Here is a 135937-nt window from a genome sequence, read left to right as displayed (position 1 = left end):
GGGCCGCCTGTGGAGCTGGTTGACAGTTGTCTTCTGTAAAACACCTCTTTCAATCTGACAGAAATGTATTTCAGATTGGAACAGTGGGAAACTTTAAGTGCATCAAGGATCCAATAGCTTCCTCGGCCTATGAAGAACTCCAGATATGTAGCCTCTGCTACCTTTGTCTCGTTTATTCTAGATTTAAAGTTCAGATTCTAAAGATATGAGGAAACAACAGGAAATTGCTCAGCAAAATCTGTCTTATTAAATCCTAAGAAACTAAATGCTCACCCAAAAAACTTAAATTTACTTTTAGATATATAAAGGTAACATTGACTTTAATAGATAACTAAAATACTAATTACACTATTAATCACCATTAAATAATTAAATATGTCATTAGATGTAAAGGCACCTCAAACTAAAATGATAGTTTAAAGAATTAAAATGTAATTACATTATTTATAAAATCTTTACTTTATTGATAAACACTGAGCTACAGGTGCTGGTCATAAAATTAGAATATCATGAAAAAGTAGATTGATTTCAGTAAGTCCATTTAAAAAGTGAAACTTGTATATTATATTCATACATTACATACAAACTCATATATTTCAGATGTTTATTTTGTTTAATTTTGATGATTACAAATGACAACAAATGAAAATCTCAAATTCATCATATCAGAAAATTAGAATATTACTGAAGACCAATAAAAACAAAGGATTTATAGAAATGTTGGCCAACTGAAAAGTATGAACATGAAAAGTATGAGCATGTACAGCACTCAGTATTTAGTTGGGCCTCCTTTGGCCTGTATTACTGCAGCAATGCGGCGTGGCATGGAGTCGATCAGTCTGTGGCACTGCTCAGGTGTTATGATAGCCCAGGTTGCTCTAATAGTGGCTTTTAGCTCTTCTGAATTGTTGGGTCTGGTGTATTGCATCTTCTTCTTCACAATACCCCATAGATTTTCTATGGGGTTAAGGTCAGGAGAGTTTGCTGGCCAATTAAGAACAGGGATACCATGGTCCTTCAACCAGGTACTGGTAGCTTTGGCACTGTGTGCAGGTGCCAAGTCCTGTTGGAAAATGAAATCTGCATCTCCAAAAAGTTGGTCAGCTGCAGGAAGCATGAAGTGCTCTAAAACTTCCTGGTATGTGGCTGCGTTGACCCTGGACCTCAGAAAACACAATGGACCAACACCAGCAGATGACATGGCACCCCAAACCATCACTGACTGTGGAAACTTTACACTGGACTTCAAGCAACGTGGATGAAGTGCCTCTCTTCTTTTCCTCCAGACTCTGGGACCTTGATTTCCAAAGGAAATGCAAAATTTACTTTCATCAGAGAACATGACTTTGGACCACTCACCAGCAGTCCAGTCCTGTTTCTCTTTAGCCCAGGCAAGACGCTTCTGACGCTGTCTGTGGTTCAAGAGTGGCTTGACACAAGGAATGCGACAGCAGAAACCCATGTCTTTCATACGTCTGTGTGTGGTGGTTCTTGAAGCACTCACTCCAGCTGCAGTCCACTCTTTGTGAATCTCCCCCACATTTTTGAATGGGTTTTGTTTCACAATCCTCTCCAGGGTGCGGTTATCTCTCTTGCTTGTACACTTTTTTCGACCACATCTTTTCCTTCCCTTCGCCTCTCTATTAATGTGCTTGGACACTGAGCTCTGTGAACAGCCAGCCTCTTTAGCGATGACCTTTTGTGTCTTGCCCTCCTTGTGCAAGGTGTCGATGGTCGTCTTTTGGACAACTGTCAAGTCAGCAGTCTTCCCCATGATTGTATAGCCTATAGAACTAGACTGAAAGACCATTTAAAGGCTTTTGCAGGTGGTTTGAGTTAATTAGCTGATTAGAGTGTGGCACCAGGGGCCATCAATTTTGAACCTTTTCACAATATTCTAATTTTCTGATATGATGAATTTGAGATTTTCATTTGTTGTCATTTGTAATCATCAAAATTAAACAAAATAAACATCTGAAATATATGAGTTTGTATGTAATGTATGAATATAATATACAAGTTTCACTTTTTAAATGGAATTACTGAAATCAATCTACTTTTTCATGATATTCTAATTTTATGACCAGCACCTGTAATTAGTTATGTGTATTTTAGGAGGTTGCCAGTCTGATCTAAAGTTACTTTAGGAGTCACAGAATGAAATGTTTTGGGTCCCTAGAGCGTAGCCGCCTCTGGCAAGGGCTGCCTGTCACAATTCCAGTCCGTGCGTGGATGAAGTGATACACGTGCCGCTTTGTTTTTTAAAGATATAAATATAAAAAATATAACCGCGGATGTCTGGGGGACAGTGATGCGCCTAGATGTTCTGAATGCTGGCGTACCATAAAGAATAAATGATGAACAGTTTAGTTTGTGCCTTCAAGTCGTTGCCCGTAGGAAGATGTTACTGGATATAACCTGACGGAAAATCTTCAGAACAGCTCCAAATGAGACAAAACTCATATGGGTGAGTAGAACATGATGAAAACAAAACGGCGTTCCCCTTTAAATTCGCAAATCAATCTGAACGGATTGTCACAGTTCTGGTGTTGTTGTTGTTCAGTTTTGCTTTGCTCAATGCTTTCTAGTTTTAGTGGTTTTATTCTTATTTTGTTGTGTTTTCTTGTTATTTTCAGGTTTTTATTTGTTGCCCTCTGCTTCAGGTACTAACACAGGAAAAAAGAAGAACTAGCATCCTTAGAAACTAGACCAGGCAGAAAATGTGAAACAAGAAGATAAGCTGGATTGTAGCATGTTGTACTCTTACTCGTCCTCTTCCACTTCATCCAGGACCGGGTCATGGGGGCAGCAGTCTCAGCAGAGACTCCCAGACTTGACTTTCCCTAGACTCCTACTCCAGCTCTGCTGGGGGAAGCCAAGGCTCTCCCAGATCTAGTTAGTGACATAGTCCTTCCATGGTGTTCTTGGACGTTACTCGACCTCCTTCCAGTGGGACCTTACTGGAACTCCCACTAAGGGAGGCTTCCAGGGGGCATCCCAAAAGATGTCTGAGCCACCTTGGCTGACTCCTTTCGATCTGGAGGAGAAACGGCTCTTCTCACGCTATTTTTAACCTACCAGGAAAAAAATTGTTTGAAAAGTAATTGATAACACGACATGATTTACATCTAAACAACGTCTACATTTGGTTGAAAAGTGAAAAGTGAAAAGCCTTAATTTTCAGATTGTTGTGTTTTCTGGTTATTTTCAGTTTTCAGGTTTTTATTTGTTTCCCTCTGCTGCCCTCTGGTGTTCTCCTTTTTCCCTAGCTCCTTTCCTGTTCTGCTCTGTTCACACCTGCTCCCAATCTGCTCGTTAGCCCTCTCTTTGTTTCAGTCTCCCATAAATACACTCTCTGTGCAGTTCCTTGGTACTGGTTCCTCGTCTAACTTCCTCTAACTCTGTCTTCCTCCTTGTGATAGTTTTCCCCCCTGATGTCTCCATGGTTTATGTTTGGTTTGGACTTTTTTCATGTTAGACTTTTGGATTCCTGCCTCAGTTGTTTGTTTAATCTTTATTAAATCATCAAGAAACTCCCCTCTGCATTTGGGTCCTCAAACCTCAACCAAATCCTGACACTGATATGCATTTCATTATTTTATCCTGGAATCATGTTTGATCTGAAACTTTATTTTTTCCGTAGCAGGAGACATCTGGACAATAAAATGTTTTATAGTTAAACAGATACTCTATGTTTTGGGTCAATCATTAAAGATAGACCTCAAAACTAAACTTTAACTGTGTGTTACATAATGAAGTAGAAATCTCTTCCATTCAGTTTATTCATACTGTTAGAATTATTGTTGTTACTAATGTGCTTGATAAACCCTTCCCTACATGTTCTCTATAGTAGACGTATTAAATAGTTTGTCACCCATAGATGATCATCCTTAATAGAGGAAGTTCAGTAATGTGGATTTGATTGTCCTTTATCTTAGAACGTCGTGTTATCTCAATATAGCTGGAGCCAGTGATGTCTCATTACTTACAGATCTGTTTATGATGGAATTATGTGATCATTTGGCAGGGTGTGACTCTGCATATCTATAAAATGTTATCTGTTATCCAGGGTTATAAAAGGAAGGAGAGCTGAGAGGCCAAAGATCAAGCAGGCATGTAGAGGGTTGGGATTTAGTGATGAGGTCTGAGTTTTCTGAGGAATTTGGAAGTTAGAAACTGGAAAATATCTGATAAAAGTGGGAAATAAGAGAAGGTGCAGAAAGAGGCCGGGACAGAAACATTTTAAGATCATAGAGTTCCAGGTATCAGTTAAATACAGATGTGAAGAAAATATTTTTGGTGGAAATATTTTGAGCCAAAATGAACCACAAAATATCTTTAATTCATGACACTTTATTTACAAAACAGCTTACACAATGTACAGACCACTCTTCCAATCAATGTGAGATTTGTTCAATTCTTGCTCTTTATCTTTGGGTTCAGTATGAGATCCTCATGAACTTGTGAGGTATTGGCTTCTCCACTGCGACAGTAATGAGATTGTGATCAGTGTAATCAATTTTTGTAGAGCTTATATTGTAGCACAACTTTGGTATATTGGTGTAGATGTGATCCATGCAAGTGCTGTGTTGCTCTCTAGTTGTTAGCTCTATAATCTGAAACAATTCACATTTTCTTAATTCTGACTCAATTTTTCTTTTCATAGGAGTGTTTTTTGACCAGTTAATGTTAAAATCCCCCATCAACAAAATATGTTTCCCTTTCTTAGATTCTTGTTGCATCTTTACAAAGATTTGACTCAGATCAACCTTGTCATATTGCCTTGGTCTGTAACAGCAGCCCACTAATAGTGGTTTAGTATGAGGCAAATACATCTGAACCCAAACAACTTCTTGGTCAGGATTCATCAGATCAATCCTTTTTTTCGTTTTAATGTGGTCTGGGACATAGAGAGCGACTCCACCTCCCCGACGATTTCGGTCTCTCCTGTAAAGCTTGTAACCATCGACAGAAAGGTCTTTATCTTTAACCTTTCCATTTAATTTAGTTTCACACAGAGCTAAAATTGTATGTTTTTTAAGCACATTTTTAACATATTTATATTTCTTTTTAAGGCTATTGATGTTTAGGAGAGCTACAGATAAATTATCCACATCGACTGTGGGTTTTGACATAAACATGATTAAGTTAAAACAAGCTGAAACAGGTCCTTGTCTTTTTAATCAGGTACACCTAACCCTTTACTGAAAACACACACAGAAAAAAGTTAGATAATTAAATTTCAGTCCAACTAACAGGATATGCAAAACCAAGATCAACAACCTGTTTAATTCAACAAAATAGTTTTACAATATTTTCGTTAAACATTAACAAAAATCAGGAGGTCTAATCATTAACAATAAAAAGCCATTCTGAATAGAATTACTTCTCACTTAATGACACTCTTCTAGTGAACCAATACATTTGTTATTTAAAAAAAACAACTTTAAATCTGAATACAGAACTCCATAGATTTACATACATACAACATACAGATTCTACAACAGGTCACTGGTCTGAAATTATCCCAGCTAGTTTTCCTTCCTTCAAAATGTTTATTAATTTACCTGTTAAACTCCTCCACTAGATCCAGTCTAAACTAAACTAAGCTGTAAAAGCAAATGACAGAAACTTGCTAAACTCCCTTTTTTATAACTGAAACACCCCCCCGCTTATCTAATAAGTTACCAATGTAGAGATTGCAAACATGATGATTCATCCTGTAGATAAACACAACATAACAGAGTTTTCAAAACTCATATAACCCTTTGCTCTGCTATTTTCCACCTGGGGGGGCCTAGAGGCTGAAGGAACCAATAGGTTTTATCTGAGGACAACTGAAAAAACAGAACTCATTAAAGACCAAAACATCTGTGGGTTTTAACACCATATCTAAAGCAATTGGATATTTACTGGTAAAAACCCAGTTGTGGTGGGAAATTGCATTATCTGCTTGTGTGCGCTAAAGAATTTGAAAGGTGGTGGTGGGGGGGCACATTGGCTAGTGGAGGAGGGCTGGAGTTTATCAGGTAGATAAAACGCAGGCACTGAAGGACGGACAGCAGGCTGCTCTGATACCCCACACCTGATCAGGTGAGATGGAAAACATCATCTTCCAGCTTGCATGCAGCTGGCGCCATCTGTTGGAAAAAAACTAAATGCTGGAAACAAAACAGGAAATTAAGTCCTCCAGACTCCAACGTTTGGAACTGTTATTGTCTGTAGGCCACAGTCTGCCTGCTTCAGGGCTGGTCTAAGATCGTTTTGACTTCCAACTCCTAAAAGGGGGGGCTCAGAAAAGCTCTTTGTTAACCCAGTAATTGGAGCCCCTGGTTTTGTTTTAAGGTTCTGCATTCTTTACCTCTGAGTCTACCTCTGGCTTTGCATCAGCTTGTTCCTCTAAATACACATACAACACACAGACATCAGTTACTATCACAGAAAAAAGAAGAACTAGCATTCTTAGAAACTACAATAGACAGAAAATGTGAAGACAGGGTGTCTGCCTCACAGACTAAAACTGGTAGTTGGTTCCACAGGAGAGGAGCCTGATAACTAAAAGATCTGCCTCCCATTCTACTTTTAGAAATTCTAGGATTCGTTTTGGCTATTACCTATTATCAAGTCATAGCATCACTGTCTATGTTATTGTTTATTTTATTTCAAGAAAATATATTCTTGAAAATATTGTATTCCGTGGAAATAAACATGGAGTAACAATGCAACTCTTTTAGCCTGCTTCACTGAATTCTGAATTAATAAAAGCATTAAAAAATAACAGATCACAACACTATATAATCATAAAACATGGCCTTTTTATCCTTTAACCCTCCTCAGCCTCTGCCTATTGTTACTGTAGAACACTGTTTAAAATCTAACCCTTTGGGTGACAAGAGTCAGAGAAATCTATAAAATTTCTAATCTACAAATATAGAGCTTGGAATCCTCAGGTTGTCAATTCAAAACCGACTGCCACTCTGGCTCTCTGAGCTAGACACTTAACCCCTGATTGCTCTGTGCAGCCCACTGCTCCCAAAGGGGATCAGTTAAATGCAGGGTACATTTCTCTAATGTGAGAGCATCCATATATCCATCCATTTTCCGTCACTTTTTTCCCAGCTGGGGTCGGGACGGGCACTGGTGGCTTATCTTCAGCTGTCTAAGGGGGTGAGGCGGGGTCCACCCTGGACAGGTCTCCAGTCTATCACAGGGCAACACAGAGACAAACAAGGACAAAGACAACCAACCATTCATGCACACAGTCACACCGAAGGAGAATTTAGAGAAGCCAATTAACCTAACAGTCATATTTTTGGACTGTGGGAGGAAGCTGGAGTACCTGGAGAGAACCCACGCATGCTCAGGGAGAAAATGCAAGCTCCATGCAGAAAGACCCCAAGCCGGGAATTAAACCCAGAACCTTCTTCCTGCAAGGCAGCAGTTGCAGCACTATTGTGACACTAAGCAGCCAATGTGAGATCAATAAAGTTCAATTAAATCAATTAAAAGCAAACATTTTTAACTTTAAGGTCTGTTGTAACCACACTCACTACTTTTTAAATCCAGCTTTAATCCCAAACATACATTTTCTGCTTAACTGAATCACAATACTTACGTTTTTAAAGGATTTGCAGTCAACAATCACATTTAAGTGTTTTTCAAACCTTGACCACAAGATGGCGTCCAAGATCCTTCCTAAGAAAATGTTCAGGCCCTATTCCCTATGTGACAACTTCACTGTAAAAAGAATCAGACAAAACCTTTTTATACAACAGAGAGGATGACTGATGGACCTCAGATTTGCTTTTAGGACGATTAAATATCTACACGGTCGAGACAAAAACCAAGGTTTCAGGGCAACGTCTAGAACAGGAGGTCATACTGTCTACGGATTCAGCCAGGAGGCATTCCTAACCACAGATATATAAAACAGTTTCTAAGTGCATGCTAACAATGTGAGCCTCAGTATGTGGGTGAAATACGTAATCAGTTCTATGCCACGTTCCTAGAATACTGAGGCAAACACCCCTGTGGTTAAACACTTCATTGAACATGACAGGAAATCAGTGAGAGCCACAGTTGATGAATGGAAGCCCAGGTGGACCATAGCTCAGAGTCCAACGTATCGGAATGAACAGACTTAATACTCTAAAATTCAGGGCTTCAGTGAGCGGGAATAATCAACACTCTGGGATCTGTCAGGTTTTTGGTCCATGCAGAAAAACTCCATCACCTGCCATTCTTCAACCTTTGCCCTGCTTTTACCATCGCTGCTCTGAAGCACCGGGTGAAAGTCTGTCTGCAGAGATGATATTTGCTCTTTTTCTGCCCTCCATCAAATTTACACCACGCCTGGCTCCACTGCATTCTGCTGAGAGCTTCTCTATCCTCGTGATTGCACCGTGTTCACTCTGCTACCATGCAGAGTCATCAGATGGTGCAGAAAAAAAACAGCAATTAATGCAGAACTCAGACCAAAACACATCTGTTCTTCAATGGGTGCTCAGCTTATATTCATTAGTTATTTATTTAGGTGCATTCAATGTAGAGGTGGGTCACAATTCGATTCGAATCACGATTCACAGGCCACGATGCGATTTTATCACGATGCATCACGATACTTGAATTATTGCGATGCATTGCAATATTTTCTCCTCCATGTTTTGTTTTTGAATGACTCGGCGCAGTATCCCGCGGCCGGAAATGCTTGTGACACAAGGCAGCGTGCGTCAACACATCCGCAGCGACATCTACTGGACTGGAAGTTGTATTACACTTGTTTTTGGCTGATGTTCGCCAACCATTCATGCAATTTTATTTATTCATTTTTGAAAATTAATAATCGATACTTGGAGTCAAGAATCGATGCAGTAGATCACGAAAATTAGAATCACGATGCATCGTCATGACACAACCCTAATTCAATGTTGATAAGTAATGTCTTTAACACAAGTTGACATATGTAGCCCAGAAATTACTCTGTTTTTCGCTGCTGATTCACACAAAGATATTCTTTTATATTTAAAAAAATAAAACACATAAAAGAATGTTGCTTTTAAATATCTGGTCCATCTTTAACATATTTTTTTTAACATACAGAGGCTTTGATGGTTCAGTTTCAAAGCCCCTTTTCCATTTCCTCCTAAGAAAAAAGGTAAGATCTCTGGAAATGCACAGCTGTGATGTCACTCGGTCGGTCATTACCCGTTTATTATCTTAAGCAAGAAGTCATTTTAAGCTGGGCATACACTGCGATTTTTTTTGCACCTATCGGGACGACTTTCCAATCGTGCGAGAATTTTCCAATCGGTCCGACTTTAAGCTTGATTGTGCGTCGTGTAGTGAACAGGGAGTACACTACAACACGACAACCTCCCAATCAGGAATCGTAAGGTTGGGAGAAAATCAAACATGTTTGTAGAACTAATCTGTTCTGTTTTCCCCTGTTTCCAAAAAACGAATTAAATATGCAGGAAACTTTTCTGGTGTCAAGGTTACGTCTTTGCATTTGGATAAAAATTGACTAAATCTGAGAGATATTGGATGTAAAGCAGATAAAGAAAAACTTTCCGCATTTGTTTCAATGGGCCGTTATTATATTAAGACTTTTTATAATTTGTTAGTATATTTAATTTACTTTAAAGACACAACGTGTAACCTTTGTCATATTTACCGTGTCCTGAATTCCTCGTTTTCCAGCAACTTTTGTTTAAATTCTGCCTCAAACTTCTTTTGCAAACATACAGCTTTACGATCAACCGAATCGCTTTTTAAATAAAACATTTTAAATTCCACAATAATCACATTTATTCAATTTTAATGCCAGTTAAGGCCTTAGTTTAAAAAATATTAATTTAATGATTTTTTTAAAGACCTGTGGAAACCCTGTTCTATACTAAACATTAAAAATAATAACAAAGATCTACGACTCTGTACCAGGAGCAAAGTGTTTCAGGCTGCTTCAACCAGCAAACTGCTTTCTAAGATCAACTCTTGTTTTTCCTCGATCCCTTTATGTTTTCTTTTTTAAGCCTCTTCAGAAGATTTAATCTTTTTCCTTGCCTCAGTCATGCAGAGGCATTCCGATCAGGAATCGTAAAGTCGGGAGAAAATCAAACATGTTTGTTTGACCGAGTCAGATTAAAGAAATATGCAAGTGGCTGGAAGTTGGAGGGGATTTTGCTGGGAGTTGGAGGGAAGTGGGCTGCCATTTTGCCGTTTGACTGGGAAGGGCCATTTTGAATGGCTGCTACTGCAGTCAGTTTGTCAAACCTAGTCTAGATTTAAATCTGTGTCCCTGCTGTCTCAGCCGGGATCATTACCAGATTATTTTAGCTCTAAACATCGTTTTAAGACTTTTTTTTAGGCAAAATGGTGCTCCTCAAAACTTCATCTTTGCAGTCAGTTCATCAAGATTATCATTGTGTTTTTAAACATGCTTTTTGAGTGGCGAAGTCCCGTTGATAGACCAGTCTGGCTGCTAGCCTAGTTAAGCTAACCGCGTGACAGTAGTAGGAGTCATCAAACCGGCTAGGAGCAATGGGGATTTCCGTCTGCCTGATATTCGTTTGCAATGACCAAAGCGTTCATGAGGTGTGTAGTAAGAACTGCTAGCGCAGAATATAAAATGTTATAAGCTGGTGAAGATTCTCAGACATCCAGGTCAGAGTCATTCCAATAAAGTTATAAAACAACCACTGGACTTTGTTTCCAAGTTTGAAGACGACCTCAGGGATAGCTATTTTATTTTGAATTGAAAAATCTTCCTGGATGGGAAGAGAAACATCTTCCAACTTTGAAACAAAGTCCAGTGGATTGATTTTTTACTTTTTTTGAAGTGTAATAAGTTTCACTGGAATGTTTCAACGTTTTAAGTTACTATAGGTAGTAATTATAAATTGTTTCATCATACTTAAAGCACATTCAGTTTAATTTTTGCAGAAGATAATAGGTGACAAGGTCTGCAACAGAGGGCCCAGACAGGGTCGATACCGCGGACTCGTGTAAAAAATCAGCCTTTTGGATGACCAGTCAGACAAAGGACAGGGGATCAGGACACATGTGTAACAAAATCTCGACTAAATGCTTTACACATAAATAGAAGGAAGCATCATCATCTCTAACGCTTTTTTACGACACACAGTATAGTGCCCCAGACATATTTATTGGTTATTAGACACAAACTTTGAAATAAAACAAGTAGTTTTAGCAAACTTATCAGCAGCCTGATATTCAGAGAATCTCTGAATATTGAGGAATGCAGACGTCTTCCTTTCTCTGCCTTCTTTCTGCACTCTGGCCGATGTGCTTAAACTCTGCTATCATAAAGCCATGTCTCTGTGAGCACTTTGCAGCATTTAGAGCTAAAAGCAGCAGTGTCAATATTTAGATGTCTTCATCCAGGTGGGGCTGGAGCATCGGAAAGCTTAAAATATGTGAAAGCAACCAAGAAATGGGATGTTTAAAGGTTAATAAGACTTTTTTAAATAATTTAGAGAATAAAAAGGAAGAAGCTTAAGCTTTTTGGGAAAATCACTCTGGGAAACAGAGAAATCACTTTGGTATTTACTGGTTTCTGCTCAGAGTGAAAATGTTTAATTTGTTTAGCTGAACTTGTTTAGCTGGACTCTTTAGTTTAACTTCTTACAGGTGGCCTGGAGTTTTATTGGATGGATTTCCAATAAAAATGAAAAACGTCCAAAGCACAAAATGACAAGAATAAGTGCAGATGTATGCAGCCAGTGTTGTCGAGTACAAATACTTCATTACCTTAAGTAGAAATGTTGGCTATCTTTACTTTACTGCCGTAATTATTTTTAAACGTTTCCCTTCTATTCCTCAGATTTTAAAATTTGACTTGTTAGTTTTGTTTCATTTAAGCTCATTTTCATTATTTGCTTTAATTTCTTTGTGGTTGGACTCGGTGCTGCCCCAACTTATTGCTCACCACATACAACATTAAATCGTTTTTAAAGATGATGCCAAGTTAAATTTGTCACTGTTACCATTAGTTATAAAACTAAGAAAATTAAGTCCAAGGAAGTTATCATCCAGAATTGTAGAAATTTGTTCCTTAATAGTGTAGAGCAGTAAGGATTCTGGCCTCAACAGTGTTTTCTGCATTACTTTTACTTCTATGCTTTAAGTAGTTTTAAAAATGGTACTTTTACACTTTTACTGAAGTAAAAAGCTGAAGTTGATCCTCTAACTTCTACAAAAACGGTTTTTAACCCTATAATGCCAAATGTATCATATTTGATACATACGGTTTCTGAAATGTTTTGCGTCTGACACCTTTTGCATAATTTAATGGTAAAAACTTTACTCAAAATCCTATTTTACACAATCAGATACATCTGATAACAGAGGGCAGAAGACTACACAAAAAATAATCTTGACTTATCGCATAGTAATAAATTATTAATATCAAAAATGTATTTCTGTTTTTTCTTTTTACATATTTTGTTAAAAGGCCAAATAAGGACTTCAAACCCAAAAAAGTAATTTCCTGTTTTGTTTTATTCTTGGATCGGGCTTTAAAGGGTTAAACAGTAGGATTTGTACTGGAGCAATAAACATGAATAATTTGACACCTCTGTATGCAGCAGCTCAGCTGCTCCGTGAAACAGAAGCAGACAAACAGCAGCAGTTCGTTCATTCATCAACCTGAAACTGACAACAGGAACCAGTTCAAACACCGAAAGCTTTCAAGCGGAGAGATGAGCAGATGTTCAGACATGGAGATAATTTATCATCCATCAGAGGATCTGGAACTGGCAGGACTCAGGTGAGTGTGTTTGAGTTGGGGGGAGGGGGCTCCTTTAGGTTGAACTAATCTGTTCTGTTTTTCCCTGTTTCCAAAAAACGAATAAAATACGCAGCAAACTTCTCTGGTGTCAAGGTTACATCTTTGCATCTGGATAAAAATTGAATAAATCAGACGGTTATTGGATCTAAAGCAGATAAAGAAAAACTCTCCTCATTGGTTTCAACGGGCCGTTATTATATTAAGACTTTTTATAATTTGTTAGTATATTTCATTTACTTTAAAGACGCAACGTGTAACCTTTGGCCACTAGGAGGCGGTAGATCTGTAACTGCCCATATTTAGCTTCTACAGGGTTTATACAGGAATGAGTAACTCTAATTTAATGCTTTTCATTGCGTTTTTAGTGCTCTTAGAAATCATTTTAATGCCATCAAAAAGTACCCACTCTCTTATATATATAAAACACGGAAAATTCATTGTCATCTTCCTCGTTTTGTTCTCTAGCTTTTTCAATTCAATTCTATTCAGTTTATTTCTATAGCGCCAACTCACATCATGTCATCTCAGGTCACTTTCCAGTTCACCAGATCATCCAGTCAGTTTGATTCAAAGTTTTCTATCTAAGGAAAACTAGCTGATTGCATCGACTCATTGACTCTTCAGCAATCCCTCACACTAAGCATGCTTGTAGCGACAGTGGAGAGGAAAAACTCCCTTTGAACAGGAAGAAACCTCCAGCAGAACCAGGCTCAGTGTGAGCGGCCATCTGCTGAGGCCCACTGGGGTTCAAGGAGACAGAAGCAGACATAGAAAAAGAAGCATAGATACAAAAGGCAAGTCTCTGAGTCTCTCCTTCAAGCTTCTATTGCAAACATACAGCTTTACGATCAACCAGATCGCTTTCAAAATGAAGCATTTAAAATGGAACGATAATCACATTTAATAAATTGTAATGACTTAATTTAAAAAATAATAATTTAATGATTTTAATGACCCGTGAAAACCCTGTTCTACTAAACATTAAAAATAATAACAAAGATCTATGACTGTATACTAGGAGCAAAGAGTTAACTTTCCTGTCTAATGATAAAGTTGAGAAAACAGAATCAGTTTTACGTTTTGCTTCTTGTTTCAGGCTGCACCAACCAACAAACTGCTTTCCAAGATCGACTCTTGTTCTTACCTTTTCTTTTTTAAGCCTCCTCAGAAGATTTAATCTTTTTCTTTGCCTCAGTCATGCAGAGGCGTAGCTAGAACATTTTATGCAGGTAATAACCAACGTACAGATAGGGGGGGCTGAAAGCAGATAGGCACCAGAACCTCAGGGTCAGTTTATAGTGGTACAAAAGGAAAATTAACGAGCAAAACATATTTTCTAAATAAGGACAAACTGTCCTTTCCTACAGCTTTTGCAAACAAATATAAATTTATAACATATATTCAAACATCCGTGCTTTCTAAATAAAAGGTATATAAGATAAAACTCTTTCAGTTTTGAGTTCTGGGGCGTAAATCTTTTCCATTGTCTTTACTCACCTACTTGTGTCAAACACTCAGCATAAATACAAGCACATATATCTACATAAATTGATTATTTGATAATTAAAATTGTTATTTATGATTTCACTGAAGATTCCTAGATGACCTGCAGAGACACATCATTTTCTCTTTATCCCAATTAAAACATAATCTAGTTCTGGAAAGACCATTAATTCTGTACCTATCATCTTTAATGTTAATATACTGATGTGTATAATTAACAGGAAAAATAAAAAAGTTTTGAATATTCCACTTGAGAGAATTACTGCTGTCACTGTCTGTGTTAGGGGGAAAAATGCAAGGGGTGGCCAATGATTGGTTAAGGGTGGCCATGGCCACCACTGGACCCCCGATCTAGCTCCACCCCTGCAGCCATGCCCAGTATGATGATATAAGAGTCTGTGGCCATAAAAACGACACCTTCTTCCAGGTCACATGACCTGATCAATCACGATGCGTCTTCTCCCAACTGACATAGCCTGTATTTTTAGAGGGGCGGCCGCTCGTAGCATTGATGGCGTGAAGCTCTGAATATTGGCCTGAGGAATTATTTAATGGCCGCCCACTGCTCCCCAATGGGATCGGTGAAATGCAGAGTTAATTTCAATGCTTTGTACTGGTGACAGTGGAATGACAATAAAAGCTGGGAAAAACTGATTAGATTTAATTATCTGAAACTGATTTAGTTAACCAATCAGTGATGTCTGGGTTACATTGCTGAGTCAAAGGGTATGAAGGCGTGAACAGACCAGTCAACTCAGAATGTCTTGTACTGGTCCCAGTTTCATAAATAACGTCTCCTTCCACACTGACCGCTAAAGTCCTGTTACTGCTTCAGTCCTACTTTAGGGGCTTCTTCATCCAACTGTGGAAGTTAATGGTTGGCAGGAGGAATCCGCTGTAGTGGTCTGTTTTACAGCTGGCTCTGAGAAGCTCCTGACTGAAGACACAGATGTTGATCAGTCTGGTTTAAGGGAGAAGGATTCTGAAATGGTCGTAGGTTTACAGACTTCAGGTGTTTAAATCAAGCACCCCAAGTTCAAAATAAATCATTTTAAACAGAGGTTACGGTGAAAATAGTTTGGTTTGTATTGGAAAAAAGACCTTTGAACCTATAGGCCTCTTTAAAATATATTAAATCAAAATAAATACATGGATTGAGATTCTCTACTTCGGTGCACGCAACCAGTGTCTGTAACACAAAGACCTCATTCATCACATTAATCATGAATCCCTTTTCAGGCGAATATATGCTTTATTAATTATAATTTATGGTGTTAAATGAGGAGCTTATGTTCCCTAAAAAGGCAGTTGTGCCTCGGGGCTTCTCCACCGGTTCTTTTCCTGGGAGCAAGTTACTTACTACTCTAAACTTAAACTGGGAAAAACAATATAAAAAAGGACTATAAAAACAGGAGTAAAAAATAACAGAGTTTATTCCAGATCAGGTCGCTACAGGACAGAGAAACTGCTTAGAGCTTGCACAGCTGTGGGCTCAAAAATCACGTCCGCGAGCGTCCGGCAAAGATTGAGCCCCGAACAAGGTCATCACCTGCTTCTTATAGCTCATGAGTCTATGTGTTGCATCACGTTGATGTTTAGCTGTCATCCGCCATCCATGCCCTGTCCTTCATGCATCTTGCTTCTATGCCCAAGAATTACAGATAGCTCCTATTTATCAGTCCGGCTCCAAGATGAGCCCATATCCTGTGTATCTTTAAAAGACAAGAAGGCTGTCCTATTTAGATGACCTCCGTACACACAGTGACATCCACAATGTGAAGGAAGGCCATCTACTCTGTCTAATCTGGCTAACAGAATAACAATTCACATGATGTATAAAGAATAAACCTAACAACAGTAAACAAAATTCCGTGGCTTTACCGCAATTTGAAAAGCCAGGGTTAGCGAAGGGTTTGTCTTTATTAAATTTGCCTCTAGGTTTGACTTTTTTTCTGAATGCTTTCAGATAAACGAAACACAAAATCTGATCAGTCTCTTCCACATAATGCGGCCGCTGCAAACCAAGCCGGTGCCACAGAACCTGAGAACCTTTCATTACCACAACGCCGTGTAGGATATTTGGACCTGGATGTTGGCTGGAAGGGTTTGACTAATGCAATCATGTTAGGTTGGGTTGCAGGTGCTGGGGCTGGGCCTGCCGGTATAACTACCATCAGAGGCGGCAGACAGTCTCCTCACTCCGGCTGCTCCTGCGTTGTCGTGGTCGCAGTACCGGTGTTCGTGTTCATTGGTGGTGGTTTTCCAAAAAAACACGAAAATGCGTTTCTGGGCCATATTTCCTCCTCGTTTCTGTCATCAGACCATGGAAATGTACTAGTCTGCTGCTGCTGCGAGCGGCATACCTGTTTACTCGGCGGCCACTAACTTGCTTGACATCGCCATGACGACATAACTTCTGTGAACTTGTGTTGATCCTGCCTCAAAATAATTACATTAAACTCCAAAAACATGTAAAAGTAAAACAAAGTCAAAATCATTTCCAGAAATATTCATAAGAAATGTATACATCGTGCAAAGTATTTTTAATACTTTTTTTTAACTCTCCCTCTCTCCACTAGTGGGTGCTGCAGCACCCCTGGCCCACCTACTTTGTTCACGCCCCCATCAAAGACGAGGTTTTAATGAACGTGTTTAAAGGTTGCTGCTAGCTTAGCTTAGCCTGTCAATCACAGCTTGAGCTCAGATAGACAGTAAATGAAGGTTTGCAGACGAACATTCTGTCACATTCAGTCTCACAGACTGGAAATATTCAGTTTTCTTCTTTTAATCTTGATTTTATTCTGATTTCATTGCCTGATTTTATTAACCTGACTCCGCCAGATGGATTTGCTCCATCTGGAAACCTTCCGTTGAAGTAATTTTGGGAAGGGGCAAAAATACTGGTTAGCTGATTGGCCTATGTTGGTGATAGACGGGCCAAATAAACCAATCAGATCAACGAAGCATATGACGTACTAACAGAGCGACGACGAAGAGGAGCCAATTGATCGATCAAACTCTTGCGGAAACCAGTCGGGAGAAGAGCAAAAACATCTTTTCCTCTGAGAAAAGCCTCCAGAGCAGTGTTTTGCTCTTCTTTCAGTGAAGAAATACTCTGTAATTCCGATAAAACTTGCTCGATAGCCACGCTAACGCTAGTTTCATTGGCTGAAGCCGCCATGTTCTTTAGACTGAACTGTCGCGCTTCTCGTTGCGTCACACCTCAACCCGCCTCAAAGCCAACGCTGATTGGACGTTCGTTTGGTGAACGGCTCCAAATTTTCTTCAACGGAGAGTCTCCAGACTGATCTGCGAGTGAAACCTTGAAAGCTAACAAGATCAGGATGGTCTCACGAGGCTATGATTTTATGTCCACCCTTTTTTGTATTGAGTGATCTTACCTATTGCGATTCTTTATTCGCTAATTGGAGACTTTTACTAACAACTGTTTTTATCCACTGTGTATTTTTTGGACATTAACTAGAGGATGAAGGACACCAGCCTGTTGAGTTTAACCCGGATCGACCAATCGGCTGTTAGACAGACCGGCCAGGAAACCAGCGTTTTACCATCCCAGCAGCGTAAATAAAGTGATGACATCAGGCGGCGGCGTGGGGGAGGCCGCTGAGGCATGCTGGGCTTGGCGAGCCGGATATGGATGACATCATCATCCTCATCATCCCAGAACAAAATGCTCGTTGATTTTGTTGTAGAAAATCCAAAAAACGTCTCTTAAAGTAACTCATCCCAGGTTTTATGAAATTTAACGAGTCCTTCATGGTCTCTATTTATAGTTTTTGTCTCATTTCAGTTCATTCTGCTGGGAATAAAGTCCTGTCAGTGTTTTCTGTCTCCTGGGTTCTGATCCGTTTGCTCCTCTTTGTTTGTCAAACCCCGCAGTGTGCAGCTGTCAGACGTTTTCACATCATCTGCTTGACTGAAAGTATAAATACCTGCGTAGAGAAAAACTGATAAAAGTAGAAGTACTGCTAGACTCCTTTACTAAAGTAAAAAAGTACAGGTTCTGTATTGTGCTTTACTGAAAAAAAGATTTTTGTTTTTAAACATTTAATTAAAAAAAACAGCTCTTTGGACACAAAATATACGAATACTGACTCAGTCTGGTTTTGTTCTAAATTAAACTTTCAGGCGGAATAATATAGAGCAGTTGTACTTTTTTTTTTTTATTTGCCTTCTCAAGATAACAACGTAATTATCTTGTTATCATGGTTAAACCATTAATCGTTTTCTCAAGATAACAAGATAATTATCCTGAGAAGTCAGTTATTGATTTCTTGAGATAACGAGATGATTAACGTGTCTGAGTAATGAATGAGGCTGACCAACAGCCCTGGATTCCCAGACCATCCATGCCTGCGGGGCCCGTACACTGGAAAAACAATCTAGAAATGAGATTTCTTAAATAAAGTGTATTTACCCTTAAATGTTTTCTAAACAGTTTATTTTTTTGAAACACAGCTTTCAGTTTTTAACCTTTTCTTTAAGTTTTCTTTAGGAAAACTTAATAAATTTGATTTAATTCAGTTTATTTCTATAGCTCCAATTCACATGATGTCATCTCAAGTCACTTTCCAGTTCACCAGATCATCCAGTCAGATTGATACAAAGTTTTCTATCTAAGGAAAACCAGCTGATTGCATCGACTCATTGACTCTTCAGCAATCCCTCACACTAAGCATGCTTGTAGCGACAGTGGAGAGGAAAAACTCCCTTTGAACAGAAAGAAACCTCCAGCAGAACCAGGCTCAGTGTGAGCGGCCATCTGCTGAGGCCCACTGGGGTTCAAGGAGACAGAAGCAGACGTAGAAAAAGAAGCATAGATACGAAAGGCAACTGTCAACCAGCTCCACAGGCGGCCCCGTCCAGGAAACACACAGCCAGGCAGACGAGCTCCGAGCCAGCTCCCATGTCAGAGGATGAAGAGAGCACATCCAGTTAGTCACAGTCAGAGAAACAGGACTACACTGGAAAACAGGCCAATCTCCAACATCTAGAAACAAAGGTGTTGATGGCAGCAGCACAGCTGATATTTCTCTCCAGGATGGAGTCACAGCCAAACAGGAACAGACCAGATGAAGCTACTATGAGAAAAAGCAGAGAGAGCAGAACGTTAGAGATTGAACTAACAGATTCTGCAGAATAGGAGAATAGAGATAGAATGAAGCAGAATATAAAATATAGAAGAATTAAAAACTTTACATATTTCCAGTCTAGATGTGTTTCAATATAAACTGGTAATTGTCTGGGATGAGAAAACAAAGTGGATGAAATGGAAAATACATCCATCTCTGATAATGTTTGTATTTCAGAGCTTTATAAATAAGTAAAACCATAAAACTTATGGAGGAAAGTTAAGATCTGTGGTTCGTTAATGTCTGGAATCTCATATCCATCAATGTAATTTAAAAACATCTCTGTGTCACGGTAATGAGCTGCAGCATCATCATCCTTCTCTGCTGAATCCATCAGAGGCTGCAGACCGATTCATCCAACTGTCGCCCATCATCTAAACATTTCAGACATTTGTTCTGCTTTAGATTCTAGGGTTTGGTTAAATACATTTTAATACAGAAAACCTGAGTAGATAAAAATAAGCAGTTTTTTATTTTATTTTATAAGCAAAACAAACCTTATTCAAACCAACCTGGTCCCTGTGGGGAAAGAAGCCGTTTTAGGATTTGACAAGAAGAAACATCATAGGTGACGACTCTGCTTTAAAGCAACACTTTAGATCATAAGAGGGAAATCAAATATGAAAGCCGAGAATCAGAAAGATAAAAGACTCAGATTGCTTTCTTAAAAGTGTCTGCCTTTAAAAGCTCTTCAAGGTGCCAGACTGAGAGTTTGTCCTTCATGTGGAGTGATCAATGAGACGACGACAAAAGGAATAAAACTGGGATCAATGAGGGGGAAAAAACCAGTGGACTGACAGTGACTGATTGGAGGGAAGTTGATGGGACCTGAACTCCCATCGCTGCAAAAGTTGAACTATGTGTTGAATATTTTAAAATGCAGCAGGGAGATCAGGAAGTAATGAAAATTTTGCCTCTTGGGTGGATGATGTAGAGTCTGACAGAAATTAGATCAAACTAAGCAGTAAGAGGAGAAAATGAAAGTCCTCACGGCTCCACTTTGCTCCCGCTGCCTTATTAGGCGACGCCCACAGCGGGTCAACCCTCAAAGCAAATTGGTTCAGATAAATTAAACTGAACTTCAAGATAACCCGACATACTGGGATAAATTAAAGGCTGATGAAATTTTACCAGCAGAGCTGCAGCTGCTCAAAGTAAAAGAACATTAAAGACGGAAAAGCTTGTTGGAAAAGTCCACAAACTTCCTAGGAGCCAAGCAGCATCGACAGTAACTCTAAAAACGCTGCAGCGATGCTAAGTAGTGACGATTTTTCGCCCTGGTGTTTCTCCATCTACACCAGGAAAAAATAGGAAAAAATAGGAAAAAAACAGATCTATTATCTAAAATCTATTTGATATCAGCATATGAAAATATATTTGAGTTTATTATTTTTCAAAGTGTCAGAAATGGATAACAAAACTGCTATTTTCAATGACTACTTATTTTTGTCCAGCTTTGTGGTGGATGATCCTCCCACCACCACATTGTGTTAGTATTTTCTTTTCTTGCTTTATATTATATTACAATTTATGTTTAAGTTGGTTATTTTAGACAGGTATTTTCTAATGGGTGCACACTTTAGTTAATGTCTGTCTGAATGTTTATTTACACTTGTTCTTTTGTTTGAGGTGCTGCTGATACAAACCAGCTGGAGAAGGAAATGTGGAGCGTACCATCTTTGAAAGACTGATGGGGGAGACTTGTTTCAAGAAGTTTTCAATTAGTTTGTCACTTAAATACTCATTTATTGTTTCTGTTAAGTAAGTTAGTTTGCTTTATTTGTTTCATAGACTGGTAAATTTTGTATTTATTGGTTCTTTTGTTATGTTGTGCCTCCCTCATTTTGTTGACTTGGGTTACTCCATCCCTTTTTAAGCAGCCTTTAGTTCTTTGTTTGAGTTGGATCCTCAGTTGACCTCAGTTAAGTTGGGCCCAGATTCTGTATTTAAGTTGTTTTGTATTGCTTTTGAGCCTTTGTTAACCCTTTTCACACAATTAAATGGAAGAAACTTTTCAAATTTTGAACACCTTTTGTCCTTATTTAAGTTTGGTCCCTCACAGTTGGTGTCAGAAGTGGGATCCAATCAGTTAAGGACATTGGTGTATTTTTTTCTTCTTCCCCTTACCTCTATACATTTTTGAATTGACAAATTTTTGTTGTTTTTTTTCTCTCTGTCCATCTTCTCTGAGAGGAACAGTTGCCAGAAATGCCTGGAAGGGGAAGAGGAAGAACAAGAGGACAAAGTTCTGAGCCAGATGAAAAAGAGACTGCTGAGGAAAATGGAGCTGTTGGTGGAGTATGTGACATAGAAGAGGGGAGTGAACCAACATTAACCGACTTGGCTAATCTTCTCAGAGCCCATATTGGACAACAAAAAGCCAAGGAGGACTACTGGATCAGAGAAGCTGCAAAACAAGACCAGAAATTTGAGGAACTGGAAAAACAGTTCAGCTTGCTTAAAAGGGAGACTCAACAACAGACCCCTCCCCCACTGTGGCCTACACAGCAACCAGACCCTGGAATAGCAGCTTCACAGCAACATGGTGTATCAGGTGAACTTCTCTATGCACATTCTCAGGTTTCTAAGACACCTAAATTACAAAAACTTAGTGAAGATGATGACATTGAACATTTTCTCATCACTTTTGAAAGAATGGCTTCTGCCTGCCAATGGCCAAGAACTGACTGGGCCTTTCACTTAATACCTCTGCTAACAGGCAAAGCTAGAAGTGCTTTTGTACATATGGATGTTGATTCATCAATGAATTATGACCAAGTCAAACTAGCTATTTTACAGAAGTATGATGCCAACAGTGAAACAGAGTACCTGGGATTTGTCATTGGAGGAGGACTGGTGAAGCCACAAGTTAAAAAAATTGAAGCCATTCTGTCCTGTCCCATTCCACAGACAAGGAAACAACTTAAATCCTTTTTAGGTATGTGTGGTTGGTACCACAAATTTATTCCCAATTACTCTGCCAGAGCTGCTCTTCTCACAGATATGACCAGTCTTCGGGGCCCGAATGTACTATTATGGTCCGAAGAGGCTAAGGCAGCATTCAGAGATATTCAGCAGGCGCTGAGCAAAGATCCTGTGCTCCATTGTCCCGATTTTCAGCAAGAGTTTGTTTTACAAACCGATGCTTCAGATAAAGGTCTTGGTGCTGTACTGCTCCAGGGACCACCAAATGATCGCCATCCAATTGCCTTCATCAGCCGAAAATTGTTTCCCAGAGAAACACGGTATTCAACTATAGAGAAGGAATGCCTGGCTATAAAGTGGGCACTGGACTCACTTCGCTATTATCTTCTGGGAAGACATTTTGTTCTGGAAACTGACCACAAAGCTTTAAAATGGCTGGAGAAGATGAAGGACACAAATAGCCGAATAATTCGGTGGTACCTTGCCATGCAGCCCTACAAGTTTGAGGTGCATCACATCCCTGGCAGACAGAACATTACTGCTGACTACTTGTCCCGCTGTGCCAGCGAGCCTTCAGAGGAGGGGGAGTGTATGGTGGATGATCCTCCCACCACCACATTGTGTTAGTATTTTCTTTTCTTGCTATATATTATATTACAATTTATGTTTAAGTTGGTTATTTTAGACAGGTATTTTCTAATGGGTGCACACTTTAGTTAAGGCTGTCTGAATGTTTATTTACACTTGTTCTTTTGTTTGAGGTGCTGCTGATACAAACCAGCTGGAGAAGGAAATGTGGAGCGTACCATCATTGAAAGACTGATGGGGGAGACTTGTTTCAAGAAGTTTTCAATTAGTTCGTCACTTAAATACTCATTTATTGTTTCTGTTAAGTAAGTTAGTTTGCTTTATCTGTTTCATAGACTGGTTAATTTTGTATTTATTGGTTCTTTTGTTATGTTGTGCCTCCCTCATTTTGTTGACTTGGGTTACTCCATCCCTTTTTAAGCAGCCTTTAGTTCTTTGTTTGAGTTGGATCCTCAGTTGACCTCAGTTAAGTTGGGCCCAGATTCTGTATTTAAGTTGTTTTGTATTACTTTTGAGCCTTTGTTAACCCTTTTCACACAATGAAATGGAAGAACCTTTTCAAATTTTGAACACCTTTTGTCCTTATTTAAGTTTGGTCCCTCACAAGCTTTAACATCGGTATCGATATTGGTTATCGGCTACATGAGTTTTAAAATATCGGCATATCGGCCAAAATCCCAATATCCTGCATCCCTAATAAAACCAAATGACTACATATTTAGAAATGCTGCCTTACAGTTTAGCAACATGAGTCCAGATTCACTTATTCTGATGTAATTGAAACAATGTAGTTTCACTTTTAGCACTAATTTAAAGTTGTCATGATTTTGGCACCACAGGCAGAGTTTTACTCTTTTATGCTCGTTATCGGTCATCAGATAAACCTGTTCCTGCCTCCAGTTCCCTGCCATCGGTGCCGGATTATTCCAGCTTCAAGCGAGACTAACACATTCTTCCTGAATGTGTTTAGTTCTTCCTGTTTCTGCCCACGGACTTCTGAGTTTTGGCTGCGTCTGTTTGCTCTGTTTGCCTGTCCTGTCTTCCCGGGATGTTACCTGGATTCTGCCTGTTGTCCACCTTGGACCTGTCTTCTGATTATCCTCCTGGATCCTTCGGTTCCTCTGGCTGCTGAAGGACGCAGCTCCTCTTCTCTCCTGGATCTCTGGTACCGCTAGGGTGTCCAGATGTCCGGCTTTAGTGCGGACAGTCCGGATTTTCATTGCACTGTCCGGCGTCTCATCCAGCCGGACGCCGGTTTTTTTCCTTCTTTATGAGGCACTAGGCTTGTGGAGCAGATTTTTATTTCTTCTATAGAGGAATATTTCTCCAGCTAGAGATTAATAAAGTTCTATTATTATTATCTTATATATTATTGTATAATAAATATATAATAAAATTATATAAACTAATAATATATATAATAAAAAGCTGTCATATGTGGACGCACTGCATATACTATGTATGTATTCCAGGCACCTTTATCTTCCTTTGGCTCATTCTTCTTCTCCTTTGACTATTTGAGCTGAAGAAGAGAGTAAATTCCTCTACTTTGAGATCAATAAAGTCAATAAAGCGAATCAATCAATCAATCAAAATGGCCTCTAGTCAAGCACACATACTTCCCATAATCAGGACTAAAGTAGTGTTGGTCAAAGACAAATGTTTGCTGCTTCCACCTCAAAATGTGGGATATAGTCTACATTTAATAATGTGTGTTACACCAAGGTGTACATCCTATGAAATATATCTAGCTAAAAGCCTGATGGCTGTTAGGCTGAAAAATCTACAGCAGCTTCATTGATCCCGTGTCAGTCTGGCCCAAAACCTCGGAGGAATGGTACCGATACCTTACTGGATCTAGCCTCGTGAGACCATCCTGATCTCGCGATCTTTCAAGGTTTCACTTGCAGATCAGTCTGGAGACTCTCCGTTAAAGAAAATTTAGAGCCGTTCACCAAACGAACGTCCAATCAGCGTTGGCTTTGAGGCGGGTTGAGGTGTGACGCAACGAGAAGCGCGACAGTTCAGTCTAAAGAACATGGCGGCTTCAGCCGATGAAACTAGCGTTAGCGTGGCTATGGAGCAAGTTTTATGGGAATTACAGAGTATTTCTTCACTGAAAGAAGAGCAAAACACTGCTCTGGAGGCTTTTCTCAGAGGAAAAGATGTTTTTGCTCTTCTCCCGACTGGTTTCAGCAAGAGTTTGATCTATCAATTGGCTCCTCTTCATCGTCGCTCTGTTAGTACGTCATATGCTTCGTTGATATGACGTACTGGAGTAAGGTTATACTGGATCTGCGTCAAAGGAAAAAGGCCGTTCTGAGGGCAGGAAAAGTCCGGCCACGTTGGTACCGATGAATTAAAAAAATAATTTCTTCACCTTTAATATCCTAACAGAGTCAGACTTTCAGGTTCTTTCAGTCAGGCAGGAATCTTCCTGAAGAAAATAAGACTTTTCTACTGATTAGGTTGTTTCAGCTCCTTTAATCAGTGGATAAGCCTCAGGTGCCGAGATAAATAAAAACAGCTGGAATCGCCTCATTCAATCAAACATCTGCCAGCATGGCTCACTTTAGGAAATTGGGTCCAGTGATAAGTTTCTAAGGAAGCTTTTAAACAAACAAACATGAACCTCAGCTGCTGTAATCAGAGCAGCAGCCTTACACCCCGCTGCTGAAAAGTTCCCCCCCCTTATCACTGGAGCTCCTGACTGATGAATGTCATTAATAAGCAGCAGACAGTGGCTGCTTCTGATGCTGGCGATGAGGATGAAAGATGCTGCCTGTCAAATTAGAGGGAATTAGAGAGAAAGTCCTCAATTTATCAGGGAGGATGGATTCACTAATCTTTATCACACTTTCTGCTAGATGGAGCAAATCTGACAATAACGTTTTTAAGGTTAAACTATTTATTTCCCACAGTAAAGATTGATAAGTTAAAGTTCTCCAAATGACTTTAAGCCAATCATCATCACAAATACCAAAAATCTATTAAAACTGAAGGAAGAATTATATCATTAGTTGTATAAATTGATTTTTATCAAAGATTTAAAATGAGGAATCCATTAATTTAGGACTGATTGGATCATAATAACCAAGCCTTAGAAATTAAATAGGCAAATGAAAACATCTATTTATTCTTAATCAAACTAAAATCGACTTAATGGTGTCATTAAAAATTAAAATGAAAACCTGGATACTGATTTATGCTAATTCTATAAATATCCAATGAAACTTCACTGTGATCCAATAGAACCAGCTTGACTTTATTTTTAAGTGATTCATGTTCTCCTGTCTTTCTGTTAGGTTAACTTTAACAGAGAAAATAATCTATTTTATCTATTCAGACCATATATTCCTGGTTCCATGCACACCATGCCTCACTTACCACCAGGAGCCCCAAAAAGGAGGGCTACGATTGACAGAGGCCTAGAGAGGCCCTAATCGGGGCCGTTTCTCAATTCACAACAACGCAATTATGGAGCCGTGTTATCGCCAGGTACGTCCCAGAAAAGTCTGACAGGAGCAGGTAGAATAAATCTGGGTCAATTAGAAAAGCAGCGTACTGATGACATCACCACATTCAAAGCTGGAGCTGCTTTTCACCTCCTGTTAATAATAGAATATAAAGAATAATAAATTATGACTTTTTTCATTTTTGGGGGGAATAATAATGAACAAATAAAACTAAAATATCGCCATCAGAGCCAGCGGTCCTTCACACACGGCTATGCAGAGAGAGGGCTGCTGCAGATGGGCTAACGTTAGCCCTGGCTGCTGCAGATGGGCTAACGTTAGCCCTGGCTACAGTTAGCCACGGAGGTCAGCTGGTTGCCGCTGTCGTTTCAACATCGTCACATTTTCTTACACTAACCAGGGTTCCTACAGCATGAGGCAAGTTAAATTCAAGACTTTTTAATGCCACTTAAAATAAAATCTTAAGACCAAATTCAAAAGAAACACAAGAAAAACCTGCTTGCGACAACTTAACCCAAAGGTTTATTTTACCATAAACCACTGCACTAATGTTTCAAATGTTGAAAAGCTTCCCATACAGGAAGAAAGCTAAAAACACACAAATGACAGATATATTTTAACAATTATTTAACTGAATTCACAAACTTTGTTTTAGCAGGTAACAAAACAAATCAGTTTTAAAGCCCCAACATAACCAGTGCTAAGTCTTTTTTGCAGCTATTTTTCTTTGTATGGTTTTCTTAGTATGTTTGATTTGGTGATAAGTGGAGGCGTTGCAGAGACAAGGGTGGAACTAAACTGAGAAATACCGGCTGTTTCTCTGTAACTCCATTTTGACACTTTGTGTTTCGTGCTTCGCATGTGCGACTCCACTGCCTTAATTCCCATCGTTCTGAGCTTGAATCGCTTCTGCAGCTCTGGGTCTCTGAGCATTATTAGCCAAAGCTATCAAAGGAAAGGTGTGTCTGTTAGTGGTCAATGATAGAGAAAGTTCTGGTACAATAACCTGCTGTCTGTCTAATAAGCTTATCTCCCCACATCCGCTCATATTTCCATAGAATAGTCTGGATTTATATTTTTCACTGTTGTTACAGACGACCATTTAGCTAGCGGCTCAAAAATCATTTCTAAATTGTGTAGAAGCAGTTCCAGACGGTGGATGTTTTTCCTTTTTGCTCAGCAATGAGTCCAAGATCGTAAACTTTTTGATCAAACGGAATCCAAATGTGTGGATAACTAAACTTGGTTGCCTTTTTTCAAGAAAGGGGATTTTTTGTGTGGTTCCTTTGGCAAGATTTGGTTTCCATAGCTTTGTTTGAATTAAGAAATCTCTTAGTGGGAAACTTCTCCTGAAGTTTGGTCCCTTTGCATTCCAGCATGACGGTGTCCCAAAGATCGAAGCAAGATCAAGATATGGAGGAGTAAATGTGGTCTGCAGGGTTGGAGATACAGGATTTATATAGGATTTAATAAAAGTTAAAGCTGAAAGGCTTAGACAAAACACTTGGATTAACACTTATTAAAACGTTTCTGTTTTAGAAAAACAGGAATCTTTGCAGGGAAGACCCGACTGTCCAGCTGGAGCGTTTAGACATCAGCTAAGAAAAGGCTTTGTGTCCAAAAGACAAATAAAGCTGCAGATTAATGAAGAAGAGAAGAGGGTTTCAGGAGGAGTTCCAGAACCATTCTCACCAGATAATGGACCAGAAATCACCAGGAAAGGTTTTAGATGATGAGTTTGATCAGCAGGCCACCAAATAACAGCCAATATGGCCGAGAGGAAAACACTGTTACACAGCTAGAAACGCCAAAAAGAATGGTTCATTTAGCGCTCTATGGAGCGCTTCACATCCATCAGCCTGACAGAGCCTGGAGAATTAGACGGACCCGATGATCTGACAGGACCTCGTTAGGTAGAGGAACCATTGACAGAACCTTCCCAGTACATGATGACAGGAAGGCCTGGCAGCTCCTGCTGGGGTTAGACAGAGGTCACTCACAGCTGATGGATTAACCAGGAATCCACCAATGAAACAAGAATATGTTCTTTCCCCCAAAAATAGCCACGGTCAAAGGCTTTGATCAGTTCTTTTTTCACATTTCTTTGTTCACGTGTATCCATCCCTCCATCCTCTTGGGTTTCAGCTAAAAAAATCATGTTAGCTGTGAGTATTTTGCAGGTTATATAGATCTTTAATTTTAGGAAATTCTATATTTCCCTTAAAAATTAGGGACCTAATAAAAAGGAACGATCAAGAAACCTTAATGCTGAACTCATCAACAGCTCAGCGGTAGAGCTGGTCAGCAGCACCAAGTTCCTGGGGCTGAACATCACCACCACCTCACTGGTCCAAAGGGCCCAGGAGCGCTTGGACTTCCTGCGGAGGATGAGGAGAGCACACCTCAATCTGGTACCATTTCCAGTTCAAGGATAAAAAAAACTTAAAAGGGAACACCGTTTTTTTTGTTTTTTTTTTTACATTGGGCCCTTGATTTTACGTTATCACATCATGTTCTACTCACCCATATGAGTTTTGTGTCATGATGATGGAGGCTGTTAGCAGGGAGGAGTGGGCCAATATCCCTGCCGACATGTGCACAAACCTTTTCATCAGCTATAAAAACCGTTTCTGTTTGTCCAGGGGGTCAAATATTTGTTTTTCCTCATCAGATGGTTATAATTTTTATAAATTCATATGATGTGAATTTCTGGAATTTTCTTTGGGATTCTGTCTCTCACTCTTAGAATGTACATAAGATTAAAATTGTAGATTGTTGCATTCTTTGTAATTCAATTCAATTCAGTTTATTTATATAGCGCCAAATTCACAACACATGTCATCTCAAGGCACTTTACAGTTCAACCAGATCAAATTGATACAAAGTTTTCTATCTAAGGAAAACCAGTTGATTGCATTGACTCATTGACTCAAATACAATCCCCCACACTAAGCATGCTTGTAGCGACAGTGGAGAGGAAAAACTCCCTTTTAACAGGAAGAAACCTCCAGCAGAACCAGGCTCAGTGTGAGCGGCCATCTGCCGAGGCCGACTGGGGTTCAAGGAGACAGAAGCAGAGATACAAAAAGCAGCTGTAAAAGGCGGCCCCGTCCAGGAAACACACAGCCAGGCAGACGAGCTCCAAGGCAGCTCCCATGCCAGAGGACGAAGAAAGCACATCCACTCAGTCACGGTCAGAGAAACAGGACCACACTGGAAAACAGGCCGATCTCCAACATCTATAAACAAGGGTGTTGATAGAAGCAGCACAGCTGATGTTTCTTTCCAGGATGACGTCACAGCCAAACAGGAACAGACGAGGCAAAGCTACTCTGAGGAAAAGCAGAGAGAGCAGAAGGTTAGAGATTGAACTAACAGATTCTGCAGAATAGGAGAACAGAGAGAGAATGAAGCAGAATGATGAAATGGGGGGTCCCTATGTCCTCCAAAAGTCTAAGCCTATAGCAGCATAACTATAGAGATAGCTCAGGATAACCTGAGCCACTCTAACTATAAGCTTTATCAAAAAGGAAAGTTTTAAGCCTAGCCTTAAAAGTAGACAGGGTGTCTGCCTCACGGACTAAAACTGGTAGTTGGTTCCACAGGAGAGGAGCCTGATAACTAAAAGATCTGCCTCCCATTCTACTTTTAGAAATTCTAGGAACCACTAGTAAACCTGCAGATTGAGAGCGAAGTGCTCTGTTAGGAACATAAGGAACAATCAGATCTCTGATATAAGATGGAGCTTGGCCATTTAAGGCTTTATATGTGAGAAGGAGGATTTTAAATTCTATTCTTGATTTAACAGGAAGCCAATGAAGAGAAGCCAGGACAGGCGAGATATGATCTCTCTTTTTAATTTTCATTAGAACTCTGGCTGCAGCATTTTGGATCAGCTGAAGGCTTTTAACTACAGTTTGTGGACTTCCTGATAGTAAAGAATTACAATAGTCCAGCCTTGAAGTAACAAATGCATGGACTAGTTTCTCAGCATCACCCCTGGACAGGATATTTCTAATTTTTGCAATGTTCCTCAGATGAAAGAAGGAAATTCTAGAAACCTCTTTGATGTGGGATTTAAATGACAGGTCCTGATCAAAAACAACACCAAGATTTTTTACTTTATTATCTGAAATCAGTTTAATCCCATCCAAATGAAGTGACTGGCTAATCAGTTTCTTTTTCAGAGACTCTGGTCCAAAGACTATAACTTCTGTTTTGTCTGCATTCAGAAGCAGAAAGTTAAGAGTCATCCAGGTTTTTATGTCTTCAAGACATGCCTGTAATCTATGTAATGGGTTAGCTTCATCTGGATTTATAGACAGATATAGCTGGGTATCATCAGCATAACAGTGGAAATTAATCCCATGCTGTCTAATAATTCTACCAATTGGGAGCATGTATAAAGTAAAGAGAATTGGTCCTAGCACTGATCCCTGTGGTACTCCACAGGTAACCTTTGAGCGTGTTGAAGATCTATCATTAACATGAACAAACTGAATTCGATCAGATAGATAAGATTTAAACCAGTCTAGTGCTGTTCCTTTAATTCCAACAAAATATTCAAGTCTTTCTAAAAGAATATTATGGTCAACTGTATCAAATGCAGCACTAAGATCCAACAGGACGAGCACAGATACAAGTCCATTATCTGAGGCCATGAGAATATCATTAGTGACTTTCACCAGAGCTGTTTCAGTGCTATGATGAGCTCTAAAGCCAGACTGAAACTCTTCAAAAAGTTCATTATGGTGGAAGTGATCGCAAACTTGTTTGGCAACTACTTTCTCAAGAATTTTGGATAAGAAAGGAAGATTGGATATAGGTCTATAATTGACCAAGTCATCTGGGTCAAGAGACGGTTTCTTAAGCAGAGGTTTAATTACAGCAACCTTAAAAGCTTTAGGTACATATCCCTGTAACAGAGATAGATTAATCACATCTAAAATGGAGGAGGAGATCAAAGGGAATACCTCCTTAAATAACCTGGTTGGAACTGGATCTAACATACAAGTTGAAGGCTTAGATGAAGACAATAATTTTGCTAATTCAGAGAGTTCAACTGGATCAAAGCAGTCTAAACCCAGTTCAGATTCCATGACTACCTCAGGTACAATCGCGGATAGAGGAGTGCTTATGATCTTATTTTTAATAAGATCAATCTTATTTATAAAGAATCCCATAAAGTCATTGCTGCTAAGAGCAGGTGGAATGGACGGTTCAACAGAGCTATGGCTCTGGGTGAGTTTGGCAACTGTATTAAAAAGAAATCTAGGATTATTCTTATTCTCCTCTATTAATGAGGAGAAGTATGCTGCTCTTGCTTTACAAAGGGTCCTCTTATACAGCAGTAAACCATTTTTCCAGACTAGGAAGGACTCTCGCAGGCCTGTGGAGCGATATTTTCTCTCCAGTTTCCTAGCATTTTGCTTCAAAGTACGCAGCTCTGCATTAAACCAAGGAGCAAGCTTTCTATTTTTAACGGTTTTCATTTTCAAAGGAGCTGCGTTGTCTAAGGCAATACGCAGAGAACTAGCAACCCCATCAACAAAATCATCAACCTGTGAAGGGGAATAAGCTAAACTTTTGCACTCTGCAGCACTGCTCAGTGACACAGAGGAGAGAGAAAGTGAAGCAGATTCTTTAAAATTTATAACTGCACTATCTGATAAAGATCTACTAAAATTGAACCTTCTTTTGGGGGAGGAGAACTCTGTTAAAGTAATCCTGAAGGTTATTAGAAAGTGGTCAGAGAGGACAGGGTTGTGAGGAAATACTGTTATTTCTTCACATTCTATGCCGTATGTCAGCACAAGATCCAAAGTATGAAGATGAGAATGCGTGGGACTATTCACATTTTGAACAAAGCCAATAGTGTCTAAGATAGCATTAAAGGCTGCTCTTAAGCTATCGCCTTCAATGTCAGCATGGATGTTAAAATCTCCCACTATGATGACCCTGTCAGTATTTAATACCAAATCAGAAAGGAACTCTGAAAACTCATCTAAAAATTCAGAGTAAGGACCTGGTGGACGATACAAAGTTACAAAAAGAAGAGGTTTTCTTGCCTTGAAATTTGGATCAGGGAAATTAAGGGTTAAATGTTCAAAAGAGTTGTAGGTATTAACTGTTTTGGGAGTAATCAGTAAGTCAGACTGGAAGATTGTTGCTACTCCTCCTCCTCGCCCAGAACTTCTGGGGATGTGAAAATTTAAATAGCTTGAAGGAGTTGCCTCATTTATGCTCACATAATCCTCTTGCTGCAGCCAGGTTTCTGTAAGGCAAAACAAGTCAATGTGATTATCACAAATCAAGTCATTAACTAGTAGACTTTTAGAGGAAAGCGATCTTATGTTAAACAGACCGCATTTAATTGTTTTAACTTTTTCCCCAATTTGAGTTATTTTGATTTTAATTAGATTATCATGATTTACTCCTTTGGGAATCTTTGCTAATTTATTAGATTTTGGTCGTGGGCAAGACACTGTCTGGATGGAGTAAAGAGTGGGTAACAGTAGAGAAGCTGCAGAGATGTGTGTTAAACTACAACTCTGCTTCCTGGTCTGCACCCTGGGTGGTCAGGGTTTTGGAGGACTAATAAATGTGGCCAGATTCCTAGAAAGAAGAGCTGCACCATCCAAAGTGGGATGGATGCCGTCTCTCCGAATCAGACCAGGCTTTCCCCAAAAGGATTGCCAATTATTAATGTAGCCCACGTTGTTTTCAGGGCACCACCTAGACAACCAGCGGTTGAATGACGACATGCGGCTAAACATGTCATCACTGGTCAGATCAGGGAGGGGACCAGAGAAAATTACGGAGTCCGACATTTTTTTGGCAAACTTACACACCGAAGCAACACTAATTTTAGTGACCTCCGATCGGCGTAACCGGGTGTCATTACCACCAGCGTGAATAACAATCTTACTGTATTTAACCTTATCCTTAGCCAGTAGTTTCAGGTAGGATTTGATGTCGCCCGTTCTGGCCCCCGGCAAACATTTGACTATGGTCCCTGGTGTCTCTAATGCCACGTTTCTGACTATGGAGCTGCCAATCACCAGAGTGGGCTTCTCAGTGGGTGTGTCACTGAGTGGGGAAAACCGGTTAGAAACGTGAACGGGTTGGTGGTGACCAGTGGGCAGAGATCCACGACTACGCTTTCTGCGTACAGTTACCCAATCGCCTGGCTGCTCAGGCACTTTTGGAGGACAGCTACGTGGGGGGCCTACTTCAACAGCCTGAAGCCTGGATTCTAACTCTGACACCCTCGCCTCCAAAGCTACAAAAATACTACACTTATTACACATCCCATTATCACTAAAGGAGGCAGAGGAATAACTGAACATCTGACACAGAGAGCAGGAGAGAGGAGAGGAAGAAGGAAGAGTTGGAAAAGAGTCAAGGGAGGGAGAGAGAGAAGCCATAGCAATGCTAAGCTAGCGCTAGCCTAGGCTAGCTACTCCTTGCTATCAGAAATAAAACCGTGTGAAACTGACAAGTGCTCAGTAGAAAAGTGCAGCAGAAGGTGCTATGTTTTAAAGTAGTCAGTTAGAGTTACTTAGATACAGAGATATCACAGAGAAAATAACTTAACTTCAGATGGAGATCCTCTGAACAGCTGCACACTCAGTTAATCCAAACAGGAAGTGAACCTTGTAAGTGGACAAACCTGCAAAATCAGCAAGGGGTGTAATACTTATTTTCCCCACTGTATGTTTATCCCATTGATTACCAATCGCCTTGCTTAATTAGGACTAAGAAGTATGCATTTAGTTTTGGTCTAAGCAGCGCGATCCAACGTCCTTTTTAGAGCGCTGAGATGATCTGCTGCATCATATAGAGCAGAATCGTCTGCATACATCGCAGTAGAGGTGAAACATGTCAGAATGTTGGTCTGTTCTGGGAAAAATCAATCACCGTCTGCTTTCTGTCACTGCTGTTGATATGATCTAAATGATCCGTTCTGACTGCTGCTGCTGTCGGCGAGCTGGTCTCCAAACAGGAATGAGGATTTTTCTGAGGATCCAATCTGCTGCACTAATTGCTCTGTGGTAATAAAATCATTAACCGCCGTTCCGTTTCGTTTCTGAATCATCAGTCATATGATTCTGCAGAATGAGCGTCTCTTTTCCATTAGCTCCCGAATCCGTCAAGGTAAAAAAAACATCAGGCCTCATATTCATCTCCTCACAAGAGAAAAGCCTTAAAATTCAGCTCCAGAAATATAATAGAAGCTCTAATCCACTTCAACTAAGAGGCTTTATTTGGTTCATTTCTCATCAATAAAAAATAAAACATCAAGAAACAACTGCTACCTCGAGCTCTATGCAAATGTAGCATTTTTTTCTTGAATGCAAAGTTATTGTTTTATTTCTAACAGGAGACGTTTTAAAGTAAATCCAGTGATTTTAGAGTAAAATGTGAATCTGCAGCAGCTGAAGCTTGGTCCAAACTGGGTCATAAACAATAAAAAAGCAGCAAATGAACAGGAACAGCTTGGAGTAAAGGTGCTGAAATGGTCTAGTCAAAGTCGCCTGATTGAAAAGCTATTTGTTGAATTTCAGAGACCTCAATGAACGGATGATTGACAGACAGATGGAACAGCTGGAGGACCATGGAGGTCAGAAGATCAGGAGGATGAAGCTGTTCAGCATCTCTGAGGAAACATCATAAATGAGTTTAAATTGTTTTTTATTTGCTCTAAATGTTTTTTTCTTTGTTTTATATGCCTTTTATGTGTTCTATATGTTATATGCTAACCTGGTTAAATAAACGCCAAACAGAACCAATAAAAAAATTGGTTCTCCATGCGCTACTGAAGGACACCCATCTTCTTGAGCTTTACAGTTCTGCTGCTATAGGCTTAGACTGCTGGAGGACATAGGGACCCCTTTTTCATCATTCTGCTTCATTCTATCTCTATTCTCCCACTCTGCAGAATCTGTTAGTTCAATCTCTAACGTTCTGCTCTCTCTGCTTTTTCTCATAGTAGCTTCATCTGGTCTGTTCCTGTTTGGCTGTGACTCCATCCTGGAGAGAAATATCAGCTGTGCTGCTGCCATCAACACCTTTGTTTCTAGATGTTGGAGCTTGGCCTGTTTTCCAGTGTGGTCCTGTTTCTCTGACTGTGACTAACTGGATGTGCTCTCTTCATCCTCTGACATGGGAGCTGGCTCAGACACCTTCTTCAAATCTAACAAAATTAGTGTTAAACGTTTGTGCAGCAAAAATTTTCGTTTGTGCATTAATTATTTTAAAGAAATAAAGGGATGTTTCTAGAGGTCATCAAAGGTCAACCAGCCCCCCCCCCTTCTTCAAATGAGGCAAAGTGGGTGTCAATTAACTCGGCTCCATTTATGCTGGTTTGCAGCTAAAACAGATGTTAACTGACCTTTGATGACCTCTAAAAAATATTACATCATTGAAATGATAGCAGTACAAAATGAAAAATTTTGCCATACAAAAATATACAATTTTAGAATTAACTTTAAATATAAAATATTTCAAATAAATATATTGGAAAAATTTAAAAATGCATATTTTAAAATATATTCATTTTTTGTACTGCTATCATTTTAATAATTGTTTGTAGAGGTCATCAAAGGTCAGTGAACATTTGTTCATTCTGAAACTCTGAATTTCATATAAATTATACATTTAATAAATAACCTATGATTATATCATTTTAAGCTGTAAAAAAATTATAGCGGCACAAGCAAAAGTTTTTGCTGCACAAACTTTTGACACCAATTTTGTCTAATTTGAAGAATGTGGGGGGGCTGGTTGACCTTTTGACCTTTACATTTTCATTAATGTCTTCAAAGCCAAAGCAGCACAAAACGAAAAAATTTTTGCTGCACAAACGGAGCTGAGTTAATTAACCCCCATTTCGTCTGATTTGAAGAAGGTGGGGGGGCTGGTTGACCTCTGATGACCTCTAGAAACATCTCTTTATATCTTTAAAATGGTAGCGGCACAAAAAAAAAAAAATGTTTGCTGCACAAAGGTTTGACACTAATTTTGCCTGATTTGAAGAAGGTCGGGGGGCCAACTTTACTCAGCTGGCTCGGAGCTCGTCTGCCTGGCTGTGTGTTTCCTGGACGGGGCCGCCTGTGGAGCTGGTTGACAGTTGCCTTTTGTATCTATGCTTCTTTTTCTATGTCTGCTTCTGTCTCCTTGAACCCCAGTGGGCCTCAGCAGATGGCCGCTCACACTGAGCCTGGTTCTGCTGGAGGTTTCTTCCTGTTCAAAGGGAGTTTTTCCTCTCCACTGTCGCTACAAGCATGCTTAGTGTGAGGGATTGCTGAAGAGTCAATGAGTCGATGCAATCAGCTGGTTTTCCTTAGATAGAAAACTTTGAATCAATCTGACTGGATGATCTGGTGAACTGGAAAGATGACATGATGTGAATTGGAGCTATAGAAATAAACTGAATAGAATCAATGATGTCAGAAAGTTCAGGAGCTTTTTTTGTGTCCAGGTTCATCTGATTTCCCATTGATCTCAATTTCCAGAAGTCTAAGAAATATTTATATGACAGCAATCTTCTTGTTTTCATTCCAGATAAAACTTAAATATAAATAAACAAAAACAAGATAATAAAAAAGTTCAGAGGAGCCAGCAGGTCAATTTATCAAACCACTTAGACGATGGAGAACTTCTAATATTCCTAATTTGAACAAGAGACGATAAACTAAATGTTTTATGATGTTAGCTGTTTCTCTTGTTACACCAATTAAATATCAGCTTTCCTGTTCATCCGTTTCTGTATTTCTACAATAAGCAACACCTGAAACAGAATCCTAGCATTCAGCATCTTTTCAAGTGAGCAAAACTAGAGGAGTTCCTCTTTCATGATTACTGCAGACCGTGCAATTTAAAGGTTCTATCATTTCTGTGCTTGGACCTCATACCATGGAAATGGGAGCCAAGCAAACAGATGATTTAAGCGTTCATCTTTGACTCGAGAGTCAGACCCAGGAAATAAAAAGGTGAATCCCCAGCAAGGATGCAGGCAGAGGTTTTTAAAGGGTCACCAAGTCCGTTTCCTCCAGCTTGAAGCTGCGTTCATGTCAAATGATTTTAAGTTTGAAAAATCATCCAATGTCTGAACTTCAACAATTTTGCATTATGATGTCAGACGCTCTGTTCTATTTGCTTTGATAAGTTGGGAAAAAATTGTTTGGAAATGTTTTTGAGTGAGGAAGTCCACTGCAAAACGTGATCTCTGCAGTCAGTTATAGCATAGTATATTCTAGTGGATCAGCTTCTCTTATAAGTTTCTTATTAGCCGCATGTCGAGTTGCAAAGGGATGTATTGGTGCTCAGACACGATGCTGCTGACCCTGTTCACCAGAGACTGGATGCAAATCCACCCAGAAGGTTGTCAGAGTTTTGATTTGTGTAAGATAAGAAGAATCTGAAAAAGAAAAGTCTGATACGAAAAGCGATAGAATCTCTAAGGGATATTCAATACAAATTAGAAGGATGCTAACATCAACTTCTTATCAGCTGTAGGTCAATGTAAAGGAGTTTATATGCAAATGCTTCAGTTTGTGTTTCTGGCAAAATTAACTCGTCTTTGTCATTTGCTCAAATAATAGTGATACACTTAATGCAAGATATGATATAAAAATGATGAGGTATACCTGTATGTTATAGTTTTACTCTACTTGGGTTGCTAGGTGAGATGCTGGGTTGCTAGGTGAGGGGTTATGTTGCTACGTTAGGGGTTAGCTTGCTAGGTTAGGGATTAGGATGCTAGGTGAGGAGCTGGGTTGCTAGGTTAGAGGTTAGATTGCTAGGTGAAGGATTAGTTTGCTAGGTTAGGGGTTACGTTTCTAGGTGAGGGATTAGGTTGCTAGGTAAGGGGCTGGGTTGCTAGGTTAGGGGCTAGATTGCTAGGTTAGGGGTTAAGTTGCTAGGTGAGGGATTAGGTTGCTAGGTTAGGTTGCTAGGTGCGGGGACGAGTTGCTAGGTTAGAGGTTAAGTTGCTAGGTGAGGGGCTGGGTTGCTAGGTTAGGGGTTAGGTTGCTAGGTGAGGGATTAGGTTGCTAGGTTAGGTTGCTAGGTGCGGGGACGGGTTGCTAGGTTAGGGGTTAAGTTGCTAGGTGAGGGGCTGGGTTGCTAGGTTAGGGGTTAGGTTGCTAGGTGAGGGATTAGGTTGCTAGGTGAGGGGCTGGGTTGCTAGGTTAGGGTCTGGGTTGCTAGGTTAGGGGTTAAGTTGCTAGGTGAGGGGCTGGGTTGCTAGGTTAGGGTCTGGGTTGCTAGGTTAGGGGTTAAGTTGCTAGGTGAGGGGCTGGGTTGCTAGGTTAGGGGTTAGGTTGCTAGGTGAGGGATTAGGTTGCTAGGTGAGGGTCTGGGTTGCTAGGTTAGGGTCTGGGTTGCTAGGTGAGGGGCTGGGTTATTAGGTTAGGTTGCCTTGTGAGGGATTAGGTTGCTAGGTTAGGGGTTACGTTTCTAGGTGAGGGATTAGGTTGCTAGGTGATGAGTAGGTCCTGCCAATTTTATTGTGAAAATCTGCAGGGTCTTTCAATGGTTTGTTGTCCAAACTAAAAGAAACTATCTACAGCCTAAAACAAAAAGATATCTCATTTTGTTATTGCTAAGAATGTTTAAAGAAGTAGGTCAAACAAAATATGCCGAAAGGGATCTTTCGCCTTTTATCTGTTCCTCTTAGTTGAACATTTGTTTTCTAGTTTCACTGCCATTCCTGTATCAGTTCAGCTTTTTAAAAACTGCAGCTGTCTTTGTCTCCATGAGCCAAAACCATTTTCCCCATAAAACATAAATGTTTTATCATGCAAAAGATTGATCCTACTCATCGAATTTCCACTGTAAGACATTTGCAGGAAGCTGTTTGAAACATCTACATGTTCAAGCATGGAGGAATGAAGATGATGGAGATAAGGAAACCATGAATGAAATGCGGTTCCAGAGTTGAGCTGTTAGGGCGACTTTTTCTGAACAATCTGACATGTTGGTGATTTAATCTGCAATTCTTTCTGATTAAAAAAAAGCCCACCTGTAAAAGTGAGTTCTTCTAACCGCAGCCGGAGAGATTCTGAGTTCTGTTCCTAATCAGATCAAGAGTCACACCTTCAGATTAGTTAACAACCTGCTGTGGCAGCTGAGCCGCCGTTAATCACCCAGTCCTGATGGAGCGGCGTTGAAGTGCCTTAGAAATAACATCGCTCACAGGCTGCCCACAGTAGCTGCAGAGCTCTGGAAACCCAGCCGCAGTTCAGCTTCACTGATTTATGATCTCCTATTTTTTTAAGCTTTGTAGGATTTAGATTAATGCAGCAGTATTTCACCATCAAGCTGTGCTGCAGGGAACCTTCAGCTCTGCTGAAATCTAGAGATGGAGCAAAGTTTAGTCTGATGCCGATGAAAGCAGCTGTTGCTCCGCCCCTCCTGTCTGGGCGTGGTTCTACAGCAGCTCTGTGAAGAGAAATGTTGATTTAGTTTTTTTCTTTTATAAGGAGGATGTAGGTGTTAGAGCTGAGTGTCTTTGATTGGAGTTTTCTAATGTGATTTAAAGTTGCTGTAGGAGATCTTGGAGAAATGGTTCCAGCAAGCTATATTTTTGAACATACACATCCCTTTTCCTTTCAGACCATACCTTGAAATGACACTTTCAAAACACATGAACACGCCTGCTGTCTGTCGAGGTGTTTGGATGTTTCCGAGATCGAGAGCGAAACAAGCCGAGGTGCTCATGACACGAGGTAACAACATAGCAGTGGCTAAAGCAATACATTGACAGCATGGGCTTTGATGGTCAAAGCCATGTTTACTGAAACAGATAATGTGACTGAGTTCACAAGTATGGGGTTCCATTAGTGCCAAAAATATGTTTACCGTAAATTCTCTAATATTGGCCTGTATTCCATTAGCGGCCGGGACTCTAACATTGGCCGGTCTCGCTGTCAGAGGAGGTAAATAATGGCCGGTCTCTAATACAGGCCGGGGCTATAAACGTTTTTTCTGTTCATACCTCAACATTATACTTGTGGTAGTAACATACAAGTACCCCAGCCCTGCGCAGCTGGACGACAGGCCCTGAGTGCTGCCCGTCTGCGCGAGGAAGAGAACAGACACGCAGCAGAACAGGAGGAGCGCGAGTGATGAGGAGATTAAAGGGAGAGATGAAGAGGAGGAGGAAACTGAGGAGGAGGATTAAACAGAATTGGAGGATTTTTTTTTTTTTTACTTTAAACCAAGCGAGACATGGTAACTGTACTTTTTCAATAAATGAACCTAGTGTTTTATAGGTTCAAATAGACACAAAATCTCATTTTTATTCATTCCACTGGTAGTCTGTTTTGCTCAAATAGCAATAGAGGCCTGTCTCTAATACTGGCCTCTATCCAATAAAGGCCTGGACCGCGATGCACTTGAGTGAAATAAAGGCCCGGGCCTATATTAGAGGATTTACGGTATGTGTCTTCTGGTGTGTCCATGTATCGTGCTTATGTAATGGAAGCTGTATATGTAGTATGTAACCGGAAGTGTGTACGTTATTTTATTTTATCATGACCGCATTGGTCAGTAAGTGAAAAACTAAGGCGTTTACCAGAGCTAATATGTGTGAACAGTCAGATTTGAAGGGAGTTATTACTGTTGTGACATTAAAGATTAAAACAATATAGATAAAATAGCCAACCACTCGCAAATGGAACCAGGTAACGGCACAAGACGGCAGCAGCAACCCACCATTGGTAAAGCAGTGCAACGCCCCGTTAACGGGGACAATGACAAGTATGACGGAGACAAGTTGTAACGACACAACAGAGACAGGGGAGAACGACAGGCTGTAACAGCAGAGGAGACGACAGCAAAACGAGATCACATGCTGACGGGTTCAACAACATGGTTAAACAACATAAAGTGAAGAATAATGCAATGCACGTTATGCCTCATGTAGACACGATACATATGCTCACAGCATATAGACAACATATGAATCTGACATATAGACTTTAAACCACTACATATACAGCTTCCATTACATAAGCACAATACATGGACACACCAGAAGACACATAAACATATTTTTGGCACTAATGGAACCCCATACACATGAAGTCACTGGTTCTTGCACCTGCATGGACATTGGAGGGTCGATTCATTCATGTGTCACCATTAAAACAACTATTTTCATTCATTTCAGACGGAAATATTCTCATACTTGTATTATATTAAACTTAGCTTCCAATATTCGCCACTGTTCGGCGCCATTTCCCTTTTTCCTCTGGCAGGGTTCCAACAGCGTAAGGCAAATTAAATTGAAGACTTTTTAAGACTTTTTAATGCCACTTAAAATAAAAATTTAAGACCAAATGCACAAGAAACAAAATAAAAACCTGCTTGCGACAATTTAACCCAAAGGTTTATTTTAACATAAACCACTGCACTAATGATTCAAATGTTGAAAAGCTTCCCATACAGGAAGAAAACTAAAAACACACAAATGACAGATATATTTGAACAATTATTTAACTGAATTCACAAACTTTGTTTTAGCAGGGAACAAAACTAATCAGTTTTAAAGCCCCAACATAACCAGTGCTAAGTCTTTTTTGCAGCTATTTTTCTTTGTATGGTTTTCTTAGTATGTTTGATTTGGTGATAAGTGGAGGCGTTGCAGAGACAAGGGTGGAACTAAACTGAGAAATACCGGCTGTTTCTCTCTAACTCCATTTTGACGCTTTGTGTTTCGCGCTTCGCATGTGCGACTCCACTGCCTTAATTCCCATCGTTCTGAGCTTGAATGACTTCTTGCATAAATCCACTGAGCCTCATGTATGTTCCCTGGTTTTAGCCATGGAGAAAACTCTTGGCTGGAGACAATCTTGGTTACATTTACACTTGCTCATATTTACCAGACAAAAAGTAAATGGTGCATCTCCCAAATGTCCCGGCCGCAACAACGCTTTATTGGTTCCGCTATCGGGACGGAACAAATAATGGCGAGCTGTTATTTTTTTTAATAAAAAAAAAAAAAATGATTTCAATTAATGTTTTATTTAGATTACAAAAATAAATCGTAATCAAAATAATCCTATTTATGATGTTTTAAAAATTAAGACCTATGAAAGATTGATTTAAGACATTTTAATACCAATTAAGGCCTTAGTTTTATTTTGAAGAATTCAATGCCTTTTAAGACTTTTTAAGGACCTGCAGGAACCCTGTCAATGCCGATCAGTACCGCCCCATACCTTCACGTCATAACCTCTTCCTCTTTGCGTTTTTTTTAATCCATTTTTTTCTTTAAATGCTCCTTTAAGAACGGCTTTGAGGACAGAGGTCATGGTGCCAGTTTCTGCCCGTCTCTGTGTCGCCATTTGCTGCATAGTCAGAACCTTTTTACCCAACCTGCCTTGTTTTTCACATAAAAAAAGAAACAGCCCGTTAAGTTTCTTTTTTTTTTTGGTTTAAATTTCCAGTCAGTGACTCACTTTTCACAGCAGCAACGGTAGACAGTGAAAAAAAAGTCATTTCTATGGTAGACAATGATACAAAAAGTCTTGGTAACAACTAACTCATTTTTATGGCCTCTGGGAAGACGGGGATTGTTTTTGCAGCTAGAAGCTGTTAAACTGACTGGTGTAAAACTGGGAGGTGGTGGTGGGGGGGTGTGGTTGTCACATTTGCCAATATAGCACATAGAATTGATGTTCCAGTCCTGGATAATAGCCCAACTGATTTGCTTTCACATTCATTGCTGGCATAAGGGTCCTCTTGGTAATCATTGATTAAACTTTATTAGAAGTGGCTTTGAGAATAAAATCATGTGCAAAGAACACAGAGACAAAGAGGAGCGTGAGGGAGGAAGAGGACGTCACTGAGGTAAGACATAGAAGACAATACAGAATAATTACTACAAGTCTGCTTTAACATCTGCAAGAAATGGGAGGAAAAGAAAAATCAACACAAACACCATAGAAAGAGAAATACTCCCATGGAAATGCAGTAAATACATTTATTCCAAAATAAAAACTATACAAAGTTAAACAGAGGTTTATATAGTTTAAGCTTCAGTTAAGCATAAGGGCATGAAAACCTGCATGCATGACTGATAAAGCTAGAAATGGGCAAACTAGAAGCCCTGGGCGGGACCAGAGGCTACGCTGCTGAGTCCATGGCCTCCGCCAGCAGGCAGTCACACCTGACTGCTACAAAATGAGGGGTTCCTTGGAGCTCCATTATTCAGATCATCAAACTGGTGCAGAGGCTGATCCCTTCACTGCTGGAGAAAAGCTTTAGATTTGAAGAAAGAGACTGTGAGAAAGTTCACTGTCTAAAGCTGTATACGTGTGTGTGGGATATAAAGAATATATATATATATACACATATTAGGGGTGGAACGGTTCACAAAATCCACGGTTCGGTTCGGTTCACGGTTTTCGGTTCGGTCTATGTTGATTGTTTCACCGAAATCACATAAAAATTTATGAAATTAATGAAAAATCCCCAAAAAAATAATGGATTGTAATTATTTTTAATGATCCGCGGAAACCCTGGATCATTTCCGCATGTTTTGCTGCTTTGAATTTAATCATCTGGCGCATGCTCTCTACGATCTCCAAGGAACTCAGAGGGGAGCGGACGGGAGCCACAGTGGAGGCTGTTAGCATAAATGACACGTGTTGCACAATGCTTGCACACTGTTGCACTTTTATCCACAGCTTTCTTTCCGCCCTCATCGTAGGTCACTCTAAATGCAAAGTGGTCCCATACAGCAGACCTATAAAGTGCTGCTGGCGCGTCTTCCAACTCCTGTTCTTTCCCACTCGCCATACCCACACAATTCTCCACAACAACTGATTTTTTTCTGCTACTAATCTGCTTCGCTTCTTCTTCTTGTTTACTACTGGTGGTTGGCTTTGGTCGCAGTACCGCCACCTTCTGCTCTGGAGTGTAAACGCTTCGCCTATGAGAAAAAGGAGCAGCGCATGAACCGAACGCAACACACGCGAACCGAACCGAGACAGTCGAACCGAACGGTTCAGACGGTTTTCATAAACCGTTCCATATACGCATAAATATATACCGTAAATCCTCTAATATTGGCCTGTATTCCATTAGCAGCCGGGTCTCTAATAATGGCCGGTTTTACTGTCGGCGGGGGTAAATAATGGCTGGACGCTAATACAGGCCGGGGCTATAATTGGAACCAACGATGTTCCTGTGCAGTCCTCAGCAACCTCTGATAGGTACCACAGGGGGGCAGTGTTTGCTAACCAATCCAAGCCGTTAGCATGGTAAGCCCCATCCTTAGCGCAGACAGGAGGCCGGATTGTTTGGTTTTTATGACCGGCTGTGATGGCAGAACAGATTCCATTAATTTATTGTTTTTTTTAACTTTGTTTGGCCAAGAATCCATTCTGTGTCTTTTTTTTTGTATTGCTGTGCAGAAAAATAGCAGCTGCTGGAAGATGTCTGAATAATGTTCTGTAAACCATTATGGTAACTGCACTTTTTCAATAAATGAACCTGGTATTTTATCGGTTTAAAGAGACACAAAATCTGGTTCTTATTCCTTCCACTGGTCGTCTGTTTTGATCAAATAGAAATAGAGGCCTGCCTCTAATTCTGGCCTCCTTCCAATTATGGCCTGGACCAAGATGCACCTGAGTGAAATAAAGGCCCCGGCCTATATTAGAGGATTTACGGTATACATATTTTTAAGTTTTTACAGCACTAGTGGCTTGTTTTTTGGACAGTAGGCTGACAGGAAAGGGGGTAAGGTAGAGGGAGAGATATATACGCACACACACACACACACACACACCCATATACACATATATATATATATATATATATATATATACACACACACACATACATACATATATACACACACTGCAAAAACGATCTAGAAATAAGTAAAAAATTCTTAAATTAAGTGTATTCACCCTTAATTTGAGTTGGTAAATGAGATAGTTTGCCAATGGAATGAGTAATTTTACTCTTAAAATAGGATAATTAGATAATATGCACTTGAAATAAGACAATGCAGCTGTGTTTTCTTATTTTAACTGTAAATTGTCTTGTTTCATTGGCAAAATGTCTCTTTTACCTCCTCAATTCAAGAACAAATGCACTTATTTTAAGAAAAAATTACTTATCTAGATTTAGATTTTTTGCAGTGCACATACAATATACACATTTACATATCTATATCTCTTTATCAATATCTGTCTTTATCTATATATATATGTATCTATCTATATACAGTACAGACCAAATAGCTGAAAATATGTCTTATATTCTAGGTTCTTCAAAATAGCCACCTTTTCCTTTGATTATATATATATATATATACACACACTGTATGCGGATGCGCCTTGGTGGCGCAGTGGTGAGCGCACAGGACCCACGTACACAGCCTTAGTCCTCGATGCGGCCCATGCATGGCCTTAAACCAGATCTTTCCTGGCTGGATTGCTCTAAGGTCCACCTGCGTTCTGCATCCTGCTAACTCCGGGACGGATCGGTCATCCAGTCACCTTGCAGGTCCTTGATCAGAGGGAACCACACCAGAATGGCCTTGCTAAACGCACTCTTTATTGCTAAATAAGGGTTTTACCCTGAGTCACGTATTCTTCAAGGAACAATAGCATTTTATGTGGCAAACTGGGGACATCACAGAGGAAAGATGAAGTCTTTCATTATAGAGCCCTGCCCTGCCCCCCCCCCCACAGACGGGCCTTTCTTTGTTTGGCCTACGCAAGCCATTGAGGCGGACTGGCAGGAACTCTTTCTGCAGCAGACTCGTGGGCACAAACATGTCCGACTCCTTTGAGACACTGAAATCCAAAGGATTTGTTTCGGTCTGAGTTGAACTTTTATCATTATTTTCCAGAATGTGATCTGAACACTGCAAGAACGATCTAGAAATAAATAAAAATTTACCCTTAATTTGAGTAGGTAAATATGAGGATTTGCCAATGAAATTAGTATCTTTACTCTTAAAATAAGATAATTAGATAATATGAACTTGAAATAAGATAATGCGATTGTTTTTTCTTATTTTAAATGTAAATTGTCTTGTTCCATTGGCAAAGTCTCTCACTTTCGTCCTCAATTGGAGAAAAAATGCACTTACTTTAAGAAAAAAATACTTACTTAGATTTCCTTTTTTTGCAGTGAACTGCTACTTGGAGCAGAGGCTTTGCAAATAAGGACTAAATGTGGATTTAATAAATACTCTTGATGCTCTTCACAAAGAGGGAAGCTGGTTAGAGATGAACGAAACACAGATGAGCTAAATCCAGGTCAATCCTGGAAAAAAAAAACTTTCATAGGCTGAGGACGACCTGGACGGGGAGTAGATTCACCTTCCAGCAGAACCACCATTAACACCCTGCCACAGATAGAAAAGATGGACTAGATGTGTCTCTAATCAAGCTCAGATAAATCAAACATTTGCATTCTCTCCTAATTAGCAACAAAGAACTCCAGAGCTCTTCTCTCCCACTGAATATGTGTCAGGTTTAAAGAGACAAAAAATAAACTTTAAACTTGAAAGACAGTGGGGTCTGAGAACCCTGGTTCGGTATGGCCTAGTTAAAGTAAAGTAAAGTAAATGATAAAAGTATCATTAAATTAAATCAAAGATTTTCTCCAACTAATTAAAAGTTTTTTCTTAAAGGAATAAGGAGAGAACTTAAGGTAGAAGAACAAATGAGGCGAGGAAATTCCCTGCAGACCTGCAGGTAGAGGTGGTTCTAAAAAGCAATCACTTCAAGGGATTGAATGCTAATGCTCCAAACTTTCTTAAATATGATTGATTTTATTAAAGTATTTAATTTCACAGCTCTAGTCTGTTTTTGGGTTTTTTTTAGCAGATCTTTATAAAATCAGTTGATGTTTGTGAAACGCTGAAACTACAAGGCGTGTGAATAAACTACATCAATTAAAACGTCAATCTTCTCTATGGCAACAAACCGAGAGGCACTCGGCACGGTTCTCTGACGGCTTAAAGGAGAATATTTCAGCTGTCAATCCCAAATATGATGAGACAGAGCTCTCCACTGAGGTGCATTAAACACCAGCTCACGTACCGAGCAGCCCAGTTCTGTTCTTCGATCCGCGCTCTGCCCCCCAACAGGATATGAAAGATCAGGAGATGGCAGGCGCCCAACCGCAGACTGATGTGATGCTAATCGGCTTTGCTGCCACACATCAGCCACCGGTCATTCCAGATGTCAGAGGAGACTTATTTATTTAAATATTTAGAATGACCAACAGAGATGAGAGACTCGCTGCTGATGGAGCCTCTTGGTTTGTGAATGAAACGTAGAAATGTCTGGAAAGAACTGCCACCACCTTTATAGTCTGCTTACAACAGGAACGTTTATTTTTGCTTCCTTCGTTTCATGAGAGATCCTGAGAGGTTTTAATGTTTGGTCCTCAGGGGAAGAAAAAAAAAAACAGATGTTTGCATCTCAGCTGAAAATCATTGAAGTCAAGATATTGTCCAAAACAGGGGGTGGTTATAAAAAATGTATGTTAGCCTGATAACAAATACGATTTAGTAAATAAACCACACATGGATTTAGGGACATTTTAAAATGGCTTTTAAGCTAGGTTAGCATAAAAAAATTAATTAATTAAACTAATTAATTAGTTTTGGTAGAAAGTATTTTACGGAGGAGAATTAGGGCCACTGAAAAAAAAAAAAGTTAACCGATTTTTAAATTTTATTTCAGTTTAACATGAGAAAAAATTTTATTCTGACTTTTTAATGTTAGAATTCAGTCAGAAGTCTGAGATTAAAGTCATAATTCTGACTTTTTTCTCAGAATTCTGACTTTAATCTCAGAATTCTGACTTTTTTCTCAGAATTCTGACTTTAATCTCAGAATTCTGACTTTAATCTCAGAATTCTGACTTTTTTCTCAGAATTCTGACTTTTTTCTCAGAATTCTGACTTTAATCTCCGAATTCTGACTGAATTCTAACAATAAAAAAGTCAGAATTCTGAGATTAAAGTCAGAATTCTGAGATTAAAGTCAGAATTCTGACTTTTTTCCGATGTTAAACTGAAATAAGATTTAAAAATCAGTTAACTTTTTTTTTTCAGTGGCCCTAATCCTCTTCCGTAGTCTTTAGTCTGGGAGGCAAACAGAAAGCTGGAGGAAGTCAGTAATTGCTTGTTAGCAATTGTTCTCGTTAGCCTTACAAACCTGCTGAGGCTTCATAATGACCTTGATCCTCATTAGAGATTTTAACAGGTTGCTAAAGATGCTTGTTTTATAACATGTTAGAGCTCTAAAGCTAATGCCCTACAGGTTAATGACTATAGATATAGGACGGCTAGAGACTTAAGGGGTAGAATGGGTAGTGACTAGTGAGGTAGGATATGTCAGGGATCGATGTTAACCATTGCCCGATCTCCCGGGGCAAGTAGTTTTTATTGTCGGGAGAGTACAAATTTCAATGCGTTTTATTTAGATTTTTAACATTACAATTTACATTTAAAATAATAAAAAAACAGTTGCATTGTCTTATTTCAAGTGCATATTATCTAATTATCTTATACCAAGAGTTAAAATTCTCATTCCATTGGCAAACTATCTCATTTACCTACTCAAATTAAAGGTAAATACTAGGGATGCACGATATAATCGGCCCCCTATCGATATCGGCTTTAAAACTGAATATCGGACATCGGCCCCCCCACCGATATTTAACCCGATATTTGATCAGCTTCTGAGTTTCTAAAGTCTAAAAAAAAAAATAATAATAAATACTACTTCTTCTTCTTCCTCAAAAACGTCTTTTTTACAGACTTAAAAACTTCTAAAGACGAGGGAAAAAATATTGATCCATTAAAATATCCCAATATCTTCATATGCTGATATATTGCCATTTAAAAACACCATATCAATCTCTTTTACTAATGAAATATTGCTATATGTCATCGTTATGCTACGAAATCCCCCGAAAATTCACCAAATGTTGCCATATTTTTATATGTTGATATATTGACGCGGTATCGATCTATTTTACTAACACAAGAATTTGCAAAATATCACGAGAGTTTCTAACAGAACGATGAAATTTCACCAGATTTTGAAAGTAAAATAGATCGATACCGCGTTTTTAAAAATCTATTTGATATCAGCATATGAAAATATATTTGAGTTTATTATTTTTCAAAGTGTCAGAAATGGATAACAAAACTGCTATTTTCAATGACTACTTATTTTTGTCCAGCTTTAACATCGGTATCGATATCGGTTATCGGCTACATGAGTTTTAAAATATCGGATATCGGCCAAAATCCCAATATCGTGCATCCCTAATAAATACACTTATTTTAAGAAATTTTTGCTTATTTTCAGAACTACCTCAGCCTGGAATAAACCATTGCTGCTGCTTTTATTGCTTTTATTCTAATGTCTATACTCTATATCTATCTTATCTTCTTTTACATGTTCAATGTTAAATATTGAATGTTAAATGTCATTATGTTCTTTGTATTATATTTATTATTGACCACTTGTTGTTACCAGTCCACCGCACTTTATGTCAGTCTGTAAATGTCTTGTCCTGGCATGGTATAGAGAGAAAACGTAATTTCATTTCCCTGGTGCATATGAAGAAAGTGACAATAAAGCTGACTTGACTAGTTAGGTCGATGAATAGTGGTTTAGTGACTAATAAAGTAGAATGATCAGTGACTAGTCAGGGAAGATGGGTTTTAGTTGTTTGTATTTTAATAATTGCTAGAAGCGTTTATTTCCTGCTTTCCTGCCGTGTGACACAAAGTTTGGGGATCTTTGTTTTATAGAAATTTAAGCCATTTGTGTTCTAGAGCAGATCTACAGATCTGTAAGAACCTAAATGTTCTGGTTATAAATGTATAATTTAAAAACATCAGGGCCTCTTTATTTTAACCAGAGTCTGGCGTTGATAGAATCTTCCGGCTGAATAATGAACGTCCCCAGATGATGGACACTTGATGATGAATCATTGTTTCATTTCTCGTCTCCAGCAGGAATATCCGCTCTGGTTGTTGGGCTTCTTGTTGTCATGCCAACCATCCGGATCCCACTACAAACAATGGAAGTGTGTGGTTGCTAAGCGACGGCAGCATCTTTACAAGAAACTGTGGATATCGTTGCTGCAGGGGTGAAGGTAGCAGTGAGGAAAATATAAATACATAATCGAGTGTCAGAGATCAGCGGATGGACCGACGCACCGGAGGAAAGCCGATATTCATTAACCTTCCTTTAAAAGGCTTTTCAGCTCTTAATTTGCACATAAGGATATTTTTACCTTTGTCCGACTTTTGGTCGTTGGTTAAAAAATGAATCCTTTGTAATCAAGAGAGGCTTCATATATCTGATTTTAAAAAAAGTTGCTGCAACAATGCAAGAGAAGCAGAGATCTTAGTTCCTTTTGGAATAAAATAAGTGATTTTATAATAAATGCAATTTGTAGTTCATCTTTTTTTTTACTGTAGCTCAGGTTTACAGGATGAATCTGCACTTATCTTCTGACAAACCTAGTTTAAAGTTTTAGCAGACCAGCTCTCTGGACCGACATGTTAAAGTCAGCAGATTCCCGATCGTCCACATGTAGAGGGAAAACAGTGGAAACTCGTCCGACAACAGGAAGAGACGATTCTCCAAGAAACGTAGGAAGACCTTCTTCTCTGGCTCCACCTCCGCCTTCCACCAAGCTACCTCTGAATCCTCCAAGAGTTTCTGCAGAGTCCAAAACAGGTGGAAGGAGTTCTGGTACTGATCCACTGGAAACTGTCTGAGCATGGAGGCGTCCGTGTTTCCGTCTTTCTGCACCTGCACAAAAAGAAAATGCAAATGGTGATGAGAAAAATGAGAAATCTCCTTTCCAGGATTGATGCTGAGAAACTAGTCCATCCATTTGTTACTTCAAGGCTGGACTATTGTAATTCTTTACTATCAGCTGATCCAAAATGCTGCAGCCAGAGTTCTGATGAAAATGAAAAAGAGAGATCATATCTCTCCTATCCTGGCTTCTCTTCATTGGCTTCCTGTTAAATCCAGAATAGAATTTAAAATCCTCCTTCTCACATATAAAGCCTTAAATGGCCAAGCTCCATCTGATATCAGAGATCTGATTGTTCCTTATGTTCCTAACAGAGCACTTCGCTCTCAATCTGCAGGTTTACTAGTGGTTCCTAGAATTTCTAACAGTAGAATGGGAGGCAGATCTTTTAGTTCTCAGGCTCCTCTCCTGTGGAACCAACTACCAGTTTTAGTCCGTGAGGCAGACACCCTGTCTACTTTTAAGGCTAGGCTTAAAACTTTCCTTTTTGATAAAGCTTCTAGTTAGAGTGGCTCAGGTTATCCTGAGCTATCTCTATAGTTCTGCTGCTATAGGCTTAGACTGCTGGAGGACATAGGGACCCCTTTTTCATCATTCTGCTTCATTCTATCTCTATTCTCCCACTCTGCAGAATCTGTTAGTTCAATCTCTAACGTTCTGCTCTCTCTGCTTTTTCTCATAGTAGCTTCATCTGGTCTGTTCCTGTTTGGCTGTGACTCCGTCCTGGAGAGAAATATCAGCTGTGCTGCTGCCATCAACACCTTTGTTTCTAGATGTTGGAGCTTGGCCTGTTTTCCAGTGTAGTCCTGTTTCTCTGACTGTGACTAACTGGATGTGCTCTCTTCATCCTCTGACATGGGAGCTGGCTCGGAGCTCGTCTGCCTGGCTGTGTGTTTCCTGGACGGGGCCGCCTGTGGAGCTGGTTGACAGTTGCCTTTTGTATCTATGCTTCTTTTTCTATGTCTGCTTCTGTCTCCTTGAACCCCAGTGGGCCTCAGCAGATGGCCGCTCACACTGAGCCTGGTTCTGCTGGAGGTTTCTTCCTGTTCAAAGGGAGCTTTTCCTCTCCACTGTCGTTACAAGCATGCTTAGTGTGAGGGATTGCTGAAGAGTCAATGAGTCGATGCAATCAGCTGGTTTTCCTTAGATAGAAAACTTTTAATCAATCTGACTGGATGATCTAGATCTATAAAGTGACCTGAGATGACATGATGTGAATTGGAGCCATAGAAATAAACTGAATAGAACTGAAATAAATATCAATAACTTTAACCTACAATAAAGACCCATAAGCTGTCCATCTAATTATGATAATTGCTGAATAGAACAAAACAGATGCCTTTAAACCGTGATGATTAATCTCTATGTCACTAAGCACTGAAATATTAACAGCTCTACACAAAATAACACCTAAAACTGGATGATAAACATCTGGAGTTAAACCTTTAACTTGTTAAAGCGACGACATTAATAACTGTTATGTTGATACAATGCAGCAGGACAGTTAAAGCAGATAACAGATCACACACATCAACACTGAAAGCCGGTATGCAAATCTTTCCAGCATCAAAGCTCATCCAAACCCGTTCACTCAACCATTTAGCATGATTATAATATCAGAGACATGCATCAGTAATGGAAACCACTTTCAATACATGATGAACATGAAGGTAAAATGATGCTTTTATTGAGGAGATGCTTGAATGGATAATAATTGATTTTTTCATGGGAAAAATCAAACTTGTAGAACTTACAGTGAGCTAATTAAATGGGCGCAGAGGATGTTAGCATGTAAACAATGAAGTGAGGATTCCTGGATTGGTCTGAGGACCTGGATTTCTCAAATGCATCGAGCCAAACTACTCTCCTTTAGGCTTCATTAACTTATATTTAATTTCCGGTCGGTGGCTGCAGCTAATTATAGCTGATAAATGGATGCTACGGTTGGTTGTAAGCAAAGGAGAGAGACGGCAGTAAGCAAAAAGTTTTTAAGATGTAAACAGTTAGTAAACAGTTTACCTTTTTGTTTTTACACTAAAGACAGGAAGTCATTTTATTTCAATAAAACTGTAAATAAACATAACTAGTTTTTATTAAAACAAACTGGGATGTCTTTTGCTTCACTGACTTTGTGTTGATTTCTTCCAGTGAAATCCATGACTGCCGGTTGGTGGAGACTCGTGGACACAACACTCACAAAGCGAAACTTCTGTTATTTAAATTCTGTTGAATAACAGAAGTTTATCTAAAGTCGTAGGGAAGACATATTTAATGTCAAATCATTCTGGCTTAAATGTGTATATAAATGTTCTCTTTATCAGAGGATATTGTCCCAAAATTTCTGTCTGCCAATCAAATGTTTTCGGTCATAGCATCTTGATTCATATGTCCCAGCTAATATACGCAACGGTTGAAATCAGAATCCTTTCCTTTCCCATTGAGTTGCGTCCCAGTGTTCACGGGGATGGACGTCTGTGTCTTCGGCAGGCGTAGAGCTAACAGAACTGGCAGCGTTGCGAGGCAAGGGCTCAAACATGTACGGCTGGAAGCCTTCTACACCAAACCAAGCTTCTGCCGCCCTGGCGTCCTCTTCCACAACATCTTCGTCCCCGCTTTCCTCCTCTAAATAAAAAATGGATGACGGAGGAGACTCATCCACGACCTCCGACACTAAACTCTCCTCCTCTTGCATGTTTCCTCTGTCCATAGCGTTCCTTGACAGCGTCGTTTCTAAGTCACCAATTTAGTGCTACTTGGTCGCAATGGAATTTCCCATTGGGAACCTGCTAGCACTAAGTTGCTAACTGGTTAGCAAGATGCTTCCTAAAAACCGGCCACAACTAAATATGCTTGTGAACCTTCCGCCACAACAATCCCGCCCCCTTGATAATCGACCAATCACATTCACTTTATTCACTCGTGTAAAGTCGGGAACCACTTGGGAGAATTCGGAAATGCAACGGTTGGAACAGCCGCTTCCCTACCACTTTAACTGTCAAACCCCCACATGCTTTTTTTTTTTTTTTTTTTTTTAGCATGTCCTCCCTGTCCATGAAGTTGTAGGAACCAGTAGCATTATAAAATATTGAAATTTTTTGTATTTTTCTAGACCAAAACGTAAATACTAATGATGTTATGAGATGAGCCAAAGCTTCGATGGAGGCTTGCTTCATTTGGGGGAGGAGCCAAAATAGATGACGTCCGAAGCCTCTCTACCCCACCGTACCATGTGACCGCTTCGGGAAGTGGTTCAGCTCGCCCCCGAACTTCGGCAGGCATTTAAACAGCCTCAGTATTCAGTCAAGATGTGGGACTTTGGAGGAGAGTTGGATAGATTCTAAGAATAGATTGGTTGGGAAAAACAACCAATCTAGTTGGTTAAATCTAGTTTGGTTAGAGTAAACAACGTAATGATGAAACTCTGAGCAAGCCACTGGTGACTGATGTGTCACCTTAATAGTGGCATCAGCTGTAAGACATGGACTTCTACTCCTGAGGTTGTTGGTTCAAATCCCAATTCTGACTATTGAAAGTTGCGATAATACACACAAAGTATTTTTGGTTAAGCGGGGCGAACATTGTACGACTGTTTGCCTTTTTCTGGCCGATTCTCCAGTCGTCCGAGAATTGTTCAATCGGGCCGACTTTCAGCCTGATCGTGCGTTTTGTAGTGTACAGGGGGTAACGAGGGGGCGATCAGCCACTCCATTAACCTCCCCATCAGGAATCGTAAGGTCGGGAGAAAATCAAACATGTTTGAAATTCAGTCGGCCGTCGTAAGGAGGTAGTGGGCGAATCGCGCAGTGGGCAAACAAGGATTCTTCTTCCTCTCAGGTGAAAACACAGAAACATGGCGGAGGTGCAAATGGAGTTCTTTCTGTAAAATTTAAAGACCATTGTAGCCACGTTTGCTCAGCCATGTCTTTGTGCATCAGTTATCGCCTTTTCTCTTCTGGATAAACGAGTCCGAGTAGCGCCATCTCAATGCGGAGCTGAGTCTGACATACAGTCTGAGCAGGTAGATCGCATCAGAGCGCCAGGCCTCATAGTTCGGTCAGCAAGGAATAATCAGTGGATCATTAGCTATACCTAAAGCTAATATGTTCGTGGTGATTTAATAGATTTAGCTTTAATCGGTAAAAAAATAATAATTTCCATCACGATCTCTGAGTCTGGGAGCGGCCATTTTTGCCCAAATATAGTAGCCCCTCCCTCCTGCCATCTTCCAGCAGTGACGTCACGGTGCGGTAAGCCTAGCGCCATTCTCCCCGCTTTACAAGCTAAATCAATGGGAACTACTAGACACATCTGCAATCAACAACAATTATTGAAGATTTCCAGAGGACTTCACCATTGAAATTCACCAGAGCTATAGTGAAACTGACAATGCCCACGTGCATGGCAGCTGGATGCTGGAATACATCGGGTAAAAGTGGAAAAAAAAGAGTTATTCCACCTTTCTGATTCCTGATCCTCCACGGACGGGTTGGTCGTTGGATCGCCAACTTGAAGAGGGAGGATTTGCCATCGAACTTCTGGCCAGAGAAAAAACCCGTAATATGTAGCCAACATTTGGAAGAAGAATGTTTTCAAGATGACTTGGATAATAGCGCGTTGTGACAAACACCAGATACAGCACTGGGACTTGATCAACAGCCGATACCGCACGTCACTAACCAGTAGGTGGCAGTAGTGTTCTTTGACAAACATGGATGCCTCCAGTAAAGCTCATTCACATGAAAATTACTCTGAATTAAAAGCACCTTTTTATTGAATAATATGTAATAATTGCATAATTAAGGACCTTTCAGAAGTTTGTATTCTGAATATGAGCGACTTTTCCTTTAAACAAATACAGAAGAAGGGCTTAAAAACACATCCAGTATGAGGAATAATCAGTCAAAGCTGCAATGTCAGAACAAGAAGTGGTCAAATTTATGGGACTTGATCTTTTATGATATTTAGAGGCCCATCTGGATCAGAGGAGGGACGGAGCAGAACCTTTGGAGCGCCACAGAAACTGCTGGAAAATGACTCCAGTAAAACCAGAAGATGTAATCCCGCCACTGCAGCCTCATTACTCCTCCGACCGCTCCCCTTCATGCCGTTCTTCTCAGATCAATGCACAACAATCAGCTTTTAGAAGATTCATTTTCTCTGACCATCATCTATCCCAATAAAAGGAGAAAACTTTACATTTTAACGGCAGCTTATAACAGTCTGTGTCCCGTTATGACCTGCGGGAGCGGCTGGGCTGAGGGAAGGAAATCCAGGATATTCCAGAAGCTGTCAGCAGCCCACATGCCGGTGATATTTATGAAGCCATGAGGCCAGCATCAACGCGCGGCACGGATCAATAGGTAAAGCTCCCTGGAGATAAAAACCTGAGCTGATTTTCTCTGATCCAAACTGAATGAAGAAACATCCGAGCTGAGAGGAACACAGAAAGAACTTCATCACTCTGACTCGTAGAAGATGTTTCACAAAAAGAGCCGTTTTCCTGCAGGAGCACCATTTACTCTCATCTTATTTCCAGGACGGTGTCAGAGATGGATGAAGTTAGCGCCGATCCAGAGCCGCAGCAGCTATAAAGCTGAAGGCTCTGAAGCCTGTCGAGTCTCGGCTGACGGATGGAGTGAGGAGAGGAGGAGGAGGTGGATCTGCTCGGCTTCAGAGAAGAGATGAGGAATGTGTTTGAACAGCCTAACTGAAAGAACTTCAGATTATCCTCACTGAAGCAGAGGTCAGCGGCTAAGGCGACTGAAGCTAGGACAAGATGTTGGACCTTTACCTGAATCGGCAGTTCCTCAATCGAAGCCTAAAAACAATCGTTATCTGCTGGGAATACAGTCGTGTTAGAAGGTCAAAGGTCAGAGCACTAGAATGGGTCATCAAGTTAAAGTTCCCAACTCTATCCAGTTTATTTCTATAGCTCCAATTCACATCATGTCATCTCAGGTCACTTTCCACTTCACCAGATCATCCAGTCAGATTGATTCAAAGTTTTCTATCTAAGGAAAACCAACTGATTGCATCGACTCATTGACTCTTCAGGAAACTCTAACACCAACCATGCTTGCAGCGACAGTGGAGAGGAAAAACTCTCTTTTAACAGAAAGAAACCTCCAGCAGAACCAGGCTCACAGGGTTCCTACAGCATACGGCAAGTTAAATTCAAGACTTTTTAAGACTTTTTAAAAGTTTTTTAAAGTTGTCGCAACCCTAACCCTTGCGACAACTTAACCCAAAGGTTTATTTTAACATAAACCACTGCACTAATGTTTCAAATGTTGAAAAGCTTCCCATACAGGAAGAAAGCTAAAAACACACAAATGACAGATATATTTTAACAACTATTTAACTGAATTCACAAACTTTGTTTTAGCAGGGAACAAAACAAATCAGTTTTAAAGCCCCAACATAACCAGTGCTAAGTCTTTTTTGCAGCTATTTTTCTTTGTATGGTTTTCTTAGTATGTTTGATTTGGTGATAAGTGGAGGCGTTGCAGAGACAAGGGTGGAACTAAACTGAGAAATACCGGCTGTTTCTCTGTAACTCCATTTTGACGCTTTGTGTTTCGTGCTTCGCATGTGCGACTCCACTGCCTTAATTCCCATCGTTCTAAGCTTGAATGACTTCTTGCACTAAATCCACTGAGCCTCATGCATGTTCCCTGGTTTTAGCCACGGAGAAAACTGTTGGCTGGAGACAATTTTGGTTACATTAATGCTACGTTCACATCGGACACAGCGGGCGCGGCAGAAGCAGCGAGTTTACATGCAAAGTCAATGGTTGACGCGCGTCAAGGCACAGCAAAAGGTCCCGCAGCGCGTTTTGAGCAGCAGGCGCAGCGCGCCGGGCGCGTTTAAGCATCTGACGCGGGTGACGCGCCGCAAACGCGCTGCTGCTCAAGATGGAAAAATTTAACTTTTGCTGCTCGACGCACCGCATCAACCAATCAGAGGAGCTGATCTGGGAGCTGGCCGTAAAACAGACACATCGCTGATGATGCAGAGCGCTGTGATCACTCCTCTGAAACAGTTTAGTGACGCATAAATTAACTTAAAATGCAGAAACCTGCCGACAGAATTTGTTCACATTTATTATCCTCGTGCCCGCAGTTTAGATTATTTAGATGAAAAACACCTACCAGCTGCCGCGGTGAACCGCGAAGAGGCGACACGGCCATCTAAATAATCCCTGCAAGCTCCCAGATCAGCTCCTGATTGGTTGACGCGGCCCGTCCAGCAGCAAAAGTTACATTTTTCCATCTCGAGCGCGTTTGCGCTGCGCCTGCTGCTCAAAACGCCCTGCGGGACCTTTTGCTGCGCCTTGACACGTGTCAACCATTGACTTCGCATGTAAACTCGCTGCTTCTGCCGCGCCCGCTGCATCCGGTGTGAACGTAGCATTACATTGCTCATTGCTCATATTTTCCAGACAAAAAAGTTAATGGTGCATCTCCCAAATGTCCCGGCCGCAACCACGCTTTTATTGGTTCCGCTATCGGGACGGAACCAATAATGGTGAGTTTTTTTTTTTTTGTTTTTTATTAAAAAACAATGTCAATTTTAATATTTTTTTATTTAGATTAAAAAAATAAATCGGAATAACAAAAATAATCCTATTTATGATGTTTTAAAAATTATGACCTACGAAAGACTAATTTCAGACATTTTAATACCAATTAAGGCCTTAGTTTAGAATTCAATGCCTTTTAAGAATTTTTAAGGACCCGCGGGAAGCCTGGCTCAGTGTGAGCAGCTATCTGCTGAGGCCGACTGGGGTTCAAGGAGACAGAAGCAGAGACACAAAAGGCAACTGTCAACCAGCTCTACAAGTGGAAACAGACCAGATGAAGCTAAGAGAGCAAAATAGCAAAATATTAGAGGTTGAACTAACAAATACAGCAGAATAAGAGAACAGAGATAGAATGAAGCAGAATAATGAAAAGGGGTCCTATGTCCTCTGGCAGTCTAAGCCTATAGCAGCACAAATCCAGATAATAGCTCAGGATAACCTATTTTGAATGAGGGATAAGAAAGTGAGAGCCACAGTGGACTGAAGGTTAGAGACTGAAGGCACTGAAGTGAGTTATGAGCAAAGCCTGAGTTCATTGTCCTGGGGGTTTAGCTCCTAAACTCTCCAGCTCTGAAGGAACTGCTTCAAACAATCAGAACACCAAAGGGAACCGACCGTCTGCAGAGAAACGACAGAGACAGATTCCTAATGATGAGATAAATGGATCTGTTCATAAAGCTAAGGTCAAGCAAAGTTCAGAATGAACTTCTAAATCGTCCCTGATCCAAACCACCAACCTGAAAATGGACGTGATTCTGATGTCAATGGTAAAACGATTGTCGCATCAACTTTCCCAATGAGACCCATCATGACTTTAAGTCTTAGCATGAGTAGAAACAGCCTTAAAGGTTGAGTTAGTCACGTTTTGGCCTGAACAGAGGTTTACTGCTGATCCTGGTACAGCAATCTCCCAACATACAGGGTTCAGTACCTCACTTATTAACCAGTAAGCAGGTAGTAAAAGAAGAAATGCCTCACACATCAAAAATAGCATTAAAAACAATCACAAACATTATTCCTTATTGTTGAAAATTGCTATATTATGGTTTAATATTCGTTTAATAAATGTTTCACCACTAGAGGGCGCATGTGCCTCATGTTATGGCTAAGTTGGTGTTTTCTTGCACCTTATATGGCGAAGAAGAAAGCTTTAAAAGTCAGTAAATGCAACATGGTGTGCATATCTTTCCCCACGATGCAGCAGTTTGAAGTCGTGTTAACTCAATTTTAATTTACTGGAATTTTTCTCAATTTAAGGTGGATGTTTCTAACCTGACTCCGCCAGATGGATTTGCTCCGCATATCCATCTGGAAACCTTCCATTGAAGCAATTTTGGGAAGGGGCGAAAATACTGGTTAGCTGATTGGCCTATGTTGGTGATAGACGGGCCAAATAAACCAATCAGATCAACGAAGCATATGACGTACTAACAGAGCGACGACGAAGAGGAGCCAATTGATAGATCAACCTCTTGCCGAAACCAGTCAGGAGAAGAGCAAAAACATCTTTTCCTCTGAGAAAAGCCTCCAGAGCAGTGTTTTGCTCTTCTTTCAGTGAAGAAATACTCGGTAATTCCCATAAAACTTGCTCGATAGCCACGCTAACGCTAGTTTCATCGGCTGAAGCCGCCATGTTCTTTAGCCTGAACTGTGGCGCTTCTCGTTGCGTCACACCTCAACCCGCCTCAAAGCCAACGCTGATTGGACGTTCGTTTGGTGAACGGCTCCAAATTTTCTTTAACGGAGAGTCTCCAGACTGATCTGCGAGTGAAACCTTGAAAGCTCGCGAGATCAGGATGGTCTCACCAGGCTAGGATGTTTCAGCTAAATCATTAACTTCCTTCTGTTCCTCTCATAGCTTTACATTCAACAGACTAAACATAAGAAAATTCGTATTATGTCATAGACGTTAACCGTCACACTATAGTCTTGCACTGGTTAAATAGCATTGCTCAGACACTTAAAATACACTTTAAACTACCTGGACGGGCCTGTATCCCAACAGCCGATACCGCACCGTGACGTCACTAACCAGTAGGTGGCAGTAGTGTTCTTTGACAAACATGGATGCCTCCAGTAAAGAACATTCACATGGAAATTACTCTGAATTAAAAACACTGATCATTTATTGAACAGGATGGAATCATTTCATATTTAAAGCTACAGTGTGTAACTTTTAGCGACATCTAGCGGTCAGACTGCAGACTGCAGCAACATGAACATCTCCCCCCCAACAGTACGGCGAGCGTTACGGGACAAAATGTCTTCTACGACGTCCGCATCACCTACCTTCTCAAGTGATGAGGTTTGTTTACATAGATAATTTTACAGATAGTATTTCATTAGTCTGTGTAGGGTATAGATTTCATGTAGACTTAAGATAATAAATATACCCGTTATTTTTTCTACATCGTTGTGACGTTTTGGCGATCTCGCAATCGCTAGTTTGTTGGCTCTGCGCTGCCGTAGCGCAAAGATGTCTGCCTCCATGGCTGCGAGACCCGCTCCTATGTAATTATAAATAACGAATTCTAAGGCAACGCAAATATTAAGGTTAAGAGGCTGAGCTCGTAGATGATGATAAATAACATAGTTATGTATAATATATTACATTTCTGACTGTATATCCCTGTAATTATTACACACTGTAGCTTTAAAGAACTTTCAGAAGTTTGGATTCTGAATATGAGCGGACGTTTCCCTTAAAATAAGCTTCAATGTGTCTCTTCTGTGACTTTTGCATTAAAGTTCATAATGTCCCGGATTAGTGTCCTAAATAAACTATGAATATTTCTTATGAAGTTTTTACAAACATCTGTGCTTCATAACCAGAGTAAAAGTGCTTCAAGTTTGACTTCAATCCTAACTTTTCTGTTCATCAGTGGGACTGATGCTGTAAGACAAAGAAAACATCCAAGAGGACTGAGAGACGTTCAAAGACCAGCTTCTCTTCAGATTAGTCAGGATACCTGCAGGAGAACCTCTATCCTCAGCTGAACCTCCTTACAGGTGAAGGAGGAGCACGTCTCCTCCAGGATCATAAAACATGACTCCTCATCTGTAAAGATCATCTACCAGGAAAAGAACAATCCCTGAAGATGTTCTGTGATAAAGCTTCTTCATAAACATCCTAACAGCGTTTCGCAGCACAGGTGCTGCCTCAATCTCCACATAAATAAAAGAAAAACCTCCTAATTCAGCAGCGCCACCTTAAAACCGACAAACAGCAGAGCTGATAAACGGTTGTTTAGTTCTCACCTTTAAGGGACGAGTTTTATAATTCATCTTGCGAACTATAACTCCATGAGATGAAGAGGAACATAAAGAAAACATGGAGGTAAACAGTGACTGAAAAGAGCTAAAGGCTTTAATTTATGCAGAAATGAAAAAGGCAATAAGCAGAGTAAAGGGTAGGAATCAGTGACAGAGTGACTAACAAAGACTGAAAGTGGGAAGAGTGAAGGCAGCGCTGACAAAGAGCTCATAATGAAGCTGTGTGCAGCTCACAGGGTGAAGGGCGCTAATTTACCCATCAAGGACAGAGACGGATCTGTCATCAGGAGCCTGCAGCAGCGCTGGAAACAAGCACCGCCCACTCGCCACAACAATACGCTGAAGGCACGAGCATCTGGCTCCTAAATCCTGACTTAGAAACGATCCATCAACGACGTACCGCTGCTTTCAGGAGAACTCAAAACCCACAACACTGCAAAAACCACCAAGAAAGAAAAAATAAGATAAGATAATTAGATAATATGCACCTTAAATAAGACAATGCAATTATATTTTTCTGATTTTAAGAAAAATTTACTTCTTTAGATTTCAGTGTTTTGCAGAGAAACATCTGGATGATTTATGAGGTGAAGTTTGTTTAAAGAGCAGGATTCTGGTTCTGATCCTTCATTAGTTCAGTGATCCGATAACAGGAAGGCAATATTCCAAAATTATTCAACCACAACACATCATCATTATTTCCTAAAGCAGTTTGACACATTTTCAGGCCTAAAGCTGGAAATGAATCATAATCAGTCCACTGGGAGGCAATAATCAGACTCCTCTGCCCCCCCCCCAACTTGCACCAATATATTAAGAAAAATAACAAAAGTGCTTCTAGAAGAAATTCATGAAAAACACTCAGAGTGAAAGTTTGGTGCAACAAAACCTTAGAGGCATTAATACGGAAGAGGATTTGGGCCACTGGAAAAAAAAAAGTAAACTGATTTTTAAATTTTATTGCAGTTTAATATTCTGTAAAAAAAAGTCAGAATTCTGAGAAAAAAGTCAGAATTCTGAGATTAAAGTCGGAATTCTGAGAAAAAAGTCAGAATTCTGAGAAAAAAGTCGGAATTCTGAGATTAAAGTCGGAATTCTGAGAAAAAAGTCAGAATTCTGAGATTAAAGTCGGAATTCTGAGAAAAAAGTCAGAATTCTGAGAAAAAAGTCGGAATTCTGAGATTAAAGTCGGAATTCTGAGATCAAAGTCAGAATTCTGAGAAAAAAGTCGGAATTCTGAGATTAAAGTCAGAATTCTGAGAAAAAAGTCGGAATTCTGAGATCAAAGTCGGAATTCTGAGAAAAAGGTCAGAATTCTGACTTTTCTCAGAATTCTTACTGAATTCCGACAATAAAAAAGTCAGAATTCTGAGATTAAAGTCAGAATTCTGAGAAAAAAGTCAGAATTCTGAGAAAAAAGTCAGAATTCTGAGATTAAAGTCAGAATTCTGAGAAAAAAGTCGGAATTCTGAGATTAAAGTCAGAATTCTGAGAAAAGTCAGAATTCTGAGATTAAAGTCGGAATTCTGAGATCAAAGTCAGAATTCTGAGAAAAAAGTCAGAATTCTGACTTTTCTCAGAATTCTTACTGAATTCCGACAATAAAAAAGTCGGAATTCTGAGATTAAAGTCGGAATTCTGAGATCAAAGTCAGAATTCTGAGAAAAAAGTCGGAATTCTGAGATTAAAGTCAGAATTCTGAGAAAAGTCAGAATTCTGAGATTAAAGTCGGAATTCTGAGATCAAAGTCAGAATTCTGAGAAAAAAGTCAGAATTCTGAGATTAAAGCCAGAATTCTGAGAAAAGTCAGAATTCTGAGAAAAAAGTCGGAATTCTGAGATCAAAGTCAGAATTCTGAGAAAAAAGTCAGAATTCTGACTTTTCTCAGAATTCTTACTGAATTCCGACAATAAAAAAGTCAGAATTCTGAGATTAAAGTCGGAATTCTGAGAAAAAAGTCAGAATTCTGAGATTAAAGCCAGAATTCTGAGAAAAGTCAGAATTCTGAGAAAAAAGTCGGAATTCTGAGATCAAAGTCAGAATTCTGAGAAAAAAGTCAGAATTCTGACTTTTCTCAGAATTCTTACTGAATTCCGACAATAAAAAAGTCAGAATTCTGAGATTAAAGTCGGAATTCTGAGAAAAAAGTCAGAATTCTGAGAAAAAAGTCGGAATTCTGAGATTAAAGTCGGAATTCTGAGAAAAAAGTCAGAATTCTGAGATTAAAGTCGGAATTCTGAGAAAAAAGTCAGAATTCTGAGAAAAAAGTCGGAATTCTGAGATTAAAGTCGGAATTCTGAGATCAAAGTCAGAATTCTGAGAAAAAAGTCGGAATTCTGAGATTAAAGTCAGAATTCTGAGAAAAAAGTCGGAATTCTGAGAAAAGTCAGAATTCTGAGAAAAAAGTCGGAATTCTGAGATCAAAGTCAGAATTCTGAGAAAAAAGTCAGAATTCTGACTTTTCTCAGAATTCTTACTGAATTCCGACAATAAAAAAGTCAGAATTCTGAGATTAAAGTCGGAATTCTGAGAAAAAAGTCAGAATTCTGAGAAAAAAGTCGGAATTCTGAGATTAAAGTCGGAATTCTGAGAAAAAAGTCAGAATTCTGAGAAAAAAGTCAGAATTCTGAGATTAAAGTCAGAATTCTGAGAAAAGTCAGAATTCTGAGATTAAAGTCGGAATTCTGAGATCAAAGTCAGAATTCTGAGAAAAAAGTCGGAATTCTGAGATTAAAGTCAGAATTCTGAGAAAAGTCGGAATTCTGAGATCAAAGTCAGAATTCTGAGAAAAAAGTCGGAATTCTGAGATTAAAGTCAGAATTCTGAAAAAAGTCAGAATTCTGAGATTAAAGTCGGAATTCTGAGATCAAAGTCAGAATTCTGAGAAAAAAGTCAGAATTCTGACTTTTCTCAGAATTCTTACTGAATTCCGACAATAAAAAAGTCAGAATTCTGAGATTAAAGTCTGAATTCTGAGAAAAAAGTCAGAATTCTGAGATTAAAGTCGGAATTCTGAGAAAAAAGTCAGAATTCTGAGAAAAAAGTCGGAATTCTGAGATTAAAGTCAGAATTCTGAGAAAAGTCAGAATTCTGAGATTAAAGTCGGAATTCTGAGATCAAAGTCAGAATTCGGAGAAAAAAGTCGGAATTCTGAGATTAAAGTCAGAATTCTGAGAAAAGTCAGAATTCTGAGATTAAAGTCAGAATTCTGAGAAAAGTCAGAATTCTGAGATTAAAGTCGGAATTCTGAGATCAAAGTCAGAATTCTGAGAAAAAAGTCGGAATTCTGAGATTAAAGTCAGAATTCTGAGAAAAGTCGGAATTCTGAGATCAAAGTCAGAATTCTGAGAAAAAAGTCGGAATTCTGAGATTAAAGTCAGAATTCTGAAAAAAGTCAGAATTCTGAGATTAAAGTCGGAATTCTGAGATCAAAGTCAGAATTCTGAGAAAAAAGTCAGAATTCTGACTTTTCTCAGAATTCTTACTGAATTCCGACAATAAAAAAGTCAGAATTCTGAGATTAAAGTCTGAATTCTGAGAAAAAAGTCAGAATTCTGAGATTAAAGTCGGAATTCTGAGAAAAAAGTCAGAATTCTGAGAAAAAAGTCGGAATTCTGAGATTAAAGTCAGAATTCTGAGAAAAGTCAGAATTCTGAGATTAAAGTCGGAATTCTGAGATCAAAGTCAGAATTCGGAGAAAAAAGTCGGAATTCTGAGATTAAAGTCAGAATTCTGAGAAAAGTCAGAATTCTGAGATTAAAGTCGGAATTCTGAGATCAAAGTCAGAATTCTGAGAAAAAAGTCGGAATTCTGACTTTTCTCAGAATTCTTACTGAATTCCGACAATAAAAAAGTCAGAATTCTGAGATTAAAGTCTGAATTCTGAGAAAAAAGTCAGAATTCTGAGTTTAAAGTCAGGAATTCTGAGAAAAAAGTCAGAATTCTGAGAAAAAAGTCGGAATTCTGAGATTAAAGTCAGAATTCTGAGAAAAGTCAGAATTCTGAGATTAAAGTCGGAATTCTGAGATCAAAGTCAGAATTCTGAGAAAAAAGTCGGAATTCTGAGATTAAAGTCAGAATTCTGAGAAAAGTCAGAATTCTGAGATTAAAGCCCACTCGCCACAACAATACGCTGAAGGCACGAGCATCTGGCTCCTAAATCCTGACTTAGAAACGATCCATCAACGACGTACCGCTGCTTTCAGGAGAACTCAAAACCCACAACACTGCAAAAACCACCAAGAAAGAAAAAATAAGATAAGATAATTAGATAATATGCACCTTAAATAAGACAATGCAATTATATTTTTCTGATTTTAAGAAAAATTTACTTCTTTAGATTTCAGTGTTTTGCAGAGAAACATCTGGATGATTTATGAGGTGAAGTTTGTTTAAAGAGCAGGATTCTGGTTCTGATCCTTCATTAGTTCAGTGATCCGATAACAGGAAGGCAATATTCCAAAATTATTCAACCACAACACATCATCATTATTTCCTAAAGCAGTTTGACACATTTTCAGGCCTAAAGCTGGAAATGAATCATAATCAGTCCACTGGGAGGCAATAATCAGACTCCTCTGCCCCCCCCCCAACTTGCACCAATATATTAAGAAAAATAACAAAAGTGCTTCTAGAAGAAATTCATGAAAAACACTCAGAGTGAAAGTTTGGTGCAACAAAACCTTAGAGGCATTAATACGGAAGAGGATTTGGGCCACTGGAAAAAAAAAAGTAAACTGATTTTTAAATTTTATTGCAGTTTAATATTCTGTAAAAAAAAGTCAGAATTCTGAGAAAAAAGTCAGAATTCTGAGAACAAAAGTCAGAATTCTGAGAACAAAAGTCAGAATTCTGAGAAAAAAGTCGGAATTCTGAGAAAAAAGTCGGAATTCTGAGAAAAAAGTCAGAATTCTGAGATTAAAGTCAGAATTCTGAGAAAAGTCAGAATTCTGAGAAAAAAGTCGGAATTCTGAGATCAAAGTCAGAATTCTGAGAAAAAAGTCAGAATTCTGACTTTTCTCAGAATTCTTACTGAATTCCGACAATAAAAAAGTCAGAATTCTGAGATTAAAGTCGGAATTCTGAGAAAAAAGTCAGAATTCTGAGAAAAAAGTCGGAATTCTGAGATTAAAGTCGGAATTCTGAGAAAAAAGTCAGAATTCTGAGATTAAAGTCGGAATTCTGAGATTAAAGTCGGAATTCTGAGATTAAAGTCGGAATTCTGAGATCAAAGTCAGAATTCTGAGATTAAAGTCAGAATTCTGAGATTAAAGTCAGAATTCTGAGAAAAAAGTCGGAATTCTGAGATCAAAGTCGGAATTCTGAGAAAAAAGTCAGAATTCTGACTTTTCTCAGAATTCTTACTGAATTCCGACAATAAAAAAGTCAGAATTCTGAGATTAAAGTCAGAATTCTGAGAAAAAAGTCAGAATTCTGAGAAAAAAGTCAGAATTCTGAGATTAAAGTCAGAATTCTGAGAAAAGTCAGAATTCTGAGATTAAAGTCGGAATTCTGAGATCAAAGTCAGAATTCTGAGAAAAAAGTCGGAATTCTGAGATTAAAGTCAGAATTCTGAGAAAAGTCAGAATTCTGAGATTAAAGTCGGAATTCTGAGATCAAAGTCAGAATTCTGAGAAAAAAAGTCAGAATTCTGACTTTTCTCAGAATTCTTACTGAATTCCGACAATAAAAAAGTCAGAATTCTGAGATTAAAGTCGGAATTCTGAGAAAAAAGTCAGAATTCTGAGATTAAAGCCAGAATTCTGAGAAAAGTCAGAATTCTGAGAAAAAAGTCGGAATTCTGAGATCAAAGTCAGAATTCTGAGAAAAAAGTCAGAATTCTGACTTTTCTCAGAATTCTTACTGAATTCCGACAATAAAAAAGTCAGAATTCTGAGATTAAAGTCGGAATTCTGAGAAAAAAGTCAGAATTCTGAGAAAAAAGTCGGAATTCTGAGATTAAAGTCGGAATTCTGAGAAAAAAGTCAGAATTCTGAGATTAAAGTCGGAATTCTGAGAAAAAAGTCAGAATTCTGAGAAAAAAGTCGGAATTCTGAGATTAAAGTCGGAATTCTGAGATTAAAGTCGGAATTCTGAGATTAAAGTCGGAATTCTGAGATTAAAGTCGGAATTCTGAGATCAAAGTCAGAATTCTGAGATTAAAGTCAGAATTCTGAGATTAAAGTCAGAATTCTGAGAAAAAAGTCGGAATTCTGAGATCAAAGTCGGAATTCTGAGAAAAAAGTCAGAATTCTGACTTTTCTCAGAATTCTTACTGAATTCCGACAATAAAAAAGTCAGAATTCTGAGATTAAAGTCAGAATTCTGAGAAAAAAGTCAGAATTCTGAGAAAAAAGTCAGAATTCTGAGATTAAAGTCAGAATTCTGAGAAAAGTCAGAATTCTGAGATTAAAGTCGGAATTCTGAGATCAAAGTCAGAATTCTGAGAAAAAAGTCGGAATTCTGAGATTAAAGTCAGAATTCTGAGAAAAGTCAGAATTCTGAGATTAAAGTCGGAATTCTGAGATCAAAGTCAGAATTCTGAGAAAAAAGTCAGAATTCTGACTTTTCTCAGAATTCTTACTGAATTCCGACAATAAAAAAGTCAGAATTCTGAGATTAAAGTCTGAATTCTGAGAAAAAAGTCAGAATTCTGAGATTAAAGTCGGAATTCTGAGAAAAAAGTCAGAATTCTGAGAAAAAAGTCGGAATTCTGAGATTAAAGTCAGAATTCTGAGAAAAGTCAGAATTCTGAGATTAAAGTCGGAATTCTGAGATCAAAGTCAGAATTCTGAGAAAAAAGTCGGAATTCTGAGATTAAAGTCAGAATTCTGAGAAAAGTCAGAATTCTGAGATTAAAGTCGGAATTCTGAGATCAAAGTCAGAATTCTGAGAAAAAAGTCAGAATTCTGACTTTTCTCAGAATTCTTACTGAATTCCGACAATAAAAAAGTCAGAATTCTGAGATTAAAGTCGGAATTCTGAGAAAAAAGTCAGAATTCTGAGATTAAAGTCGGAATTCTGAGATCAAAGTCAGAATTCTGAGAAAAAAGTCGGAATTCTGAGATTAAAGTCAGAATTCTGAAAAAAGTCAGAATTCTGAGATTAAAGTCGGAATTCTGAGATCAAAGTCAGAATTCTGAGAAAAAAGTCAGAATTCTGACTTTTCTCAGAATTCTTACTGAATTCCGACAATAAAAAAGTCAGAATTCTGAGATTAAAGTCTGAATTCTGAGAAAAAAGTCAGAATTCTGAGATTAAAGTCGGAATTCTGAGAAAAAAGTCAGAATTCTGAGAAAAAAGTCGGAATTCTGAGATTAAAGTCAGAATTCTGAGAAAAGTCAGAATTCTGAGATTAAAGTCGGAATTCTGAGATCAAAGTCAGAATTCGGAGAAAAAAGTCGGAATTCTGAGATTAAAGTCAGAATTCTGAGAAAAGTCAGAATTCTGAGATTAAAGTCGGAATTCTGAGATCAAAGTCAGAATTCTGAGAAAAAAGTCGGAATTCTGACTTTTCTCAGAATTCTTACTGAATTCCGACAATAAAAAAGTCAGAATTCTGAGATTAAAGTCTGAATTCTGAGAAAAAAGTCAGAATTCTGAGTTTAAAGTCAGGAATTCTGAGAAAAAAGTCAGAATTCTGAGAAAAAAGTCGGAATTCTGAGATTAAAGTCAGAATTCTGAGAAAAGTCAGGAATTCTGAGAAAAAAGTCAGAATTCTGAGAAAAAAGTCGGAATTCTGAGATTAAAGTCAGAATTCTGAGAAAAGTCAGAATTCTGAGATTAAAGTCGGAATTCTGAGATCAAAGTCAGAATTCTGAGAAAAAAGTCGGAATTCTGAGATTAAAGTCAGAATTCTGAGAAAAGTCAGAATTCTGAGATTAAAGTCGGAATTCTGAGATCAAAGTCAGAATTCTGAGAAAAAAGTCAGAATTCTGACTTTTCTCAGAATTCTTACTGAATTCCGACAATAAAAAAGTCAGAATTCTGAGATTAAAGTCGGAATTCTGAGATCAAAGTCAGAATTCTGAGAAAAAAGTCGGAATTCTGAGATTAAAGTCAGAATTCTGAGAAAAGTCAGAATTCTGAGATTAAAGTCGGAATTCTGAGATCAAAGTCAGAATTCTGAGAAAAAAGTCAGAATTCTGACTTTTCTCAGAATTCTTACTGAATTCCGACAATAAAAAAGTCAGAATTCTGAGATTAAAGTCTGAATTCTGAGAAAAAAGTCAGAATTCTGAGATTAAAGTCAGAATTCTGAGATTAAAGTCGGAATTCTGAGAAAAAAGTCAGAATTCTGAGAAAAAAGTCGGAATTCTGAGATTAAAGTCAGAATTCTGAGAAAAGTCAGAATTCTGAGATTAAAGTCGGAATTCTGAGATCAAAGTCAGAATTCGGAGAAAAAAGTCGGAATTCTGAGATTAAAGTCAGAATTCTGAGAAAAGTCAGAATTCTGAGATTAAAGTCGGAATTCTGAGATCAAAGTCAGAATTCTGAGAAAAGTCAGAATTCTGAGATTAAAGTCGGAATTCTGAGATCAAAGTCAGAATTCGGAGAAAAAAGTCGGAATTCTGAGATTAAAGTCAGAATTCTGAGAAAAGTCAGAATTCTGAGATTAAAGTCGGAATTCTGAGATCAAAGTCAGAATTCTGAGAAAAAAGTCGGAATTCTGAGATTAAAGTCAGAATTCTGAGAAAAGTCAGAATTCTGAGAAAAAAGTCAGAATTCTGAGTTTAAAGTCAGGAATTCTGAGAAAAAAGTCAGAATTCTGAGAAAAAAGTCGGAATTCTGAGATTAAAGTCAGAATTCTGAGAAAAAAGTCAGAATTCTGAGTTTAAAGTCAGGAATTCTGAGAAAAAAGTCAGAATTCTGAGAAAAAAGTCGGAATTCTGAGATTAAAGTCAGAATTCTGAGATCAAAGTCAGAATTCTGAGAAAAAAGTCGGAATTCTGAGATTAAAGTCAGAATTCTGAGAAAAGTCAGAATTCTGAGATTAAAGTCGGAATTCTGAGATCAAAGTCAGAATTCTGAGAAAAAAGTCAGAATTCTGACTTTTCTCAGAATTCTTACTGAATTCCGACAATAAAAAAGTCAGAATTCTGAGATTAAAGTCTGAATTCTGAGAAAAAAGTCAGAATTCTGAGTTTAAAGTCAGGAATTCTGAGAAAAAAGTCAGAATTCTGAGAAAAAAGTCGGAATTCTGAGATTAAAGTCAGAATTCTGAGAAAAGTCAGAATTCTGAGATTAAAGTCGGAATTCTGAGATCAAAGTCAGAATTCTGAGAAAAAAGTCGGAATTCTGAGATTAAAGTCAGAATTCTGAGAAAAGTCAGAATTCTGAGATTAAAGTCGGAATTCTGAGATCAAAGTCAGAATTCTGAGAAAAAAGTCAGAATTCTGACTTTTCTCAGAATTCTTACTGAATTCCGACAATAAAAAAGTCAGAATTCTGAGATTAAAGTCGGAATTCTGAGATCAAAGTCAGAATTCTGAGAAAAAAGTCGGAATTCTGAGATTAAAGTCAGAATTCTGAGAAAAGTCAGAATTCTGAGATTAAAGTCGGAATTCTGAGATCAAAGTCAGAATTCTGAGAAAAAAGTCAGAATTCTGACTTTTCTCAGAATTCTTACTGAATTCCGACAATAAAAAAGTCAGAATTCTGAGATTAAAGTCTGAATTCTGAGAAAAAAGTCAGAATTCTGAGAAAAGTCAGAATTCTGAGATTAAAGTCGGAATTCTGAGATCAAAGTCAGAATTCGGAGAAAAAAGTCGGAATTCTGAGATTAAAGTCAGAATTCTGAGAAAAGTCAGAATTCTGAGATTAAAGTCGGAATTCTGAGATCAAAGTCAGAATTCTGAGAAAAAAGTCGGAATTCTGACTTTTCTCAGAATTCTTACTGAATTCCGACAATAAAAAAGTCAGAATTCTGAGATTAAAGTCTGAATTCTGAGAAAAAAGTCAGAATTCTGAGTTTAAAGTCAGAATTCTGAGAGTAATCTCAGAATTCTGACTTTTTTCCCATACTATACTGAAATAAAATTTAAAAAAAAATCAGTTCACTCTTTTTTTTTCAGTGGCCCTAATCCTCTTCCGTACACATCTCACAAGTTTGCCAACCACCAAAAAACCTCATAAGAAGAAGAAGAATGGTCGAAAAATCGGGAAAAAATCGCGGCTTATAGTCTGAAAATTACAGTATATAGTTTTACTATCAGGTCTTTTTGTTATCAATAAAATAAGCTTTTCCATCTTGATCACATCCCTATTATTCTGAAGACGTCTGGGTTTAAACACCCTTAAATAGCAGCTTTTATTATTATTTAAAAGTCTTACACCAAGCGGAGCTTCGTTCATCTTTAAAATGCTTCATTCTGGGAATCATCTTCAGCTTTTTAACATGTTTTTGCCCCGAATTTAAAATAAGCAACATAATTGAGAAAAAAACAACTATATTGGCTTAGATTAATTAATAAAATAACCATGTCATTGAAAGTAATCAATAGCTGCAGCTCAGTTTACAGCACAGGGATAAATGGGAAGAAAGAAAACTACATATCAGATGATATAAAAGTCAAAAGCAGAATTTTATATGAGTAATTCCTTCAAGCTGTGCTAGCTTGTATCTGTCAGGTCTATCAGTGTGGAGCCCATAAATGATTCAGGTGGCTTTAGGTGTACATACAACATTATCACAAGTTAGCCCTGAGCACACAGCTACTCTGAGGAATTGATTTTTTCCCCTGCAAGGTGGAACCTTTGTATTTTCCTGCCATAGTCCAGCAGAAGTGTCCTTTAGTACTCTGTTATCTCTCTCCAGGCAGTCCGCTGACAATGTACCGACTCCACTGACACAAAATCGATGGAATCCCATCCAAGGCTGCACTTTCTGAAGAGGCGTGTTGTTACCTGGACTGCAGGTGTGCAGAGGCACACGGCCTTTTCTACTTTACTCAGAGAAAGCATTATTGTCTTGTTTGCTCGGTGTCTCATGATCTGCTTCCTTAGGGGATTTTTTCAGTTAAATAGTCTCATGCGGATACAGAGAGGAAGTCAAGTGTTGGCTGGAAGAGACAGACCAGACAGCGGAGCCTCCAGAGCAGAAAACATCCAGGAAAAACCTGATTAGGTCGATGCTGCAGGGGAAGGAGATTTAAAGAGGAAAACGTGGTGCTAAATATTTGTAACTGATTGTTACACATTTTTGGAATTGTTTTTGAAACCCTAAGTTTGTTGGAAAACTCACAGACGATGTCAAATATAAACTTGCAAAAAGAATTGCAGTTGTTGGGAAGTTGAAGCTCCTCTTGAATTATAAATCTCCGTCCAAACTTTACTTCTAACAGGTGCTGCTCTCCATCTATGACCTGATTTGGGGTCAAATCAAATGAAAGTAATCCACAGCCTTTATTTACTGTTCAGAAAAAAGCCAACAGAATAACAAATACATGTATAGAAGTAAAGAATTTCAAATCAAATGCATCATGTTTATGGATTTCATCAACTATAAAAGCATGGAATAAGACAGTTGCTGTATTATCGATTCACTAAAACGTGAGTACAGACTCGTGTTCTCGCCGAGTACGCGCTTGAGAGGAACCCAGGAAAGTCTGGACTCAGGGAGAACGGGAACACGCAGCATGGAACAGAAGCGTACTGATGACGGCGCCACACGCTTGGCTCGTCTGGAGCTGCATTTCACCTCCTGTTATCAATACTCGCTAGATAAGAATATTCAGTGGAGGAATAATAATGAACAAAGACGTGCTAACGTTAAACCTGGGTGCTGCAGACGGGCTAACGTTAGCCCTGGCCGCTGCAGACGGGCTAACGTTAAACCTGGCTGTTGCAGACGTGCTAACGTTAAACCTGGCTGTTGCAGACGTGCTAACGTTAAACCTGGCTGTTGCAGACGTGCTAACGTTAAACCTGGCTGTTGCAGACGTGCTAACGTTAAACCTGGCTGTTGCAGACGTGCTAACGTTAAGCCTGGCTGTTGCAGACGGGCTAACGTTAAACCTGGCTGTTGCAGACGTGCTAACGTTAAACCTGGCTGTTGCAGACGTGCTAACATTAAACCTGGCTGTTGCAGACGTGCTAACGTTAAACCTGGCTGTTGCAGACGTGCTAACGTTAAACCTGGCTGTTGCAGACGTGCTAACATTAAACCTGGCTGTTGCAGACGTGCTAACGTTAAACCTGGCTGTTGCAGACGTGCTAACGTTAAACCTGGCTGTTGCAGACGGGCTAACGTTAGCCCTGGGTGCTGCACACGTGCTAACGTTAGCCCTGGGTGCTGCAGACGGGCCAACGTTAGCCCTGGCTGCTGCAGACGGGCTAACGTTAGCCCTGGCTGCTGCAGACGTGCTAACGTTAGACCTGGCTGCTGCAGACGTCCTAAAGTTAGCCCTGGCTCCTGCAGACGTGCTAACGTTAGACCTGGCTGTTGCAGACGGGCTAACGTTAGCCCTGGCTGTTGCAGACGGGCTAACGTTAGACCTGGCTGTTGCAGACGGGCTAACGTTAGCCCTGGCTGCTGCAGACGGGCTAACATTAGCCCTGGCTGCTGCAGACGGGCTAACGTTAGACCTGGCTGTTGCAGACGTGCTAACGTTAAACCTGGCTGTTGCAGACGTGCTAACGTTAAACCTGGCTGTTGCAGACGGGCTAACGTTAGCCCTGGGTGCTGCACACGTGCTAACGTTAGCCCTGGGTGCTGCACACGTGCTAACGTTAGCCCTGGGTGCTGCAGACGGGCCAACGTTAGCCCTGGCTGCTGCAGACGGGCTAACGTTAGCCCTGGCTGCTGCAGACGTGCTAACGTTAGACCTGGCTGCTGCAGACGTCCTAAAGTTAGCCCTGGCTGCTGCAGACGTGCTAACGTTAGACCTGGCTGTTGCAGACGGGCTAACGTTAGCCCTGGGTGCTGCACACGTGCTAACGTTAGCCCTGGGTGCTGCAGACGGGCCAACGTTAGCCCTGGCTGCTGCAGACGGGCTAACGTTAGCCCTGGCTGCTGCAGACGTGCTAACGTTAGCCCTGGCTGTTGCAGACGGGCTAACGTTAGACCTGGCTGTTGCAGACAGGCTAACGTTAGCCCTGGGTGCTGCACACGTGCTAACGTTAGCCCTGGGTGCTGCAGACGTCCTAAAGTTAGCCCTGGCTGCTGCAGACGTGCTAACGTTAGACCTGGCTGTTGCAGACGGGCTAACGTTAGCCCTGGCTGTTGCAGACGGGCTAACGTTAGACCTGGCTGTTGCAGACAGGCTAACGTTAGCCCTGGCTGCTGCAGACGGGCTAACATTAGCCCTGGCTGCTGCAGACGGGCTAACGTTAGACCTGGCTGTTGCAGAGGGGCTAACGTTAGCCCTGGGTGCTGTAGACGGGCTAACGTTAGCCCTGGCCGCTGCAGACAGGCTAACGTTGGCCCTGGGTGCTGCACACGTGCTAACGTTAGCCCTGGGTGCTGCACACGTGCTAACGTTAGCCCTGGGTGCTGCAGACGGGCCAACGTTAGCCCTGGCTGCTGCAGACGGGCTAACGTTAGCCCTGGCTGCTGCAGACGTGCTAACGTTAGACCTGGCTGCTGCAGACGTCCTAAAGTTAGCCCTGGCTGCTGCAGACGTGCTAACGTTAGACCTGGCTGTTGCAGACGGGCTAACGTTAGCCCTGGGTGCTGCACACGTGCTAACGTTAGCCCTGGGTGCTGCAGACGGGCCAACGTTAGCCCTGGCTGCTGCAGACGGGCTAACGTTAGCCCTGGCTGCTGCAGACGTGCTAACGTTAGACCTGGCTGCTGCAGACGTCCTAAAGTTAGCCCTGGCTGCTGCAGACGTCCTAAAGTTAGCCCTGGCTGCTGCAGACGTGCTAACGTTAGCCCTGGCCGCTGCAGACAGGCTAACGTTAGCCCTGGCTGCTGCAGACGTGCTAATGTTAGACCTGGCTGCTGCAGACGTGCTAACGTTAGACCTGGCTGCTGCAGACGTCCTAAAGTTAGCCCTGGCTGCTGCAGACGTGCTAACGTTAGCCCTGGCTGTTGCAGACGGGCTAACGTTAGCCCTGGCTGTTGCAGACGGGCTAACGTTAGCCCTGGCTGCTGCAGACGGGCTAACGTTAGCCCTGGCTGCTGCAGACGGGCTAACGTTAGCCCTGGGTGCTGCAGACGGGCCAACGTTAGACCTGGCTGTTGCAGACGGGCTAACGTTAGCCCTGGCTGTTGCAGACAGGCTAACGTTAGCCCTGGCTGTTGCAGACGGGCTAACGTTAGACCTGGCTGTTGCAGACGGGCTAACGTTAGCCCTGGCTGCTGCAGACGGGCTAACATTAGCCCTGGCTGCTGCAGACGGGCTAACGTTAGACCTGGCTGTTGCAGAGGGGCTAACGTTAGCCCTGGGTGCTGTAGACGGGCTAACGTTAGCCCTGGCCGCTGCAGACCGGCTAACGTTAGCCCTGGCTGCTGCAGACGTGCTAATGTTAGCCCTGGGTGCTGCAGACGGGCCAACGTTAGCCCTGGCTGCTGCAGACGGGCCAACGTTAGCCCTGGCTGCTGCAGACGGGCTAACGTTAGCCCTGGCTGCTGCAGACGTGCTAACGTTAGACCTGGCTGCTGCAGACGGGCTAACGTTAGCCCTGGCTGCTGCAGACGGGCTAACGTTAGCCCTGGCTGCTGCAGACGTGCTAACGTTAGACCTGGCTGCTGCAGACGTCCTAAAGTTAGCCCTGGCTGCTGCAGACGTGCTAACGTTAGACCTGGCTGTTGCAGACGGGCTAACGTTAGCCCTGGCTGCTGCAGACGGGCTAACATTAGCCCTGGCTGCTGCAGACGGGCTAACGTTAGACCTGGCTGTTGCAGAGGGGCTAACGTTAGCCCTGGGTGCTGTAGACGGGCTAACGTTAGCCCTGGCCGCTGCAGACAGGCTAACGTTAGCCCTGGCTGCTGCAGACGGGCTAACGTTAGACCTGACTGTTGCAGACGGGCTAACGTTAGCCCTGGCTGTTGCAGACGGGCTAACGTTAGACCTGGCTGTTGCAGACGGGCTAACGTTAGCCCTGGCTGCTGCAGACGGGCTAACATTAGCCCTGGCTGCTGCAGACGGGCTAACGTTAGACCTGGCTGTTGCAGAGGGGCTAACGTTAGCCCTGGGTGCTGTAGACGGGCTAACGTTAGCCCTGGCCGCTGCAGACAGGCTAACTTTAGCCATGGCCGCTGCAGACGGGCTAACGTTAGTCCTGGCTGATGCAGACGGGCTAACGCTAGCCGTGGCTGCTGCAGACAGGCTAACGTTAGCCCTGGCTGATGCAGACGGGCTAACGCTAGCCCTGGCTGCTGCAGACGGGCTAACGTTAGTCCTGGCTGATGCAGACGGGCTAACGCTAGCCCTGGCTGCTGCAGACGGGCTAACGTTAGTCCTGGCTGATGCAGACGGGTTAAAGTTAGCCCTGGCTGCTGCAGACGGGCTAACGTTAGCCATGGCTGCTGCAGACGGGCTAACGTTAGTCCTGGCTGATGCAGACGGGCTTAAATTAGTCCTGGCTGATGCAGACGGGCTAACGTTAGCCCTGGCTGATGCAGATGGGCTAACGTTAGTCCTGGCTGATGCAGACGGGCTAACGTTAGTCCTGGCTGATGCAGACGGGCTAACGTTAGCCCTGGCTGATGCAGATGGGCTAATGTTAGTCCTGGCTGATGCAGACGGGCTAACGCTAGCCCTGGCTGATGCAGACGGGCTAACGTTAGTCCTGGCTGATGCAGACGGGCTAACGCTAGCCGTGGCTGCTGCAGACAGGCTAATGTTAGCCCTGGCTGATGCAGACAGGCTAACGCTAGCCCTGGCTGCTGCAGACGGGCTAACGTTAGCCCGTCTGCAGCGTAGTTTGGTTTAAAGAAAGCATTTTAGTTTTATTATAATTTAGTTTGTTGCAAGGATTTTACAGTTTGAAGAAATAGAAAATGACACCATATGCATCGCAAGGATGAGCATGAAGGAAGAGCTATATATACTGCATGAATCATTTAGGGAGTTAACATTGTGTTACTTCTTGAGCTCCTTCAGTTATTTACTGTCAAAGGTAGGAGCTTTGGCCGGAGAGGATGTGTTGGGGCCGCTATGATTTAAGGAGGGCGGGTCCTAATTTCAGCGTACTGGAGGCAATCATACCGGCCCTAATACTTCCTATCAGGCCGAAGTGCTGAGCAAATGCCTGGTATCACAGATTACCAATCTGAGCCATTTTTTTTTTTACTGAAACCTGATGTTCATTTGAAGTTTTCAGAAAAAAACATTCTGCAGCTGGAATGATGCACTTAACTGCTGCAGTGGGTTATGTAAACAACAGTCCAGGATTCCCCCCTGTAACTAATTACTAATTATGCTGAGGCTTCCTTCCATTCACAGCCCAACTATCTCTCCTCGCCGAACCGCTGACTCAGCTCTACCTTTACTAACTGCAAAATCTCTATTGTTAACGTCATCATTTGTTTCCCGACAAAGATGTAGCATCGGCGTTCTGGTCCCTGAGGAGCAGGAGGGAGAAATACTGAGTAAGCTGGATGCAGCAGCGAAGGCTGAGTACAGCTTGTTCTTCACAGTGACTCTGAGGGAACAGAGGTCTACAAGCACCAGTGAAACCACACAAACTACGCTGGTTAAAAACGACTGAGCCACTTAACAGCAGAAATTAAAATACAAATGTAAGTGGTTTTTAAGAAGGCAAATTAGTATTAAATAATTCATTTCTGCCTAAATAAAGGATTTATAAAGTAATTTAGATTCACTGATAATAGCTGAAAAGTTTTGGACATTCCTCCAGTTAAAAGCCTGCAGCTGATCCAAAATGCTGCAGCCAGAGTTCTGATGAAAATGAAAAAGAGAGATCATATCTCTCCTATCCTGGCAAATTGAAACGGACATAGGGACCCCTTTATATTATATTGTCTATATTTCAGAGACATAGACAGGTATGGGGCATTGCAGGCTAACAGAGCCAAACGACCCGTTCATCCGTTTCTATTTGCATGTTTTCTAAACTAAAACCAGGCTTGGTTGGGCTGCTGATTAAAACCTGGAACTAAACGCTATTTCTGAGATTTGGAATTGAAAAAGCTTCCTGGATGGAAGAGAAACGTCTTCAAACTTGGAAACAAAGTCCAGAGGATCGTTTGTTTTTTGTTTTTTTTTGGATCTACTAGTAATGGTTTAGGCACTAAAACTGATTAAGTTTGATGGACAACTATATTTTTCTTTTCTTTACTTTATATTCAAAACAGCATCTCAGCATCAGCTGAAAACTTTCCTAAAGTTTTCCTTAATCCCCATCAAAGGCAACAAGATTTAAAGAAATATTTACTTTTGTTTGTGCCAGAACAGATGGACTTTTATTGGTAATTTAAATCGCCCTCTTCTGATATTTAAAAATGAAATGTGACGCAGGAAGGACACCAGTAGCGCTCGCTAAAGGCTGCAGATCCTCAAGTGTAAATTGAACTGGCAGTGGCCTTTAGAGGCAGCAGATGTGATGCTCATTTCATCGGGCTTTTGCAGCCAACTCTGAACCATGCATGTCTGGAAAAATTCAATATCCCCGAGGCAAACTTAATATCATTAAGGGCAATCATCCCAGACGCTGACCGGCCATGAAACTCATCAGGACGCTCTAATGAGAATCTGACACTGGATTCAGGCAGACCTCTGTTCAAATGAAGCAACAGCAGGACCCCTTTAAAAAACAACCGCTCATGTTTATAGGAATGCAAAAAACAAAAGCTGTTCTAAAACCACAACAACCTCTCATACAAACACCACATATTTCAAAAGAATGTTGTATGATGATTAAACTGGGTTAGGAGTACGGATGTAAACGAATAATGGACTTACGATCGTCGATTAATGGTTATTAGATCAAAATGTATTCATTCTGATTAACTTATAAAGTCACAGAAGAAATTTCCATTGGAGTTGTAATGTTACCACCGTCCACTAGAGGCGCTCTTCATTCTTATGCTGCATTCACAGAGCGTCAAAGCGTCGTCCACGTTATAGTCATTTAAAAAAAAGCGAGTACGTACTCGCGTTCTCGTCAAGTCCGTTCTTGGCGAGAACGCAGGAAGATCGGACTTGACGAGAACGCGAGCACGCAAGCACGTATGTGTATTGGAGCAGAAGCGTACTCGTGACGTCATCACAGGCAAAGTTGTTTGCATTTCTTTAACAGTCAAAACTATTTATTCCCTACACAAAACATTTTGAAAACAATATTTTTCATTTCTAAAGCTTAAAAAACATTAAAAAAAATTACCGAACTGCAAAAAACCGCCATCAGAACGAGCGGTAGTTCACACATAACTAGACCGAGAGAAGTGCACTACAGACGGGGTAAATTTAGCCCTGGCTGCGGTTACCCTCGGAGGTCTGCTGGTCACTCTGGTCCGCTCAACGTCGGACTTTTTTTTTTTATTTCGCACTAACTCTGTAAACAGGCCACACAGGGAGGCTTCAATGTATAATGTTATCGCCTCAAACGATTTCAAAACTTACTTTTGAAGAACAACAGCAGCAGAAAAGGGAATGTTTAACTTACCACTGTGAGCGCTGTCTGGAATCAAGCTGCGGCCGCGGGGCATTCTGGGGAAGCGGTCAGTCTGAAGAACGCACAAGTCTGCTCTGATGCATGCTCGATAAAGAGGGCGGGGCAAGAACAACATCCGGGGATTTGATGCGTTCTTGATCTGGCGTTCTTGAGAATTGGAACGGTACTCGGGCTGAGGCTGATGACGTGTCACAAGTACACGAGCACACGAGAACGCTCAAGAACGCATATTGAGAAACGCCCACAGTCATAGGGAAGCGGCCGTTCCAACCGTCGCATTTCGGAATTTTCCCGATTGGTGCCCGACTTTACAAGAACGCATAAAGTGAATGTGATTGGTCGATTATCAAGGGGGCGGGATTGCTGTGGCGGAAGGTTCGCAAGCAAGTTTAATTTTGGCCGGTTTGTCGGAAGCATCTTGCTAACCAGTTAGCAACTTAGCGCTAGCAGGTTCCCAATGGGAAATTCCATTGGGACCAAGTAACACTAAATTGGTGACTTAGAAACGACGCTGTCAAGGAACGCTATGGACAGAGGAAACATGCAAGAGGAGGAGAGTTTAGTGTCGGAGGTCGTGGATGAGTCTCCTCAGTCATCCATTTTTTCTTTAGAGGAGGAAAGCGGGGACGAAGATGTTGTGGAAGAGGACGCCAGGGCGGCAGAAGCTTGGTTTGGTGTAGAAGGCTTCCAGCCGTACATGTTTGAGCCCTTGCCTCGCAACGCTGCCAGTTCTTTTAGCTCTACGCCTGCCGAAGACACAGACGTCCATCCCCGTGAACACTGGGACGCAACTCAATGGGAAAGGAAAGGATTCTGATTTCAACCGTTGCGTATATTAGCTGCGACATATGAATCAAGATGCTATGACCGAAGACATTTGATTGACAGATGGCCGTTGATATATGATTGGCTGAATTTAGGTGTTCAGGCTGACGGTGAACTAACTGGCCTGCAGAAGATAACGAGAAAAAACACAGATTTCAAGACAGAATAAAAAAAAAATAGAAATTTTCTAACTTTTGGGACAATATGGTCTGATAAAGAGTACATTTATATACATGTTTAAGCCTGAATGATTTGACATTTAAATATGATTTCCCTACGACTTTAAAAAACAATCCACTGGACTTAGTTTCCAAGTTTGAAGACGTTTCTCTTCCATCCAGGAAGACTTTTCAAATCAAAATGTCAGAAATAGCGTTGAGTTCAAGGCAGTATAGAGTGGACCAAAAACACTCTAAACGTCCCCCTTTCAGAGACATAGACAGGTATGGGGCATTGCAGGCTAACAAAGAAGCCAAACTACCCCCATTCCAAAGGGGGGGACCCGTTCATTCGTTTCTATTTGCATGTTTTCTAAACTAAAACCAGGCTTTGTTGGGCTGCTGGATAAAACCTGGAACTAAACGCTATTTCTGACATTTTGGATTGAAAAATCTTCCTGGATGGAAGAGAAACGTCTTCAAACTTGGAAACAAAGTGTAGTGGATTGATTTTTACATTTATTTGATTAACATGCAAAGTCTATGGGGGACGGCGTTGAGAGGTCCCGAGGCGTGTCTGAGCGCCGTCGTTCCGTAAATTAACAGTTTGCTGCTGGACGCCAGAGCGACAACCAATCAGAAAAGGTGATCCAGGAGTTTTTTGGGGGAGACATTGGGTAAAAGTGAAAAAAAAAAAAGTGTTATTTCATCTTTTCGATTCCTGATCCTCCACGGACGTGAATTTAATTTCTGAATATGAGCGAACCTTTCCTTTGCCTGTTAATTAATCGTTAGCCAGTTGATAAGATCAATTAACTTCAGATTAATTCATTAACTTATAACTTCCATGTTAACAGTTAATAAAGTTTTTCCTCTGAGCTTTTAGATTTCAATAATAGAGAAGCAAAAGGTCCTGAAAGCTCCAAACAAGACGTTTATTTACTCAGTTAAACTAATTAACGCTTCATGGCAACATTCATCATATTTAAGTCATCTCCAGCTTGAAGTCTAATTGTGCCTTAAAACAATTAGCAATCTCTGCTTTCTTGTTTCATCCTTGGTGTCCAAGATCCAGCAGAAGTTGTTTCCTGTTTGCTTTTTTTCCTCCGCCTTCAATTAATGGAATAAATCAGCAGAGAATAAAAAGGACAAGGTCAGCCAGGGAGCATCAGCCCCCCTGCGGCCTGCATAAAGCCCTGAGACGGTGTCTTTATTCTGTGTTTATTGTGTGGCTGCTTGCTCTGTGTCACCCTCCAACAGATGGCTCAGCTCATCAGCACGCTGACGGCAGCAGCCGTCCCGAAGACGCGCGCTAACCTCAGTCAGCGGCTCGTGACCTCGTACTTTAAAGCCTCTACGCTTCACGTCCTTCACGCTGCATTCAAGACGACCGTGGTCCACTTTGCTCCTGGCACTTCCCAAACAAAGCGATTCACATCAGGGGAACGTGACGTTAAAACGTAGAAACGGTCGTCATAAAAATCCCACCTGGACTATAAACAATAGGAGTTTATTGGAGAGTGGAGCCAGAGGCTGTTTTTAGAAAGCAGCAGCCAGAAGCAGCCTGAATGCGCTACATTCATTCCTGCTTCCTGCTTCCTTCATGCTCATCCACCTTTACACATTACCTGAAAGGCAGAAGGTCACACAGACACGGGCCATTGTTACAGAAGGGAAGCCGAGACTTTAATTAAGTCAGGGACGCAATAAGGCCTCAATCTGCAGATGTACTTTCTATGCAGGAAAGCTGTCCTGGTTCACGTAGCAATCAGCTACTATGAACAACATTTTTTATTTCAGTTCAGTTTATTTCTATAGCGCCAATTCACAACTATTGTTGAGCCAATGCCAATTTTTGTCCCGATAGCTGGCTGTGCCGTATCGGCCGATACCGTCTGTTTGAAATTGATGTGTGTGTATGAAGGACTGCCCTACCTTCCTTAGTGAAGCAGGAAAAAGACTAAAGCAAAGTGAATCCAGTACAACTTTTTAGGGATGCACGATATAATCGGCCCCCCATCGGTATCGGCCTAAAAATTTAATATCAGACATCGGCCACCCCACCGATATTTAACCCGATGTTTGATCAGCTTCTGAGTTGCTAAAGTCTAAAAAAAAATAGTACTTCTTCTTCTTCCTCAAAAACTTCTTTTTTACAGACTTATGCTGATATATTGCCATTTAAAAACACCATATCAATCTCTTTTACTAATGAAATATTGCTATATGTCATCGTTATGCTACGAAATCCCCCGAAAATTCACCAAATGTTGCCATATTTTTATATGTTGATATATTGACGCGGTATCGATCTATTTTACTAACAAAATCTCACAAGAATTTGCAAAATATCATGAGAGTTTGTAACAGAACGATGAAATATCACGAGATTTTTCAAAGTGTCAGAAATGGATAATAAAACTGCTATTTTCAATGACTACTTATTTTTGTCCAGCTTTAACATCGATATCGTTTTTCGGCTACATGAGTTTTTAAAATATCGGCATATCGGATATCGACCAAAATCCGAATATTGTGCATCCCTACAACTTTTTATTGCCTACCTGGAATGGGTGACAATAGTTGAAGAAACTTTTGTGTCTAAAAATGGTATCAGTGCCCTATTTGTTGGTGCTTGCTGATACCGATACCACCATTTTAGTGTTGGGTTGGGACCTCGCCTGATACTGGCATCAGTATCGGTGCATCACTATTCACTCCACATGTCATCTCAGGTCACTTTCCAGTTCACCAGATCATCCAGTCAGATTGATCCAAAGTTTTCTATCTAAGGAAAACCAGCTGATTGCATCGACTCATTGACTCTTCAGCAATCCCTCACACTAAGCAGGCTTGTAGCGACAGTGGAGAGGAAAAACTCTCTTTGAACAGGAAGAAACCTCCAGCAGAACCAGGCTCAGTGTGAGCGGCCATCTGCTGAGGCCCACTGGGGTTCAAGGAGACAGAAGCAGACATAGAAAAAGAAGCATAGATACAAAAGGCAACTGTCAACCAGCTCCACAGGCGGCCCCGTCCAGGAAACACACAGCCAGGCAGACGAGCTCCGAGCCAGCTCCCATGTCAGAGGATGAAGAGAGCACATCCAGTTAGTCACAGTCAGAGAAACAGGACTACACTGGAAAACAGGCCAAGCTCCAACATCTAGAAACAAATATGCTGATGAAGGTTCTCAGTCATCCAGGTCATAGTCATTCCGTAAAAGTTCAAAAAATATCCACTGGACTTGGTTTCCAAGATTTAAAGACGCTTCTCCACCTCTCCAGGAAGCTTTCAAAATTCAAATGTCAGGATCCACAGTGAGTTTGAGTCTTATATAGATTTGCATTTGGGACAGTTAACCCTTTATGCGGCACTTAGTGAAATACTTTGAAAATCTAAATTTCCAGCCAATAGTGTTATTGGAATCCAGGACTAGACCTTATTACCTTTCTTACAATAAAAAATATGGATATTTTGATGGCAAAAATCTATGTCAATGTAATGCCAACCTGCCCGAATATATTAAGAAAAATAACAAAAATGCTTCTATAAGAAATTCATGACAAACACTATGAGAGTAAAAGAAACACATTTTCTTTGGTCCAACATATTTATTAGTGTTGCACCGATACCAGTATAAGGCGGGACCCCGATCCAGCACTAAAATGATGGTATCGGTATCAGCGAGTACCAAAAAATAGGGCAGCGATACCATTTTGAGAGCCTAAAGTTTCTTCAACTTTTGTCCCCCATTCCAAAGTTCTACTGGATTCACTTTGTTTTAGTGTTTTTCCTGCTTCACAAAGGCAGGCAGCAGCTTGATAAAACCATGATGGAAATTATTTTACATCCAAATAGTTTGCAGTTCTTCATATATATACACACATCAATTTCAAACAGATGGTATCGGCCGATACTGCATATCTAGGTATCGGGGCCTAAAAATGGGATCAGCTCAACACTATTATTTATTAGCGATGCACGATATTGGGATTTTGGTCGATATCCGATATGCCGATATTTTAAAACTCATGTAGCCGATAACCGATATCGATACCGATGTTAAAGCTGGACAAAAATAAGTAGTCATTGAAAATAGCAGTTTTGTTATCCATTTCTGACACTTTGGAAAATAATATACTCAAATATATTTTCATATGCTGATATCAAATAGATTTTTAAAAACGCGGTATGGATCTATTTTACTTTCAAAATCTCGTGAAATTTCATCGTTCTGTTACAAACTCTCGTGATATTTTGCTAATTCTTGTGAGATTTTGTTAGTAAAATAGATCGATACCGCGTCAATATATCAACATATAAAAATATGGCAAAATTTCGTGAATTTTCGGGGGATTTCGTAGCATAACGATGACATATAGCAATATTTCATTAGTAAAAGAGATTGATATGGTGTTTTTAAATGGCAATATATCAGCATATGAAGATATTGGGATATTTTAATGGATCAATATTTTTTCCCTCGTCTTTAGAAGTTTTTAAGTCTGTAAAAAATAAGTTTTTTGAGGAAGAAGAAGAAGAAGTATTTTTTTTTTTTTTTAGAATTTAGAAACTAAGAAGCTGATCAAATATCGGGTTAAATATCGGTGGGGTGGCCGATGTCCGATATTCAGTTTTAAGGCCGATACCGATAGGGGGCCGATTATATCGTCCATCCCTATTATTTATAGTACGGGTGGATTAGGATCTTTTTAGGCCAGAACATATTTCTATCATCACTCGGAGAGATGTGCTGAGTTCTAACACCGTGCTCAGTGCTGCGGCTCTGGGTGGTCATGGTCTTTATCCACAGATCATTGCCTGTCAGTCAGCAAAGCTATGAGCAACATCAAATACTGCAAGTCCAGATTTGTCCCCAGGTAGCACTAGAGGCTGGAGGAGAAAAGGAGGAAAGGGTTTGAAAGCTCAGCCACCCTGTGGAACATATCTGACTTATAGGCCAATAAAGATAAAGTAAAGATGTTGGAGAGATAAAATTACAGCTGGTGAAGCAGAAAAGAGCTCGTCTCTGCAGAGGTAACTCATAAAATCAACAACATAGAAATGCAGCAGCTCTCTGGTTCCTCTTTATTTGGACACGTTCAAGTTGTTGAGTTTGGAAGTTATTTCTATTTCAAAGAAGAAACTAGCAAACTGGATGCTATCACTGGTTATTATGCTGATAATGAGAGAATCATCACATTAGCACAAAAAACTAGAAATGTACAGCGCCTTGCTAAAGTATTCAGCCCCCCGAAACTTTTCCACCTATTGCCACATTTCAGGCTTTAAACATAAAGTCATAAAATTGTCATTTTTTGTGAAGAATCAACAAGTTGGACACAATCAGTTACCAGTTTTAGTCCGTGAGGCAGACACCCTGTCTACTTTTAAGGCTAGGCTTAAAACTTTCCTTTTTGATAAAGCTTCTAGTTAGAGTGGCTCAGGTTATCCTGAGCTATCTCTATAGTTCTGCTGCTATAGGCTTAGACTGCTGGAGGACATAGGGACCCCTTTTTCATCATTCTGCTTCATTCTATCTCTATTCTCCCACTCTGCAGAATCTGTTAGTTCAATCTCTAACGTTCTGCTCTCTCTGCTTTTTCTCATAGTAGCTTCATCTGGTCTGTTCCTGTTTGGCTGTGACTCCATCCCGGAGAGAAATATCAGCTGTGCTGCTGCCATCAACACCTTTGTTTCTAGATGTTGGAGCTTGGCCTGTTTTCCAGTGTAGTCCTGTTTCTCTGACAGTTGCCTTTTGTAACTATGTTTCTTTTTCTATGTCTGCTTCTGTCTCCTTGAACCCCAGTGGGCCTCAGCAGATGGCCGCTCACACTGAGCCTGGTTCTGCTGGAGGTTTCTTCCTGTTCAAAGGGAGTTTTTCCTCTCCACTGTCACTACAAGCATGCTTAGTGTGAGGGATTGCTGAAGAGTCAATGAGTCGATGCAATCAGCTGGTTTTCCTTAGATAGAAAACTTATAATCAATCTGACTGGATGATCTGGTGAACTGGAAAGTGGCTTCAGATGACATGTTTTTTGAATTTTCACTATATAAATAAAATTGGATCATGAATCAGAACGACATTTATTGGATATTTTAAATTTTTCTAAGTAATAAAAAACTGATGAGTACACCGTGCAAAATGAATCAGCTCCTTTAGCTTAAAAGCATCAAACTCTCTGCAGATGTTTAATGATCCAGCGTTAGGGGGCGGGGTTAACGCGAATCGAGTCTTTGTAATCGATTTGCTTCGCCTTAATGTGCAGGGTGACCAATCAGGTGTTAGATAACCCCGCCCCCTAACTTTGATGGGTGAGTTTGACAGATTCTTTTAATGGTTTCGATGCACTGCGACACAGGACCATGAAATAATTAAATGGACACTGAAATAATTATATATATAATAAAATGAAGACGTATTTTATTAAATTAATGACACATTTATATATTTAATTCCTTATTTATTTAATGAATTACACATTTAATTAATTGTTTATCTCTGTATTTATTTATTTAATTGTGGTACTTTATATTAGTGACGTGGTTTTAATTAATGAATGACACATTTATTTATTTAATTCAACTTTTAATTAATTATTGACACATTTAATTATTTATTTAATGCTGTATTTATTTATTTAATTTTGGCACTTTTTATCCTCCATACAATGATCTGTGCGTTGTTCAAATAAAAGTACCAGTATATGCAGCGTTATTTGCGTTTTACCGACACATACGTATATTTAAATGTGTTACAGGTAGTTTGAAAACAAAAAAAGCATTCATAATATGTACCATATTTGTTTATTTTATCATACGGATTAAATCATACGTTAAAAAAAATGCTCGTGTGTAATATCTTTATTTGTAAATATCTCATACAACGTGCGAAACCTGCGGCTTATAAAAGTACAAAATAGATTTTCTTTCTAATATTAGAGCATGCAGCTTGTAATCAGGTGCGCTCTATAGTCCGGAATTTACGGTAATTACTTATTGGTATTTTTTGAAGCGTAAGCCGATCTGAACTTAAATGTTTTTTTGTACATAACTAAAGGGAAACTCTCCCATTGAGGTGTTTTAAAGTGTATTTATGTTGTTGGATGTATTTTTCATACAGAACTAAAGGGGTAAACAGGACTAGGGTACGGTATGCTAATCTGATGTCTTGGTATTGACTGTAGGTATGCTGATCTGTCAGAACGCCGGCAGGTTTCTACATCTTAAGTTAATTTAGGCGTTAATAAACTGTTTAAGAGGAGTGAGAATGGCGCTCTTTGACTTTGAATGTATTGATATTGAATGTAAAGGAGCCGCCTCTGCTGCTTGAGGTGTGAACGTAGCATAGATTGCCTGATAAATGCCGCCCCAGAGGTCCTCATCAGTCAGAGCTACGCAGCAGGGACCAGAATCACTCATTTCAATGAGATGTAAGCGCCGCAACATTAGAGGACCGGATTGTCCGTCTGATTGCACGCGGAATCCTGTCTGTTGTGGAATATTACTGAACCATTGGGAATCATTCAGATTATCACTGGGTTCACAGACAGGATGAAAGCAGCTTCCTTTCCTCTGGGATTAGTGTGACGGATCCCTGCTAAACCTTTCTCTGGAACCTGAACGGATGAAAACTAGAACCCAAAGACAAACAGCAAAATGAGATGCTGCTTCACTGAATCAATGTTCAATAATAACATTAGGAGAAGCTCCTTCAGCTGCCGCTGCTCAGCAGCAGGGGCGGATTTAGGAAATGTGGGGCCCTAGGCAAAGACAGGCAGGGGGCCCTCTGAATGGAGAAGACATAAAACAGCCCCATTCTCCAGATAGAGAAATGTTAATAGAATAGACATCCATTATCTGTTCTAGGTTGTGTCCCTCTCTTCTTGTCCCTTTTCTTCTTGTTTTCCTCTCTATGTTTTGTACTCAGCAGACTTTTCATGCTGTCTCTAAAGGAACGAAAGATTTTTTCCACTTAGCTGATTGCTCCTTCCTGTGTTTAAAGGAACAGTTCAGTCAGCCAGGAATAATCAAAGGATCATTATTTATACCTTTGCGGTGAATTAATAACTTAGCATTAATCAGTAAAAAAAATGAAAATAATATTTTTCATTGTGATCACTGAGTCTGGGAGCGGCCATTTTAGCCCAAATATAGTAACCCCTCCCTCCTGCCATCTTCCAGCAGTGACGTCACGGTGCGGTAAGCCTAGCGCCATTCTCCCCGCTTTACAAGCTAAATCAATGGGAACTACTAGACACATCTGCAATCAACAACAATTATTGAAGATTTCCAGAGGACTTCACCACTGAAATTCACCAGAGCTATAGTGAAACTGACAATGCCCACGTGCATGGCAGCTGGATGCTGGAATACATCGGGTAAAAGTGAAAAAAAAAGAGTTATTCCACCTTTCTGATTCCTGATCCTCAAAGGACGGGTTGGTCGTTGGATCGCCAACTTGAAGAGGGAGGATTTGCCATCGAACTTCTGGCCAGAGAAAAAACCCGTAATATTCAGCCAACATTTGGAAGAAGAATGTTTTCAAGATGACTTGGATAATAGCGCGTTGTGACAAACACCAGATACAGCACTGGGACTTGATCAACAGCCGATACCGCACCGTGACGTCACTAACCAGTAGGTGGCAGTAGTGTTCTTTGACAAACATGGATGCCTCCAGTAAAGCACATTCACATGAAAATTACTCTGAATTAAAAACACTGATCATTTATTGAACAGGATTGTAGCTGCCATTAAAGTCAGTATAAATAAGAGATTAATAAATATTTAAGTTAAGAATATAGAGCTCATAAATATATACATTTTTAGTAATAAAGGTTAAATATTAAAGTATTATTTCATGTGTTTCTTGAATTTTGTTTGTTTTGATGTGGGGGAACGAGTCCTAATTAAGGGGTTAAGGGGACGCAGCTGTGGGTCGACGGAGTGTTACCTTTAAGGGTCGGTACCTGTGGATCTGTAACGTGGTTCTGGAACAAACAATCAGGCAGCCACCGCGCTGATTCCTCTGCCTAAGTCACCAGTGATAAGGACATTGGATAAAGGACTGAAGATTCTAATTTTCTCTCAAGGGAAAGCGGCAAATGAGGTACATTTTAGTTTAATTTACTGTTTACTTTGTTTGACCGTTAAGATGTAACGCAAAGAATTTCTGTTGAGTCATATATTGTATGGTCGCTTTTTTCCTTTGATGTCCTTTCGAGGAAATAATTAGTTTGTTTGCTTTTCTTTCTGTATGTTTTAACAGTTCTCACGGCACACTATCATACTTCTTGTGTGATTAAAGCCAGTATCTAAAGAACGACTTGGTTTCCTGATTTTTCGACTTGAGAGGGAATTACAAGGATGGAATCATTTCAGATTTAAAGTTCAAATTCTGAATATAAACGAACTTTTCCTTTAAAGTTCTGCATCAAATTGGCTCCAGAGGCAAAAATCCAATCAGTGTTTTTATCAATAACAACTGTAAACCATTTATGAAGGTTAAAGCTGCTAAATATCACCTGGACCCCTTTAGTTTTCGGCATGTTTTCATCTCAAAGGCCCGTTGTTTACAAAAAGCTGGCCGGATAAACGCTCTGTCTACCCGGCCTGCGACCCAAGGAGAAACGTCTGAATGCACTCAGGAAGGACGCTGGTGGGACGCCGTATTGATTTCTGTGGTTCAACAGAGACCGGGGCAACGCGTCTAAAGGCTAAAACGTTTCTGCCTGAAGCAGAGAACAAAGGAAGCCTCTCAGAGAGCCAGCAGGTGAGAAACGCGCTGCAGGGAGAAAGCGCAGAACCAACCGGAGACAAAGACAAAACTGCGGCTGAGAAAATAATCCGAATAACTTTTAAAGACAAGCTGCTTTCATTTGAGCTAAAAAACCTCTCAGACGCCACAGAGTGACGAAAAACAAAGATGCAGCTTATCGGGAGACACAAAAGAAGCAAGAAACAAAAGCAGCTTTTGTGGCGGAGCTGCGGCAGGATGACGGCGAGCCGCGTGTTTACCTGGGAGGTCTGCCAGAGCCGCTCAGCCAGAGAGCTGATCTCCGACAGGATGTGACGGATGAGAAAGGACTTTGATATGCTGCTGCTCCCCAGCGCAATCAGGGACTCCGTCAGCTTCTCTGCTGCCTGCAAAGAGGCAAATAAAACAGGTGGCACACAGTTAGGATCAACTTTATCTATCATGCAACACAAAAAAAAACAAAAAAATGCATCATTTATTCAGCAAAACCTGAGAAAAGCTTTGGAACAGTGAAGGAAATGTTCTTTTCAACAGGAATCAGGAGAAAAACCAACAACCTGGTGCTCTTATTGACCGAGGCCATTGATTGATACTCATTCCCATCATGGCTTCGGGCGCCTCTGCAATGCGAAGATGGAAAGACATCAGCAATAGCCTTGGAGCAGCAACTGCTGCTCCCCCTGAGAAGGATCATCTCCAAAGCAGAGCTGGGTGATAAATCAATTTTATCGATTCATCAAATTTGCTGTTTATAAAAACTGATGTTTTGAAAATCTGTTCTTTTTTCGAACCAATGAACTCCTTGAACTTCGTAGGTTTACAGTGAAGTCGGTCCATCCCTGGCTTCTCCCTCCAGGCTTACAGCTCTGAGGCAGTTTGCAGGAAGCAGATCCTCCAGGTCCGAGGCGACGGTTCTGGTTCTCCACCTTAAAAAGTTGGCCTGCCTCCTTCAGGCTGGAGGAGAGTTCCTGCCTCCGTGGAGGAGTTCAGCTCCTGTTCCTCAGTGATGAAAGAATGGAGCTTTCATGATCTTGGCACCATAGATTGGGTTTTACTCCTTTTCCTGTCATCTGCTTTGCTCCATCCTGCGCTCGTTATCTCTCATCAGTTCCACCTGTTCCTGCTGCTATTTATGCCACCGGCTTCAAGCCATTGGTGTCAGATTCTGTATGTTTCTGTTTGTTTTTTTCTTCCTGGTCCTGAGCTGTTTCTGCCCCCGGACTTTAGAGTTTTTGCCTGTCCAGTGTTTCTGGACTCTTACCTGGATTTCACCTGTAGTCGACCTTGGAGCTGTCTTCTGACTAGGGGTGTAAATAATAATCGTTTTGCATCGATGCATCGATACGTCCGCAAGAGAATCGATTCATGTGTTTTTTCCTCCGGTCTATTTTTATCCATTTACTCCTGGGCGTAATTCTCCCTCCCGTGCTGCGGTGGCGCTAAACCTATTTTGCCCTCCTACAGCGCTTCCTGGTTATACTCTTACAGCAGTGTGTTGCAGTGAGCTTGATGCAGACATTTTTGATTTATGCTCAGTATTGAAGCGTGGTCTGCGCTACACGCTGTGGGTCTAGATACGGCCGAGGCGGCGAGGAAGTGGGGGCGAGTTTAGTCCGACGACGGAGGGACATGAGGGCCAAAAAGAGCGGAGATCCAGGTGGAAAAAGGGTCCCAGCGTTCTCGCGCACCTCGCTCTTCTAGCGGGTCAAACCTCACGAGGTGTTTTACGCAATTTCCGTCATAAAAACAAACCAAGCCGGCCTCCTGTCTGCGGCGCTGTTTGCGGTCAGCTACAATTTGGGAGAGGAGCAGCGGAGCGTTGTGTGGAGGGGGTGGGGCGTCTGGAGCCGAGGTATTGCATTGCACTGATTTAATGCAGTATTTTTGCTGTATTTTTTGATGCAACTTTTCTACTTCTGTTATTTGCTGTTGTTTCTAAAAAAAAATGCATAATGATATTACAGCTTTCATTGATTTATTTCAAACTTGAAACTTTGTTTGGCCTGTAAGGTGTAAAAAAAAAATTTTTTTTTAATAAATCGATTAATCGAATCGAATCGTGGTGTATTATTGAGTATCGAAAATAATCGAATGGTTGGGTCAGGAAATCGATACTGAATCAAATCGCCATGATGGGTGTGATTTACACTCCTACTTCTGACCACGGCTTGGATTAATCTTCCGGATTCCTCGGTTCCTCTGCATTCTCTGGCTGCTTCTCTTCTCTCTTGGATCTCTGGTTTCAAGTTGCGGTCCTCTGGACTTCACCCCTTTTTTCTCAGCTCTGACTGAACTTTGTCAGGTTGGTGACTTTCGCGCTGATTGTCGTTCCCCGTTTGAGTTTCTGGAGTCACTGACCTGAGTCTCCATCCCTGCAGCGTTTCCAGTGACCCCGCCTCAGCTGGCGAGCAGACGTACACCGTTTTTCAATAAACTCCTTTGAAGTAATCACCGTCTGTCTCGTCTGAATTCTGGATCCAACGTTCTGAGGAGGAGACCCACAGACGATCTGAGTCTGAGTCATGCTCAGAAACCAGGTCGTTTGAATGTGTGTCGTAATGCAGATAGCAGACATTGCCGCAGATAGCGTCGCAGGGAGAAGAGAAAGGAGGCCTCTGATTGGTCAATTCTACATCCGCCCTACTCGTTGAGTATTTCCTATTTGGTACCTAATAGCAGAAACTCTGGCTGTAGCGCCGTTCACACCCCGCTCACACCCCGCTATCCCAGACACCTTGCAGGATGCTAGTTTGTAGCTCTGTACGACGGTCTGTTGGTTTGCACCTGAAGCCAAAACGCAGCGCCACGGCCGGTCTTTGGGGAACACTCATGCGTGAACTGTGTGTCGTCCGGCGTTGGATGAGGGTTGTAGACGGCGAACAAGCTCGTCAAACCAACACATGGACACCATCAATCCTAGCTAGTTCCTTATTGTCACTCTTGCGTTGTGGCATGGAATAACATAGCGCAGACCACGCTTCAAAATGTAGCATAAATCAGAAATATCTGCGTCATAGCTGCAATAAGCTAACTGCGACACACAGCTGCGGCAGGATTAACAGCCCTTAAGGAACCAGATCCCGGGGGGTCGGGGGTCAGATATCTCTTCTGATGCCCACCTGCACCTTTCTCACCTGAGAGCCAAGTCTAAAAAAAGTTTACACTTCAGGCTGAAGATGGGCTTAGCTTTGTTAACATTTTGTCTCATAAAAATATATTTTTTCCCAGAAGTTTTTTTTTTTTTTTATTACACATTGAATCAGTAAATGGGCCACATAGTGACGCTTTAAAGTATAATATTCTGGCCTCAAAAGATCTAAAAACATACTTTTACTGAAAAACAGCACCAGAAAAGAGAACTTTTAACTTAATACTCTGAGCTCTGTGAGCGCTGCATTGAAAGCTTCTGCTACCCCAGTGCATGCTGGGACAGCTGTCAGCCTGGAGAACGGACAAGTCTGCTCTAATGCATGCTGGGTAAATAGGGAAGTCTGAGAATTGGAACAGGACTAGGACTGAGACTGATGACGCTTCACGAGAACATGAGAACGCACAAGTACACAGATTGGGAAATGGCCTGAGCCTGGTTCTGCTGGAGGTTTCTTCCTGTTCAAAGGGAGTTTTTCCTCTCCACTGTCGCTACAAGCATGCTTAGTGTGAGGGATTATTGAAGAGTCAATGAGTCGATGCAATCAGCTGGTTTTCCTTAGACAGAAAACTTTGAATCAATCTGACTGGATGATCTGGTGAACTGGAAAGTGACCTGAGATGACATGATGTGAATTGGAGCTATAGAAATAAAGTCCAGCGAGTCAAACCCACAGCGACTTTGGTCTTTAGTTATAAATGTGGATTTTCTACCAGAGGTTACTGTTCTTCAACCATGAAACGGGGATTCCTCGCAGAACCACCCAATCTTTTACCTCGCTGCTTTGCAAATTACTTTCAAGCACACAAAAAACAGATTTAAGGAGAAAAATGTGATGATTTTTGTTAGAAATATTTTATTCATACTCCGTTTGTGTTTCATGGGTTGTGTACTAATGAACTATTACGATGTATAATGTGTGATTCATCGTTTATTAACTCTTGCTAAAGGTCGTTCCAGATAAAGGTCATGCAACGGACCGGTTGTGAAAGAGACCTGAACATCCTCTATCACATGTTTCTTCTAAACATGTGTTCTTGGAACAATTCAATAGTAAAACAACCACATGCTTTGTTTTAACATATGTGCTGAGGTTTAAAGTAAGATCATTTTGTTTCCCTTTCCCTTAGTTAAACCTCAGCTGGTGTAATTAGGGACATCCCCTGACTTTAATAAATAGCGAGGAGAAAGCTGAAGACTGCAGAGTGGGTTTGAGATCTGTAAACTCTGCAGTCTCTTCCTACTCTCCTCGCGAGTAAAACTAAATTGTCTCTGTGCCTTCTTTCTTTCCCTGTATGTATGTATGATGTTTTAGGTGCTTAGACCTGACAATTTTCTTTTTCTAGAAACAAGAAAATCTACTGTTTTTGTGATAAAAGTTCCTTTGCTCCAACCCTAATGAATCCGGGGTGAAAACATTCACTCCTGACGATGGAGGAGCTGCTGATTCAGCCGTCTGTTCCCCACCGTCTCCAGTTTGTGAAGAGCGTGGTTGAACCATCAACCTCCTGTCAGTGCGATGTCCTCAGCCGGACGGGTGATGAGGCGGCTTCTCTGACCTCTGCGGCATGTCTGAGGCATCTCGGACAATCGGGCTGACTGAGGAAGACCTCAGAGTGCGTCACGGAGAAGAGCTCTACATCATCCTTTCCTCACTGTCAGCTCAGAGAATAAAGATCCTGTTTCAAGTTGATGAGAGAAGACCCTCAGCTGAGAATGCTGTGGAGAACAGCCTGCAGCCATGAGAGGAGGGAGGTTTGAAGAGCTAAACATTACTGAAATGTTTAAAGAAAATGGAGAATCTGTGTCGAGGTGTGCAGAAAGGAAAAGAGCTGCAGCCATCTGGGTTTAACAAACACAGGAGGACCAGGAGACGGACTCCGTCTGCATAGAGCCGATAAGTTTACACCCAGTGGCTCCTCCAGGTAGAGGCAGGCAGTGTTTCCCCATCAGTGATTCTCAGCACATATAACTTTAAATAACTGAGTTACTTTATAGTGCATTAGTCCCTTACTTTTACAAAGACGGAGCAATAGGAATTAGGGAGGAGCAGACGCTCCACCTCACTGCTTTCTGCACCGTAGAGCTTTAAGCTAGAGAGACAAATGAGAGGAAAAAAGGAGGAAGGATTTGCTGAAGGTTTCTTCCTGTTCAAAGGGAGTTTTCCTCTCCACTGTCACCGAAAATCTTTGTACAACTTTTATTCCCCAAAGCCTTAAGTCTATGCAAAGTGAATTTGAAATCTTTAATTTAAAAGCTCCCAGAAAAGTTCGCTCAGGAATGAGATGATTAAATGAGAGGAAATGGGACCTTCAGTCTAAAACTGAGTGACAGCGGGAGCCAAAAATGGTATCTGACCAGAACGTTTTTCCCTCCCCAAAAATAGTAAGCGCACTAAACTATAATTTGTTAAAGGTTATTAATGTATTTTCTGAGAAAATAAATGGCTTAAAATCCTTTCTGTTTTATCCCTTGTTCCTGATCAACGGGTTTGTTGTTGGATTGCCAACTTGAAGAGGGAGAATTTACCATCGAACTTATATATATATATATATATATATATATATATATATATATATATATATATATATATATATATATATATATATATATATATATATATAAATATAAATATACAGTTGTGCTTGACACACCTCTCCATTAAAGAATGAAAAAAATCAGCTGCTAGTAAAATAAATGGAAACTGACAAAAATACCGTATTTTCACAACTATAAGGCGCATATAAACTAATCGTCATGACGATGCATCGCGATTCTAATTTTTGTGATCTACTGCATCGATTCTTGAAGGCAAGAATCGATTATAAAAAAAAAAAATGAACAAATACAATACATGAATGGTTGGCGCACATCAGCCAAATCAAGTGGAATACAACTTCCAGTCCAGCAGATGTCGCTGCGGATGTGTTGACGCCCTGTGCTTTGTGTCACAAGCATTTCCGGCCGCGGGATACTGAGACGAGTCAATCGTAAACAAAACATGGAGGACACTGAGGAAATTCGCCCCGCTTGGATGCATTTTGGCTTTAAAAACAAAGAAGGTAAAAAGGAAATTGATAGAATGCACGTAATTTGCAAAAGGACCACTGAGGGCATGTAAACGGCACTGATTATCCTTATTTCGTTATTTTAAGTTTTATGAATCCTAAGATCTTTTTGTCAGTGTGTCCACGCCAGTAATAGTAATATTTGTGTCCAGTATTTGTTTCCATGGCAACACCTCCAAAAGTCAGTTTCAATAAATACAGCTATATGTATGAATTCAGTTTCTTTCAGTTATGCATCAATTGAAGACACGATCCAGATCACAGTCAGCCAGTCAGCCACTGGTAAGGGCTGCATCTTTTTCTTACAGTGTTCAGTGAAAATATCGCAATGCATCGCAATATTTCAAGTATCGTGATGCATCGTGATAGAATCGCATCGTGGCATGTGAATCGTGATTTGAATCGAATTATGACTTCTTTGCCAATCGGTCTGCGCCAGGTGACGTCAATGTTTACCTCGGGCGCGGTGCATCGTGGGAAAACCACCATAATAGGTGGAAAGTCGAGATAACCCACACGCGGCTGTTCTTTCAGCACAATTATTTACCAGAAATGACACGATCGTGTTGTGTGAGAGGCTGCCAGTCCCGGTGTCGTGCCAAGGTAGTTATCCCTGCGAAAATTTGTATCCCCTCGTCGGGAGCGCGCACGGAGTAGGAAGAACAACCCGAGTTAACTCCGCTTCCATTCCAACATGCAGAACTTGAAATTTGAAAGGTTGTACGTGTATGAAAGTTGAGCTTTACTGTTTTATTCTTTACTTCACATGTTATAGCAGAATATCGCCAGTGATATTGATCTAAAAATAATATTAAAACACAAACGTTTGCTTGAAAGCTGGTCGCTGACAGCAGTGTCTACTCCTCCCTCTGAAAGCAAACAGATCCTTGTTCTTTTCTATACGTTCATTAAAAAAATCTCATTGTTTCACAGTGTCCAAATGTTCTCATCCCACTGAAAACTGTTGTAAACCATATACTTGTAATAAAAATGAAATAGAAAATGGAGTGCACGTGTAATCATTAAAGACTATATGCAGAAGGAAATAATTTTTTCCTGGTTGAAATCTAGTACTTAAATCTATATTTGTGTTTATAGTAACATACAATTTATCACTGTTGTACTATCCTTAATAAACAGTTTGTCTTCTAACATCAGCCGTTTTATTTCACCCCATATTGTCAGAACTGGCAATATGGGATGAAATAAAACCTGCTATAATCTGTTTCCCCTGTCTAAATCAGGCAAAAAAAGGCCCCAGCTTTTTCATTTTTGGCTTATAAGCATCTTTTATAATGACAATTTATTCCTGAAACTTTGGAGTGGATTGACCTTTATTTCTTAAAGTTATAAGGGGGGAACAAATTATAGCAGGCCACCTGCTGTAATCTGTTCCCCCTGTCTAAATCAGGCCGAAAAGGTCCCAGCTTTTTCATTTTTGGCTTATAAGCATCTTTTATGATGCAAAAAATGAAAAAGCTGGGACCTTTTCGGCCTGATTTAGACAGGGGTGAACAGATTACAGCAGGTGGCCTGCTATAATTTGTTCCCCCCTTATAACTTTAAGAAATAAAGGTCCATCACATCCAAAGTTTCAGGAATAAATTGTCATCATAAAAGATGCTTATAAGCCAAAAATGAAAAAGCTGGGGCCTTTTTTGTCTGATTTAGACAGGGGGAACAGATTACAGCAGGTTTTATTTTATCCCATATTGCCAATTGTGGCAAAATGGGATGAAATAAAACGGCTGATGTTAGAAGACAAACTGTTTATTAAGGATAGTACAACATAGATAAATTGTACGTTACTATAAACACAAATATAGATTTAAGTACTAAATTTCAACCAGGAAAAAAATATTTCCTTCTGCATATAGTCTTTAATGATTACACATGCACTCCATTTTCTATTTCATTTTTATTACAAGTATATGGTTTACAACAGTTTTCAATGGGATGAGAACATTGAGAGATTTTTTTAATGAACGTGTGGAAAAGAACAAGGATCTGTTTGCTTTCAGAGGGAGGAGTAGACACTGCTGTCAGCGACCAGCTTTCAAGCAAACGTTTGTGTTTTATTATTAGTTTTAGATCAATATCACTGGCGATATTCTGCTATAACATGTGAAGTAAAGAATAAAACAGTAAAGCTCAACTTTCATACACGTAAAACCTTTCAAATTTCAAGTTCTGCATGTTGGAATTGAAGCGGAGTTAACTCGGGTTGTTCTTCCTACTCCGTGCGCGCTCCCGACGAGGGGATACAAATTTTCGCAGGAATAACTACCTTGGCACGACACCTGTCCGGTAATTTCGCATTCTGCTTACTTTTTCCATATAGTCAGAGAAACAAACTCAATCCTTTAGTCCTTCGTTTAGCTATGCTGCGGTTGTTACACTACGCCTTTTCCACCAAAAATGGCGTCTTAGCAACAAATGTCACGTGACTGGCGGAGACCGATACCCACCCCTACTATAAACGTTTTTTTTTTCCCTCAAAATGTGCGGTGCGCCCTATGTGTTACTGCAGACGTTGTTGAGACCACCATGAGAACTTTAAAGGGGGAAGTGTTGGCGTGGATTGTGTGTTGCGCTTGGCTGCCACGCACAACACACAATCCAATCCACAATCCACGCAAAGTCTTTTAAAAGAAAGACTCTTCCTAAAGAGACTTTTCCAGCTGGAGTCGTTATTAAGGCAAATGAAAAGGGCTGGATGGATGAGGAGATGATGAAAGAGTAGCTGAGGTAGGTGGAAGGCAGCGCCGGGCAAGTTACGCCACAGTTTGCGGATGGATTGTAGACGCTTGGGCTAACATGTCTGCTGGCACTTTTGTTCGAGCTTTCGCAAAAGCCGGAATTATTTCCGAGGAGCCGCGCGGCACGGAAAGTGACTCTGACAGCGAAGAAGGGGAAACTGGCATGTCTGATTTAGCGCAGCTGTTTAATTCAGAAACAGAGGAAGATGACTTTGATGGGTTTGATTAATACTTTGTAATAAATATATGAATAAAGCTAGCCTCGTGAGACCATCCTGATCTCGCGAGCTTTCAAGGTTTCAGTCTGGCTACTCTCCGTTAAAGAAAATTTGGAGCTGTTCACCAAACAAACGTCCAATCAGCGTTGGCTTTGAGGCGGGTTGAGGTGTGACGCAACCAGAAGCGCGACAGTTCAGTCTAAAGAACATGGAGGTTTCAGCCGATGAAACTAGCGTTAGCGTGGCTATCGAGCAAGTTTTATCGGAATTACAGAGTATTTCTTCACTGAAAGAAGAGCAAAACACAGCTCTGGAGGCTTTTCTCAGAGGAAAAGATGTTTTTGCTCTTCTCCCGACTGGTTTCGGCAAGAGTTTGATCTATCAATTGGCTCCTCTTCATCGTCGCTCTGTTAGTACGTCATATGCTTCGTTGATCTGATTGGTTTATTTGGCCCGTCTATCACCAACATAGGCCAATCAGCTAACCAGTATTTTCGCCCCTTCCCAAAATTACTTAACGGAAGGTTTCCAGATGGATATGCGGAGCAAATCCATCTGGAGGAGTCATTTTAGAATCAAGCACAATCATACTCAGTTTTGCTCCTGCTCTATTTTTAAATACGCAGTAGAGGTATTTAAACGTAGAAGAGGACATGTACCAGTATATAAAACCCGCGCCCTATAATCCGGTGCGCCTTATGTGTGTGTTAAATACAGTAATGGCACACATAACTGAGACTGCGCCTTTTAGTACGGCGGGCCTTATGGTCGTGAAAATACGGTAATAATAATAAATACATTTATAAAAAATCGGAATCGTGTGGAGCAACAGTTTGAGGCAATAATCACTGAAATCAGGTGTTTTTCTTTAATGTTCAGGAAATGTTCATTCAGACTGATGGACCTGTTGACAGGTATGTTGGTTCACTGTTCATGAGCAAGGCACTTCAATTTGTCTGTAACAGATTCTTTTTTATAGAATTATCGTTTTAAATGAAAACAAAATTTTCAGTTATTATTAGAATTCTGTGTGGGTCTGGCTCCACCCCCTTGGAACTTCTGTGATGTCATTATGGAATTCTTACAGCCAGTGCCTGCTCTGAGCATTCTTTAGTCTGACCTTCGCAGAAGCAGGATTGAGGAATCTCTATTGTGGAAAAAATTGTAAAAGCGAACATTTTTCAGTTTTTTTCGACCGTAGAAAAGGAACGATAACGTGTTTGGAAAAATGTTACAGCTGGAACAGGACGCCGTTCTTAACAGCAAAACAAACAAATACCACCTGAAAGGAATACTCGGCCTGGGAACAACAGGAATAGTTACCGAGTGTAAAAACAAGAAAAGCGGGGAGAACGTCGCAGTAAAAATGGCAGCAGAAGGCTATAACTGCTATTTAAACTATGAAAAACGAGCCTTGGAAAGAATAAGAGCGCTCGGCTCAGACGAACACAACATAGTAAAGTTTTACGAAGACTTTTACTACCAAGAAAAACGATGCCTTGTGTTTGAAAAGTTGGACATCAACTTACAGCTTTTCAAGGAACATTATGTAAGCGGAGGACTAAATTTGTCTGACATTCGAGTAATTGCTCAACAGCTATTGGTAGCTTTAGAGTTTCTTCATGGCCATGGATTGGCACATAGAGATATCAGACCCAGAAACATAATGCTGGTAGACCGCTCATCATTAAAACTGAAATTAATTGATATGGGTTTCCTGAACAAGGAAGACAATCTAAGAGATAAGGCGATTAACCCTGTTCCTTACCGACCTCCAGAGATGTTTTTGGGGGAAAAACTGGGTAGAAGTGTGGATATGTGGAGTCTAGCCTGCACCTTAATCTATCTTTACCTTGGAGAAGACCTGTTTCCCTATGACTGTTCTGAACAAGCCTGGTCAGCGATTGTTAAACTGGTTGGTGAACCAAAACTGAAACATCCTGATAGTAAGATTGGCAAACGATGGAAACTTGCTGCTATGAAGTATGACCCAGAGTTAAAGATAAAGTCCCTAGATGACCTGCTGGAAATCCGGGCAACACAGGACCCGAGTGAAAAGGAGGATTTGCTCAATTTCATCGATTTTTTAAAACGAATGCTGAATCCTACAGCAGCAAAACGTATCACTGCAGCGGCTGCACTAAAACACAGTTTTATCACCATGGACCATCTTCAAACCTTTGACATGAACAGCACATATGTTTCTGACGCAAAAGAGACGATGAGGACCTACAAATTTCAGAAGGCAGACGGCTTGGAAGCAAGTTCACCAACATCAATAGTATCCAAAAGTAAGCCCAAGACTGAGCTCTGCTCTTTTGAAAGAATTACGTCCCATCTTTCCTTTAAATGGGACAGCTGGGCTTGGACTTCTTCACATTGGAGCGCCTGGACCACATCGACTTCCAACAACAAGACCGACTCAAGTGAAAGCTCTGGGAACCCCTCTGAAACCACAGCCATAGTTCCATGTTGTTCTTCTCACCCATGCCAAGCAGAATCACAGGACCCCATTGAAAGGGAGGATTTACCAGGTTTCATAAATGTTGTAAAACAAATACTGAAGCCTACAGCATCAAAACGCATTACCACTTCTGCTGCACAAATGTACAGTTTTATCACCATGGAACAACTTTGGAACTTTAGAGGCAACAGCACCTATGTTTGCGAGGCCTATGACATGATGAAGACATACAACTTCCAGAAAGTAGAAGAGTTTGAATCCAGTTCAGAGAGATCAATAATACCCAGAAGGCAGACCATTGTTCAAGTCAAGATGTCACCCATAAGCTTGGTTAGTAAAAGCCTCTCTTTAGGCAGTACTAACAATGTTAGTTTAGGCTTCTATCAACCCCCCAAAGGCAAAAGCATTTTCTTTGGGAAATTCAACATAGAGGGACTCAAACATGAGACTAATTCCACTATAAGCGTAATGATTTTATATAATCTGTCCTCTAAATGGGAAAGCTGGGACTGGACTTTCTCTAGCTGTACCCCATCACACTGGAGCGCCTGGACATCAAGGTCCAACAACAGGCCTGAAACTACTGCCATAGTTTCAACTTGCTTGGCTTGTCCATTGTCAAGAAACATGTTGCCATGCAGAAATAGTCAAGAGACAGCTAAACATACCATGGCAACATTTAATCTCACTGTCACAGTTGGCAGCCAGTGGAAATTTTCTGCTATGAAACCTGATCTAAAGATGAAGATAAAGTTTCTGGATGTCCTCCTGGAAATCCAAACAGTATTACAGAACCCAAATGAAAGGGAAGATTTACCAGGTTCCATAGATGTTCCGAAACAAATACTAAATCCTACAGAACCAAAAAACATAACCACATCTGCTGCACTAAAAATCCGTTTTATCACAATGGAACAACTTTACAACTTTTACAAAAACTGCACTTATGTTTGGAACGCCTATAAGAGGATGAGGACAAACAATTTCCAAAGGGAAACAGGGTTGGAAGCTAGTCCAGCCACATCAATAGTACCAAAAAGAAACCCCGTTGTTGTGCTAAAAATGAAAACTCCATGTTTAGTCAGTAAAAGCGTCTCTTCTGGCTACACTCCCATTGTCAGTTATGGCTTCTACGGACCACCCAACAATACCAGCCCTTTCTTTGGGAAACACAAAAGAGAGGACCTTAAACTTAGTTCTGAATCAGATCATTCTTCCTATGAGAAGATGATATATTATCTTTCCATTAAGTGGGACAGCTGGAACTGGACTTCATTTAGCTCTACCCCATCACATTGGTGCACCTGGACCACACCAAAGTCCAACAACAGGTCCGACACAAGTGAAAGCTCTTGGAACCCCTCTGAAACTACTGCCATAGTTCTATCCTGTTCTTCTCAACCATTGCATAGAAAAATGTTGCTATGCCAAGAAAAATTACAGGACCCCATTGAAAGCGAAGATTTACCAGGTTTCATAAATGTTGTAAAACAAATACTGAAGGCTACAGCATCAAAACGCATTACCACTTCTGCTGCACAAGTGCACAGTTTTATCACCATGGAACAACTTAGGAACTTTAGAGGCAACAGCACCTATGTTTGCGAGGCCTATGAAATGATGAAGACATACAACTTCCAGAAAGTAGAAGAGTTTGAATCCAGTTCAGAAAGATCAATAATACCCAGAAGGCAGACCATTGTTCAAGCCAAGATGTCACCCATAAGCTTGGTTAGTGAAAGCCTCTCTTTAGGCAGTACTAACAATGTTAGTTTAGGCTTCTACCAACCCCCCAAAGGCAACAGTATTTTCTTTGGGAAATTCAACATACAGGGACTCAAACATGAGACTAATTCCCCTACAAGCGAAAAGATTTTATATCATCTTTCCTCTAAATGGGAAAGCTGGGACTGGACTTTCTCTAGCTGTACCCCATCACATTGGAGCGCCTGGACATCAAGGTCCGACAACAGGACCGACTCAATTGAAAGCTCTGAGACATCCTCTGAAACTACTGCCATAGTTCCAACTTGCTTGGCTTGTCCATTGTCAAGAAACATGTTGCCATGCAGAAATAGTCAAGAGACAGCTAAACATACCATGGCAACATTTAATCTCACTGTCACAGTTGGCAACCAGTGGAAATTTTCTGCTATGAAACCTGATCTAAAGATGAAGATAAAGTTTCCGGATGTCCTCCTGGAAATCCAAACAGTATTACAGAACCCAAATGAAAGGGAAGATTTACCAGGTTCCATAGATGTTCCAAAACAAATACTAAATCCTACAGAACCAAAAAACATAACCACTTCTGCTGCACTAAAAATCCGTTTTATCACAATGGAACAACTTTACAACTTTTACAAAAACTGCACTTATGTTTGGAACGCCTATAACAGGATGAGGACAAACAATTTCCAAAGTGAAACAGGGTTGGAAGCTAGTCCAGCCACATCAATAGTACCAAAAAGAAACCCCGTTGTTGTGCTAAAAATGAAAACTCCATGTTTAGTCAGTAAAAGTATCTCTTCTGGCTACACTCCCATTGTCAGTTATGGCTTCTACGGACCACCCAGCAATACCAGCCCTTTCTTTGGGAAACAAAAAAGTGAGGACCTTAAACTTAGTTCTGAATCAGATCATTCTTCCTATGAGAAGATGATATATTATCTTCCCATTAAGTGGGACAGCTGGAACTGGACTTCATTTAGCTCTACCCCATCACATTGGGGCACCTGGACCACACCAAAGTCCAACAACAGGTCCGACACAAGTGAAAGCTCTTGGAACCCCTCTGAAACTACTGCCATAGTTCTATCCTGTTCTTCTCAACCATTGCATAGAAAAATGTTGCTATGCCAAGAAAAATTACAGGACCCCATTGAAAGCGAAGATTTACCAGGTTTCATTAATGTTGTAAAACAAATACTGAAGGCTACAGCATCAAAACGCATTACCACAGATGCTGCACAAATGCATAGTTTTATCACCATGGAACAACTTAGGAACTTTAGAGGCAACAGCACCTATGTTTGCGAGGCCTACTTCCAGAACTTCCAGAAGGTAGAAGAGTTTGAATCCAGTTCAGAAAGATCAATAATACCCAGAAGGCAGACCATTGATCAAGCCAAGATGTCACCCATAAGCTTGGTTAGTGAAAGCCTCTCTTTAGGCAGTACTAACAATGTTAGTTTGGGCTTCTACCAACCCCCCAAAGGCAACAGCATTTTCCTTGGGAAATTCAACACAGAGGGACTCAAACATGAGAGTAATTCCAGTACAAGCGAAAAGATTTTATATCATCTTTCCTCTAAATGGGAAAGCTGGGACTGGACTTTCTCTAGCTGTACCCCATCACACTGGAGCGCCTGGACATCAAGGTCCAACAACAGGACCGACTCAAGTGAAAGCTCTTGGACATCCTCTGAAACTACTGCCATAGTTCCAACTTGCTTGGCTTGTCCATTGTCAAGAAACATGTTGCCATGCAGAAATAGTCCAGAGCCAGCTAAACATACCATGGCAACATTTAATCTTATTGTCCCAATCTGCAACCATCGGAAACATGCTGCTAACAAACATGACTTAAAGATGGAGATAAAGTCTCTGGATGGCTTCTTTGAAATCCAAACAACAACACAGGACTCAGTTGAAATTAAAGATTTACCAAGTGTTGTAGATGTAAGACAAATGCTAAATCCTACAGAACCAAGACGCATTACCACATCTGCTGCACAAACACACAGTTTTATCACCATGGAACAACTTTATAACTTTGACAACAACAGCATTTTTGTTTGTGACTCCTATAAGATGAGAACCAACAATTTTCAATGGGAAGAAGGGTTGGAAGCGAGTTCAGCCATAGTACCCAAAGGAAAACCCATTGTTGAGCTCAAAATGACGACCCTAGGTTCAGTCAGTCAAAGCATCTCTTCTGGTAGCACCCAGAGTGTTTGGTCAAGCTTCTATCGATCACCCAAAGGTAACAGTTCTGCCTTTGAGAAATGCAAAAAAGAGTGCCTCACTCTTAGTTCTCAGAGTGATTTCTGTTCCCCCAATGAAAAGATTACATACCAGCTTCCCCTCAAATCAGACATCAGAGACTGGAATTCATTTAGCTCTACCCCATCAAATTGGAGCACCAGAACCACACCAAGTTCCAACAACAAGACCAACACCACAGAGAACTCGTGGACACCCCCTAAAAATACTACTATACTTCCACCTTGTTCCTCTCGTCCCATGTATAGAAATTTCTTGCCATGCAAAACTAGTCAAGCGCAAGTTAACCATGACCTGGCAACATTAAATCCCATTATTACATTCATACCGAATCTGTCTTCAGCTGATTTGGATGATCAACAAGGGAAAATACAGACTTTAACACCAAAACAGCCAAGAACTGTGACTCCTCCAACCACGACAAAGGAGGGGAAAGCAAAAACTGAATCTGAAATCCTAAAACTGAATCCAACAAGCTTCAACAAAAAACCCCAAGGATCTGCTGATCTCAGTGACCAGGAACACGCTCCATCAACCTGCTCCAGATGCATGGAGATGACCGAGCAGCAGAATACTAAGGAACTGCTCACAAGACAATCTGAAGACACCAAAGGTCATGTCCCTGATAATGAAACTTCACCAGACGGTGAGATTCCATCTCATTTCGTTGAAGTTAAAACCCGAAAGAAATATTTGAAAAGAATAAAGAAGTTCTTTTCCAAAATATTCATTTAAAAAGCAAATTTATCCATAAAAAAAAACAAATTTAATTTGTTCGGAATTTTTATAAGCAAGTCAGCAAATCAACGTCCGCTCACTGGAAAACAAAATGGATGATCTCCAACTCGAACTCTCTTAAAAAAGGAGATTAGTAACTGCTGCACCATCATCCTGACTTAGTCTATGCTTCATTCATCGATACATGACAATGTAATTAGCCTGGAGGGGCTAATGCCATGCCGCACCAATACAAACAAAGAACTCAGCGGTAAGACTCGTGGTGACGGGCTTTGTGTTTACATTAACAACAGCTGGTGCAAGAATGCTAGATCGGTTTCCAGCTTCTGCTCTCCAGACATGGAGTTTCTGACTGTTAACTGCAGGCCGATCTATCTGCCCAGAGAGTTCAGTGTGGTTAGCATCACGGCTGTTTATGTGCCCCCCAGCGCTAACACTAAAGAGGCCATGAAGACTCTATACCAGGCTATCTCTGAGCTCCAATCTGCACACAGATTCCTGGGGATTTTAACCAGGCTAACTTGAAGACTGTTCTCCCTCATTTCTACCAACATGTGGACTTTGCAACTCGAGGTGAAAACACTTTAGACCTGGTTTACTATAGCATCAAAGATGCATTGAGAGCAGCCCCCACCTTGGGTCATCAGATCATCTTTCTGTCACGTTAATTCCTGCATATAAGCCCTAGCTAATCAGGGCTAAACCGACAAAGTAATCAGAGTGTGGTGTGAGGGGGCCATGGAGGAACTCCAAGACTGTTTTGAATGTTCTGACTGGAATATGTTCAAAGCTGCTGTAACCTATGACAACAAGATAAATATAGATGAGTATACCATGACTGTGTCAACATCACAAACAAATTAAAACCGCGAGCGGTATTGAAGGCCCTTCAAGCTTAGCGCCGCTCGGCCTATTGCAACTTCGGGAGCCAAGCGATCGCCGACCCATATCTGCTTCCCAGCCAGCAGAACAAGTTCCACGCTTCACATCTTGACCAGCTGGACACAACCACAGCTTTGGCCAGGAAGGGTTAAACTAGGGACAAAAGATAATATTTGGGACGAATCTCATCTGTCAGATAGACGCTGCGGCCATCTCAGTTGGTGGGTCAAAAGTATATATTCAAAAGAAGGAGAAACAGCACCTTTAAAATCCATGGTTAGCGGTATTACACCCTACTCAAAACTATAAAAAATCATTTAAAATCCATAGTTTGCAGTAAAATTCCGAAAAAAATCACACATGTCGAGGAATACATCCTGCATATTCTAGAATTTGTTTAGATTATTTACTAATTAATTGAAAGAAAGAAAAATCTTTAAACTTGAATGCCATATACTGAGGCAGTTGAATACCCCATAAGATGCTCAAACATGCATAGATTCACGCCAAACTTGGCAATCTTTACTATAATCGAAGGATAAATAACTGTTCCAAATTTGGCTAGGATTGCTATAAAACCTTTTGAAAAACAACAATTTCCTGTTAACACAAACTTTTGAAAAATCAGAGTGACGGACTTTTAAGAAGAGCTATGCTGTGTTTACCATCAAACAAGAAGCGATTAAAGGAATATATTCCAAAAGTCCTAGCTCTTTTGGGGAAATCACAGATTTTTTAGAAATATTTTAACATAGTGATTCTATTTTCATAAGGGTGCCGTTTGATTCAAAATGGCTGACTTCATGAGAGGTTTAGACCATGGCTCCAATGAAACTTTTTGTAGGTGGGGGGCTCATACAGATGTGTGCCAAATTTCATTATCCTAGGAACAAGCATGGCTAGGGGCTGAATTATTTCCTGGCATTATCTGTCCACTTGGCCAACTATTAGGCGAGAACGCAAACTTTTGAAAAATCAGAGTGACGGACTTTAAAGCTACAGTGTGTAATAATTACAGGGATATACAGTCAGAAATGTAATATATTATACATAACTATGTTATTTATCATCATCTACGAGCTCAGCCTCTTAACCTTAATATTTGCGTTGCCTTAGAATTCGTTATTTATAATTACATAAGAGCGGGTCTCGCAGCCATGGAGGCAGACATCTTTGCGCTACGGCAGCACAGAGCCAACAAACTAGCGATTGCGAGATCGCCAAAACGTCACAACGATGTAGAAAAAATAACGGGTATATTTATTATCTTAAGTCTACATGAAATCTATACCCTACACAGACTAATGAAATACTATCTGTAAAATTATCTATGTAAACAAACCTCATCACTTGAGAAGGTAGGCGATGCGGACGTCGTGGAAGACATTTTGTCCCGTAACGCTCGCCGTACTGTTGGGGGGGAGAAGCAGTGGGGGGGGAGATGTTCATGTTGCTGCAGTCTGCAGTCTGACCGCTAGATGTCGCTAAAAGTTACACACTGTAGCTTTAAAGAAGCGCTTTGCTATTGTAACCAACTTACAGCAGGCTTTGTAAAGAACGTATTTTGAGTTTTAGCTCATTTGGATAAAAGGCTGATTTTATACAATTTTTTGAAAAGAGGTCAGTGCTTTCACAACAGGGTAAAATGTAATTCAAAATGGCCGACTTCCGGTGGGGTTTAGACCATAGGTCCAAGAGGCTTTTAGTTCGGGCCTGATGAGATGCAAATGTGTTCAAAGTTTCAATATTCTTGGACTAAAAACACCTTGGGGCTTTGTTATTTCTAGGGGGCGCTGTAGTAAAATTAAGCCCCGCCCACAAAATATTGCTCTGGATTCCTGTTTGGAGTTGGACTAGGATCATCTCTTGTGATTTTGGTGCACATCTAATTATTAATGAGGAAATGAGAGCCAATCGTATTTTAATGGCGTAACGCCTCACTTCGCCATGGCGCCACGGCAACACCATTTGACTAAAGCTCTCTGTGCCTTAAAGGAATTTAGGACAACATGTTGTCTGTCAGCTGACACAGTTTTAGGTTGATTAGGTCAAGTAGGACAGAGAGGGACCATTCCAAGTAAAAAAGTAACTTCCGGTTCTCAGGGGGCGTGGCTTAAATCATGTCAAAATTTTAATATACAGTTTTGTTGGGAACGCAGAGAGGATTAATACTACCAAGTTTGGTGTCATTTCAGTTTCATATGTAAAAGTTATTGCATTTTGAAAATGTTGGCGAGTACGCCAACTTCGAGGCCAGGCCACACCCCTTTAAAAATGCTCAAAAACTCAAAAAAATTATAATTTTAGATCTCACATGCCTTATCTGCATACATGCCAAGTTTGAAGCCGATGGCTCAACGTCCCTAGGAGGAGTTCGCGAAAGTTCGACGTCAACAAAATTGAAAAAGTGCCAAAAATCGGCCTTTGACCCAAAATGGTCGACTTCCTGTAGGTTTTAGAGCATACCCACAATGTAACTTTTTTCATGATTTGGTGAGATCTACGTACCTGCCAAATCTCAATTCTCTATGAATTACGGTTTTCCCAAACTCACGTTAGGTGGCGCTGTAGAGAAAATTGATAAGTTTAGATCTCACATGCCTTAGCTGCCTACATGCCAAGTTTGAAGCCGATGGCTCAACGTCCCTAGGAGGAGTTCGCGAAAGTTCGACGTCAACAAAATTGAAAAAGTGCCAAAAATCGGCCTTTGACCCAAAATGGCCGACTTCCTGTAGGTTTTAGAGCATACCCACAATGTAACTTTTTTCATGATTTGGTGAGAACTACGTACCTGCCAAATCTCAATTCTCTATGAATTACGGTTTTCCCCAACTCACGTTAGGTGGTGCTGTAGAGGCATTTGGCCACGCCCATTTTGAACTCCATTATCATACGTAAATTTCACTAGGGGGACAATTTACTGCCAAGTTTGGTGAGTTTTTCGGCATGTTAAAGCCTCCAAAAAGCCGTTTCTTTTGTGTGGAGAAAAATAAGAAGAAGACGAAGAAGAAGAAGAACGGTACAGGAACAATAGGCCTTCGCAGCGCTGTCGCTGCTCGGGCCTAATAACCACCCCGGCCAACCAACGACCCAGGATAAATAGAGAGGTTTGGAAATCGCTTAAAGCACCGAACTCAGCTTTCAAGTCTGGTGACAGAGAGGCACTGAGAACAGCGCGTGGCGACTTGAACCGTGCCATCAGATCAGCGAAGCAGAACCACAGCCAGAAGATCCGGGATCTTTTCCACGACGCCAGCAAAACCAGGAGGATGTGGCAAGGCATTCGGATGATCACGGACTACAACACACCCCCCCCCCTGGTAGATTCAGCAAAAGATGACCTCCTAAATGAACTATACAACTTCTTTGGAGGTTTGAGGCACTAAACACTAAACAGCTGAAGTGAGGAAAACTCTGAGGAGAGTCAACCCAAGGAAGGCCCCAGTTCCTGATAACATACCTGGGCAGGTGTATAAGGAGTGTGCAGATCAGCTAACTGGTGACCTCACAGACATCTTTAACACCTGGCTGGACCGATCTATAATACCAGCATGCTTCCAGTCTGCCTCCATTACTCCAGTCCCAAAGAAGCCTCAGGACACCTCCCTCAATGATTAGCGGCCTGTCGCTCTGACTCCCATCATGATGAAGTGCTTCCAAAGGCTGCTTAAAGAACACATCGTCTCCAGTCTGCCGCCAACAGTTCCAGTTCGCCTACCGACGGAACCGCTCCACTGAGGACGCCATCTTTGCTGCTCTCCACCTGAGCCTGGCACACCTGGAGGAGAAGAACACCCACGTGCGGATGCTGTTCCTGGACTTCAGCTTTCAGCACCATCATCCCACAGCATCTGATGGGCAAACTGGAACAGCTGGGATTCGATACACCCCTCTGCTATTGGCTGCTAGACTTCCTCACCAACAGACCTCAGTCAGACCGGGTCGGACAGAACACCTCTGATGTCATCAGTCTAAGCAAGGGCTACCCTCAGCAGACGTCCCAAGTTCCAAAAACTCATCTCAACAACAAATTCTCAACAACTGTTTATTAAATAAAACTAATTTCTTAAACACAAAACAAAACAGTATTGGTCTTTTATTTTCAATTTTTAGTACTTTCAATCTTGTAGCCTTGAACGCTGGTTGTGATTTCTGTTTTTCATGGGACTTTAGCATACAGTGCTGATCACTGCTCATTACTCCTCACCATGGCCGGTTCTAGACAGGGGCCCACAGGGCCAGAAATACTAATGATGATCTGAGCTGGAACAGACATGGTTACTGATAGGTCCTTAGTAGGGATGCACGATATAATCGGCCCCCTATCGGTATCGGCCTTAAAACTGAATATCGGACATCGGCCACCCCACCGATATTTAATCCGATATTTGATCAGCTTCTGAGTTTCTAAAGTCTAAAAAAATAAAAATACTACTTCTTCTTCTTCCTCATAAACGTCTTTTTTACAGACTTAAAAACTTCTAAAGACGAGGGAAAAAATATTGATCCATTAAAATATCCCAATATCTTCATATGCTGATATATTGCCATTTAAAAACACCATATCAATCTCTTTTACTAATGAAATATTGCTATGTCATCGTTATGCTACGAAATCCCCCGAAAATTCACCAAATGTTGCCATATTTTTATATGTTGATATATTGACGCGGTATCGATCTATTTTACTAACAAAATCTCACAAGAATTTGCAAAATATCACGAGAGTTTGTAACAGAACGATGAAATTTCACGAGATTTTGAAAGTAAAATAGATCGATACCGCGTTTTTAAAAATCAGTTTGATATCAGCATAAGAAAATATATTTGAGTATATTATTTTTCAAAGTGTCAGAAATGGATAACAAAACTGCTATTTTCAATGACTACTTATTTTTGTCCAGCTTTAACATCGGTATCGATATCGGTTATCGGCTACATGAGTTTTATCGGCATATCGGATATCGGCCAAAATCCCAATATCGTGCATCCCTACTTTCTATTGAACATAATTGAAAAGAAAATTCCCTTCATGCAGTTCTCTTTAGGGCTGCAACTAATGATTATTTAAAAAATCGATGAATCGGCCGATTATTTTTTCAAATAATCGGACAAATAATATTTTTTATACTAACCTCTTTATTCCAAAATAAACATTTTAGACAGAACAAACAAGCACACCAGTACAGGTTGCTCATTAACTGTCCTGGTGCAATATGAAAAATAAATGTTTGTGTTAAAACTACGCAAACTTGCATGAGAAATGTAGCTGTACATCCACAAAATATAGGCTACTTTGTTTCATAAAGCGCAAAAAAAGACATTTTTGTTTTTAAAAGCCCCTAAGGGGTTCAAACAATAGGCCCCCCCATTTCAACAAATGATGTTTTTTTAGACTAGAAGAGTTCTGCCTTTTAAGACAGGAAAGTATAGCAGTTAAAGTTGCTACTTGAGAAAATACTGAACCATAGAGATAAAAATAGCCCTGTGATTCAAATTATAAATTGTATTTGGAATAAAAATGAGAGAACTAGGGGTGCTAAAAAACACATCCTCCAAAGACAGATATTTACATGGGAATGTGGCAGATAATTAATTGACATATTACTGATCTTGCTGGATTTTATTCTGCTTTACTTCCATAAATTGCAGGATCTTTACTTTATCTTTGCCAGAAGATTTAAACTTTAAAAGCCTTGCCCTCATAATTTGCAAGTTAATTTATTTATAAAGTAAATGTAAACGCTGCTTAAGCTAATTCAAATGAAATTAAAAGTAAAATAAGTAGCCAACCTTATCACTGTCTGTAACCTACTAACACAGTAAGGAAAGCATCAGATGAGCTACCTGAGAAACTAACGTTACGTTTCCCCACTTTAAAACCAAACAAACATGGCCGCTCACCCTGCTGACCTGGGGCCTGTTTCAGAAAGGAGGTTAAGTGAAAACTCTGAGTTTGTTAACCCTGAAATGAGGGAAACTCTGGGTTTTCTGTTTCAGAAAGGGAGGTAAGTTAAACCTGAGAAAGCAGAGTAAGTCAAGCCCGTTTCTGAAAGAGAGGTAACTTATACTCAGAGTCAGTTACCATGGCAATTTACTCTGTGAACCTAACCTGGTCGGGAGCAGGTTTTCTTCAGAAAATCCAGAGTTTATTTTGGTCTCCTCCCCTTTTTTAAAGAGGAAGTGGTGTTTAAACACCTCATTGATTCTTTGGGGACATACAGTATTCATTGCACACATTTCAGTCACGTAGAGCGCATCAAAGGGAATGAAATGGCATGTCCTTTTATGGATGATCCTGTTTGTAAAGCCAGGTAGCTACTCTACTCCCATGATGTGCTCAAGGCTTACCTGCTTGAAGTATGTTTTTATATTTCATTTTCAGCTGCTGCCATGTTCTTTTGATGCCTGCAGGATTGCACCTATCCATGAAAACTAAATTAGGTTTAATAAAATACTGTTCCTCCAGTTTCACCTCTGATATTATAACAGTTGGGTAAGTTACTTTAAAATAGTTCTTAATTAATAACTACAAATTTTATCTTCAACAAGTCTAATTAGATTAATGTAATAATTACTGTCTCTAGAAAGTATTGGTCTACTTACTAATTTGTTTTACTTACTTATTAATTACTTTCTAAATCCCAAATCAACCTCAACCACTTGAACAATACAAGGAGAGACAAGAAACTGCACTTCTAATGCTTTCAAATAAACAATATTCAATTGCATGAATTAATCTTAAAATAACCAAAGTGTGTAACTAGAGGGAGAAAGTTCAAATCAAAATATACCTTTTAAAAATTTGATATTAAATCCACTATTTTTTTATAGTCTTTAATTTAATTACAGTATTTATATGACTTAAGTAACTTAATTCATTACACCCAACACTGTATAAAAGTAATTAAAATGTAAACATTGACTCTAGCAGCTATTTTCACCCAAGCTAACTCTCTCTCCTTCGCCGCTGCAGCCGTGTTGCTTTTTTTTTTTTAATACATGTTCAAATTCTGCATATACTTGCATAAGCACATCCAGTTCTGCTGGTGAGAAATATGCACACCTTTTTTTGTCTGACGCTGTTGCCATGGTGACTCGTAATATCTGTGCTCCATTGATAATGGCTTTTTATAGTTGTGGTGCACGCGCTTAACTCAGAGTCAGTCAATTTAGAGTTGATTGAACTAACTCATTTCAGCTGTTCTGAAACCCAAAACTCAGAGTTTCCAATCTCAGGATAAGTCAACTCAGAGTTCAAGTTTTAACTCAGAGTTGGTTGAACTTCCTTATTGAAACAGGCCCCAGCTCTCTTCTCTGCGTGTTTCCTTTCCAGGTGCTGCATCATAACAGTGGTGCTTCCGTGCCATGTTAATTTGTTTTTACAAAAGTTGCATGTTACGACTTTTTTCGCTTTACAAAGCGCAGGCTATTTTAATTATTGTGATCAATTTGCGCCGTCAATCCCGGCGCATGCGCGCTTCATTTGCAGTCTGGACGCTGAGGGTAAACATCCTGCTGCTCTGACTGCAGCGCTGAGAGGGACTCCTGCGGGAGAACGGGGTTGGGATGGAGGAGGCGCCCCACGGCAGAGTAGGAACGATGCATGCTTTCACGTAAGAGTCTCCAAAAGCCGCCAGTGACACAGTAAAAAGTGGCCAGATTTGTCGCTAGTCGCTTTTTGAAAAATAGTCGCTGGAGGGGTCTGAAAAGTCGCTGAGTTGGCAACACTGCACCTGCAGCTCTGGCTCCCTCTGCCGTATTTTTTCTTCCCCCGTTTCAGTCAAGTGGCAGCTTTTCTGGGCCCCCATGAAAACACGCTGGCCCCCTCCTGGCCCCCTGGTACATTTAGTGTAGATCTGCCACTGTTCCTCACCTTCACTAGATGTAGATATATACTTTAGTATATTCTGCTGTAAAATTAGTCCTATATTTTGTTTTTTTACTGGAGGATTGAACCTCTGCCGTTTCCCAGGATGCACAGCTTTGAGTGGTAACTAGGCGACTGCCAGAGAGTAACCAGAGAAACTAATCAGACTGATCCAATCAGCTCTCTGATCAACCAGTCGCCTGGAACGCTGGTTGATCAGAGCATCGCTTTGGACAGATACGCTGCACAGGTTTCACCAGCAACCTCCTCCCCACACCCCGCTCTCTATTGTTGTGTCTGCGCAATCTCAGTAGTTCTAATCCTCACATGGTGCATTAATAATTGCCTGCTCGCTCTCACTCACATTAAAAAAACTCCCCCTCCCATAGTCTAATATCCGGGATAATTGATCCGAATCTCAGGCATCAATGAACAACGATCTATATCAGGGAGACTCCCGGAACGTCCGGGAGACTTGGGATGTCTGCAGCTGTGTTCAAATTCCTGGGCTGCATCCTCCAAGGACGCGGTCTACCTAGACTGGATCCTTCAAAGTCCTTGAAAATAAGGAGACCGGAAGAGTTTTGGCTGTAAATTCGAACAGGTCTACCCTTCGGCGGGTTTTACCGCCGTAGGCTCTGTTGCTTAGCAACAGTGAATGTTGACACACAAAAAAAGGAAAAGAACGAATAGGGCTTGGTCGTCATGACGTAAGCACTTTGCGTTGCCGCCATCTTGAAGGCCTCCTTTACCACGGCTCAGACTACTGCCTACGACTACCGCGTGCTGTACTCCCTCTCAGCCGTGTTTTAATTTGATTAATTTCACCTTAACTTGATTCAACCATGGTAAACCGTTGCTGTATTGTGGGCTGTAACAGCGCAACACATGGTCGCCATGGGAACAACATAGAAAATGGGTTAACTTTCCACCACTTTCCTGCCTGGAGGTGTAACCACGGAGACCAAGTGTCAGAGACAAAGAGTCGTCGGCTAGCTTGGATCACGGCTGTAAGACGACCAAACATAACTTTCCACAGTATCCCGATGTCAATGAGAGTGTGTTCCCTGCATTTTCATTCTGGTAAGTTAAAGATGGTTTTATTTTATAGCCTACATTGTTTCTTTCCTTCAAGGTTGGGATCTTTTACGGGAAAATAATAAAAAGGGCAGCGGGAAAATGCTCAAATACACGAGAAACCCGGAGGGTTTAGGGAGGGTTGGCAGTTAACGTTACTAACTACACCTTTGAAACACATAGCAGCTAGTTAAAAGTACATTACATGCGTGAGTGGTTGTTAGCATTAGCGGTTAGCAGTTGCTAAACTAGCAGGTTCCAGAGCTCGTCTGATCACAGCTTACCTTCGTAGGGATGACTGTGTTCCCACTGTTTGCTGGCTTTATGATGTGCAGCTCCTGAACCCATCCATTCATGAACTGCACATGAGACTCCAAGGACTTGTAGCTTCAGAACTGTTTTGAAGTATAGTCGCTCACTCATCGGTGCTCCACTCATTGTTTGGAACTTCACATGGATCCAAATTATTAATAATGCTGATTTTTTTTTCAACATACTGGCTTCTCTATTTAATGTGTAAATTCCAGATCCTGGAATTTTCTAATTCCAGATTTTAAAAGCCTTAACGTCAACCCCTGTGTAGCACAGACCACGCTTCAATATTGAGCATAAATCAAAAATGTCTGCATCAAGCTCACTGTGACACACTGCTGCAGGAGTATAACCAGGAAGCTAGGTAGGAGGGCAAAATAGGTTTAGCGCCACCGCAGCACGGGAGGAGAATTACGCCCAATGGATAAAAATAGACCGGAGGGAAAAAAAAAAAAAACATGAATCGATTTTCTTGCGGACGTTTCGATGCATCGGGTCGTCGGCTGTTGGATAGATGCATCGATACAAAACGATTATTATTTACACCCCAAGTCTGCAGCATTGTCTGCAGTCACCTACAATGTTTGGGAGGTGCACCAGAGTGTCTGCATATCTGCGTTAACTGCGACACACGCAGACAATCTGCTTTCTGAGCGTAAACCAGGCTTAACTTGGCAGCTTCGAGTTCCAACGCAGCAGAAGTGGAGGTCAGAGGTCAGCATAAAGAAGGAGACGATGAACCGAGAGAGTCCAGCGTCTTCAAACCACCTCATTAAACTAATTTCAGTGCTGAACATCAGAACAGAGGCTGAAAACATCCAGGATAATATTTCCTCTCCAAACTAATCGGTATATCTGTAGCTCTCTCCATTAAGGACGCTCATCTCCTTCAGATGATTATGGGCTGCAGGAGCTGCACGGCAGCAGAAATATTATCCTAAATGTTCAGAACACAGTCGTTGGCGACAATTAGACATCGATTTTAGGTCGCACTGAACTGCTGCCTGATAATAACCCTTTTTAACTCTCGTCGTGCAACAATCCCGCTGGTAAATCTCAATCAAACACCAGTTCTCCTTTTTCAGATCTTTGCAGCTTCCAAGAGAGCAGCCATCTGTTTAGTTCAGACCAGGGCTTCAGAGGAGGATTTAAATTTGTTGTTTTTTTTTGTTGCATTTTCTACATTAAACTCACATCTTAAAGCTGATCTTCTGCTTTAGCTGGATAAACTTCATCTTCATGAAGTTTATCCACCTTTTTTTATGTCTGTCATGAAAAAAAAACAACCTGGAGAGACTGAAAAAACTATATAGCTCAATTCAGAGATTCTTGAGGTTCCACAAACTGATTCAAGAGCTCCTACTTCTTATAAGTAAACAGCATTATAAAAAAAGTACATATATATATTAGGGATGGAACGGTTTATGAAAACCGTCCGAACCGTTCGGTTCGACTGTCTTGGTTCGGTTCGCGTGTGTTTCGTTCGGTTCATGCGCTGCTCCTTTTTCTCATAGGCGAAGCGTTTACACTCCAGAGCAGAAGGTGGCGGTACTGCGACCAAAGTGGCAGAAAAAAATCAGTTGTTGTGGAGAATTGTGTGGGTATGGCGAGTGGGAAAGAACAGGAGCTGGAAGACGCGCCAGCAGCACTTTATAGGTCTGCTGTATGGGACCACTTTGCATTTAGAGTGACCTACGATGACGGCGGAAAGAAAGCTGTGGATAAAAGTGCAACAGTGTGCAAGCATTGTGCAACACGTGTTGTTTATGCCAACAGCTACATGACCAACATGTCAGGCTAACAATCAACATACAGAACCCTCGTTTATCGCTGGGGTTACATTCCTAAAAGAACCCGCGATAGGTGAACTTCATGAAGTAGAAACCTTTATTTTTTTACAGTTATTATACAATGAAATACACCATAAAACATTGAAATCAAGGAACAAAAACTTTCCACAGGCCCAAGCATTTGTTTAACAAATTAAAGTACGGTATAAACGTTGTTAACTACTGTACTGTAAAATAATATAGTTATAAATAAATAAGTAATAACTTTAATCATCAATACGAAATGAAGGGTTAATATTGCGGCGATCAGCACCGCTCCGCTGGGACGGATTGGAACGGGAGAAAATGAGAAATGATTATGAAAACAAATCCAAAGTACAGCAGGACAAATAGTGACGTGTTCAGTTCAGTATTTCACTGCTGTTCTGGCGGAGCCGCTGCATCCTGACTCTCCTCTGTGGCGTTTTTTTCTTCTAAATCCTGCGATGCAGGTGAGTTTTTTGGAGAGAAGAACATAGTTATCGGTAGTTGTTGTCGCTCTTTTTTCTTCTGGTCCAAAAGATCCTTATAAACCGACATTCCACCATTAATATGTTTGACAATAAAGTTTAACAATGCATGATGCAAATCCGTGAAGCAGCGAGACCGTGAAAAATGAACCGCGTTATAGCGAGGGTTCACTGTATACCGTTCGATATATGTTGATTGTTACACCGAAATCCCATAAAAATTTATGGAATTAATGAAAAAATCCCCCAAAAAATAATGGATTGTAATTATTTTTAATGATCCGCGGAAACCCTGGATCATTTCCGTATGTTTTGCTGCTTTTAATTTAATCATCTGGCGCATGCCCTCAGATAATTAGTAAAACAGAACTTCTTAAGAAAAAAAATTAAATAGATGCATAGGAGCTATCAGTAACCATGTCGTTCCAGCTCAGATCATCATTAGAATTCCTTTTTGTATCATGTCTTCAGTACAGGGACCATAACAGGGCCAGGACATGATCTACAGGGGCACTGGCCCCCGTTGGCCCCTGTCTAGAACTGCCCATTATCAATGCACACATTTAGCGACACACAGGAGCTCTTTCAAGCTTCACAACACCTGTCCCATCAACCAGGAATCAGAAATACTTTAGTAATCCCAGGGAGGGATTACTTTAGTTACATTACTCCATCTGTAATAGAGTGACTATAGGACCAGTTTGATAGAACACTATTTAATATATATAATCAGGGGGTCCCGCTCCATCTCACCATCAGTTTGGGGTCATTAGCCTGGAAAACCTTGAAGATCCCTGATTTAAAACATTTCACTCAAACAAGATTTGTATAAAAGTTGTCAAAAACATTAATTTTTTTATTTTTCAGGAAATAAAAGGATAAAAATTGTGTTAATATTTGGAATATATTTAAAAACAGGTTTGGGAGCAACGACCTTTCACCGTCTCCAGAAGGCAGACGCCATGTTTTCCAACCACTAACCCCCCCCCAACCTTCTTCTATGGGACTGAAAAAACCTTTTCAGTCCCATAGAAGAAAATATCTCCCCCCACCTAAAGGACAAACATCCTTTCTCCTGCTGCAGGTCAGAGGCTTCCAGCATCGTTTTATTCTTCCTTTCTAATGTCTGAAGAATAAAAACAATAATAATCTCTCTGCTCTGAGGCTGAAGAACAAACAAATAAATATTTGATCAGCGTCTGACCCTCAAACCTAAACTCTTTTTTGGACTTTAAATAATTTATTCTAAAACTACACAATACCTGAAATCAGGGAGAAACTGAGTTTTCCATTGTTTGCTTTCACTGAGCCTCAAAAGAACAAGTCTTTGATTAAAAAGGAATAAAGAGGAGCGGGGGGGGGGGGGGGGGGGGCATGTCTGATGATTCACACCTAAAGCAGCAGAGGCAGCAGAAGCAGCTGGTTTACATGCAAAGTCAATGGTTGACGCGCATCAAGGCGCAGCAAAAGGTCCTGCAGCATTTTTAGAGCAGCAGGAACAGCACTAGGGGTGTAAATCACATCCATCATGGCGATTCGATTCAGTATCGATTTCCTGACCCAACGATTCCATTATTTTCGATAATCAAGAATATACCACGATTCGATTTGATTCGATTAATTATTCAGTTTTATTTTTTCTGACCTTACAGGCTAAACAAAGTTTCAAGTTTGAAATAAATCAATGAAAGCTGTAATATCGTCCGCATTTTTTTTTTTGAAACAACAGCAAATAACAGAAGTAGAAAAGTTGCATCAAATAATACTGCACTGAATCAGTGCAATGAGTGCAATGCAATACCTCGGCTCCAGACGTCCCGCCCCCTCCACAGACGCTCCGCTGCTCCTCCCCCAATTTGTAGCTGACCGCAGACAGCGCCGCAGACAGGAGGCCGGCTTGTTTTGTTTTTATGGCCGAAATTGCGGAAAACAACTCGTGAAGTTTGACCCGCTAGCAGAGCGAGGTGAGCGAGAACTCTGGGACCCTTTTTCCACCTGGATCTCTGCTCTTTTTGGCCCTCATGTCCCTCCGTCGTCGGACTAAACTCCGCGATTCCATCCGCGATTCCGTGATCACGGAAATTATAGGGCCCTAGTAATGTGACCAACAGGGAGCTGATGGCGGACTGTCGGACACGGCCGTAGTTTTGTAGAGTTGTACGGTCGTAGGTTAGTTCAGTAACCAGTATCAAGTTTAAAGCATCTGTCCTTCAATTTTTTCCTGCATTACTTTTACTTTCATATTTTAAAAAATGTTTTAAAACGAATAGTTTTTAAAATGGTACTTTAACCTGCTCATATCAAGAGAAGTGCAGTTATTTTAAGAAAATAATTACAGTTTTCCAGGTTATCCAGCAGAACCAGAACCCTTCAGGACCGGATCACATTCCTCATGTCCTTCTGGGTCGGACCTTTTTTTTTTGACTGTTTTTAAAGACTGTGAATAAAAAAGGAAAACCTTAAAGGAATTTTCAGAAACAAGAGAAACGAGGCTTTAAGGCCTTCCCTCCATCCCAGCGTGGGTCTGTGACCCTCAGCTGATGCCCTCAGCTCATCAGGACCATCTGCTGTGCTCTGGTCCTCCACAGCGACGGTCGTTAGGAGGCATCTGATGCGTGCAAACATTACTCACCCTGCTGGGATGTTTGCTGTGAAGCAGCATCTGAGTCAGCTCCCTCATCGCCTCTTCCACACGTCTCATGAAGTCCACAGATGGCCGCCTCAGCGAGCAGAGGAGGTCCAAGGCTCTGGATGCCACCTGGCAGGCCTGCGGCGCCGGGTCGGCGAGCCCCAGAGCCGGGGGCTCCTTGAAGACGGTTACCACGGAGTCCAGGAGGACGCAGAGAGTTTCTGCCACTGCAGAGGCCCCGCCCCCCTCAGCAGGCCAACACAGAGCCTCCACGCCGCTGCTGCTGGCGTCCAGGCGATGTAGAGACAGCAGAGACAGCAGGAAGTGCATGTGAGGACGCAGCGTGTCCGTCTGAGGACCCCTGGGTTTGGGTGGAGGGGAAGGGGCATCCTGCAGCATCAGCTCAGGAGTCAGCGAGTCAGAAGCTGGAGCAATAAGGTCCTGTGACACGGCGTCCAAGATGGCGTCACCTGCAAGACAGAGAGAGATGGTCTATGATGGGATTCAGTCCCAGAGGCAGACTGAAGGATTCAGATCCTCCTGAGAGTTTACTCTGTTTCTGAAAGAACCTGCTCAGAGTTTATTAAACTAACTCACAGCAGCTTTGATGAAACCAGAAACTCAGAGTTTTAACCTGAGGATAAACAGGCGACCCGTGAATTTATCAATTCTGGGTTTGACTACAGCAGCGCCTCTACTCTGGCCTCCCAGTGTTACAGTAGAACAGGAAGCAGCAGCTGGTCTCCTCTTAAAGCCACATCATCTCCATCCTCTCCATCCTCTCCATCCTCTCCATCACTCCATCCTCTCCATCCTCTCCATCACTCCATCCTCTCCATCCTCTCCATCACTCCATCCTCTCCATCACTCCATCATCTCCATCCTCTCCATCACTCCATCCTCTCCATCCTCTCCATCATCTCCATCCTCTCCATCATCTCCATCACTCCATCATCTCCATCATCTCCATCACTCCATCATCTCCATCATCTCCATCCTCTCCATCCTCTCCATCATCTCCATCCTCTCCATCATCTCCATCATCTCCATCACTCCATCATCTCCATCATCTCCATCCTCTCCATCCTCTCCATCATCTCCATCCTCTCCATCACTCCATCCTCTCCATCCTCTCCATCATCTCCATCCTCTCCATCATCTCCATCCTCTCCATCCTCTCCATCACTCCATCCTCTCCATCCTCTCCATCATCTCCATCCTCTCCATCATCTCCATCCTCTCCATCCTCTCCATCACTCCATCCTCTCCATCCTCTCCATCACTCCATCCTCTCCATCCTCTCCATCATCTCCATCCTCTCCATCACTCCATCCTCTCCATCCTCTCCATCACTCCATCCTCTCCATCATCTCCATCATCTCCATCCTCTCCATCACTCCATCATCTCCATCCTCTCCATCCTCTCCATCACTCCATCCTCTCCATCCTCTCCATCCTCTCCATCACTCCATCCTCTCCATCCTCTCCATCCTCTCCATCCTCTCCATCACTCCATCCTCTCCATCACTCCATCCTCTCCATCCTCTCCATCACTCCATCCTCTCCATCACTCCATCATCTCCATCCTCTCCATCCTCTCCATCACTCCATCCTCTCCATCCTCTCCATCCTCTCCATCACTCCATCCTCTCCATCCTCTCCATCACTCCATCCTCTCCATCACTCCATCCTCTCCATCACTCCATCCTCTCCATCCTCTCCATCACTCCATCCTCTCCATCCTCTCCATCACTCCATCCTCTCCATCACTCCATCCTCTCCATCCTCTCCATCTCTCCATCATCTCCATCCTCTCCATCACTCCATCATCTCCATCCTCTCCATCCTCTCCATCCTCTCCATCACTCCATCCTCTCCATCACTCCATCCTCTCCATCACTCCATCCTCTCCATCACTCCATCCTCTCCATCACTCCATCCTCTCCATCACTCCATCCTCTCCATCCTCTCCATCCTCTCCATCACTCCATCCTCTCCATCACTCCATCCTCTCCATCCTCTCCATCACTCCATCCTCTCCATCACTCCATCCTCTCCATCACTCCATCCTCTCCATCACTCCATCCTCTCCATCCTCTCCATCACTCCATCCTCTCCATCACTCCATCCTCTCCATCATCTCCATCATCTCCATCCTCTCCATCACTCCATCATCTCCATCCTCTCCATCACTCCATCCTCTCCATCACTCCATCCTCTCCATCCTCTCCATCACTCCATCCTCTCCATCACTCCATCATCTCCATCACTCCATCCTCTCCATCCTCTCCATCATCTCCATCATCTCCATCCTCTCCATCACTCCATCATCTCCATCCTCTCCATCACTCCATCCTCTCCATCACTCCATCCTCTCCATCCTCTCCATCCTCTCCATCACTCCATCATCTCCATCACTCCATCATCTCCATCACTCCATCCTCTCCATCACTCCATCCTCTCCATCCTCTCCATCACTCCATCCTCTCCATCCTCTCCATCACTCCATCATCTCCATCACTCCATCATCTCCATCACTCCATCCTCTCCATCACTCCATCCTCTCCATCCTCTCCATCCTCTCCATCACTCCATCCTCTCCATCACTCCATCACTCCATCATCTCCATCCTCTCCATCACTCCATCCTCTCCATCCTCTCCATCCTCTCCATCACTCCATCCTCTCCATCCTCTCCATCCTCTCCATCACTCCATCATCTCCATCCTCTCCATCACTCCATCCTCTCCATCACTCCATCCTCTCCATCCTCTCCATCCTCTCCATCACTCCATCATCTCCATCACTCCATCATCTCCATCACTCCATCCTCTCCATCACTCCATCCTCTCCATCCTCTCCATCACTCCATCCTCTCCATCATCTCCATCATCTCCATCACTCCATCATCTCCATCCTCTCCATCCTCTCCATCCTCTCCATCACTCCATCCTCTCCATCATCTCCATCCTCTCCATCACTCCATCCTCTCCATCACTCCATCCTCTCCATCCTCTCCATCACTCCATCCTCTCCATCACTCCATCCTCTCCATCCTCTCCATCACTCCATCCTCTCCATCCTCTCCATCATCTCCATCACTCCATCATCTCCATCCTCTCCATCACTCCATCCTCTCCATCACTCCATCCTCTCCATCCTCTCCATCCTCTCCATCATCTCCATCACTCCATCCTCTCCATCACTCCATCCTCTCCATCACTCCATCCTCTCCATCCTCTCCATCCTCTCCATCATCTCCATCACTCCATCATCTCCATCCTCTCCATCACTCCATCCTCTCCATCACTCCATCCTCTCCATCCTCTCTGGCTCCGTCTCCAGATTAATTTTAAAGTTTTAACACCCTTCATGGTCTCGCTCTGTTATATCTAACTGAGACGTTGACATCCCCCCAGCAGAGTTCTCCAGTCTGCTGATCAAATGGTTCCAGTATAACCAGTGGGGCCGTCGTTCCTTTGTGGTTACGGCTCCTAAACTAAACGGTCTGCAGGTTCTCACTGATCTGAGCCTTTTAAATCCAGATTAAAAACTCACTTTTATAAACCGGCTTTTAATACTTAGGACACATTGTTTTATGCTTAGGATTTTATTTATTTTTTATTTTTATGCAATGTTTTTATCTTTCAGTGAAGCACTTTGATCTTCTTAGTGTTGTTGTAAAATGATATTTAAATAATTTGTTAAACCTGCTTATTGAAAGGACGGATTTCACCTAAAATCTAAATTGTGATTATTTTAAACCAAAATGGAATAGAATAGAATATAATAGAAAATAATAGAACAGAACAGAACAGAATAGAATAGAACAGAATAGAAAAGAATAGAACAGAATAGAAAAGAATAGAACAGAATGTAATAGAATAGAATAGAATAGAATAGAATAGAAAGCAACGGAATAGAATAGAACAAAATAGAAAAGAATAGAACAGAATAGAATAGAATAGAATAGAATAGAATAGAATAGAAAGGAACGGAATATAATAGAACAAAATAGAAAAGAATAGAATAGAATAGAATAGAATAGAATAGAATAGAATAGAATAGAATAGAAAGGAACGGAATATAATAGAATAGAACAAAATAGAAAAGAATAGAACAGAATAGAAAAGAATAGAACAGAACGGAATAGAATAGAATAGAATAGAACGGAATAGAATAGAATAGAACAGAACAGAAAAGAATAGAACAGAACGGAATAGAACAGAACAGAACAGAACAGAATAGAATAGAATAGAATAGAATAGAATAGAATAGAATAGAATAGAATAGAATAGAATATCTCTTTGCTGTCCCTCAATGGGGAAATTGCGGCGTTACAGCAGTAAAACGATTATAGAAAAAATTATCACACAAATGTGGACCTTACACCTGTAAAGTGTTTTAACGATATAAACTGAGCCCCTGGGGAACAAATAACCAATATCCAGCTATGGACATTTTGACAGTAATTTGAAAACAGCAGCAACATCAGAGATCAGCAGAATGACAGCAGCAGGTTATTTAACTGACTGAGGTAGAAACTGCAGAATCAGCATGAATGGAACAACTGATAGAGGTTGGTGGGAACAGTGGTGGTTTTAGAGTCTTATTGTGATTTTATTATGACTTTCCTTTTCAATAAGCCCAGGCTTTTTGAGGGTTTGCTGCCCAGAGTCCATTGATACAGAACTTTATGGTAACCTTAGTGTGAAAAAGTGTTTACTTATACTTCTATTCTTGGATCTGCTGCTAGCTGGAAATCTCTCTACCTTTCTGTGTGGAGAAAAACCACTTCAGGCGTTTAATCAGCACCTAAAGGGCTGAAGGGAGAAATTTAGTGTCTAATGCTACATTCAGACCGCACGTACTAGAGGCAGCAGAAGCAGCTGGTTTACATGCAAATTCAATGGTTGATGCGCATCAGCGTGCAGCAAAAGGGTCCTGCAGCGTCTAGAGCAGCTGAAGCAGCGCATCATGGGCTTCTGAGCATCTGAGGCGCTGGAAAAGCAGCAGCTGGTGGAGTTGGAAAAATTTAACTTTAGCTGCTGGACGCGCCGTTTTTACAGTTTTGCATTTATTGCAACTCAACGTAAATGACATCAGGGGGGAACGCCATCTGACGGGCCTATAGACCCCGTCAGATAGCGTTCCCCCATGTTTAGCAGGGGGAACTGTATCTGACGCGGTGTAAATATCATCAGGCTGCGTTACCTCTCCTCATGGGTGTGAAGTTTTTTAACAGGGCGTTCAGATCTGGTTTCTCCATATAGGCTAACATTTGATCCTTCACGCTCTCCATAGTTCTCCTGTGGCGCGAGCACAGGGCGGCTGTTGTGCGCCTTTAGTGAGCATGCGCGTTTCCTGTCGCTTGCGCAGTGAATCGTTTTGAGCCTTGTGAGGAAACGTCTGGTTCTGCCAGACGTTTCCTCACAAGGTGGGAGTTCTTCCTCTCCACTGTCACTTCATGCTTGCTCATCATGGACAGGTTCTCTTAAAGGAATAGTACACCCAAAACATGATTAGCCTTCATTTTCTACTCACCTCCATGCTGAACAACACTCTGGAGTATTTTTTGATATCTCAAATGCATCTGGAGATCTGGGAGGCTTCTTGCTGTCTGCTGACATTCAAATAATGGAGGTCTATGGCGCCCGAGGCAGAAAGGTCCATAAAAGTCCACAAAAAACGTGTCAATATTCCTCCATACTGCTCGTCCAATGTATTCCAAGTGTACTGAGTGGGTAGCGTCCAGAATTTACTCGAAATGAAGTCATTTAGAATGTTTTTAGAGCATAAACAGTAGTGTATAGGATTTCCTGAAAGCGCGTTCACGAGTCTACGGAAACCGCGGCAGACCAAACCAGATGAAAGTGCGCATTCAGCGTCTGCTCTGCCGATAATGCAAGCGTAGAAGAAGAAATGTGCTGTTTACCTGTGCAAAGAAAGAAACAACGAAATAAAAATGTCTGAGGACTTCAGTGTTGAGGAAGAGCATGAGTTCTTTGCCGAGCTGAATGCGCACTTTCATCTGGTTTGGTCTGCCGCGGTTTCCGTAGACTCGTGAACGCGCTTTTAGGAAATCCTATACACTACTGTTTATGCTCTAAAAACATTCTAAATGACTTCGTTTCGAGTAAATTCTGGATGCTACCCACTCAGGACACTTGGAATACATTGGACGAGCAGTATGGAGGAATATTGACACGTTTTTTGTGGACTTTTATGGACCTTTCTGCCTCGGGCGCCATAGACCTCCATTATTTGAATGTCAGCAGACAGCAAGAAGCCTCCCAGATCTCCAGATGCATTTGAGATATCAAAAAAGTACTCCAGAGTGTTGTTCAGCATGGGGGTGAGTAGAAAATGAAGGCTAATCATGTTTTGGGTGTACTATTCCTTTAACCTGTGTTTTCCAAGCTGGACTTCCATCTTCCAGGTCCCTGAGTGAAGCTCTAGTATCAGCTCATGCAGTCCACTGGATCTCCCCATAAAGCTCAGCAGACCGTCTCTCCAACCAGCAGTCTACAGTCTGACCAACTCCATCTATCTCTTCTTCTCTTTTATCTATTCTTTGCTCCTGTTCATGCATATCTATCAAAATTCAGCTCTATGTTTCCTGCCGAGGTCTGAGCGCCAAAGACAAAGTAATCGTATCAATAAATTTCTCCTAATTGTCTTTTCTCTTCGTGTGAGTTTTTCGGATTGAAACTGAAATTGAAGACTTTTACGTTTTTGTAGCTCCAGAATGATCTGTTTTTCTTTTTTTGATCCAATATGGCTGTTTGAACAGTCTGGGTTACCCCTGGTTACCGAGCCCCAAATGCTGCCGATTTCTCTGCAGATTAAATGTTTTCTTTTCCTCCATGTCTGTGATAAAAGCGACACAATGATTAGAAATGTCTAAATTTAAACATTAACAAACCTTTATTGACAATTGAAGAGGACACTAACAGCAATGGAGGAGCTGCTGAAGACGTATTCAGGTATCGGTTCTGATATCGGCCATAAAAATCCACCTCAAAATTAGACTTCATGTTAGTCTGCAGCTTCTTTCTCATGTTTATCTAAAGCTCTCTGGTAAAAATACTTTTTTTTATAATTCCTTAGTTCATACATGAGTCAGCAAAGATGAAGGAGAGCCGCTCATGAACAGCATCAGCAGGTCGCTGTGGAAACGCAGCACCAGGATGAGAGTAAAGGTCAGCCGGGGTCAGTTCCTCAGGGAGCTTTGATATGTCGGAGTGCTCCTTAGCCGCCCATAACCGACGCTTTTAAGCATGGAAAGGAGGATTTTTCTAATAACGCGTTCCTCCTTTATTCCCACCTCTATTCAGCCTGGACAAAGAGGCTGGAGGAGAGCAGCGTCAGAGACGAGGCCGCCACGGCGACCCTCACATGAGCATCAGCTGGTTTTTTATCCCGTTTAATAATCCTGTAATCATCGCATTAAACGCCTGATGACCGTCCATCCTTCCCATTATTGCCCCTCGGATCAGAGCGCCGTGACAAAGCCGACGTTCCCGATTGACTCGGTTTGTTAGAACGGCGCCGGGCGTCACATAAAGCAGAAATGCTACACCCCGGCGTCTGAGCCTGCGTTCGCAAATTGAAACGACTCTTTACGTGCAAAAATCATAAACATCAAACCCCCACCTGAGAAACACTTCCCACACGGAGGGGAAAATTGGGCTAAATTACACTTTCACTTTTTCCTCTTTGTGATTTTCTGTGGAGCAACACGGCGGTTGCTATGGCGGCGGAGGGGCTGGATCAGGAGAAATGTGGCAGCAGCCATTTTCACACAAACACATATTTGGATTCAGATTGTTTCTCAGACGCACACAAGAAATATTACTCTGATTTTCAGGAGTCCTTTAAACAAACATTTGGCCTTTAAATCACGGCGGACGCTTATGATTCGCAGGAAGAACAAACTTATTCCCACAGCCCAGACTCTAATGTCTGCCGTTTAGGATTCAGCAGGAAAATAAAAAGTCTTTGTTGAAGCGTGAAAGCTTCATCGAGGTAAAGATGCTTCGCACCGTTCGCGCTCATTTCCAGGCCATTGTTCACAAACGCTGCATTTTCACACAGACTGAATGCGTCTGAAATGAAGCAGCAGGGAGGAGATGAACTGGAATAAATGGGCCGTTTCACCGTCAGACCGGGTTCTCACTCTGGAGAACAACGCAGAAGGTGAGGAAAGCGACTGCAGAGTCGTCAGAGGACAGGAGCCACTGGAGCTGAAGGGTTTGTTCTCAGGATGCAAATAAAGATGATTTCTTTATTTAATCGATTAATAATCAGATGGACAAAAGTTCCTTAAACTTAAACCAGGTGAAACTAAAACTTTTCCACTTGAGGAGTTCTGGATTATAGAGCAGATTGACAGAAAAACATATTTTTTAATCCTAAATGCAAAATATTTGCATATTTCTTTCACAATCTTGGTATAATTCCTGCTCTAAGTGTGTCGCTCTGACAGCTAGAGACATTTCACTGTCTCTATACTCCAGCTAATTAATCAGTTAATCGATTACTAAATTAGTTAAAAATGATTTCAATAATCGATTAACTGCAATTAATCCGACTAATTCTTTCAGCTATAAAACCTACAATAACTAATTTTTTAATTATCATTTTATTATTTATTATTTTTATTATTTTATTCTTTCCATCTCAAATACAAAAACAGCATAAATATGTTTCCTGGAAGTTCGTAAAGAACCAAAATAAACACAAAACAAAAGAAAAATACAAGTAGAACAGTATGAAAGAAAAACAGTCTCATTGGAATCTGCCTTTTTTTAACACCGAAATTTAAACACTGATTTTTTTTTCTGGTAAAAATTCACCAGAATAAAATTCAGCTGCACAAAAATTTTGCTGCAAAAATTCAGCTGCGAAAAATTCTGCTGTAAAAAATTCAGCTGCAAAAAATCAGCCGCAAAAAATTCAGCGGCAAAAATGTTGACCTTTTGGTGAACTCCAGCCAAAGCAGAGTCGAGCAGCTTCTAGCCAATGAAATTGGCTTATTTCGTCACGTGACACAACGGCTGCGCTCAGCGCTGCTTCCGGCAGAATGAGGAATGTTTTTTTTGAAGAACAGAATTACAAAACGTCAGTTAGCTACCAACAGACATCTATTAGGTTTTTTCCTCTTATCAGACTAAGTAAAACAACTGAGCCGATCACAGCTAGGACGGCACCCTGTTTGTTTGCCGCCGCCACATTTTGTAATTCAATCTGTTTAATGGATGGATGGATGGGTGCAATGTCTAAAAAAATTCATTGTTTAAAATTCGGTGTTAAAAAAAAGGCAGGTTCCAATGACACTGTTATTTTCCATAGAACAGATCCCAGCCCAATTTTATTTTACTACCTAAGAAATGAAATATTTTCCTGTACCTCCTGCAATGCACTTGCGGACCACTAGGGGTACGTGTACCTTCTGCTGGGAATCACTGCGTTATGCTACATTCAGACTGCGCTCAGCGGATGCAGCAAAACCATGCGTGCTGCTTAATTTTTGATGCTTGAACATGTTTAGTTCTGAAGCATCTTTGATGCGTGGTGGGCGGAGCTTCCCGATCCTTTCTTTTCCTGTAACAATGGCAGTTAAATTTGCTGTGATCAGTGGGAAAAAGTATTTTTAATATGTTTTTAAGTGAGAAAGTCCTCTTGAAAACACGGTTCATCCAGATTACCATCCTGTTTTAATCTGAAGCTTAGCTGCCGTTAATCTCTGCTGACTGTAGATCTAGAATTGAATCTGTTAATCTAACAGAAACGGCTGTTCCTTCATCTTTAGAACACTTTCGGTCTTATTCTCTGGGCCCCACCTGCAGCCTCCACATGGCTCCTGGTGTTCAGCGTCGCCCTGGAGACCAGCAGCTCCTGACGCAGCCTCAGCACCTCCTGCTGCAGCGCCTGGGCTCGTTCCTTCCACGCTTCCTCCCGCATCCTCAGTCTGCGGCCCAGAGCCTCTCCGTGCTGTCGGACGCTCAGGCCAGGGGGTCTGCTCCTTATCACCGCCACCGCCGCCGCCACCCGGGCTTTTAGGAGAAGCCAAGAGGCTGGGCTGGACCCTGGAGCAAACAGAGCAGGGAGGTTTAGACAGCATCAACAACGGCGCTTTATTTCTTTAATCCTCTTCTCTATTGGTTTTATTCATTTTAAAGCTGCTGGTGACGATTCTCAGTCATCCAGGTCAGAGTCAGTCCAAAACAGTTAAAAACAATCCACTGCACTTTGTTTCCAAGTTCATCTATCGTTGCTTTGTACTTGTGACGGTGCAACGACAATAAAGCTGAATTCTATTCTATTCTTTTCTAGATAGAACAGAGGCATCGTTAATTATTTAAACATTATTTAAAAGAACAAAATTAAAGAAAGACGCAGAATTCATTAGAAACAGAAATTACAAAAAACTAATAAAAAACATTAACATTAACATTTTACTCAGGTTGTCATATTTTTCTATATATTTTTAAATTAAAGTCAAATTTAATAAGAGAGTTAAGAAAATTTGGGAATGTTTAGAATATTTGTTTATGAAGATCAGATTACATCCATTATTCTTCAACAATTTTACGAATATTATCGTTTTTTAACAAATAGATTTTTCTATTTTATTCCAAAATGTTTTAGTTTTATTAAAACAGTAAAAATTACATACTATGATTTTAATAATTTGTTTTAATAATTCTGTGCTTCATAAAAGCACAACGCAGTGGAAAAAATTTCAGATGTTTAAATTAATGTGTGGGTAAAAAAATTCTTATTTCAAACTATTTTTCCATGTTAAATAAATCATCTTGTTCCCTTCAATAATAAAAATCCAAATCTTCTATCTTTAGACCTTTACTCTAGAAGTGATTTATTTTTGTTTATCTTGCCAGCTTATTTTAAAGGTTTAAGCTATTATATTTTATTGATATTTCTCTTAGAAAGCAGGACCCATTGCTTCTATAAACTGTTAAAAATATAACATTTATTGTTCCCTGTTTTCTCCAGAAGGGAAAATGTTTGAAACTTTCATCTGAAACAGAAGCTGCTGCTAAAACATGGCGGCTAATCTGTTAGCTAACAGGAAAAAAAAGAAAAACATCCTACAAACTAAACCCTAACTTTACTTTAGTCTTTGCTTTCCTCTTTAACCTGATTTAATTACACACGTTACTTCTAATAAAAACCACTTTAATTGTTTTTCGTAAAGTAGAACTAGAAGTTGCTACAAGCTAGCTACCCTGTCAGCTGAATAAGGGGAAAATAAAAAGTTAATTCCGGCATTAAATGGTTTAACATCACGTATGGCGGCAGCAGAGTCAGCAGGTACCGTTCAGGAGGTTCGGTTCTGTCTCCATGGCTCAGAAGCTGGATCAGAAGCTAGCAGCTAGCAGCTAGCGGAGCTTCTCCTCCGGCTGATGTTGTGCTCCAATCGGTCACACGGCAAAGTTACTCCGAGGTTAAAGGTCAGAGGATCTGGCTGGTTCAAACTATACGTCTAATTTAGACTGGGTACAAATATTTTTTAGCAGAATAAAATATTTATCTAATAAATGGCCAATAATATTTCAGAATAGAGGCATTTTAATCATATATTACTTTTATAATTTATTATTTTTCTCTGATCTACAAGGAGAATTAAAATATAAAGTAATCCAGATTATTCTGATCAGAAATGAGAAAAACAGATCAAGAGAAAACAAATAATTCCCATTTACAGGAAGACTCCTACAACAGAGAGCTCCACCTGCTGGCCTGGAGGAGTCACTGCTTTCTTTCTTTCTTTCTTTCTTTCTTTCTTTCTTTTTCTTTCTTTCATCTATCTATCTATCTATCTATCATATATCTATCTATTATCTATCATATATCTATCTATCTATTGTATATCTATCTATCTATCGTATATCTATCTATCATCTTTATAGCTATCTATGTATCATATATCTATGTATTATCCAACTATCATCTATCTATCTATTCATCCATCCATCTAATATCTATCTAACATCTCTCTATCTATCTATGTATCATATATCTTTCCATCATCTATCTATCATCTTTCTATCTATCTATGTATTATATATCTATCTATTATCTATCTATCTATTATCTATCATCTATCTATTTATCATCTATCTATCTACCCATCCATCCATCCATCTAATACCTATCTAACATCTCTCTATCTATCTATGTATCATATATCTATCTATTTTCTATCATATATCTATCTAATATCTATCTATTATCTATCTATCATCTTTTTATCTATCTATGTATTATATATCTATCTATTATCTATCTATTATCTATCATCTATCTATTTATCATCTATCTACCCATCCATCCATCCATCTAATATCTATCTATCATCTTTATATCTATCTGTATATCATATATCTATCTATTATATATCTATCTATTATCTATCATCTATCTATTCATCTATCTATCTATCTATCTATATCTATAATGGATTTCTATTAGTTGGCAGCGGATTTGAACAAGAAGCTGAATTAATTTAATCTGAGGTTACGTTCCTGTTTGCTTTTTTCTGGCTTAACATTTTTCTAATTCGCTACAAATTACCAGAGTTTACATCCAGCGGCGGTTTGACCTTTTCAAAGTTTTCCTGAGTGACATTTTCAAGCGTCCTCCAGTTTTGAGAGCCTAGCTGTTGAAACATGGCCGCCTGTTTCAGCCGTCATTAACGTCGCCGCCTCGTTATCTGCAAAAACGCTCAGGATCGGCTCCTATGCAAATGCGTGACATGCCGGCTGATCCGTTTGTTTCATAAGTACAGCAATTATTTTTAAACGGAAAAATACATACATTTCTAATCTCTGGGAGTACGCAGCCCATTAGTAAAAGTGGCTGTGGAGAGACTCTGTGTTGGCGCTGGTGACTCTGATTTGAATAATTAACTGCCTGGATGGACTGAAGGAAAAACAGACGGCTAGACGGACGGATGGAATTAACATACAGATA

At 40.8% G+C, this 135937-nt stretch overlaps 1 protein-coding gene across 1 annotated transcript; it reads right to left on the bottom strand.

The window, feature by feature from the left end:
- Positions 1–50887: 50887 nt before the first annotated feature.
- mei4 (meiosis-specific, MEI4 homolog (S. cerevisiae)) lies at positions 50888–134403 on the bottom strand. The gene is made up of 5 exons (XM_038271208.1): positions 134280–134403; positions 132784–133029; positions 122943–123409; positions 91731–91856; positions 50888–51280 (listed from the first exon to the last, which is right to left on the bottom strand). The coding sequence occupies exons 1-5, from the start codon at positions 134305–134307 to the stop codon at positions 50999–51001; spliced, it is 1149 nt and encodes a 382-aa protein (XP_038127136.1). The 5' UTR covers positions 134308–134403; the 3' UTR covers positions 50888–50998.
- Between the last annotated feature and the right edge of the window lie 1534 nt (positions 134404–135937).

This window comes from Cyprinodon tularosa, unplaced genomic scaffold (genome assembly GCF_016077235.1).
Source record: "Cyprinodon tularosa strain WSP-4 unplaced genomic scaffold, ASM1607723v1 ctg795, whole genome shotgun sequence".
NCBI lineage: Eukaryota > Metazoa > Chordata > Actinopteri > Cyprinodontiformes > Cyprinodontidae > Cyprinodon > Cyprinodon tularosa.
The sequence above is the reverse complement of the archived record's forward strand: the minus strand, read 5'-3'. Positions and strand labels throughout refer to the sequence as shown.

Excerpts from the sequence above, each read along its gene's own strand:
- mei4 (XM_038271208.1), bottom strand. The coding sequence starts at position 134,307 with ATGGAGACAGAACCGAACCTCCTGAACG. Across the intron at positions 123,410-132,783 it reads GAGCCATGTGGAGGCTGCAG|GTGACGCCATCTTGGACGCC; the intron begins GTGGGGCCCAGA and ends TCTGTCTTGCAG. Across the intron at positions 91,857-122,942 it reads ACAGCAAACATCCCAGCAGG|GCAGCAGAGAAGCTGACGGA; the intron begins GTGAGTAATGTT and ends GCCTCTTTGCAG.